The sequence below is a fragment of the Podarcis filfolensis genome (assembly GCF_964270895.1).
Source record: "Podarcis filfolensis genome assembly, chromosome: 1".
Lineage (NCBI taxonomy): Eukaryota > Metazoa > Chordata > Lepidosauria > Squamata > Lacertidae > Podarcis > Podarcis filfolensis.
Window position 1 is genome coordinate 86964408 of NC_139604.1, and position 120225 is coordinate 87084632.

A 120225-nucleotide genomic window follows, 5' to 3' on the forward strand; every position below is an offset into this window, starting at 1 on the left:
GCTGCCTTTATCCGTAAACACGCCGGCTTAGCTGGCTGGTGGATCGGTGTGGAATAGTCCGCTGACCTCCCAGCGAAGCTTGGGCCAAGGGGTGCTGTGTCCGTCCCAAACAGGCTCCAATCGATTTCAGACTGTGATACTTTTTTTAACAAGTAAACCATGTGGGGAATGTAGCAAGGCTTTGGGTTGCCTAGGATCCTTAAAAAAAAAAAAGTTCATAAATAATCATGCCTATGTTACATATTCTGTACACCGCCCCGGCATGTTTCTGACGAAGGGAGGTATAAAAACGTGGAACGAGCAAATGATCTTCGCAAGCAAAGCATTCGGCGTGCAGAAGGAAGGACGGGCTTCTTCCCTTGTGTTTTGGGTTCTCATGCACACCACGCCGCCAGGATGTAGAAATCGGAGGGGGCGAAAGGAACACCAGGGGGTGGAGTTGGGGAAAGTTCAGGCATGTGACTCGGAGGCTGCTGCTGCTGCTGCTCTTGCTGACATTACATCACTGCAACTCGCGCGGAGCGGCTCTCGCCAGCCCGAAGTCAACAGCGCACCGTTGAGCTTCGCGCGCTCGGCGCTGTCTCATCGCTCCCTCGCCCGGTTGCCGTGGGCCTTCCTGGGGGGCCGGAGCTCGCTGCCTGCTCCCGACCTGCCCCTCTTTCTCCCGAGAGGGGGGCTTCTGCTTGCCCTGTCGCCTCCCCTTCCGGGGCTGCCGGCGCGCCTGGAGCTGCTGTTGCTGACGCGGGTAACTTCTTTCTTTACGCGATCGCCCTGGGCAACCGGGGAGTTTGGTGGCGCCCGCTCGAGAGAGCGCATTTCCACCTACCGAGGGGCTTCGGCCGCCGCGTCCCGCCGCCGCCGCTCTGCGCTCCCCTTCGTGGCGGCGCCAAACTCGGGCTACCGGCGTCAAACCACCTGTTGGCGCTCGGGCAGCGTACACACGTGCGCCTAGATACGTGGCGATAAAGAGGGCGCTTGGTGCTTTTCTTTCCCCGGATTGCTGCTTGATTGCAGTGTTAAAGTAAATAACTGCTTTACTTGTCCGATTTGCGGAAAGAAACATTTTCAAAAAATGGCTTAGAAGAGATAAATGAATGCGCACATTCGGATCCCTCATTTTTGGATGTATATTTAAAAAAAGGGAGAGACATTGGTTAAAAGTGTAATTTCTCCACTTTCCAAGACTTGCATGGATGGAACGCTGGCACTAGTGATTGTACAAAACACATGCCTTTGAGTTGCTGGGCGATTTACACTGCAGTTGGAAATACATGCACTTAACACAGTGGAGCTTCTGAGTAAATTTTCACTCATTCAGGCCCAGGTGGGAGAGAAAGAAGGGTGAACATTGGGTGTTGGAGAGAAAACACTTCTCCAGCAACATCTTATCACGTGACATGTGCATGTCTGTTCCCTTGTGGCTTTCGGTCAATGAAAGGGGCTTGGCATACAGTGTGCAGGTGCATTTGTCTTCCTCTAGAAGGGCCATAGTGCACAGGTAGAACAGCTGCTTTGCATCCAGAAGGTGCTGGCATAGGGCTGTGAGAGACTCGCTGTCTGAAACCCTGGAGAGTTGCTGCTAGTCAGCATATTGACAGTACTGAGCTAGATGGATCAGTAGTTCAGTCTCAGCATCAGGCAGATTTCTATTTTCCTATACAGTATATACTAGTCATCACTATTTGCAATTTAAAAACTTTGACACATCTTTCACTAGGGAGCTCACAAGACCTGGAGAGATATGCCTTTGTGCGGTCAGCTTCTTGTCTATATGAGTTTTTAGGAGGTTTGTGTGAAACGCCCCATCAGGAAAAGAGGGCACAAATGATTGATGATGGTGTTTTGCACAGGACTCACCAAAACCTGCACCACCATTTGTAAGGCTGGAAACAGAAGTACCACACAGTTTCTGCTTCAGCCTGGGAAACCAGCCATGAACTCTTTGCTCAGTCGTGAACTCAGTAGGTGGCCTTATCTCTCTATCTCCCTGGAGTTGGAATTGTGTTGCACTTTACTCACCAAGAAATGTCAGAGAAGAAATTAATATTTAAGCAGAGAGGCAAGGTTAAATATGGAAGATTGTAAGATGCAGATATTAACCAGCTATCAATGTGTGGATGCTAGCTGGAAGCCTGGTCTTTGTATTTGAGAGGCTTAAATAGGGGACAATGGCTAGTAGCCATAATGGCTAAAAGGAACTTTCATCTTCAGAGGCAGTATTTCTTAGAATATCAGTGGGGGGCAACAGTAGGGGAAGGCTACTGGACAGGCATAGCTTAACGTTTGTTTGAGCCCTGGTAACCTCCGGGTTAGATTACTGCAATGAGTTATACGTGGGGCTGCCTTTGAAGACAGTTCAGAAATGGCAGCTGGTGCAGAATTCAGTGGTCAGGTTGCTCACTAGGAGAAGACAATCTGAGAAAATCTTGTTAAAACTGTATCGGCTACCAATCAGTTTCTGTGATCAAGTGAAAGTGCTGGTTTTGACCTATATAGCCCCAGGACCCCAATACCTCAAGGACTGCCTCTCCCCACATGAAGCGATTTGGATCCTGCATGCTCTTTTCTGTGGGAGGTAAAAAGGGTGGCAACATGAGGACGGGACTTCTCAGTGGTGGCTCCTCATTTATGGAATGCTTTCCTCAGGGAGGGATGCCTAGCCCCATCACTATCTGTTTTTATGGGCCTGGTAAAAACATTGTTATTCACCTGGATCACACGCATGCACGCACACACACACACACACACACACACACACACTCTTTAGGTTGTTTTCAGTCCATGTTTTATTATTCATTTTTGTAAGTCACTTTGAGTTTCACTTTTCTGTAAAAAAGCAAATAACAATAATTTATTTCAGGGTTTCACAGAGACATTTGGTAGACCACTGTGGGATGGAGGATTCTGGACCTTTGGTCTGATCCAGCAGGGTTCTCTTCTTACATTAAGTGGTGACCAACCACTTTGGTGTGTGCTGTGTACCAAAATCAATTCCATGTGCATTATGGTAGCTGACTCTAGTTGAGCAAGCTGTGGAACAAGCAGCAGTGCTCTGAATGAACCCAGACACTTGGAGCTCCATGAAACCACCTGCTTATTCAGCACCCAGAGTATTATAGAATTGTAGAGTTGGAAGGGGTCCCAAGGGTTATCTAGTCCAACCCCCTACAATGCAGGAATCTCAACTAGATCATACATGACAGACGGCCATCCAACCTCCATTGAAGGAGAGTCCACCACCTCCTTCCTTGTAACTTGAAGCCACTGGTTTGGGTCCTAGCATCTGGAGCAGGAGAAAACAAGCTTGCTCCATCCTCCATGTGACTGCCCTTTAGATATTTGTAGATGGCTCTTATATCTCCTCTCAGGCCAAAAATATGCAGCTCCCTCAACCGTTCTTCATAAGGCTAGATTTCCAGACATCTGATCATCTTGGTCACCCTCTGCACACGTTTCAGCTTGTTAATAGCCTTCTTAAATTGTGGTGCCCACAATCCATCCTGATTTTCTTGCACCAGACTTAAACTGATGTTAGGCGATGTCTGGTCTTCATTGAGCATTCATTCTGATTTGTTTGTGAGAAGATTTTATGACAATGAATATTCATCCTGCATTCATTTTGAGTTGCTTGCAGAGTGATTAAATGTCTTCCCATTAATCCTACACTTTTTTAGTGCATTTCCCCATCTTTGCATTTCCCCCTCATTTTACTGACTGCAAAAGTCTGTTGTTGTTCTTAAAGTAGATTTGTTGCACCAGAGCACTTTTAAATCAACTTTAGTTGCGCAAACCTAATTTTCCAGTATGCAATTAGTTTGCTCCCATAAACTAGGTTATCTGATGTGCATTTGATGGGAATTTGAGAAAAGCCTCCTCAGGGGCTGTAACTAGACTTTGGAACTCCTTACCAAGAAAGTGTCACTTATCTATTTATCTTGTTAGTGGCCTTCCACCAGAAGGCAACCCCCTTTTTATTTAAACAGACATTTTGTTTTATCTCCAGCTCTTTGTTTAACCTGTATTTTGATTGTGTTTCAGCTGGCTATTTTTTTTTTAATACCCTCATTTGGTGACAAACAGTGGGAAAGGGATTTTGCTTTCATACCACGCTTGTCTGCTTCTCAAAAGCATCAGGCTGACCACTGCTAGAACCCTGGACCTGATGGACCTTTGGTCTGATCCAGCCCTTCCAAAGTTAATTATCCCTTCCATTTAGTAGATCCGTACGTTGGGCAAATCTGTACTTTATGCAACAGGGGTAAGATCTGCTGGCCTGCAAGCCGGATATGGCCTACGGGAGCTTCCCCATCTGACCTGTGCAGTAATTAGACTTTAAAAAGGGTTTCCATTAGTGCCAATGGAAGCTATTTTTTAAGCCCAATTGCTGCTCAGCGGGAAATTTTTGGTTTGTGAGGGTTGTACCTGGAGGCAGGAGAGTTAACCCTTCCCCTGTGTACTTCCCCTATGCCCTCATTGAAAATTGTTGTCCTACCCCACAGCAGTTAGACTTGAAAACCTGCTTCCAGGTTTTCCTAACCCTGTGGCTGATTTTGTATCAGAGATGTCTTTAGGAGATGGCCTGAGGGTCCTGAACCTGGGTGTTTTGTACTGAGCCCCAGATCTCCTGCCCCTCTTCTCAAACTGTTTTAATACCTTTGCTTACATGCTCCTGAGCACGCTGCAAAGCACAGTGCCATTCAAGCCTCCCACCATCTTAATTTTCACCTGTACATACAATTCAACATATATAAATATGTGTTGGGGCTTGTGTTTGGAATCTTTTTAGTGCCTAGCAAAGTATGATGCTATACAGCAGGGATGGGGAACCTGTGATCCTGCAATTACTGCTGAATTTCAACTCCCATTATCCCCAGCCAGCATTCCCAGGGATGGTGGGAATTGTAGTTCAACAACGTCTGGAAGCCACAGGTTCCCATCCCTACTGCACAGAGGCAGCCACAGGGTTAGGAATGCCTGGAAACAGGACTACTCTGTTTTTGTCTTTGGGTCCTCCTGTGATTTTGAGCTGTCTTCCTTCCTCTCCACCAACTTTCCTGTAGCTCCTGGGTGTTATTACTGCTCCTTTCCAGCTGGAAATGGGCAGATGTGTCTTGTAATTCTTAAACAACAGCAGGATGCCATTTCAAACCACTCTTCTTTCAATCTTAAGGTTGTTCAGGTATTTTCTTTTCTAATTGCCTAGCAGTTCTGTGACACTCATCCTCCACATGTACAGCCAGACCCAGTTTGTTCACATCCTTCTCCCTCAACTCCACTTTTCTTGGCTCCCTTTTTGCCACCTCCAGGCTCTCATGGAGGAAGAAGGCCCTCCAGGGCCTTCTCAGTAGTGGTGCCCTCCCTGTGGAACAGGGGTATAAATAATAAAATGATGATGATGATGATGATGTTTAATCCTGTCTTTAGACTGGTGTGACTATTGCAGTCATTCTAGTTGGGCAGACCAATAATTGTGTGTGTGTGTGTTTCTATTCCTTGGTCCAGACGGCATGGAGCAGTCAGCTGAGGACCCCAGTGTCCATCCTCCATAGAAAAAGCTGCTAGTTGTAGAAAGATAACTAATATGGAAGGCCCATTCCCACATATATCTTCCTAGTCAGCAACTGAAGTACTGTAATGTCTTGTGGAAGAGAGGAGATACTAGGCCTTGAAACCTCCCCTGCTGGATCCTCCCAGCACTGGATCTCTCTTTCATGTTTGAATGAGCGGCCAACTCAAGTGTGCTGTTCCTCGCATGGTAGACGCTTCTGATCACTTCAGAATGAAGAATAATTCTCCCCACACACGCAGGCTTTCATATCTCTGGACACTGTCAAATTAGCAGGTTCCCCATTTGTACATCCTGTCCATATTTTATTAAAGCATGTAGAACACCGTGAGCTTTGTTTCTGCAATTTTAAAAACATAGCATTTAAAAATAAATCATATGACTCAGGGCTTTGTCCAGAGGCAAGGGCTTGAGCCACCTCCAAAATGTGTGTGTGTGTAGGGGGGGGGGACAACATTTTAGGGGAGGGGAGGGTAACAGCGGGGGGTGGGATAGATTCTGCTAGAGCCCACATAGCAGACAGATCACACAAACAGGTCTAGATTTCAAAGGGGAGTCCCATCTTACTAAGATGCACTTGACACTTCTTAAGTCTTAATTATCCAGTTTAAGTGGAAAGAGATGATATATCCTTCCATTGTTTATTATTCTCATGTTTCCTTCATCCACTTGCGGCTTTCAGTGTTATGAGGCGTGCAGGACATAAAGGAAAAACTTGGCACATAATATTTCTAGCTTTTGTGAAAGCAATACAATGATGTGGTTATTTGATTTCACTTTCCATTTTATTATACTAGAGATGGGCAACCTGTGGCCTTCCAGATGTTTTGAGGCAACAGCTCCCATTATCCCTGATCATTGGACCTGCTGGTTGTGACTGATGAGAGTCCAACAACATCTGGAGGGCTACTTGTTCCCCATCTCTATGGCTGCTGCAATGCAACAGACAGTGTTTTACACCAGCAAAGGCTGGTGATCACCTACAGAAGCTTTGGAAATAAAAGAAGTTGTTTTAAGCTGCCTTGGCAAGTTGCTGGATGAAGTAGGTAAAGCCTTATCAGACACGATACATCAGGAAGGGCAGGGCATTGGGAGAAGCAGAGCAACGCTCCAAGTAATTGAAGCCATCCTGGAGAAATTCAAGGCTCTTGTTTCTCGTCTGGTGGGTGTGCCTTGAGTGCAGCCCTGTCACTGGCTGGCGTGGAGCCAAGGACACTTCAGCTTGACTTGCGGGACTGTTTTCTAGCCGGCAGTTTGTTGTGATGTCAGATGTTGTGAGAAGGGAACGCAACTTGGCCGGGCAAAGTCTGCAGAAAGTTCGTCTTCACATTTGGCCTTGTGCCACTGGCAGTTAGCACATTCCCTGGCTCACAGATGGGCTTCTCCCACTTTCTAGCCATCATTCTCCTTATGCCTAATATGGAACTTTTAAAGTTCTCATATTTTGGTTCCTTCGCCCCCGCCTCCTCCACTAACTTCTCTTATGGACTTCAGCAGCCTGGCTAGTTTTCTTCCCATGTTCCTCTCTTCAGTGTTCAGTCCGTAGACCAAATGGGCAGCCCCATGTAGAGTGCATTGTAGTAATCTACCTGGAAGCATCTAGGGCATGGTTGACCAAGGCTAGTTTGCGTGGTGCTTCCCAAACACCCAACAATAAGCTGGGTGGGACACGGTGTGCAATGTGCTTTGTAAACTCTATGCTCGGCATTTCCCAAGTGCCAAGCTTAGGGCTTGCAAAGCCCTTTGCACAGTTCTTTCCAAGTGCCCGACAACCACCTGATTGGAGACACTCATAATTGGCAATGCCTGCAAAGCCCCTTTGGGCCAGACCCCACTGCTACCTGCCCCACACCTGTTGTCACATATGACTGGCTCAGAGCCATGGCTTGCCCGGAATGGCCTCACAGGCAAAAAAGGGGATGCTGGCATTCCAAATCTGTGAGCTGGAGATCCCCCACACCTGCACAACATCTTTAATAATCCACTCTACTCAATTCATTGCAAGTGGGCCCTGATCCAATAAATACAAGCAAAACCATACTGTCGCAAACACCTGGTCTCCCACACACCAGTCCTATATAGATGCATATTTGTGGGCAGCAGCCCTATCCCTACCCAGGCTGCCCTCCACCCTGTTTAAGCTCTCGCATGTCCCCATGTATACAGAACGTAAGCTCACCACACAGGAAGACCTCACTCGCTCACTCACATGCAGTCTTTCTCTCACACACAGACAGACTCACCCCACGCTCATCCCTATTACTGTGCTGGGCTTGAGGGAGGAGTTTAAACCACTCTTGCCAGCCCAGGGCTGTGGTGGGTGAATTCTCCATCGCAGCACTTGCTGGATTTCCCCTGTGCTGGTCTTGGTGGAGAGGTTTAAACTGGCTCCAGGACCAGACTGAATATATACCTCTCGGGATCAGAGTTTTTGCACCCGCTTGTGGACTTTCCTCCAACATCTGGTTAGCCATTGCAAGAACAGAATGCAGGACTATTGAGGCCTTTGCTCTGATCCAGCAGGTTTTTTAACATTTACAGGTTGTCCCAGGGCAAATGATACAGGAGTGCACTGATGGCAGAACAGCTGAGTTCAAATGGATCAATGTTGAGGCTTGCTTCTAGCTTTTCCGCAGCCCAGCGTTTTCTCTGACTTATTATTTCCCCGACTATTGGCTGCCCTTGTCAACGTGCCTCAAGCTGCCTTGTGGAGGATGGGAGGAGGTAGGGACCATTCTTGGGTGTCCCACCCCACACCCCTGCTTTTCTCTCAAGGGAAGAGCACTAATGAGATTTTTCCTGTTCAAATCCCTTGACAAAGTTGTCAAAGTCATGATTGCTTTTCCTGCTGTCCGTCCAAAGGTCAGCGCTGATAGTGGAGTCAGACCTGGCTCTGAGCTGAGCCAAGGACCTAAGGTTACTACAGTTCACTTTCAAAAGTGCAGACCCTCCTCTTCTCTCTCTGGGCCCCCTTAGCTACCTAAGCAGCGAATGAGCTTTGTCAACCAGATGAAGGGAAACATGCATCTGTGTGAGCTTTTGTGACTGTCTTTCATGGTTTTGGAGTGGGAGAGGCATCCCGGGAGTAAAGGGTGGAGCAGAGAAAGGGAAATGGAAACAGTCTGCAGAAGACACTTAAGTTACACAACTAATTTGACAATAAGATATTCTTAAATTTCCAGAGTTGCAGTTGTGGTTATGTTTCATAAGGCTCTTAATTTTAAGATATTTCTGAAACTGAAACAAATACTAAACTGGTGAGCTTTTATAAAAGTAGCAACATCCTCATTTGTTAATTTATTGAAGTACTTTTTCTGAAGCAGCTGATTACACCTGATTTAAGCTTATACTTCCCTGCTTTTAAACGGTGTCTTTATGGCAAGCCTTTTCTCCTTCTCCCTTTTGGTAGCTGTTAAAAGAGTCTTGCTGGGTTAAACAAAAGACCCATAAGGTCCAGCATTTTCTTTCTGACAGAGACCAGTTAACTGCCTCTGGAAAGCTCACAAGCAAGACATGAAGACAGCATTCCTATTTTGATCTTTTATCCCCATGTCTAATATGCTGTCTTTGAATATGGAAGCTTGAGTTACCTATGATTAATAGCTCCTCACAGGTATATCTTCCATAAACAGAGAGCCGTACATTGTACTACTTTCCTGCCCTGTGCTTCAAGCTCTTAAAGTCCTTGTGCTTTGTATTATAGTTGATTGTGGCTGGGCTACATCGCCTTCTCCTGCCATCAGCCCCTGCCAGACTGTGCCAGGAGACGCAAGAAGAGGCCTCCAAGCCTGTGACTGGGGCTGATCGGTGCACCACTGTGCCACAACCCTTTCCTGCAAGTTGTCGCTGGAGCTGTGACATGCATGCATGCAGAAACATTATTATGATTGTTGTTATAATTCATTATACCCATTGGTCACTTTATAAAAGCGAAGGTCTCAAAAATGATTTAACAAGACAAAATGTGTAGAAATGAAAACGAACACCAGGGGGGAAGAAATGTAAGATACAAAATGTCCGTCCTAAAATTCATTCTTCTGTCATGGGTGCATCCAAGTCTTGGAGACCAACCAGCCAGAAGCAGTCTGCCCAGGCTATGGCAGTTTTCTAGAGTGCGTTCTCCTAAACCCAGCAAGAAAATAACAGAAAAGGGCCCAAGAGTTAGGTGGAAGTGGTATTTAGCAAGGGTGGGGAAGCTCAGGCCCAGAGGCCACATGTGACCCTCCAAGTCTCCCTGTCTGGCCCTCGCTCTCCTGCAACTCCCCTCTCCTATAACATGCCGGTTACTGTCCCTGCTTTTAGCTTTCCTTAAATGTTTTTGCCTGTTGGGAATGTGTCCTTGAAGCCTGATAATATCTCTTCCTTGCCTGGATGGAGGATAGAGAGGTGTGCGTCTTAGTGTTCGCAGAAACTAGCTTGCTGTACAGAAATAAGATTTACCCCAGTTGCTCCACCCTCTTTTGCCTGTGGCCCCACGCACTACTGTCATGTGGCCCCAGGAAGGTTTCCCAGAAGGGAGTGTGGTTCTGGGGTTGGAAGAAGGTTCTCAGCCCCTGGTGTATGGGGTTTTGCAGTATTACGGGCAGTGGAAGCAGAAGGCTTGGAGGACACACAGAGATGGAGGGAAAGCAATGTGGAGAGGGGAGATAGGGGTCCTGCAGTGTCAGGGAGAAGGTTTAAAGGGTCTGGCCAGCTAAAGATTGTGGATGTCTGGCCTTCCAGGGATCTCTGGTAGTTGTGGAGCAGGAAGAGTTTTGTTGACAGGTGCAGCTGTTCCTGACCCTTGTGACACCGCAGGAAGACACTTCTGCTGCTGCATGTGATCCTGTCTTACAAACATTAAAAGCACTTAGAACCCCCTTTAGGTCAGGAATAACAATGTTGACTAAAGTTGGGTGAGGGAGCCAGTATCTCACCCTCAGACAAGCTTACAGTTGGAACCTGTGCGACAAAATAAGGGGCAGTCTAGCTCAAGTCCCGGCAGTTGTGGTTGTGCCACATTTTGGCTCCTGAGGTGGATCACAAAATAGCTCCCACCTCCCTGCCAAGGAAGAAGCAGTGAATGAAGATCTATATCAGGAAGAAGCAGCAAAGAAATATCTGCATCGGGATCTGTTGCTCCCATGGATCCTGCCGCCTGAGGCAGTTGCCTCACCTTGCCTCTGCAGGCAAGTAAGCCATCCACCACCAGCACTGGCTGTGATTCAGGGAACTCCTGTCTGAGAAACAGCCAGAAAGATTACGTAAGAACAATCCCTTCTTTTCCCCCTCTTTCTGTCCATTGGAGGACTAAGTAAATCCTGCAGGCAGAGAGGGGAGGAAATACTGTCCGTTCTAGGATCTGCTTGTGACTGTGTACACACAGTACCTTTAAAGCACCTGTGAAACACATTTCCCTTCTCAGAAAATTCTGGGTACTGTAGTTTGTTAAGGGTTGCTGGGACATGGAGATCTTTGAGAGGTAAACTCCAGTTCCCAGAATTCTTTGAGGGGGAAAATGTGATATGAATGTGCTTTGAAGCTGTAGTAGTATATATGCAGCATCTATCTACTATAAAATTACCAATTGTCACCTCTATTTTAGCTCCTTTGAGTTTCTGCCCAGGACACCTATGCAATGAGGGGCAGAAGAGGAGGTGACCCATTGATTCAAAGAGTCACAAGCAGCAGGTTTTTGTTTAAGGATGAGGTGAAAAGAACAAAATGATGGTTCTGGATTACTGCTGTAAAATGGGCTTATCTCCTTTTACTGGAAGGTGTGGGATGAGGATTGCTTTTACTGGGGGGGTGGGGAGTGTTTTCAGACAAAAGGTGTCTTTCAGCTCCTGTGAATCTCCTGTCATGTTCAGCCAGGGAAAAGTTGACTTTTGTGTTCTGTGAAACAACTGAAAGAATGGCACTGACATTTGCTTCAATCTTTTTTTCCTGATGGAAGTTAGCTAGGAACTTGGCTGCTGCTGTTATTTTTATAGGCCTCAGATCTGCATAGCCGTTTGCAAAGTACAAGCTGAAAGATCCTTGCCCCACAGAACTTAAAATCTAAAATTCAACATGGGAAACAACATAGGAAGGGGAAGCAGGAGTAAATGGAGAACTAACTTCCTTCCTTCCTTCCTTCCTTCCTTCCTTCCTTCCTTCTCTTCAAGAATAAAACTAAACAATCCCATTTTATTAAAACTAGCAATTTAAAAAAATAATACATGCAAATATTTCAGTTGCATGTGAAATGTGTAAGAGAAAAATTAGCTGTGCAGTAAGCCACAAATGGAACCTTCTGCAGCAGGATATAATGAATAGAATTTGGTAGTTACCTGGCTGTTAATTCTCATCTCTGTGTTAGGAAGTATGTTTTTCATTTATTCCTAGAGAAGACTTCCTAGCTTTTTAAAGAAAGATTACTGTTAAGGCTGCAACCCTGTGCACTCTCAATTGTGGGTAAGCACAACTGAATTAAGTGGAATTTCCTTCTGAGTAAATATGCATAGTGTTTGACTGTGTATCTGTTAGGAAATGAACAAAAATGTTGTTAATCATGTACAGTTCTTCCTAATTTTACTCCCACTTCCCCCTTGAAATTATCTGTAACCTTGAAGCTTCCTTTCTTTAAATAGGATTCCTAATGTTTTTCCGGTGACAGCTCTGCAGCAAATTATTTGGTTTCTATTAAAACCTTGGTGTGTTTCAAGTAGAAACCCTTTTATCAAGGGGTTAGCTACTAAAATGTTTCCATTTTACTTTGCATCTCCTAGTCTAGGTCAGGGGTCAGCAACCTTTTTCAGCCGTGGGCCGGTCCACCATCCCTCAGACCATGTGGTGGACTATATTTTGGGGAAAAAATAATGAATTCCTATGCCCCACAAATAACCCAGAGATGCATTTTAAATAAAAGCACACATTCTACTCATGTAAAAACATGCTGATTCCCTGACCGTCCATAGGCTGGATTGAGAAGGCGATTGGGCCGCATCTGGCCCCCGGGCCTTAGGTTGCCTACCCCTGGTCTAGGTGTTGGGAACCAGAGGTCCTCTAAATGTTGCTGGACTACAGTTCCCATCATCCTTGGAGGTGACATCCAGCAACACAGGTCACATTTTCGAGGAATACCATAAGAAGTAGCTGCCTTGTGGGATCAATGTTAAGTGTCTCCTACGGGTGGCGGCTGCTTCCAAGTGGCAGGTATTTGCAGTGGCGAGGAGGAAATGGTTCCTTCCGTGCAGTGAGCTGCCGAACACGCATTCCTTGCTGCAAAGAGCAAGCGGCCGTGAAGAGCAGTAGAGCAGCATCTGTGCAGTGTCTGCTCCATGTGCATAGGACATCACCCCTAACGGTAATGTTTTATTAAAAATGTGAATAAGGCTAATGTGTGGCGTGGGAGCAGCCTTTAAAAAAGTGTAATAATACTTTTAAAAGTACTTTCCCAAAAAACCCAGAATCGTTTCTGTTGGGGATAATTCAGACTGAAATTCCCAGGTGTAAAAAAAAAAAAGAGAGGTTATTTCTGTATGCCACTACTGCGGCCCGTATTTTGTAGGCCCCAAAATGGAAAAAGAGTGAGGTCTCAACTAAAGAAGAATGGCAACTTAAGCTGACGGAATATACGCAGCTTCCAGATCTAACATACAGAATAAGAGAACAAGAAGAACATATGTTTAGAGAAGATTGAAAAATATTTATTGAATATATGGGGGGGGGATTGTGTACCCTTGGAAACATTGGTAGCATTTGGCAATAAGGTAAATTCAACAGTGTAAATAAGTTTTGATGGATGTAATGGAATACTGAATGGTTTGATTTATGTAAAATATGCAGGGATTTAAGATATGCAAAATGAACCACGGAAAGAGAAGAAGGGAAGTCATTGATATTTTAAGGATGTTTAAATGAGTATTTTAAATTGTAAAACAATTTGTGTGTGTGATAATAATAATAATATGTTGCTGAATTTTGATTTAGAAATGAACTAAAGCTGTAAGTTTTGAGAGATGAACAATTGAAGCAATTAATAGTGCAACACATGAAAAAGAGTTCCTGCATGGAATGCACTATGATTTTATTGGGGCCAGAATCTTTTTCTACAGAATACTTGTTAAAGACTTTTTATAATTTGTCCTGAGTCTGTTGGGATGGGGAACTCTTTCAAGCTAGGGATTCAGAGACAGCCTCTGTTCCAGCTTTGCATGCTATATAGAGGATGTTTGGGAGATTCATAGAATCATAGTGTCTCCAGAGTTAACTTCTCTCCCCAGTATTCTACCACCTCAAGTTTGGGTCACAAATATTTAAAAGTAGTACATTGCTACTTCTGAATAGTTTGAGGGTGGTGGATTAGAACAGTTCCAAAAAAGCTTTGAGAAAAAAAGGGTACTGGGGGAAGAGATCAAGAGGAACAAACTGAGAGAGAGCCCCGTGAGAACATTTAGTTTCCCTATGGTAGATCCTCAGAATGAAGTGAGGAAGTCTTTTAGGAAGCTTGTGAAAAATTTTGCTGGGTGGCATAAAAATAAGAGAAATTGTCCAGAGCAAAATGTCATGGTGGCACCAGCCTGTTACGTACCAGAAAATGTTTGTGACTATGTCTTCTGTTATGCATCCTTAACCTCATATTTCCCTCCATTAGCATTCACCTCTGCTAGTAGTACTTCAGTAATTACTGTGGCTGGCCAATATATCAATACAGTGGTACCTTGGGTTACAGACGCTTCAGGTTACATACTCTTCAGGTTACAGACTCCGCTAACCCAGAAATATTACCTCGGGTTAAGAACTTTGTTTCAGGATGAGAACAGAAATTGTGCTCCGGCGGCGTGGCAGCAGCAGGAGGCCCCATTAGCTAAAGTGGTGCTTCAGGTTAAGAACACTTTCAGGTTAAGAACGGACCTCCGGAATGAATTAAGTACTTAACCCGAGGTACCACTGTATATCATCTAAAACCGGTTTGAAGGCCATATCATGCCCTCAGTTGCAGTGGAGGACCATTGTCTCATTGGCAGTGTTGAAATAAGCAGTTAATTCAGTTGGCTTCGGTACACAGAGTGGAGGAGGAAGCCATCTTGTTCTTTGCATTAGGCTGCAAAATGCCTTTGGCCAGTCCTGTCTTACAGTCCTGTTAGGATTGCTTCCATCAGTGCAAGAGATTCTTAGACCAGCGGGAGCAGAGGAATGAAGTGCAGGCAAAGGAATGGTGGCTGAGACAAGACTAGCCTGTGGGGAGCTTTTCTATGGGGAAAGGCAAAATTGCACAAACTCCATTGCATTTTACTTTTCTCCCTGACAGTTTAATCTAAAGTTGAAAAGCAGCTTTTAAAAACGAAGGACGGGTGGGAGACTGTCCTGCACAGCAAAAAGAGACATGGGAGCTATTTACTTTTCTCCTTTGTGCTATTTTTTCCAGTTGGGGAAGCCCAATAAGCTGTTTTTCTCCTTATGCGGGTGGGGAACAAATGGGGGCCTGTTCTTTTCCACCTGTGTGACGAAAAGCAGCTGGGAGGCAAATTTATGGCATGGGGAACAGCCCAAAGGGAATGAACAGCTTATCAATCAATCAATCAATCAATCAGTCAGTCAGTCATCAATCATTTTATTTGTATGCCACCTTTCCAAAGTTAAAACCATGCTCAAGGCGGCTTAACAACATATAAAAAATTACATAACTGCCAACAGTAGTCATAAACAATAAACACAACGCAACAAACAAAGCTGATGCTCTGCTCAAGACTGTAGTCTCCTTCTCTTTCAGTTAACACAAAACATCAGAGGGGAAATTATATACAGCTGCTTGTTAACTTGTCATTTGGCCCTTAAGAGAATTGGCTATGAGAACAAATCCCAAACCCATACTGAAATGGAATAATGAAGGAATAGAGCCAAGTCTGTTCACCCCAGCTAGCATGGATGATGGTCAAGCATGATGGGAACTGTAGTCCAGCAACATTTGAGGAGCCACAGATTTGCCACTCGCGAATATAACCTTTACTCTGAAGGGAAGGGGAGTCATTTTGTGGCTGGGGTGTGGATGGTGGCCACAGGATGAAACATCTTGGGTTGTTTGGTAGCACCATGTTCCTGAAGCGACAAAATTTGCTGTACTTAGGAATTTTGCTCTCTGAGTTGTTCCGCTGTTTCTAGGCGGGGTTGGGGCTGGTGCCAAGGTAACTTGGAAGTACTTGGCGCCTGATCTGAGACACAAATGTGACCACAGACTAAGAGATATATGCTTCCCTCAGCCTTTCACCTACATTTACTTCCCCATGGGGCTTTGCTGTTCATTCTAGTTGCACTTTGGAGAGGAAGGCTTTATAACACTCTGTACATTTTGCCTCTGGGGCTGGCACTGTCAACAACTTGGCAAGGCAGTGGTTACCAACTTTCCAGTTTACAGGTACTCTTAATGCAACATTACTGAACTGCAGTAAATGTAATTAGATGAAATCTGATTGCTGCAAATGTACATTGAGCTTTACATCTTTTAACTGGATTCCAATAATATTTTTTAGCAAAAAGCTGGTGGAATTCTCAACAGCAGGGTGGGGAACATTAGTGTTCTTATTCTATCGTTCTCAGTGTGACAGGTTGCCTCTCTTGGTAGGGCCTGGCAATTCTCCTGTAGGATGAGCCAACTGCTGCCATCTGAGATCTGCGCCCAAGTGAGAGACTTGAGAGATCCTGATTTGTCCTTGTAAGGCAGATAGATATTGATGAGATGAAAATGGTTTGAATCTTCTGCAAGCTTTTTGACCCCTACAATAGGGTGTATGCTGTTGTTGTTGACAAAGTTATTGATAATTTAGAATAAAAGAATCATACTTGAGGGCTGTTCTATATCCAGATGTGCTGATTTTAAACCCATTAGTGGCCAGCCTAAAAAAGCAAAAGAAATCCTTACTGTTCATTTGATTTGACTCTGAGAATTGCAGATTTCAGGCAAAGTAAACAGTAAAACATTTTAGTTAGGCATTGGTCTCTGTTCTGAATGCTTTAAATTTTAAAATTAATTGTATATTTTCATTTTCAGTGTATGTTAGACTAGTCTAACTCTGGTCATTGTTTTACAGATAAAAATATGAAAAAGGGTCTCTAATATGGATCCTATAACTCAAGAACAACCTTACACAACCTGGTACCCTCCAGGCATTTTGGACTACAATTCCCATCAGCCCCAACCTCCACGACTATGCTGACTAGGACTGATGGGAGTTATAGTCCAAAACATCTGAAGGCCCCCAGGCTAAGCAAAGCTGCTCCAGCAATATAGCAATTTATTATTATTTTTGCATTGCCTTCTCATCTCTGTGAACTGGATTTTCTGTTTCTGAACCAGCAAGAACATTGTGCAGGTTTTGCATTTGTCAATTGCCCATCATGGCCTCACTGTCAGGCTGCACATTAGATCTGCCAGCACCATGCCACACATCTCTGCGCTGAAGAAGTGTCATGCTACAAGTGCATGGAACACAGGGGAAGTGGGGTGCTAAATAAAACTTGAATTTTTTTTCTTATTTTACAACAGTGCCTTCCAACTGAAATAACAGATACCTCTTGTTTCAGATACGACAGCTGCAGAGCACTCCAAATTTTGGAAATTTGGGGCTGGCAACCCTTGATACGCACGAACAAGCTGCAACTGCTTGTGGATCCACAAAGGTAAAATGAGAATGCAGCATTTTGCAAAATATTTCAGTGCTGTACCCAGTGCTTTTTTTCTAGGTGCCAGTACTCACCATGAAGTTGTTACAGTAAGTGTCACACTTTTTAACAACAAAAAAAAGAGGTGCCGGTACTGCATACACTTGAGTACCTTCTTTAAAAAAGCACTGTTCCTTGGAATTGTACACAGTTTTCTCTGCGGCAGCAAAAAGGCATTCTAGGTTAGTCCAATCGCAGACCCAGTGTATCCTTTAAGAAGGCTGCAGGTGCTTCTTAGTCACCTCTTCAGACATAAAGAATTGTGCAGATCCTCTCAGGTGTTTAGATCAGCAGAAGGGACCCCAAAGGGAAGAATTTTAATTTACCTCTCACAGAGGAAGTAATTTGGCCATTGCTCTCCAAAGTACAGTATTGACAGGCATTTGAGGTTGATTGAGCAGCTATGAACTAGGCAGGAAAGTGAATCGGACTGGACTGGCTTAAAGTAAAGGTACCCCTGCCCGTACGGGCCAGTCGTGTCCGACTCTAGGGTTGTGCGCCCATCTCACTTAAGAGGCCGGGGGCCAGCGCTGTCCGGAGACACTTCCGGGTCACGTGGCCAGCGTGACGAAGCTGCTCTGGCGAACTGGCACCAGCGCAGCACACGGAAACGCTGTTTACCTTCCCGCTATAAAGTGGTACCTATTTATCTACTTGCACTTAGGGGTGCTTTCGAACTGCTAGGTGGGCAGGAGCTGGGACCGAAGACGGGAGCTCACCCCGCCGCGGGGATTCGAACCGCCGACCATGCGATCGGCAAGCCCTAGGCGCTGAGGTTTTACCCACAGCGCCACCCGCATCCCCTGGACTGGCTTACAGACAGGGAAATAAACCAAATGAGATTTATTAGCACTCAAAATGGAATTTGGACACTTTTAAAATGGAGGTCAGAAATGTCAGGTCTGCTGCCATAAGCTAGGCTAACCACATCATTTGGGCAAGAATCCCTCTTTCAACCTGTGTTCGGGGCTGTGAAAATGCAGTGGACTATCTACAGCCTCAGAGACTTTTTACATCTTTCCCAAGTCAGTCAAGGACTTGAAGCCCTCATGGTGCCAAAAACTGCCCTTGTGGGTTAAAATGACAATTTAGCAGTGAGTTTCTCTTTGACTGTTTGACTTGGCCTTCTTGGTTGATTGATGACATGTCAGTTTTGAAATCTCCCTAGGCAAGCGTCTTTGCCCTTCTCTTTGGCTCCAGTTGTCTGGCCCTTCTCCATGTTTACTGGAACATATTAGTTTGCCCCAAAGTTGCTTAATTTCTGTGCTGATGCCAGCAGAAGACCAAATTATGTGGTTCAGATTTTTAGGTGCAGAAATTAAAATCTTTTCCTATTTTAATATATCTAGTATCTATATTTTATTCCAACAGGACTTTGGGAACTGACTGTTTTTGAAGGGAAGGGCTTTAATAGTGCCATCCTGGTTTTATTATCTGTATTTTAATAGATTTGTTTTATTAACATTGTTTTAATTCTATTAGAGTTTAATGACTTTTAAACCATTATCTTTTATATGTTTTTAGCTTTTTGGATTTCCCCCCCGTGTTTTAATTTGTGTAGGAATACAAATAAATATAATGAGGGCTTTTTTTCAGCTGGAATTCTAAGAGAATGAGGGGGAAATTCATGGTGGGTCCCGGCATCTCTTTTTCTAGAAAAATAGCACTGAATATAATACAGTCAAACCTCGAAACTTGAAAGTAATCCGTTCCGGAAGACCATTCAAGTTCCAAAATATTTGAGTTCCGAGGCACGGCTTCCAATTGGTTGCAAGAGCTTTCACTCAAGTGGAAGCCGTGTCGGATGTTCGAGTTCCGAGGAATGTTCGAAAACTGGAACACCCACTTCCAGGTTTTCGGAGTTCAGGAACTGAAACATTCGGCAATGGAGCCGCTTGAGTTTCAAGGTTTGACTGTAATAATAATAATAATAATAATTTTTTTTTTACAATCTGGGAGGCTTTTCTTTAAAATAGGGACATTTTGGTTAAATGATCCACAAAAAACTTTTCACATTGGAGCTCTGCAGCAAGCACACAGGGGTCAGTGCCTCTTGAGACTCAGTTAATGACCAGAAGGCCAGTTTGCTTCGCTGGACAGAACTGGACTCGAAACAATGATTTTATTTAACATTCTGTGCCCATCAAGGCTTATTTTAATTACTTTGCAGGGAGATAAGACATCTTGCAGTCTTTGTCTAACAAACTCTGTTCTTCAGTTATTCACCTTACTTGCTGTTTCAGAAGCCTCCATGAAACTGTCATACACTGGAAGCTTGCCTGACCCCTTTGCTTTTTCACTTTATACCATCTGGTTAAATTTGCCCTCCTTGGATGGTCTTTTTATTAGCAGCATTGATTTACACTGTTTTAATCTCCTGCTTTAGTGTCTCTTTTCGTTCTGACCAGTTTATTATTGTTCTAGTATTGTTGTTGTTTTTTAAAGAGAATTTATTGTTAGCTGCCTTGAGCGCTATATTTCCAGTGGAAAGTGGAATATAAATTATGCCACTCAATAATATGTAAAATAATCAAACTGAACAGAACAAAAAAGTAGTTTGAGAAATCAGATGTCAAAGGAGGCAAATCACCTTTTAAATCAGATGCCTCCTATTTGAAAGCGGGGAGATGGCAATTGTGAAGGAACAGCTATTAGAGTGGGTGGCAGTCTTGGCTGGTACTGTTGCACAGGAACAGTGTAAAAATGTCTGGCTGGTATCTCTGGTAATTGTGTTTTTCTTTTCTTCTGCTTCCACTTTCCTCCAGGGCCTTCTCCATTTTGTGAGGATATTGTTACACTGGATTCAAATGTCTTAAGCTTCGCCGTAATCATGCTTTAGAGACAAGAAGGACATGAGGAGCCCCACAAGGGCAACCATCATGGGTCCTACGCAGCTCGTGGCACAGAATCATGGGAAGAAGGCATGTGCTTTTGGCATGGAGGAGAAAGGGTTTGCACTTTTCCATGGCTCAGAGATTCCACCTGAGCACATAGGTGAGACCCAGACCCTTGTTTCAGCCACTCAGTGCAAATGCTTTGAGCAGAATTTAGGCTTGAAATTTATATATTACACCAAACAGGGTGACAGACAGAAGTAGTGGAATTAATCTGCACTGTACCGTCTCAGATTGAAAGTGTGTGTGTGTCATTTCTTTAAATGCTTCCTCGCAATTTTTGTTTTAAGTGCACAACTCCATGCAGGAAGTAAATGATGGAGAGAAAAGTTTAGCCGTGAATAGGGCCTACTCTTGAGTAAATACACTCTTTGCGTCTAGGTTTGAGAAAGTGATGGGGGAACTGTGGGAGGCAGAAAGAGAGAGAAGCTGGAGATATGCTCGTTCCCCATTTACTTCTTTTTTGTTGTTTCAAAAGCCTGCATTAACAGTTTGCCCTGAGGAACAACAACAACAAAATGTGTGCAGCATAGAAAGCAATGGGTGGAATTCAATGCTACTCTATTACAAGTGTTTCTTCTGCACAAACATTTCAGCTTCCTAGATGGAACAAGCCCTTGTCTCCTTGTCTGGAGCCAGTGTGGTGTAGTGGTTAAGAGCGGTGGACTTGTAATCTGGTGAACTGAGTTCGCGTCTCCGCTCCTCCACATGCAGCTGCTGGGTGACCTTGGGCTAGTCACACTCGTCTGAAGTCTCTCAGCCTCACTCACCTCACAGAGTGTTTGTTGTGGGGGAGGAAGGGAAAGGAGAATGTTAGCTGCTTTGAGACTCCTTCGGGTAGTGATAAAGCGGGATATCAAATCCAAACCTTCTTCTCTTCTTCCTTCCCTCACATACTCTTCTGGGGGTTCTCCTGACCCCACTCCCAGCCAATTTCGGGGCAGACAGGGCAGGAAGGGGGGGGGGAATATTTTGTGCAAGCAGAAGTCCTTGCTCAAGGCTTCTGCTGACAGGATTCCTTAGGTGAATCCCACCCAATGTATTTCTCAGCCATTCATAAAAGCTATAGCTGACTTCAGCTAAGGAGGAAGGAACAATGCTGCCCTCTGGTGACTGGTCCACAGAAAAAAAACTCTGAACCATGTTAGGAGAGCAAACCTTTTAGTGTAAAGTGTAATTAGTGTAAAATTCCAACATATTTTGCCCTTCCTCACACTCCACACTTAGCTCGGGGACCCTCAGAGGCTTAAGATCGTATGGCATTAACAGTAAGATTCTGGCAAGTCCTTTATTCCTGAAAGAGGAAGTTCAGGATGCTTCTGGTCACAGGGTTTGTTTGCATGCTTATACAGTTGTACCTTGTTTTGCGACTGGGATCTGTTCCAGAGCCCCGGCTGCTAGCCAAAAAGGACACAGGGCAAAGTGCCGCGTCTGCGCACGCGCATGGAGCGGCTTGTGCTTCTGCGCATGCATGAAGCATGATTTAGCACTTCTGCGCATGCACGAGCGGCAATCCCGGAAGTAACCTATTCCGGTACTTCTGGGTTTGCCGCAGACATTCACCAGAATGGACGCTAGATGAGGCGGACGTTTGCAAAGGTATTACACATCTTTTTTAACTGTTATGTTATATTGTTTGAATTAACTCTGAGAAATATTAGTGTAACTCCATGGCTCTAGAACTGTGTGAGAAAGACTTTGCTAAACTAGAGGAGGAAGACTCTGCACCCTCTTTCGGCCTAGGCCCTTACGTGCTTTTATTGGACTGAGATGTGGAGTTTGAGGTTTCTCTGTGCTCAGCCTTATGTGAGGAAGGACTGCTATAAAATACCTTAGAAAGCATGGTCTTCCTTTGTTTTCTGGATGAAATCTTACAGCCTCTCTTTCCCCACCCCTTTCATCCTTATCTGTGTTTACAGAAACGCCCCCTCTGAAACGGAAGAAGGGGCCAGCCCCCAAGATGCTTGGCAACGAGGTGTGCAGAGTGTGTGGTGACAAGGCCTCAGGCTTCCACTACAATGTCCTCAGCTGTGAAGGCTGCAAGGGCTTTTTCCGACGCAGCGTCATCAAGGGTGCCCAGTATGTTTGCAAGAATGGCGGCAGGTGTGAGATGGACATGTACATGCGGCGAAAGTGTCAGGAGTGCCGGTTGCGCAAATGCCATGAGGCAGGCATGCGAGAGCAATGTAGGTGACAAGAGCAGGGATGTGAGGCCAGAGAATATGTAGGAGCAATAAGGTGCTCCTTATTGCAATATTCCCTTTATGCATAAAAAAATTCAGTGACTATGTTAATAGAATCTGGTGTATGCTCAGAAAAAGTGTGAAATTGTATAATAATATTTGCTTAAGTTGAAAATCTAATATTCCAATTTTCACTGAGTTCAGAGGGTGGTATTCAACCACGTTTTGTTCAGAGACCAATTAAAACAAACAGAACTAAGTTAGATCCATTGGGCAAGTTAAAAGATGGGCAATCTCAAGCAGGGTGAGGGGATGAGCAGGTAATTGCAAGGAAATATGAAGAGGGATAGATATATGAAGGGCACATTAAGTGTAGCCTTTAAATGCCTTTAGGCAGCTGTACATACACAATGGGGGGGGGAGAGAATCTTTCACAGCCATGAGATCTAGAAAGTTGTATTTAAATGGGTGGGGAGGAGAGAGCAGAAAGTCTTAGGAGACCTGATTTTGCCCTGCGTAATCTTTTGTTGGTGCATGAAATGTGAATAGGCTGCTTGTATAGGAGCCATATGAATAAAAGGCGAGTTTGTCAGTATAGGGCAAGCTGATGAGGTGGATGCCAACCCCAAATGTGGAGTTGCCACCTAGGAAACAATAAATGTTGAGACACTGCTTCCATCCTGCAGCAAAGCTTTCACTAATTTAGTGATTGTGTACTTCGTATAACCAGCTGTCCCTTCACTGCTCCCTTTCTGTGCTGCACTTTTAGGTGTTCTCTCTGAAGAACAAATCCAACTGAAGAAGTTGAAGAAGCAGGAAGACGATCAGTCTCGGATGGTAGTTGTGCGCCAGAGCTCATTATCCCCGCCAAACACCCCTCCTAAAATGACACCGGAGCAGCTTGACATGATAGAAAAGCTTGTGGCAGCTCAGCAGCAGTGTAATCGGCGCTCCTTCACAGACAGGCTCAAAGTGACGGTAAAAGCACAGTTTAGGTGGGGCTCTGAACTAGAGGGAGAAAACACACCTCGCCTACCTTCAGTAAAGCTCCCTTTTGAATAACTTAAGTTGGCACGTTCATCAAATTTTATGTAGGGGTGGGGTGGGGTGGGGTGGGGGGATACCCCATACTCAACAGGGATGGCGTCATTTTCTGATACAGTCGTACCTCGGCTCCCAAACACCTTGGGAGTCGAACGTTCTGGCTCCTAAACGATCGAAAACCAGAAGTGAGTGTTATGGTTTTCGAATGTTCTTTTGGAAGCCCAACGTCCGATGGGGCTTCCATGGCTTCCGATTGGCTACAGGAGCTTCCTGCAGCCAATCAGAAGCCGATCTTTGGAAGTCGACCGTTTCGGAAGTCGAACAGACTACCAGAACGGATTCTGTTCGACTTCCCAAGTATGACTGTACTTCTCATTGATTCCTGAATTGCAGAGGGTTGGACTAGACCCTTGGATCCCTTCCAAGGGACCCTTGGATCTCTTCCAACTCTACGATTCTATGATTCTCATGGATCCCAAAGGGTCCTGCATATCCCAGGCATTAAGGCCCAAGCTTGGAGACCCTGGGAGGAGCTTGTTTTCACCTTAGAGCAGATGGGGTCAGAATGCTGATGCCCAATGGAATTGTGGACTTAAGGTGCTGACCATGGATCATGTGGCTTTTGGGGTTCTGGAATAACTAGCCATAGACTGCTGAACAGGAAAGAATAGTGGGGCTGTTTAGATTGGGTCTATATAAGAGATATGAGGTGATGTAGAAGAAGTGGGATATTTCTCACTCATTTCAGGAGACTTTTTGCTTTTCCCTTCCAACCTTTATCAGACTCTTTCTTCCTTTTCTCCGCATGGCTTTCCCACGAAAACTCCAGCCGTGGCCTCAGATTTCGGATCCTCTTCACCGCGAAGCACGACAGCAGCGTTTTGCTCATTTTACGGAGCTGGCAATCATTTCTGTACAGGAGATTGTGGACTTTGCAAAGCAGTTGCCAGGTTTCCTGGAGCTCACCAGGGAAGATCAGATTGCTCTTCTGAAGACATCTACAATAGAGGTAAGTCCTACACCCTACCGCTCTCATCAGAAGGAATGGCAGCTGTCACTGCAGTCATAAACAACGGTGACACCTGGCTGGTGAAAGCTTGTCAGGACAGGGCAGAATGTGCCCAGCCAACGTGCCGCCCAACAGACTCCCGTACCGCCCAACAAACCCTTGTTGTGCCCTACGGCCCCCACCCCACCCATGCCTAGCTACGCTACTGGTATCTGCCCCCAACTGAATGGCAGGCACCTCGATTGCCACTGCAAGAAGAGGCAGCTACAGGGGACCACTATTGAGGTGGATGGGTTTGGTGTCATACCTGTAACAATGGCATTAAACAGTGAGTAAATTTGATTAATCAAATGTAGGAATTGCTCACCAAATTGTAATTTAGATAATAAAGATTTTTAAGATGCTCAGGAGCATTTTAAAGTCTTCATGTGACACCTGGTTCTTTGCTGAGGCAATACTCTTCTACATCAGCTCATTTGGAGCTGTCCATGGTCCTGGTTGCTGTTTACTGAAACCTACCATGACCAAATTAGTAGTAAATTGATTTGTCTTGAGCTGACTGACTTTGACCTGACCTACTTAACTGGACCCACTTTACTGTAACCTGACCTGCCTTGTTGTAATTTGATCTACTTAACCGGACCTGACTTTTGCCTGCCTTTTCCCTTGCAGGCCACAAATCTTGACATAGTAAGAAAAGGAGCAGGTCTGAAAATTCCCTTCTGTGAGCACTCAATAGGATCCATGCCACTGTGTACTATCTTACTGAGGGCTATTGGTGCAGGGATGTGTCCTGCTAGTTTATTGCCAGGCGTTTAATGACTTCTGTTTTCTACATTTAAGGTGATGCTGTTGGAGACATCTCGGCGCTACAATCCAGAAACAGAATGCATCACTTTTTTGAAGGACTTGAGTTATAATCGGGATGACTTTGCCAAAGCTGGTGAGCTAAACACAGTTTAGCGTATCAAGGAGATCTTTTTTCTTCTTCACTGTGGGCAGCTTTTTTTTAAATGCTGAAAAAAAAACAAAGTCCAGACTCTGCTCCAAAAGAAGTTATGCTCTAAGTTCTCTAACTTGGCATTTTTACTCTCAGCTGCACCTTTTAATATGGAAATTTCCACCATGGTTCATTCTATCCTGCTTTTGGAATTCCCAAGTGATTCCAGTGGGGTTTGATTTCTCTTGTACTTGAAAATATGTATTTTTTTTTTAGGCTTAAAGGGCTCTGTTTCGCTATTTTATTTATTTATTTATTTATTTAATAACATTTACGTACCACTTGATTGTTAAAAACCTCAAAGCAATTTACAAGAAGATAAAACAAGAAAATCAATAAAAAATTACAACTGTACTTTAAAACATACAAACATTAAAATACAAAAGTTAGGACTCCTAGTGGTACAGCAATAAAACTGTCAGCACATTTGAAAGCGAAGCAGGGTCTGGTATGGTTTCAAATGGGATGGAGAACCACTTGGGGGTCAGACTACATGACTCTTGGGTCCCTTCCAACTCTACGATTCCATGACTCTACTAAAACTCATTAAAATTAAGCAGGACTGGCTGGCTTTTACAGTTATTCTAATTGGAACTAGTGTCACAGTGCCATGAATATAAGGTAGCAACTACTGAACAAAAACGTGGGAAATAATAGAGCACCATTAAGATTCAAAATGCCTTCAATTTTTTTAAAAAAATGTTTTGCATTACATTAAAGCAATGTTGACTTTTAACTTCCTGCTTGCTGTCTTTTCCCCCCAGGCCTTCAGTTTGAGTTCATCAACCCCATCTTTGGATTTTCAAAGGGAATGAATGAACTGCAACTCAATGATGCTGAATATGCACTTTTAATTGCTATCAGCATTTTTTCTGCAGGTAATAAGCCTGGGAGCTCATGCTGCTGAATCAAAAAAACAAGAGTTTGTATGCGGGAGCTTAATACCATTTTCTTACGAAGAAACACGCATAGATAAAGCATAGAATAAGATTCTAATGATGATGCTGAAGGATAATTTGTGCTGTGAATTAATGTTCTGGATCATCGGTCTTTGAAACATAGTGAGAACCAGATGGAATTCTTGACATATATAACTTGTCAACCTCCTGAGTCTCCGAGAGCAGAAGACTCACGAAAGAGTCCACTATAACAATATGATAGAAAAACAACCCACTTAATATAATTGTTCTCATGGGGACTGAGAAGGTTGAGAAGTAAAAGATGCTCATAGAGCCTCTGATGAAAAATAGGGAATGTGGAAGACATAGTAATCACTTTATGGCTTGGGAGTATTCCTATTTCTTCAGTATCCAGTGCAGTAGCCTCCAGATGTTGTTGAATTATAACTCCCATAGCTGCTGATCACTGGCTGGGGCTGATGGGAATTGTAGTCCAACAGCATTTGGAGGGAACTATGCTGGTGATTCTTCTTGTATATCGTGGTGGAGGCAGGGAAGTAAGTCGTCTTGACATGGATGTGTGAAGTGGCTTAGCTTTGGTTCACTTTTTGGAGTTATAGAATTTGGCCCATTGATTCTGTGCCCACCCCCAAGACCCAAACACCTAAGCCCCAGTTGTGTGAAAGTGTATGGAAATATATGAGGTGGGTGAGGACGTCACAGTGAAATTGCTTCTCCTGTTTTGTTTTCTGGATGCTTTGATACAGAGAAAAGTATTGCTGCAAGTAATTAAAAACAAAACAAAACAAAAAACTAGCCAAAGCTCAGCAGTTCTCCTCATTGTTAAACATAATTTAAAGCAGGGTTAGGCAACCTTTGGCCCTGCAGATGGTGCCAAACTACATTTCCCTTCAACCCCATAGCCCCATGGCCAATAGTTAAAACTGATGAGATTTATGATCCAAAAACATCTGGAGGGTCAGAGCCCCCCTCTCCATGTTTCACTGAACTTCAGAATGTTCAAAGTCCTTCATATATATTATCTCAATCTTTTCAGCTCTTGGGTTTTATTTTCTATTGATATTTTAGTTTTGTTATGATGAAATAAAACTTGCTGCTACAACAACAATAACCTTGTAAGGTAGAGGCAGCCTAGCTCACAACATTTGCTTCTTTCATTGACGCTGGTGGGAGTTACCGTATTTTTCGCCCCATAGGACGCTCCTAGTTTTTTTTTTGGGGGGGAAATAAAGAAAAAAAATTATTTCCCCCCCCCCCCCCAGGCACGGGGCTGGAGCGGGGGAAGCCCGAGCTTCCCCCGACCCCAGCCCCGAGAACAGCCTGCTATCCGCAAGCCTAGGGAGCCCGGCGGGAAGTCGCGCCGGTCTCCCCAGGCTTGAGGAGAGCTCCGCGAAGCCCAGGCGCACTCTTCAGCACGCCCCGGGCTTCGGAATGCAGGCAGCTCTGCGCAGCCCTCGGGAGACCGGCGCGAAGTCGCGCCGGTCTCCCAAGGGTTGCGCAGAGCTTCCTGAAGCCTGGTCAGTGCACACTGACCCCTCTCGCTCTCCAGGCTTCAGCGAAAGCCTGCATTCGCCCCATAGGACGCACACACATTTCCCCTTCATTTTTGGAGGGGAAAAAGTGTGTCCTATAGGGCGAAAAATACGGTAAATACTTGTTCATAATGAACATGAATAAAACCCAGCAGGTGTGAGAGAATGGTTCATGTGACAGGAACCTGTGCATGTCTAAGCTGTAGGGCGCATGGACAGTTGTGGAGCCAGACTTTGGGAAGGGGCTTGGTGGATTTGAGTATTTGGATTTTAGCCTCAGTCTGACTAGTCTCCATTCAGCTACCTATGAACCTTTTGTCCTGCTTATTGGCAGACCGGCCAAACGTTCAAGACCAGACCCTGGTGGAAAGGTTGCAGCATACCTACGTAGAAGCCCTTCATTCTTACATTTGCATCCACAGACCAAACGTAAGTGTCTGGCTGAGCTCTGAGTCATTTTGTATTGCCAAAAATATGTGTGCAGAATACTATTGAGATTAAAGTTATCGGGTTTTTTTAAGTTGTATTGATTGGTCTTTTGGACTGCATGTCCAAATGATTTTGTTTGCATAGGAATCTATCTTATCCTGAATCAGACCATTGGTTTGTCTAATTCAGTAATAATAATAATAATAATAATAATAATAATAATAATAATACTGCATACTCGGACTGGCAGCTGCTCTGCAAGCTCACAGGCAAACATCTTTCCCAGCCCTGTTAGCTGAAATCCTTTTATCTGGAGATGCCAAGCATCACACCTGTGACTTTCTGTATGTAGTGCTGCTATTGAACTTTGGTTCCTTTCCTGCTATCTAATATTTATTTAAAAAAAACAGAGAAGGGGCAAACATTACAGATCTAATAGGGGCTTACTCAAAGAGTGCTCCTTTCTTTAAGAGCTTGAGGAGAGAAAGCAAATATTTAGTGAAGATGCTTTCAGCTCCATTGTCACAGTAATCATCATCATCAATAATATTTATACCCCGCCCATCTGGTTGGGTTTCCCCAGCCACTCTGGGCGACTCTCAACAGAACACTAAAAACACAATAAAACATCAAACATTGAAAACTTCCCTAAACAGGGCTGCCTTCAGATGTCTTCTAAAAGTCAGATAGTTATTTATTTCCTTGACATCTGATGGGAGGGCGCTCCACAGGGCGGGTGCCACTGCCGAGAAGGCCCTCTGCCTTTTCAGCCACATATGCTTCTGCTTTCTATAACAAGTTAATCTTTACATGTGCAGAAAATGAAGGTGGCCTAAAGGAACTGTAGTTTAGGAGATGCACCTACCGCACATTCTGTGACAGCTTAGACTCCCGTAGAGATGGGCAATCCTATATACATTATGCAGCCTTGTACAACCTCTATCTGCCTCCTGTTTATATGGAACTACCTATAGTCAGTTACGTTTGCTAGCACTGTCAACAGCTCCTCAAGATCTTGGGGAACCTTCCCTATGTGGAGCTGTCCAGCTGTCTTTTAGGCCAGGGGTGGAGTGGCCTTCCAGATGTTGCTGGACTAAAATTCCCATCATTCCTGGCTATTGACCATGCTGACATGGGCTCATGGGCATCCAGCAACATCTGGAAGGTCCACAAGTTAGACATTCTTGTTTTGGGAGATAATACAATTCTGATTCTGAACTGTAGTTGCTGGGGGATGGGGAGAGAGAATTGATTGAAATGTGCTGCTTGAAGGTCTGGAAGCTAACACAAGTCTTGAACAGGATTTTTAGCGCACAGAACATAATACTGTTTCTTGTCCAAGCCTCCTAGAACACAGTATAATTGCTCCTCAGCTTTCTGCCCTGTAGTCCTTTGATTTTTGCTTTGTCATTTAACTCCCCAGTTCTTGATGGTACCATTTCCCCCTCCCCCCCAAAAAAAACCAAACCCAAATACTAAGATTTAAATTCATTATGCAAAGAGTGCAAAGCAGTTCATGCAAATGTCCATGATTTGCATAATTTGTTTTGAGCAAGGAGCTTGGGGTTCTTTGGCATAGTGCATTGCAATCTATGAGGTTGCCGAGTCATTTTACAATTGAACTGATTGGCATAGGCTTAGATTTAACATTATTAATTACGCTGATATCTAAAATGCCTTGAAGTATTATTACCATGGGAGCAAGTCATTAGTAGTCCTGCTTTGCTGATGAGAAGCTGAGACTGAAGTAGAATTTTGGCTCTGACTGATACCATTGTCCTTTTGCATATGACCTTGCAGGATCATCTAATGTTCCCACGGATGTTAATGAAACTGGTCAGTCTTCGGACTCTAAGTAGCGTCCATTCTGAACAGGTGTTTGCTCTTCGGCTACAGGACAAGAAGCTGCCACCCCTTCTTTCAGAGATCTGGGATGTCAATGAATGACAGCACTGTCCCTGTGCACCAGCTAGCTGAAGCAACCCCATCCTTGACTGTTGCTAACAAGAAGCTGTCCTCCCCTCTCCAAAACACTGGAGCTCAGTGCAGAGGGCTATGGTCTTGTGGTTTCTTTGTTCTGAAACAATGCAGAAGGCAATTGAGATGGACCAGTTAATGCTTGAGTCTTTGATTTTAATGCCTTCTAGAAATGGAACAACTGAAACACCTCAACGTAGTAGAGATGACGAACCCACTCTAATAATTTCTCCAGTGGCTCTCCTTCTTCAGGCACTTATCCTGTGTTTAATTTCAAGGACCTGTCATACACCCACCCACACCCCTCAGGGTTTCAGAGGCACGCCCCCATTATGTATCCAGTTTGTTTAGTTTACTGGGAGTTGTCTGGACCGAATATTCTAAATACATTTTCTCATTCATAGATGTTTCTGGCAATCTCGAGTAGTTTTTGGTTCTTGACGAATTTCCCCCCCTCAGAAACCTGTAACCATAATGCAATTTTGTTGACTTTTTCAAAGGGGCTCCGAAGGTTGGAAGGGTAGCTGTATCATAGAAAACTCAGTGATATTTCTTTTCCCAACTCCTATGTGCCCCCCCCAATACCACCACTGGTATTTTAGGGCCATTCATGTGTATATCAAAAATGCACAGGGAGCCATGCCCAGTAACCAATCCCTGCTATGCAGCTGCTTCTAATGTGAAGGTGTACATCACATGTACACACAACATGCATTTGTGCAACCCCATCCTGTATACAGATACTAAAAAGTACCCTAAGTCCTGCTTAGTTCAGTGTGGCTTGCATTCAGTTGATTACACATAGGACTGCAGTCTCAATGAGCAATCTGTGAAGTGGCCCTTATAAAGTTTGTGAACTTGCAGATTAGCACAGCTTCAACATGGGACACATCTTACCTGTAGAATCTGCACTGAGCAGCATGCTTGCTTTATAACTATCAACCCTCTTGCCCACAGTCAGACATGGTCTTGGCATAGTGGAGATCAGTGCTGTTCCTTGCCATACTGTTTCTGTGTAGATACCATTTGTTCCACCTGTATTCCTTTTGGGTTTCATAAACATGAAAACATGACAAATGATTTCGTAGAAGGTTGTGTCTATATGAACATGTCTAGTTCATTATTTTTTGGCTTGCGTGGAATGCATATTGTGCCAGGTGGATCAGAGGAACATTCCAAGGACACAAATCTAAGAGATTTGTGTGGTTAGCTCGGGATGCCAGCTGTATGTTCTGTCATGTCTTGTACTACTCCTTCAGTCATGTGGACAGGAAAGATCTGCATGGGAAGCTGTCTCTATGCCTGGACTCCAGGGATCAAGAATGTTCCCTGTCCTTGTATTTTGAGCTATCTGTATGATCTTACAGTGGGTGTGTATGTATGTTGTAATAGTATCAAACATTACTTGGGTATCTGTGTAATGTGGGTACAGATGTCTATTTTTGTAAGAGAATAGACACTTTGAAACAGGCAATTTGGAACAGAATTGGTGGTGCTTAACCCTTATCCTTCCCACTGATTTTCAGCTGCAACTCCCCTCCCTACCAGCCATTTCCTCTATAGAGTTCCAGACATAATGTTTATAAGGGTAAATTACGTATGTCTTTGGACCCCATGTGGTTGCAGCAAAAAAGGGCAGGTATTCAAAGAGTTAAGAACTTTCTCCCCTCCAACCTGGTTCTTCACTCCAAATTTGTCTTACAAAACAATCTTTTCCTCTGCTGCCATAAGATATATTCAGGAAATAAAATAAGTTTGCATGTGTGATCCAAGTTTATGCTGAGAAAAGAAAGAGGCCTGAATCTATTTTGAGGTGTATGTTTATAATCCTTCCTTCTCGTCTTTGAACATGTCAAGTTTTTATCTAAGGACTTTTCTTTAAGGTTGATACCCATTATAAATAGTTGAATATTTTCAGCCTGGTCCTATGCAGAGTTAGGCACACCCAATCAATGTGCTTAAGCATACCTAAGTTTGCATAGAGGATTAACTTACTTGAAGAAAAACACCCATCCTTCTGTTTGCTAGAAGAAACAAATTGATGCCGGGAATTAAATCTGCGATTCCCTGGCACTGCAGTAGTATGTGCTTCCTTTGTTGGGATTTAAATTGCTTGCCCTGCAACCATCCTAAGAGCCTGGGCCCATGAACCAATGTGATTGTTGACTGTAGCAAGTGCCATACCTATGGTGTCGGCCTTGTGTCTGTTTTGCACTTGAGGTTGGTCTCTTACCACTGGCCTTCACTCACTCTATAAGGCACTTGTAACAATTTGTAAACTCTGTTTTTTTATATATAACTTTGCTGTTGCAATATCCTTTATGTTTAATTCTGTATTTTTGACTGTTTGCAAAATGCTAATGTTTATGCAAAAAATTAAAATCTAATACATAATGTTCACTGTTAGTAAACGACCGTTGTTAAATGTGCGCATCTTTGGGTAGCGGGTTTTTGCTTTTGGGGGGAGGAGAACATGTGGCATCTCCTTTGGTTTGAAATGGTTCTTTGGTTGCCCTGCTCCTCATTATAACGCCTCTTTTAACAGCCCTTGTCCCACACAGTGGCGTGGGGGGGGGGAGTTTGTCGCTTAACGCGGCTCCGGCCCGCTTTTCGACCACCTCCTGCAGGGCCCGGCCGGGGGCCCCTGCGCTCTCACGGCCCTCAGCAGCGAGCGACTCCGCAGCGCCTCTTCCCGCCGCTTTCGGTTCTCGCGCCGCTTTCCCTGGTTGCGTTCCGCCCCGCCCTCCCCCTGCGAGCGGCTGAATGGTTTGGCTCTCCCACCTCCCGCTCCCCGCCCTCCTCCGGCTTGTTGGTTCGCTCCTCCCCGGGCTGTTGATGCGGAACTGGAGCCAGGCGGCTTTAAGGCTGGGGCTGAGCTGAGCTGCGCGGTGCGCGACGAGGAGGCGGCGGCCTCGTCTGACAGGTAAAGGCGAGCAGGCCTCGCGCTAACGGCTGGGAAGCGGATAATGGGGCGCCGCCCGGCCTCCTGTCTGTGACATATGCGGGGCTGAGAGGCGGCGAGGGTTTGTGGGGAAGGCAGAGGAGGCGCGCTCGCTTGCGTCGGGGTGGCGGCGGCGGCGGCGAAGAAGAAGAGAGAACCGGACCTGCCGGCTGAGGCGGCGGCGGCGGCGGGATACGCAGCCAGTGGCGCCTGGGCTGAGGGGCTGCTCGGTGGAGAGCAGGTGGGCGCGCGGAGCTCGCGTGGGCCGGGAGGGGAGGACGGAGGAGTGCGCGGGTGTTGGAGGGCAGCAGGCACGAGTGGGGGGGGGGGGCTCGGAACGGAAAGGCGGGGGGTGCCGACGGCTGACGCAGAGGAGGTGTGTGTGTGAGGAGAAATATTGGCAGGCGCTGGATGAGGCGCAGCCGCATGGGGAGGGGGAAGGGAGCTGCCGGGGGGGGGCAGGGAGGGATAAAGGGATAAAGCTTAGGGCATTAGCGGGATGCAGCAGGTGCTGTGCCTGTGTGTGTTTATGTGCGTATAAATGGGTTTAGGAGGGCAGGTACTGGAGCAGTGTACAGTGGCACCTCGGGTTACAGACGCTTCAGGTTACAGACGCTTCTGGTTACAGACTCCGCGAACCCAGAAATATTATCTCGGGTTAAGAACTTTGCTTCAGGATGAGAACAGAAATCGTGCTCCGGCGGCGCGGCAGCAGCGGGAGGCCCGATTAGCTAAAGTGGTGCTTCAGGTTAAGAACAGTTTCAGGTTAAGAACGGACCTCCAGAACGAATTAAGTACTTAACCTGAGGTACCACTGTATGTGTGTACTCTGTGTGTGTTTGTGTGTACACACACAAAAACACAGTATGTGTGTGTTATGTGCGTATAGATGGGTTTAGGAGGGCGACTGCCTGATGTTGGTGTGATTTGTGTGGCTTACGCCCCCCCTCTCATCCCTCCTCTGGGCTGAGCTTGCAACGCGAAGATGCCCCGTCCTTGCTCTGTGGATCCATCTCTCCTGTCCTTGGGGGATGCGATACGGTTGCAGCTGCTCTTCTGGACTCGCTCCGGGTGGATGCTTGTCCAAGGTCACGAGAGAGAGATAGAGGGAAGAGATAAAATGCAGTTTGCGGCTCTCGTTGCTGTGACCAACTCAGCAGAGATATTCTTCGGCCCAACAACACCCGCGGAGGGGTCGTATGTCGTCCTCAAGGCCGCGGGGGTCGGCTTACATTCCACACGGAAATGAAGAGTCTGTCTTTGCTGTCTGTGCCTTGCAAAATAAGGTGTTGGGAGATCGATCTTGCTTGCTTCTGACTTGCATTTTTGGGGGTCGAGTTTGGCCAGCTGGAAAATTACAGCATCTATTAAGGGACTGTGGTTTTTGAAGCAGCTGGCCTCCCAGTGTTGAAACAATCTGAAAGAGGAGAATGTGTGCTTTAAAAAATGAAGGGTTGTGTGGTGACACATTGTAAGTTCAACTAATAGAGTAGCATCTATTCTGTACACATGAGCTCCTCAGATAGATTTCATTTTCCTGGTGATCGTTTCTGCAATGCTTTTGGGCCCAAAGCACCCCAAAGTGGTGAACAACATTAACACATATTACAAAAGAAATACACAATAAAAGTAACATACTGTAGATCAATCAAAACAATATAAAATAGGATCAAAATTAATTTAAGAATGCCATTTATCTGTTAGGATCTGATCATCACTAGGTGTGATTCCTTGGAGGTGGCAGAAACTGTCCATTCTTCATGGTTTCTTTGCAGAAGCAAGGAACTCATCAGGACCATCTAGTTGGCATTTCCCCCCTTACACAGCATGTTATTTATGTGTTTCTGATGTACAGTGAATAGTTATTGTCTTTAGTTATCCATATCTGATGGAGCCATTCACTTATAGCCTCTCAGTAATTCTGACCAGAATAATGCACCCCCATCAAGTGTCTCCTTTTGTATGATAAAATGTTTGTGTGTTCTTGAAAACAAATACATTTAGGCTGTATATTAAACATGATGGGAATGTTGATAGGAAATTCTGCCAAGGATTTGCTTGCTGATGTTGCTGAGATCTTTAAAGCATATTTTTTTAGATTTCTGTCCCATCTGTCTACTCGACATAAAGTGAATGACAGCATTTGTGAAAGACAGGCCAGAGCAGACAAAACTCTACCCCCTACTGGCTTAAGGACATTTTCACATGTGAGCCTTGGTAGTTTTTGTAATTGTAACACAAATGCAAAATACAACACTGGTTAAAATGTTCAGTTTTTAAAATTTGTATTGTGTTTATTGTGTATGTAAAATAGTTCACCAAGAGGCCCTGTAGTATGTAAAAATATTCTGAGACTTCGGTCATGTGTCAAAAACATTCTAACAGCACAATCCTCAACATGTCTACTGGGAAGCAAGCTTTATTGAATTCAGTGGAGCTTACTGCTTTGCTTTGCTGCATGTTTTGTCATTTTCAATATCTGCTGGAGCTCTTTCACCAAGAGAGTATTTACCCCAATCTTGCATCTAGGCATCTGGGGAATTCTCATTTTATCCTTTTAAACCAATTACAAACAAACATTAAAAACCAACATGGATTACTGCCTAAAGTGATTTGTATTTGACTTTCATACAAGAAGCTTAAATGGTTGTTCTTTGTCTCCTGTGAAAGAAATAATACTTGAAAACCTCAAGTACACCTTTTAGTGAAAATAATCTAGGATCCTTAGGCTTTTGTGAGTCTCGAAGAGAAGTTCTATGGCTGTTGGACAGTTGCTGAGAAAATTCCTATAGATGCCCTTGCTAGAGCACTGGACTGAGAGTAATTTAAGGTATAGAAGGACAAAATAAAAACCTGAATTCTGCCTGCAAGAATTAATGGCTAGCACTGGAGCCCAGCACTTACACTAACATTCTTATTAGTTCAGTTTGTATGCCAGTTTCCCACATAAATGCATCCCAAAAATGTGGCTTGCAATGCAACCATAAAACTACCTATCAATACCTCATTACAATAAGCAGTGTAATACATATTATGATAATTCAAAATGAATAATTTATTTTGATAGAGCCAACATTATGCCACTTAAAATTCATTATAAAATAATACCAATCATTGAAAAACATCAAGTGATATTTATTTATGATAAAATATATAAACCAGAGTCAGATATGATATGATGATTTTCCAGCGTAGTCAGGTGTTAATACTTATGTTCTTAATACTTTGTAGAGTGGTTGGCATATTCTAAATCACCTTTGTTACCTTCGTTAGTAGAGAAGTTGTACCAATGCTTCCGTTACTACCTGGAACTAGTAACAGGCATTTAATGTATAATTAATAATTTGTTAATGGTGTGTGCATGTGACTTCATTCTAATAAAGGAATTCATTGGTGGAATTTATTAAGATAAGGTAATAAGTAGCTTAGGAGTGCATGGATTGTCTATACTATTGTACAAATATGCACTGTGTTGTTGCATCAGAGCACTTGGCCCACTTTAGTATCTGGCCATCCACATGTTAGTTTCTCTGCAGCCTAATAATAACAGATCTGCATTTATACAGCAACTACCATTCTGTATCAGGAAACCCATCTCCCCACTCCAGCTAAAAAGTTTTGTTGGCATTAGTTTATTTCCCTAGTCCAGCTGGCAGTTGTTTTCATCATATGTATGTTTTATAGGTTATAGTCTATGTACATATGTTATATTAATGTCATGAGGAATTGCACAAAGCTTAGATAAATCACGGAGAAATGCACAAACCTACCTTGCAAATCAGGTAGAAAATGTCTGTCACAGTATCTAAAATGTGATTTCTGTAGAGCCATGGGGTGGAGAAACAGGCAAGCATAAATAGTACAAGGATAAACAAGCTTGGTGTACACATGGCTGCCATGAATCCCAAGTATGGGGTATGCTTGGACATTTCCAAACTGTTTTGTACTTTACTAATATTTATTTGGAACATTTCCATATATTCAAAATGGTATGGTTTTGACTTATGTAAACAGTTCCTGATTGTGTCTTTGCGGGTTTCTAATTAAATAAACTTTCTCACATATGTTAAGTTCCTACTATAGGCATTTTTTTTCTTCTTCAGTGGGGAAATGTCAGAATAGCAAGGCAAAACTGAGAAAATAAATCTAATGTATTATGATTGATTCGTCTTCTCAGAGATGTAATTAAAAAGTGATGTTTTATCTGTTTTACATAGTATTTCCCCTTTTCCCTTTGGTTACAAGTTTGAATAGGCTTATCTCTTGATTCCCAGTACTTTGAAGAAAAATGCTATGTATATTTGTACATAAAGAAAACAGTTCCCCCCTCCCCCATCATACTTTTATTAAATATTTTTGGTATTCAGCTGCTTTTATAAAATTTCTTCTTGTTTGCTGAGGTTTTATTAAAATTGGGTGGGGTATAAATAATATATAATTATTATAACTTATGACAAAAATTACTTTAAAATAAGGAAAATAATGAAAAAAGCAAAACACTAAATCATATGTAACATCAGACCCAGCAGGAGAAGGCAAAAAACAATTACAGTGGTACCTCCATTTATGAACTTAATTCATTCCGGAGGTCCGTTCTTAACACACAGTCGTTCTTAACCTGAGGTGCGCTTTTGCTAATGGGGCCTCCTGCTACTGCCGCGCAACTTCCGTTCGCATCCCGGGGCAAAGTTTGCTACCAGGAGCATCTACTTCCAGGCTAGCGGAACTCGTTACCCGAAGCGTTCGTAAGGAGGACGGTACGTAACCCGAGGTTCCACCGAGGTATTTTCTGTTCAAGTAGGCATTTGCTTAAACTAAAGAATTCACATACATACTTGCCAAATGAAAAAAATGAAGATTGCTTCTCAGCCTTTTGGCTAAGATCAGATGTAGTTTATAAATTATTTCTGTGCAGCTTCAGTGCTTACATAAATGCAGGCCAACAAATTGGCAGATAACTACAAAGTCTGCATTACAAAATCTGTACTGGTGAAGCCAATTTGGCACTCTTACAGGGGCATCTGCATAGCCCTGAACTATGTCAGGGCAGCTCCACAGTGCCATCTCACAACACTGGCTGCTGTGTTTCAAACACAGATGATATATCTACACCCAGTTTTTGTTGTTTTGCCTTAAGCTGCATTCATACTTCTGGGATACAAATTACATAGCCAAGTGATCAGTTCCCTTGTCTCTAGTTCCAAATGTGTGTGTGTGCGGGGGGAGAATTTTCAGTGATCTGAAAGTATATGTGCGAAAGGGTTAAATGTTCCTTCCTTCTCTCCAGATCAGTTCTACCCACCTCACTGCAATACAGTTGTACCTTGGTTTTCAAACAGCTTAGTTCACGAACAACTAGGAACTCAAACACCGCAAACCCAGAAGTAGGTGTTTGCAAACTTTACCTTGGAAGCCGAACGTCTGGCACGGCTTCTGCGCCTTGCTTTCCGAACGTTCCAAACGTCAAACGGACTTCCAGTACACATTCTGTTCAAAAACCAAGGTACGACTGTAAAGGTAATGCTATTTGGAAGAGAAGGGTTGACAAGATAGTGAGAATTCCTACAGAGGAGATACAGACTATAAAAAGAAAATGGCTAGAACACATTATATGCAGGCCATTATCAGCCAGTTATGCTGGAATGGCTGTGCTATGGGTCAGCTACACCTCAGAAAATTGTGCAACTTTTAAAACATAATACATTTCTGAGGGGTGGGTAGCAGAAGCTGAACAGGGAAAGCATGGGAGGAGGATATTTTGTTTACTGTGTAATGTAGGTGTCGTACATAAAGTGAGTGAACGAAGTATAGCTGTTTCATGGTAGCTGCTCAACATGGAAGCAGCCTAGGGCTCATGTGATTAATGCATTTGTCATTTATTTTTGCAGTGAATTGTGTATAAAGCTGCTGTTGAAAAGTCTTCAGAGCTTCAACTTGTGTAGAATGCAGCAGCTCAATTCCTTTCAAGGATAAGGGAAACAGTAGAGAGCATATAGTACCAGTATTAAACTAATTGTGCTGGTTACTATTATTCTAATGGGCCATGTTGAAGACACTAGTCTTTTTTATTCTGCCATCTATGGACAGGCCACATCCTACTTTAGTTTTCACCGAATCATTGGATGGAATCTGTAAGGGAATAGAGCTGGTTCTTTTCAATCATGGTGTCTTATTTTTGAACTCTCCTTTCAGCTTAACATTTAGGGGAAAATATTAAGACCTTTCTATTTTTTCAGGGTTTTATGAAATAGCTTGCATCCTCATTACAAATGAGATTTTGAAACAATTTATAGTGTGATTTTGCTTTTGGATGGGCCTTCTCTGTGGCTGCTTCCAGACTTTGAAACACTCTTCCTAGAGAAATTAGACTGGTTCCTCTTTGTTGGCCTTTTGCTGACAGGTGAATAATTTCTTGTTCCAACAGGCTTTTGGGAACTGATTGTTTTTAAGGAAAGGTCTGGTGCTGTAATATTTTTGTAATGATCTGTATGTTTTAATATATATCTCTCTCTCACTCACTTTCTCTCTCTCTCACACACACACACTCTAAATGTTTTTGTTTTTATTTTTAGTGATTGCAATTTATTCTATTTTAGCTGTAAGTTACCTTAAGTCCTTGTTGGGGGAAAAGGTAGGATATAAAGAAATATAATAATAATAATAATTTTATGAGTGTGCCTATATATTTTATGCAATATGCTTTGGATATTTAGAAAGACATAAAATGCAGGATAAAACTTTATGCATAAACAATTCCTTTCTTTCCTTGTTATACCTGTATTAGACATATAACTATATAGCCTTAGCTCAGTTGGTTAGAGTGTGGTCCTGATAATACCAGGGTTGCAGGTTTGTTTCCTGCATGGGACAGCGGCATATTCCTGCATTGCAGGGGGTGGTGGTGGTGGACCAGATGTTCCTCAGGGGGTGGACCAGATGTTCCTCAGGGTCTCTTCCAACTCTACAATTCTATGATTATTTGGTTCTACCAATCTCATCATTTAAATAGAAATTTCCTCTTTCGAAGTCAAATGTGACTGCTGAACTTTCTTGGCAGATGTTTACTTTCACATATGTTGAATTTGATAGGTGTATGGAAACTGTTCCAAATTGATTTAACTTAACATCTAGCATCAGATCCTGGGCACCACTTAAGTTTATGTCAAGATTCACCTCCTTTCTGATTGGGTCCATGACCAAATTTTTTAGACACAGTCATTTGAGGGTATCTAGAGCTGTTACCTCTTCATTATTAGATGCAAGATAAACGCACAATAAAATATCAGACTATATATTATGTGCACATGCTGCATGCAGTTATATAACTAACAGTTTCTATAGCACACAGTAGATGAATCATTTTAGTTCTCTTACATAAAATTCTGTGCAGACATATCCACTCTGTGAGAAGAAATACTGGCAATGTGTTATGACAACTTAACCTTGAACATGTTCCTAAAGAATCTTAATTGCATATTTTTCAACATTTATGGAAACAAAGTAATAGATAGCAAGGAAATTAGAGGAAAATATGTTGCCTTCATACTCCTTAACATCTTTCATAATTCTTTAATGTTGGCAGCAAATCACATGCTAATGAAATATTCAGATGGTTTTGAATAGAAATGTAACAAATGGAGAGAACCTGAATGTACTTGAAATGCAGGAACTTCAGTCTTGACAATGACACTAATACATTAGATGTACTGTATGAGTTTATGAGGACAATCTAAAATGTTCAATAGAATAAGGAAAAGTAAAAATTCAGGGAGTGGACAAGTTAGCAAAAATAGGTAACAAATTTGATATGATTTCAAACTATTTTCCTTTGTCATATTGCATAGAAATTTTGGAGCCTATATACACTTATTTTTTTAAAAAAGTGTGCATACTAGTGCACCATCCTGTTATCATGGGGTCATCAAGGTACCTATGGGAAGCCCTCAAAGAAGACTTAAATTACAACAGTACTCTTCCCACTTAAAAAACAAAACCTTCCCATTTGTGATTCCCAGCAATTGGTACTCAGAGCCTTTGATAGTGAAGGTAGAACATAGCCATGAAATTAGCCATGTGTATTTAGTAGGATGACTGAGTGAAATGTGCAATATTAGTATCCTGATCTTTCACTTAGTATTCTGTCTGTGATAATGGCCAGTGTTTCACTTAAGATTCCTGCAGGAAAGCCCAAACAAATTATTGCAGTTCACTGCATGGAGTAATAATAGAATCATAGCATGTGTGATTGACATGGAACAATCATAGAATCATAGAACTGTAGATTTGGAAAGGACCCACAAGGGTAATCTAGCCCAGAGATTCCTGCAATTCAGGAATCACAGCTAAAGAATCCTTGACAGATGGCCATCCAAACTCTCTGTTTAAAAACCTCTGATGAAGTAGAGTCCATCACCATTACAATGATGACTCCTGTACTTTTATGGAAGTCTTGGTGTCTTGTTTTATTCTGCTATGGTCTGTGGACCAACACAATAAATATTATTTATTTGACCTTGCTGTTACTGGGGGGTGGGGAGCTTGAACAACAACCCCACTCCCCAACTGTGTTGTTTTCTCCTGCCCTTCTACTATTTTCTGTGCTTAACCAGACAGCCAGAATCAGAGAACTGTAGACTTGGAAGAGCCCAAGGGCTCATCGAGTCCAACCCCCTGCAATGCAGGAATCACAGCTAATAAGCTGGCCTGTCTAGATGAACCCTGCCTGAATATGTTGGGGGTCTGCACCTTCCTTTAGGAATGTGAGGCTGGAGCACCCTGCAGCTCCTCAGGGTTCCATAACCATTATATTAAAAAAACCTCTTGCTGAGCCACGATTCCACCATTCATCTTCTGTCTAATTGTGATTGTGAATTAATGCAATGTAATGCAGTGATGCTATGAGCATCATGTTAAATTAATTGAGGGTAGCTAATCTGGTTTATGTGGTGCTGTATATGGATCCTAACATTCTTTTTGCTTATTTACCATTAGAGCTTTAACTGTTGGAGAACAAGTATTTGTGGAGTATTCTTTACTCTTAGATAATATTTAAAGGAAATACTACTGGAGAAAATGAGGCAAAAGTGGGTAAAAGAAGCAAATGAATATTTTATATAATCCTGCCCAGTTGAGTAATTTTATATAGTTTGACATTTGTTGGAGATCCTGTTAATTCTATTTCTTACAAGGTTATTTTATGAAGTGTGGAATTAATTTAGGAAAATTTATTAGTTTCCCATACAGCATAAATGATTCATGCTGCTTTATCCATGAGGATTTCCATCCTGGAAGAAAGAATAAACAAGAGTCAAACAGCCACTAAATTGGCATTCTACTATGCTGTTGACTGCTTTTTATTTATTGGTTGTGTGGCAAAATTTGTAATGCTTTAATGGAATAATTCTGTTGGCAAGTGCTTAAGCTATCAATTCTGGATCAGTTCTAATCTTCCTGCACTGTTATCAGATAAAACTTAGATCTTGGCTGAAGAAGTGTGCATGCACATGAAAGCTTATACCCAGAACAAACTTAGTTGGTCTCTAAGGTGCTACTGGATAATTTTTTTAATTTATTTCGACTGCGTCAGACCAACACGGCTACCTACCTGAATTTAGATCTCGGCTGACAGCTACGCTGTCTGCTGTTTACACACAAAGTTTATGTGGCTGCACAAGAGGCAGAATGACTTTTTAATCTGGTCATTCATAGCTGTGAGAAACCAGAAAAGTTGATACCTTTATTGTAACTATCAGAGTACATTGGGGGAAGGAAATTTAAATATACTTTATGCTCCTACAGTCAATTCTAGAGAATAATATTGGCTTGTGAGTTTTATCTTGTATTTCAGGTAACATAAAATGGTGAAAAAGAGCATTTCTTGGATGCTTAAATATCAGCTAGTTTTAACACTAGCTAGTTGCAACACTAACTAGTTACAACCAAATGGAGCAATACTCGAGTCTGTCTTGAATGCAGTGGCGTAGCGTGGGTTGTCAGCACCCGGGGCAAGGCAAGTAATTAGTAGGGGCAGAGAGCTGCGAGTGTGAGCGCCCCCCCCAGATGTTGCGCCCGGTGCGGCAGGCCCCCCCTGCACCCCCCACGCTACGCCACTGCTTGAATGTCAACCACATAATGGGATTAAGTGGACCTTTTTGACAATATATCTTAACATTTTTGACAATACGTATGGCCATCATGAGTAGCAGTATTACTAAGTCTTTATGTACAACCTGCCTCCTTTGTTTCAGAGGGATCAATAAAAGGTCCAGAGTGGAGTCCAAAGTGACTAGTTGTGATGTGATGTCTGATATGGAAAGATGGAAAGGATTTGCTGAAACAATTAGAAGAACTGGAATACAAAAAGGGAGGTGTGAGGAAGTCGAGGAAATAAGGAAATGAAGGATAGAATACAGAAAAGGAGAGATGTATTTTAAACTGTTTCTGTTTTGATTTATTTATGTGTTTAGTTTAATGGGTTTGGGTTGGGTTTTATATTATTTGTATACTGTATTGTATTGTGTTTTTTTTACTTTTTTTGTTTCTTCTTCTTTTTTCTTTCTTCATTGTCTCTATTTTTCTTTTTTCTTCTTTTTCTGTAACCTCTAAAAGTAATAAATATTATTTAAAAAAACCAAAAACAATAAAAGGTCCAGAGTGGAGTCCAAAGTGACTAGGTGTGATGTGATGTCTGATATGGTCCCAAAGACCATCTTCCAAAACACTTAATGCATTTCTTTGAGTTAAGAACTGGATCATAAATTTTGGAGAAGTGTGAAATCTGAAGGATAATTGTGTTCTGGTCTGTGTATGTCCAGGAGGTGGGAATTGAGTCAGTTCACTTTAAAATGAGGAATGAACAAAATTCTCATCCAAGTAGTAGGTGTCAAGTTAACATAATATTTGAACATGAGATTACCCCATGATTGAATTTTGGATTATATAGCTGTTCGTTTAAGAAGATGTGAACTGTGCTTCTTGGCACTGATACATAAAGAAAAGCCATTTCTGATTACGGAAAATTTCAGTTGTTCTCCTTTGGCTGCATGGTTGTTGTTTTTGGTGCAGTCAGCTCAAAGAATTTGAAGGTCAGATTCTTTACTGACTGTCTTTCAGTATTTGGCAAGATTGTTTTGCTGTATGTATTCTATATTAGAAGCCTGCGGCCAAGGAAGTAGCTGGCTCGTTCAATCAGCATCCATCCTCCTCTGCTTCTTAGCCCTTGTTGGTCCTTTAAGGCCTATCAGGTCACAATGCTGCAGTGACAGTAGAAGCCAAAATTGACACAGCTTCATCTTTATGCAATTGTTAAAAGAATAGCCACTCTGCTAGGACTCTAAAACAAGGATAACCAATGTGACGTCTTCCAGATGTTGAATTAAAACTTCCATCATCCCTGACCATTGACCATGCTGACTGGGTTAATGAGAATTGTAGCCCAATGACTTGGGCTAAGGGAGCCAGGGGCATTACTGTATCTTGGCTACTTTTGTTCTGGACTATAGATGTGGCAATTGTCTGACCCCTTTGCTCACTGGCCTACAGTCTCCAGACCTCCAATCTTCTCCTGCCTCTCACATTCTTCCTCCTGCTTCTAGGTTCTTTGAGGAAAAATATGTATTTACTCAGGACAGGCATTCAGGCTTACTTCTGTCATGAGCCAAATTTTCTTGACCAATTTCCCCCCTTCATTCTATTCTACTAGTTCTGTGATGCATGGAGATTCCCGCCCCCCCCCCCCCAGTTGAGCTCAGTAAAAGTAGCCTAGTTCACAATAAGAGATAATTAATCTGATTTCTATCCTCCACGGGGAGAGGGGGGAAGCTCTTGTGACTTGCAAGTTGAAGTGCATAGTGAAAATGTCACACTGTCATATGCACCTCCTGATACTGTGAACGTGATGTTTAATTGCCAGCTGAAGGCAGCTATTGTGCCCAAGTGAATCTTGTTTGTAATGTGGGTGGTGCTGAGAGATTTGTGTGTGCATGGTGTGTGGGGGGGGGGGCGGGGAGATTGCAATTGCTCTATAAATAGTTCCAATGGGCTGTGATCTAGGGACAAGAGACTGAGTTGCTATGGAGACTGATCTGAATCAGATTACCTGAGGCTCCTGTTATCCAGTCTCTGTATGCATGGAATTGAAGGTTGTATGGCCAGGGCACTTGCTGATGAAAACACAGTCATCGTGCTCTGCTCTGAAAGGCAAAAAAACTTTATACGAAAGCTGAAACCTTGTACTATGTGTGTTAATATTAGACCAAACAATTACTACACCAATGATAACCATACTATGTACAGCAGGGAAGCAAGAATGGTAGCTTTCCTCAGTGTGTGACACTTCTAATTGATTTAGGTATTTGCTCCCCAGCTGAATGGGACACTGCTGTGGGCATCTTGAGGAAGTACCATCCACCTTGGGCCTGCCCATAAAAAGTGAGAGACAAGGGTGATTCCTACTGTTTCCAGGAACTCTCTTTTGTGTATGAGGTGGGAGTTTGTTTGGACACTGCGTCCAAACAGAGGCTGAGAGGGAGGTTGTGTCAGAAGGAAAATGAATTGATATGATTTGTATATATTAATAACTTTGTATTAATGTAACATTTTATATATAACTTTCTGTTTTTGTAATTTTTAAAAAAGTTGTCTGTTGTTGCTTCAGTTTTTTGTACACTTCTCAGAGATCTTTTTAATATATTAAGCAGTATAGAAAATGAATTATCATTCAATTATTGCTTATTGACTCTGTCTATGTGAGAGTGTTGTTGAGGAACACAACTGCTTATTTTGCCCTGCACACTACTGAGCAGTGACTTTTATTCTATAAAAATAGGTGCTAGTACTCACCTTAAAGTTGTTACAGTGTCACACTTTTTAACAACAACAAAAAGAGGTGCCTGTACTGCATACCCTTGAGTACCCCCTGGGGGGAAAAGCACTGCTGCTGAGCATCTCTTGTGGAAGAGGCAATGATATGGATTATGGAGCTGAATACAGTACATGCTGGAGGAAGAGTGTTTCTGTCATCATGTCACTGCTTTTGCAAAGGCAATATATTTTTAACTTCACTAGAAATGAAGTTGTAGCATCTGTGCCCTTTCATATCTGGCCTTCTTAACTGTCTTGCACTCTCATGAAATTTCCGAAGGCTTTATTTATTTTTGATGAGCCCTGTTCCCCTTTCCCATTCTGAGTGGGAAGAGAACTAGTTATCATTTACATAACTAGAATAAAACTTTCCCCCTTATTTCAAAAGAATCCAGCACTTAAAATGCAGATCTTAATGCTTGATGTTTTTAACCGTTTGCAGTCTTAAGGCTTTTGCCAAACACTTGGGTAGCTTAAAAGATGCTCAGGTTTCTTGTTAGATATTGTGCCTATAGATTATATTCTAGCCAACCTATTGTGATACGTATTAAAATGCTTAAATGTTGATACCAGTACTCTTGTCCTTAAAGAATAATATGCAGCATATCTCAACAAGCTGAATCTGTGGCTTAACTCAAATAGAAAACTTGCTAAGTGAATAAAAGTATTTTTACTGCCAGCAATACCCCTTCTTGGACAGGGATAATTTGGCCATACAGTGGTACCTCAGGTTACATACGCTTCAGGTTATATACACTTCAGGTTACAGACTCTGCTAACCCAGAAATAGTACTTCAGGTTAAGAACTTTGCTTCAGGATCAGAACAGAAATCATGCTCCGGCGGCGCGGCAGCAGCAGGAGGCCCCATTAGCTAAAGTGGTGCTTCAGGTTAAGAACAGTTTCAGGTTAAGAACAGACCTCCGGAACGAATTAAGTACTTAACCCGAGGTACCACTGTAGTAGTATGTGCTCTGGTAACCTCTCTGTTAGATTACTGGAAAATGATGTATGTGGGGCTGCCCCTGAAGATGATGTAGAAGTTGCAACTGGTGCAAAATGTGATAGATAACTGTCAGCACCACCATACAGGAGCCATATGAAACAGCATCCTTTTTGCTTTTAAGTCTTTTGAGCAGAGCCAAGTATATTCTTTTTTGCTTGTCTAAGACAAAATGCTTTCTCTTCAACCCTCACTTACCTGCGTATCAGGAAAGTTTCACAATGTGCAAGTTGAAGCCATTGTATAGTAAGTACAGCTAGATCTATTGTGAAATTAAATGTTCCATTAAACACTTTTGCTTGTTTTTTCGCAAGGAAAAACTAATATTCCTGCTTCAGAAGGCAGTGATATTCAAGAAAAAACTAGACATTAGATTAATTGCATGATTTCAAGAAACATATGTAGTTTTAAATAGGAACTGCAAGGGGGAGTACTGTTGGAATTGTGACTATGGTGCATGGGGAAAGATTAGTCTCTTCCCATGAACTGTGGTTGTGAACCTGATTGGTGTCCCCTAGTGGCTATTTAAATTTAAATGGCTAGATATGTTAACTGCAATGACATCGTTAATTTCACATCTAGTTTGTCCATCAGATCATGTTCTTTAGTGTAAAAACGTTGTTATAAGCATGCAAGAGAATTCCTAATTTATTTGTCTGAAATTATGGAGGCTATGGAATTATGACATGTGACATATGAATGAATATATTGTTTTCTGTTGTTTATGAAAGTAACTGAATGCACATAATATAAAATCAGAAGAGTAAGCAGTTGCTTTTTTATGTATCAGTGGAAGCTACTGAAATGAGAATATAGTGAGATGAAAGTGAAAAGATAAATATTCTCCCTGAGTGAAGCAACACTCTCCAGAAATAAATGTTGAATGCCAAATGCTGTTCTGGGTAATGACTTGTACTTTTCTCTGTTCTGTGTTTTTTAATGGTCACTTTTATGTGTTTGTTACTTAATAATAAAAATGATTTTTTTCCTTCTAAAAAATGTGTTTCTGACATCTGCAGTTCTCAGTGCTGCAGTATACAGTGGTACCTCAGGTTAAGAACTTAATTCTTTCTGGAGGTCTGTTCTTAACCTGAAACTGTTCTTAACCTGAGGTACCACTTTAGCTAATGGGGCCTCCCGCTGCCGCCGCGCTGCTGGAGCACAATTTCTGTTCTCATAGGTACTATTTCTGGGTTAGCGGAGTCTGTAACCTGAAGCATCTGTAACCTGAAGCGTCTGTAACCCAAGGTACCACTGTATGTGTGGATAGAACTGGGGTTCAGGAACTTGCTGCAGTGGACTGGCAGTAAATGAGAACCTTCTTGAGCCGAAAAGGATTTGCTTATATAAATGGATAATCAGATTAATCAGCCCATATTTGTGTACTACTATATGTATTATCTAGGCTTTATAGGGTAAGTGGTTTTATCTAAGTTATATGAAAATAGAATTTAACCATGTTTCATCTCATTTGGGCTTAGCAAGAGTATCTAAAGTACCTAGCTGATTCAAGGTTCTTCTGATTCCATTTGGTCTTGAGACACAATCTTCCCTCCTTCCAACTAATAAAGTGCAGTATGATTATGCACTAATAAGCTATGATTATGATTGCTGTGTGGACTGTGATTATTTGAAAATCACACACATTCTGTCCCCAAGACACATTCTGCTAAAGTGTTGCTTTGTAGATGGTATCACAATAGAGATTTACTTTTCTATTTTTGTAGAAAAGTTACAATATTTCAGGTGCCCAAGATAAGATTGCTTCCACATCTCAGCCTGTTTTATTTTTCAGCTGAGGCATTTCTTTTTCACTACTGTATTAGCAAGAAGCTAATAACCTATAAGCAGTTATAACGTACAGTAGCAACAAAAAGATGTCAAATTTTGTCAAAATATATCCTATCACACTTATAAAAAACATTTTTTCCTCCAGTTGCAGAATAGAGATAGCCTGGCCATGGTTACTCATGCATTGGTAACCTCTAAGCTTAACTATTATAATATGCCCGTGAAGGTGGCCTGAAAATTGCAGGTAGCGCAAAATGCTATACCAAGAATGCTGGAAGGAGCAAGCATATTATTCATTTCTTGAAACAGCTGCAGCAGTTGCAAATTGTTTCAGGGCCAAATTCAAGGTGCTCACTTTGATATTAAAAGCTCTAAACTTCCTGGCACCTAAATATCTGCAAGAGCACCTTCTTCCATATCAATCTGTCCATGCTTTGAGATCAGCATATGATGCCCTGTTGAATGTGGTGTTGGAGCCCAAAGATCGATCTTTTCATCGGTAGCTCTTTGCATGTCGAACTCCCTCTGTACTGAGGTGCATCTGGCTTCATCTCTTTATAGCTTTAGGCGACTGGTTAAGATACACTGTTTTTGGCAGCCTTTAGGGAAGGAGAGACCCAATCAGATAAAAGGATTATTGCTGCCGCTGCTATTAGTAAATGGCTTTGTGAATTGTTATGAATTGTGTATTTTAAGAATTGTGTTGTGTTATCAACTTTATATGTTCTTTTTATCTTATTCAACAATAATTTTACAATCTTTGCCTTGGTTGATTATGGTTAATACAGTTTAAAAAATTGCCATCAAGGTTGTTATCCTAGCAATGTAGGCAGATATGCTGGGATAGCCCACACTTGAAATTTGCATTGCAAAAAATGGTCTCATGGGGCCTAATATGGACCAGGATAATAGCAGGAGGCAAAGTCTTAAAGCCCTCTCCCCCGCTAAGATCCCAACCCAGGTTAAGTCCCCTCACAGCGTTAATTTGAGGGAAACCCTATACTCAAGGGCAGAAGTATAGTTAAAGTCACATGTAATTTGGGCTTTAGACCAATTCCTGTTTTTAAGGTCCTAATTTGAACATAGTGAATAATTGGATCTAACTTGTGTAAGAGAAAAGCAGAGTTTCAGATATAACCATCCTCATTAATTGATGATAAACTTTTCCCCCCAGATCCATTTAAACTAGCAACCAGAGTCCCATCCAGAGACAGTGGACTCTGCAAGTTAATTCTAAGTTGTGTGAAGGCAACTCCTGCTATGTTAGTAGCACACGGTGCCAGTCACAATGCAATGGAAATTGGAACAGCTGTATGTACATCACTCACGTATTGGTGTCAGTTCACAAAACCCCATTTCCTGTGTAAGCCTTGTCCGGCTGTGGTTCTAGCAAGTGACCCCAAATCTTTGGAAGTGATTTCATGGAGGCTGTCTTCTGTGAACAAGACTTCCCTGTTGTTTACCCTTCACAAGTATATTTCATACTAAGAGATGGAAGTGTGGATATTTTGCTTGAACAGCCTGTCCTGTGACAAATATGCTGCTTATACTGAAAGTGCTGATCAGAGCATTGTTATTGATGAATGTGAGTTTGACCTTGAATTGAATATCTTTTGTTGTAGGTTGATGTCACAGTTTCCATGAGCATTCTGTTTTCTGAGGCAGCTATAAGAAACCAGCTGGTCCAATGAGGGAAGAATTTACTGAGATGACATAGTGAAGGAGGAAAGACAATGGTGCAGAAGAAGAGGAGCTGTCCTCGCTTACTTGATTACCTTGTGATTATTGGGGCCAGGTACAGTAGCAACCTAGATGGAATTTACACAGTAATGACCCTTGTCACATATATATTCATAAACTTCTTCAGGCCCATTGTCAACCCTCTGGGTGCAAAAGTGGGTGTGGCCAAAAAGCAAAAGTGGGCGTGACCTTTTTATTTTAAGTAATGAATTTTAGATGGCTTGGGTAGCACAAAAGCTCTTTGGCATCACAGGGGGGTACTTAAGGGAGCAACGAGCAAAAAATTAAAATAATTTTAAAATTACTTTTTTAATGACAGATTGTAAGGGGGGGGCGGTGTTAGGAAACTACAAAAAAACCTTAGGTGGCCAGGTGCAGCCCACAGGTTAGCCACCTCATGCATGGAGTTGTGTTTTGGCCAGTGATGCCTAGTGAGGTGGAGTAGCTATGGGAGAGGGCATCCTACAGCTTTACCAGTGAACATCCATTGGAGGCATCTGAGGCAGTGGTGCATTCATGCAGCACTTGGTAGTGGATGGCCACAAGTGCCAGGTGTATGTTTGTGGTTGTGTGTGTGTGTGTGTGTGTGTATAGAGAGAGAGAGCGAGAGATAGAAATGCTAATTGAGGAGAGGGAAACAGAACACTGTTGTGCTCTTGTTTGAAAACATGTCCACCTGTGTGTACAGACCACACAGATAATAACTGCCACTTTAGAAGATGTTATCAAGCTCCTCTGGCAATTGCCACTTCTCTCTTTGTGAAGGCAGGGGCCTCCTTTTGTCACTAGTCTCAACGTCCTTTCTTCTTGGTGTCAGCTTTCCCATCCAGCAAGCTGTGCAAGCAGCTACTGCCCTACCTTCACACATTGCTTTTGATTGGGTTGAGTACCTTGGCCACCCTGTCAGAGCCTCGCCAAGCACAAATTTGCTTTCATTTGTTCTTGATGCAGATCTTACTATTCATTGCCCTAATTACATTGCAACCCAGAGTCATGGTGCTTGCAGCTCCCACTTACAGAAATAGGCCCTCTCGCATTTCCACTGTTCAAATGTGTAACCAGTATGGCGTTTCAGTATCAAGTAATTTTGCATTTGCTTTGCTTGTAGGCAACCAAGCAGTGATAGTGTGGCACAGACACCTGAACTACTGCGCCGCTACCCATTAGAAGATCACACTGATTTTCCACTTCCTCCTGATGTAGTGTTCTTCTGCCAGCCAGAGGGATGTTTAAGTGTGCGACAGAAGCGGATGAGCCTGCGAGATGATACTTCTTTTGTCTTTACACTCACTGATAAAGATTCTGGTATCACTCGCTATGGGATATGCGTCAACTTCTACCGTTCTTTCCAAAAGCGTGTGCCCAAGGAGAAGGGAGAAGGCAGTGGCAGACATCGTTCCCAAGATGGGCAGAAAGCACCCAAGTCTGGGGATACATCCACTACCCAAGAAGAGAGGGGTAATGAGAGTTCAGAGAGCGGTGGTTCTCTGCAACCACCAAGCACAGAGTCTGCGCCAGATGTTACTCGATCACCTCGTAGTAAACGTTCTGCAAAAGCCACCCACCGTTCTCGTAACAGCACCCTGACCTCACTTTGCATCATTAGTCACTATCCCTTTTTCTCTACTTTTCGTGAATGTCTGTATACCCTGAAGAAATTGGTGGACTGCTGCAGCGAGAGACTCTTGGGCAAGAAGCTTGGGATCCCTCGAGGCGTGCAGAGGTACATGAAGGGATGCAAACATCCGTTTTAATACCATATCTAGATGATGCAGTTCATTTTCTGCTGTGGTTTGATGAAGTGTGCTTATTTTCCAAGAAAAAGGGAGTAGACACAGAATCACTGTTTTTTCATAAGGCACATGAGAGGACTTGCAGGCTGTACACAGGTCACAGAGTTAGTGCAACGGAATAGTCACTGTAGGCATGAATGTATCATACCATGCTGTCCTTTTCCACACACACCCTACCTAGTGGTACTGCTTTCCTTACTTCTGATAGTGTGCCAAAACTTGACACCCATTGCAGAAGATATGTACTATGTGCTTACATATTTTAGCCAGCCTAGGATGTCGTATACCTCTTAGTGGACCAGGTTCCCAGTTTGCATTGTGCCTTAAGTTGAACCAGTAATGTCTGTAATCAGCTCAGTTTTGTAGTTGTTCCCTATGTTCTAGTTACTTTGTGGTTTTGAAAGTGACTACTTCCCCTGCTCTTATATCTGCTTGGTTGGATCAGCTTCAGTTGGTTTGGTAGGCTGTGCTGGGAGCATTGTTGCTTTGTCTCATGTTCTGTGCACAAATACATCATGAAAAGAGAACTAGGTACACATAGTTGTAGCATTCTAATACAAAACTACACAGGAAAGTGAATTTGTGATTCCTTCTTTAAAAAACAATTTCTGTTCTTGGTAACTCTACACCCCTCATTTTATGCTGTTAAAACTGCTAGAACCTTCTAAAAATATACATTATAGATTGACTATATGTGTGATACAGTGGAGGAATTATGTGCTATATAAAACCCTTTAAATATCTTTGGGGACTATCAACCTGGCTGTTCTGTCTTGCACAACAGTATAACAATTCCTGGGGTACTTGTTTGAAGTCAAAGAAGCATCTGATTTATTTGGAGTTTGATTGCTTTCTTATCTTACAATATAATATAATATAATATAATATAATATAATATAATATAATATAATATAATATAAAATAAATGTAAGAATGTCATCATTCTGCAGTTTACTTGGTGGGCAACAGGTGGTTTTATAGTGTGACAAGAAGTGGTGGGTTGGCAGTTCAGGAAAGCTGTGGAGAGACATCCACTGCAGGGTGTGGCAGCCCAAAGCTCTGTAAGGGAGAGAGTGGGCGGCTTTGGCAAGCATGGGTAGATGGGATTGTCGAGCAAACTGAGCAGGGCTATAGCCTCTAGTAGTGACATAAGTGCAAAGATAGATCCATACATTGCAAGGAATTTTATGCTTCCAACAAGATGCAATTAAGGCTCTGCCATACTTCTTTTCACCTAGGTCTGCGTTGTACAATAGCTTAAAGGTTTTACTGCAGTCAAATGGTATATGCATTTTGTTAACAAAATAAAATAATAGGACATGCGTATACGCCCTAGTCTGACTTCTTACGGAAGAATTCACACAGCCTGAGTATTTTGGCAGGTTTCTCAGTAGAACTACCAAGTATATGTGTTTGGGGTTAATCTTGTTGCTTTTACACAGGGACACAATATGGCGGATTTTCACAGGTTCACTTCTAGTGGAGGAGAAATCGAGTGCATTGCTACATGATTTGCGTGAAATTGAGGCGTGGATTTACCGGCTGCTTCGCTCACCTGTGCCTGTTGCTGGCCAGAAGCGCGTGGATGTGGAAGTCTTACCCCATGAATTGCAGCCAGCCTTGACGTTTGCCCTTCCTGACCCATCCCGCTTCTCTCTGGTGGATTTCCCCCTGCATCTGCCCTTGGAGCTCTTAGGTGTGGATGCATGTTTGCAGGTGCTATCCTGCATTCTTCTGGAACATAAGGTGAGAGGGACGTGTGTCAATATACTTGTAGACATTTCAGACGTAGAGGCTGCATTGTCTGTTCCTCAACATTTCAACAGAAACTTAACAAAGACCATGTGAAAGGACAAATGTATGTTTTTATCACAATGTTCAATTTCCTATTAACAGAAGCAATAAAGATTATGAGGCTTCTGCATGAAATAATATTTGTTTAGGGAAATATTTTTGCAGTATTAGAATACATATCATATGAAGGCCCATTGGAAGAAGCCTAAGAGCTTATTATCATGAGAAAATAATTGTGTGGATGTATTGACAAGAGTTTCCTTGGTTGCAGGTGGTGTTGCAGTCCCGGGACTATAATGCGCTCTCTATGTCTGTCATGGCATTTGTGGCTATGATCTACCCACTGGAGTACATGTTCCCAGTGATTCCACTCCTTCCTACCTGTATGGCTTCTGCAGAGCAGGTATGCCATCGTTTCAGTGACGGATGTACTGCTGTGACACTGCTGAAACCTTTTATCAGGAGAACAGTCGAATTCTTGCTGGGTTTTGTCCTGTCTAAATTAAAATGCATATTTTTCAATGTGCCTGGCAACTACTGAGATGCTCCTACAAATCATAGTGAAGCTTAATGATAGGAATAGAAATGGCAGACAGTGTAGAAAAGAGCAAACTTTACTTTGAGATGTTCCATATTATATCTGTGGTTATATGCTATATTTTTTTCCAAAGCTGTTGATGCCATATAGGCAATTTGGTCCACAGTTACTTTAGAAGATTGAAGGGTCATGTTACTCCTGCAGGAAACCTGTGATTCCAGAAGTGTAGTGCCTGTAAGAGCCAATAATTGTAAAACAGGGAAAACAATTTCCAGCAACACTACTTGCTGCTGCTAAAGCTTTCGGCTTATTCTTTTACCGCCTTTTACAAGAATGTAGAATGTTTGCAAAGGACATATTTCTTAGCAAGGCCTATTTTGTCAAATATTTTCTTTTGCTGCTCTCCACAAAACTTCTTATTTCCCCTGCAGTTTTTTTGTGCTGTTCCAAACACAGTATCATTTTGATTGCCATTTTTACCACAGGCTGTCTTTCCAAGCACCAGTTTTCTTCCATTTATAATCTGGTCCTTTGATGAAAAGCTCATTTTCTACCTGTTCAAGGAGGCCTTCCCAAATTTAGATGTTTTCTCAGCTTCTGCTGTCCTCAGTGTTTGATAAATTCTTTTAAAAAATATTTATGTGAATATATTGCTCTTACATGCACAGTGGTCTCCTATCCAGATTACTATTCAGATGTGCACCTGTTTTATCTCAGTAATGCTACAGCATCTATTGTTTTCACAGTAATTTACTGAGCCCAAAGTTTAATGAATTCTTGTAGCAACATTTGCTTATGCTTTTAAGTGTCGTCATCTCTCCAGTAGTTTGCTTTTAGTGATTGTGGGTGGATTGTTAGCAGAAAAGCTGTAAGGATTCAGATTTTGTCCTTATTAATATTTTCTGCTTGCTACAGCTGCTTCTGGCCCCAACACCCTATATCATTGGAGTCCCAGCCAGCTTCTTTCTTTACAAACTAGACTTTAAAATGCCAGATGATGTATGGCTAGTTGATCTGGATACTAATAAGGTAGGTAACTCCTATTCATAAAACAGCATTTATATATAATTCCTCTTGATGGGGACTGTGTGGGTGTTATGATTTTATTTCCTAATCCCACCTCCTTCTCTTAATTAACACAAAATAGATGTTGCCTTGTTTGTTTATGTATTAAAGGGTTTTAACAGCTGTTCGTTTTTTAAACTGCAGTTTTGCTTGAAGTTGTTTTGTAATAACCTACTGAAATGGTTCTGGTTAGGCTTTTAAGTCACTGTCCTTTGTAACTGTTTGATTACTGATTTTTAATATATTTTATATTGTGTTATGTAGGCCGCATTGGAAATGCAAGACCCTAAAAGACAGCTTAAAAGCACATTTATAATTTAGCAAATACACATTTTGGATAGCCACACCCATACAGCCTTTGTTAAATGTTTCTTGATGTGCAAAACAAATCAAAATATGTTTATTGGTTTAATATATTTATAGGCCTTTTATGTTAAAACAATATTTAAAAGAACAATTTAAAATTATAATTAAATGGTGATTGTTTCTGACGCTTAAAAAAATTATTTCATTGAAAGGGCAAGGAAATATTTTCTAAAACAATTGTTACCAAGGAGCAAAGTGACATAATTAGGTCACATTTTAATTTGTTGACAGATTAGAAAACCAAATCATCTGCTTGACAGTTCTGAATTCATCTTAGAGCACAGCCAATAATGCATAAGCAATAGGAAAAATTAAATCCACTTCAAGGTTCCTGCCCCTATTTCTGTCTTGTTTCCAAGAAGTCATAAAAGACTGTCCACTTCAAGAGTTTTTGTAAACGCAATTTTCTCTATAAATTTTTATTCCAGGTGATTGTTCCTACAAATGCTGAGACATTACCTGTTTTGCCGGAACCAGAATCTTTAGAATTGAAAAAGCACTTAAAGCAGGTATGTAAGGATTCTAGTGATTGTGGTTGGGATAATTTCCACTATTGGTATATTAGATAACTAAGGATGCTGTGACAGTTTGCAGCATCATAATGGGACAACTTATTACTAAAGTTCAGACTCAAAGTGGACTCTCTAATGTAAATATGACTATTTCAACTTCTATGAAGAAACATTTCTAAATTAGGAGAAATGTGGTTAAAGAGAGTTATTTCAGGTAGCTGATAGTGGGTACATTAGTGATACTTCATTCAATGCAGGAAATTATGCTGTCCAAAATGGGGCTTCTGTAGCCCTGTGCCGTGAATAAAAAAATATATTTGCAATGGCTCCTTTGGAACATAGTCAGTCTTGGTTAGAGGATGACTAGGGAAAGCCGGTGTGTGTTTAGATGCAGATTCTGTTCAATTATACTATTGAACAAAGGTCCAATAAGTATCCTTTCCCTTGAGGAGACACTTTGATCCCCCCCCCAGTTCTTTCTCTTTTAAGTGGCACAAATTAGAAGTTGTAGTCTTGTTTTCAAAGCACATTGTAAATTTCCCCTAATAACAAAAAATTGCCTCTCTATATTCTTTTAGCTTCACTTATTTTTTCATTTGACTTGGCTTGTGAAACTGCAGGACCGGCCATTTACATTTTTCAGCTGTTTTTCTTGAACAATAATCTTCTCGTGGCATGCTATTTACAATTTGATCCAAAGCCTTTCTTACTTTTCTGTCCTCTGTTTCTGTTTCTACTTTAGAGAAGCTTACGTAAAAATGCCTAGGAGCCTCTAGAGATAAAAAAAGTAAGAAAAGCTTTGGATCAGATTTGTAAATAGCTAATAGCCTTAACCAGTGCTTTTTTTTTCTAAAAAAATGTTTAGGGGTGCTCTCATTTTCCTACTTATATTGAAATTCTGCCCCTCAATGAGGCCAAACTTAGATTCACAAAATGAAAGCAAGCCTCAGACTTGTGGCCTCTCCTCTGGTGTGACTTTCAGGCGGAAAACTGAAGGTTCTGCTTCTGTTGTAGATCCACCAGAGTTTAGTGGGTTGTCTAATCCCTGAACTATGGTTCATTGTAACTACAATTAATTGAAACAAGCCAGCTTCCTAAACCGGTATGAATTTGGCTTGTTTCAGCTGATCATAGTTAAAATGAGCTACACATTCTCCAGGTTTGAATGGCGCAATAAGCCGCAGTTAATCTAACATGGAAGTGAAAGCTTCTGAACTCCTTGAAGCCCTGACAGAAGGAAAAGGGGGAACATGTGAATCTAACACTGAACTATGATTTAGTGTTACATCCAAACCAGGTCACTTTGTTATGTTTTGGGATCCTGGGTGAGATTCAACTAATCGGTTCTGTCAGCAGAAGCCCTGTGCAAGGACCTCTGCTTGCACAACAGGGCTTCCCCCAGTTGGCTCTGAGGGATTGGGAAACACCCCCCCCCGAAAAAAAACCACCAGTGTGTTTTCATATGAGCATTTTGGTGTGGTCATGAAACATTGAAATCAGCAGGTGTTATTACTGTGTATTGTTAACTCATTTTCGTGTCTTTGAAGCTGTGGTAGGCTGTGGTTTATCTCATCCTTAATCAACCCCCATTTCAAACCTGTGGTATTGTAAGATAATCATACATATCAGAGCTTCATGGCATATTGTGCACTACATAAAATGCTTCATCATTACATTTAAAACCATCTAAACCAGTACTTAATATCTACAAACAAATCTGCTTCCCGCATGATACACCCTTTAGAATCTCTGGGCTTTGAGTTGTCTTGTCTTCCCCTTTCTTAATCATCATTTTCTCCATTTTCATATTGCTGCCTATGAGGCCCATATTTGTTCTCTTTCTCTAATCCTGTGAAGCTATTTATTGGTTTTAGTCAGATTGAATGAGTCTGTCAAAATAGGTTTTATGATTTTATTTCTGTTCTTTCCCCCACACCTCCTTGCATGCTGCATGCAGTATTTAAAGGTAAAATGTTAAGAGTAGCAGTACAAAAGCTGCTGTTTCTGGCTCCCATAGAAGAGCAGAACTACACATTTAACCGTTTGTGATTTCCTGTGTAACCTGTTGCAGTGAACAGCCATTGACCCTTACAGTAGAATCCCCAGCCACTCTTTCAGAATCTGTTTGCTTTTCTCTCTCCACAGTTTAGGGGCTATTCAGCAAAACTCCCACACATTTGAGTAGTGTGAAGTGAATTAACAAAAGAAGAATAACCATTCCTTTCATTCTATGATGCAAGACACAAAACCTTACTATCCGCAGGGTAAAGCAAAGGAAATGTGGGTGACATCGTGAAGGTGACTGCCTTGTGACAAAACATAGTGATGGTAGTGGGAAATATTGGCGCAAACAGTATTATGCATGCATAAATACTTAACAAATATATACGGGCTTATTATTGCCCTTTCAGATCAGTGTCATTATAAATATTTACATTGAAAACAGCTGGCTAGTAGTCCATTTAAAAAAAGTGTATGCAAGCAGATGTGTGGGGTGAAAGCAGTCTGGCCTTGCTCAGGAACTGTGACTGTTTATGATCCCTTTTTATTTCCTTTCTCATCTGTGGTATTAGTAGTAATAGTTTTTTCTCCATCTGTCTCTCTGTGATCATGTGTTCGTCTTGCCTCTGATTGTCCGCTGGTGTTGTCATGTGATCTTCCATCTTGCCTCCAGTGTCTGGTTAGCATGACTGCAATCACTCAGAAACAGCTGCTCACGCCTGACAAAAAGGTGTCTTTATTTTACTCTTTTCTGCCTCAAGTTTCCATTGGATTATTTTTTAACCTGTTTTGATTTATTTGCTTTGGGGGGGTGGGGAAATGAACTTTACAGAAGGACAAGGAGGTTGAGAGAGAGAGGCAGACATTGAGAAAAACGGGGAGGAATAGGTTAAAAAAAAAAAGGTAAGGTAAAGGACCCCTAGATAGTTAAGTCCAGTCAAAGGCAACTATGGAATGTGGCACTCATCTCACTTTTCAGGCCGAGGGGAAAGGCACAAGGTTTGTAGGATGGCCACAACTGTTAAGAAGTGGAGGATGAGGCAAAATTAGATTGATGAGATTGTGTACTACATGCAGAAGTGAAAACTTTAACTCTTATATGCTTCATGTTCTGGGTGATGTTGTCAGACCATGAGTTGTTAGTTCTGTGAAAATACTAGCTTTGCCATGTGAGCTGAAGAAGACTGTAGAGTTTAAAACAGTGCACTGTCCTAGAAATCTGAGCTTCCCTGACTAGCAGTTATGAGAAAGGGCACAGTGAACCTGCACCTTTATTTGGATTGAAAAGATAGTTTTTAAATTGATGGAGTTGGGATCTCAGTGCAGAGAATAATACTGAGTGGATTGTTATGAAGGGTGGCATACACATATCTTAAATAAATAAATAAAATTATCACAGGGTGGTTTACAATGCAATTAAAAATAAAAAAAAAGTAATAAAATATGCACGAAGGCATTAATCATTAAAAAAACAGCAGTGGAAATTTGTAAAGCAACCAGTACTTAACAAATGTGAAATTATTAATATACCTTGGAGCATAACCCTGTGCCTACAGGATAACAAAGTGAACTCCAGGTGCCTTCTTTCAGGAAAGGTGTTTTACAATTGGAATACTACAGGTGGAAAAAAGTCCTTTTTTGTGCCACCATCTGCCTTATCTCTGGTGTTTGGGGTACTCTGTGGAGTGCCTCAGTTTATTAATTTTTAACACACCCATCCTCTGGTTTTATACAGTTGAGCTACTGAAAGGGTGGATTTCACCTTCCTCATGTTAGTTTCCAGTATATTTAGGGGGGGGTGTTATTTATAAATCTTGTTTTACTCACCTGCCCTCCTCCCAATACTAGTTAGCCTGGGGGATTTTAAGTTGCTTTGGGTTGCTTTGGGCAAGATAAAGTGACTAAATTAGTCAACCAATTAGTCATTAGATTAACCATTCAGCATTCTAAATTTGTTATGTAAAATGGTTGTAAGGTCCTCTCTTTTTCTGTGCTTGGAGCAGTCAAAGGTTAGTCAAAGAGTGCTTAAAAGTTTACTGATCTGCTGAAAGAGGTGTATTTTGATTCTGGGGAACTAGAACATTGCACTTGGGTTGTGTTTGTCCATGAGTTTAAGCAGTTTTGACAATGCCGTTCTCATTTATTACCCTTGTGACCTATTGCCCTTCAGGCTTTGGCTAGCATGAGCTTGAATACCCAGCCTATTCTTAACCTAGAGAAGTTTCATGAAAGCCAGGAGATCCCACTGCTTACGGGGAAACCTCAGAATGACATGCAGTCCACACCTTCTACAGAGTTCAACCCCCTGATCTATGGCAATGATGTAGACTCTGTGGATGTGGCTACTCGGTGAGTCTGAGCAATGTATTTTTGTTAAATTTCCAAATACACTGGAAGGTCTGCTGCTCTGTCCTGCAGAAAATGTTAGCTGAAATGCTGTGGCCTTCCAGTAAAAAAGCAAGTGCTTTTTCATTGTCTTTTTCATGAACATTTATTGTTATAAACTAGAACACACTCTATGTGAGCTACCATCAGTTTTTAACAATATTTTCTACTGCTTAGGCTGCATAAGACTAGAGGATGAGATTCTCTTGTGTATATATGGATTCCACACAGTCCATTACAGGGGTCAGCCAGTGTGATGCCCTCCAGATATATTTTGGACAACAACTAACATTGGCCCAAGCCCAGCACGATCAGTGGGTCATGGATTATGAAAGATGTGATTTACACCATTTGGAGAGCATCCTGTTGGCTATTCCTAGTCTTTTGTTTTGAGATATATATTCTGCTAAATCTGACTATGTTTTCTAATTGAAATTTTAAAATAGAAAAAAAATGTAGAGGTAACCATTGAGTAGGTTCATACAGAGTTTTATAGCTCATTGTCCTCTTTATGCTGATGACAAGCAGATCCATTTTTCCTTTTCATCTTCTGCAGGCGAGACAGTGAATGTACTGAGTCACTGTTAGGTTGTAGTACTGTATAATCAAATCTTCTGTGGGGGTTACGTTCCAGAAATGACATGCACATGGAAAAATGCATATACACTTGGAACCACACCTGTGTGGTTGTCTTTTCAAGGAAGGCAGAGAGCTTTTAAGCTCTCAGACTTGCTTACTGGGCTGTGGGATGCTCCTGTGACATCTTGTGGGACCATCCGAGTTTCCACGAGTTCTCTCAAGAGTGTTCCAGAGCACAGTTAGCAGGTCTGAGAGCTTAAAAGTTCTTTCCATGTTGGGAAAACCCAAAGCAAAAGGAGCTTCTAAGCTCTGTGCCTCGTGAGCAATCAATTTGCGGGATTTCAACCAGCCAGATTTCAACTGTGTGAAGTTGAAATGTAATCCAACAAGACTGAGATACGGTTAGTGGATGGTTCCTCTATCCAGCTTCAATGTCCAGCCTGCTCTAGAAGGGGTCACACTACCTCTGAAAGAGTGGGATCATAGTTTGGGACTTCTCCTGGTTCCATTACTGCTGCCACTTGAGACTTCGGTGGTGTGGAGTGCCTTCCATTGGCTTAGGCTGTTTGGCCCAACTACAGTAAAAGAGATTATTTGCCTTCAGAGTTGATAAGTGAACTCAGTATCATCTTTGTACCCTAGGCTTGCTGCAAAGAAAGTGAGAATAGAAGCCAAATATATTTTTCTTTGGTCACAGCACAATAGGGGCACTGGTGTTTCTTTTATTTCCATAGGGCATATTTTGTCTTGAGGCCGCAGTTGATGTTAGCTATGAATGGGCGAACTTATTCTGCTGTTCTTCCCTTACTAGAGGCAAATGTAGAATTTGCTTTTCATGATATGTGAATGTACTGTGTCCTTCAGATTTGTCATGTTGAATATATTACCAACCTATTGGATTTTTTTAGGGTTGCCATGGTGAGATTCTTCAATTCACCAAATGTTTTACAAGGATTCCAGATGCATACTCGCACACTTCGCCTCTTCCCCCGGCCAGTGGTTGCATTTCAGGCCAATTCGTTCTTAGCCTCAAGACCAAAACAGACACCTTTTGCAGATAAATTGTCGAAGACACAGGCAGTGGAATACTTTGGGGAATGGTCACTCAACCCAACTAATTATGCTTTCCAAAGAATCCACAACAGTAAGTCTTGGCCTTGTGTTTACTGCTACCTCTTGATTAATGCTGAATCTTCTAATACAAAAGTAGTGTCAGGAAATAGTGTCTCCTGCATCCTATCTGACCATCTTGGCTGTGAGACCTGGAAGACTTACCCCTTGCCTTGCAGGCCTTTTTTCACCTGATATAGAAGGGTAGGGCCCTAACTGACTCCAGCTACAAAAAGCTGAGGCTGCTGAACTGATTCTTGGGCTGGTGTGTTTGGGCTGGGGACTGTTGCTGTTTTTTGTATCTTAATTCAGATGTGTGGAATTGTTGTAGTTTATATTTGGTTGTGTATTTTTTATTGTTTTATTTATTGCTCATGACTACTTTTGTTGTGTTGTAGCTATGTGTTTTTTCATGCTGTAAGCCACCTTGAGCATGGTTTGAACTGTGGAAAGTTGGCATACAAATAAAATTATGTATCTGTTCTATGGAGGGACAGCTCTACATTCAGTTTAATTTCAAACCCCATTAAGCAAATATCTTTCTATGGACTGATGTTTTGCCTACCATTTACAATATAATTTCTGTAGGGCGGCTGCAGCCTCACTTGATTGAGACTTTGGGGGATGACATCATGGAAATAACTTCATTTTTCTTACTATTTCTACAGACATGTTTGACCCTGCTCTGATTGGTGATAAGCCAAAGTGGTATGCTCATCAGTTGCAGCCAATTCATTACCGTGTCTATGACAGCAATTCTCAACTAGCTGAAGCACTGAGTGTCCCAATAGAGAGAGAAACAGATTCTGAACCTACTGATGATAGGTTAGTGGGGAGAGCAACTTTATGTAGCTGGTTCCAAGTGGGCTTTGTCTTTCTGGTTTTTTTTCCATTTCCCCCTGAAAAATTTCAATACTGCTTCCAGCACTGGTTTCCAAAGCAGTTTAACATATAATCTGACAATTACATTAACAATGCAAGATAAAAAAATTACAGTCAAATCAGAAGTTCAGGGTATCATAAAATCCAAATCTAAAGGTTCTGAAAAGCATTTTTAAAAGACTGGCAGAAGAAAAAGGGTTTTGGCTAGTGCTGAAAAGATAAAGTGTAGGCACCAGTCTCTGTTGCTGCAGTATGCTACTCGAAACACCTCCTTATTAACCTTCCATCTTCTGCACCCTTTAAAAATGCTTCTGGTAAAGTAAAAATCAGTTTTCCCCTTTCTTTTTAAAAATTATATTTCCAAACACAGAGCTATACAGTATATATGATGACCTACTACTTAAGAGAAGCTGTTCATTTAACAAAACCTATGCCACCATAGCCTTGTAGTATAAAATATTCCATTTAGTTGCTTCTCTTTCTATTGCTGGTCTGTTCTCATTCTCTATTGCTTTATATTTTTCTTTCCTTTTTTGCCACTTCTAATTCTTTCTCACCCTTTCCTCCTTAAAATAGTGGCAGTGACAGTGTGGATTATGATGACTCCAGCTCTTCGTATTCATCCCTTGGTGATTTTGTTAGTGAAATGATGAAGTGTGACATCAACGGTGACACTCCAAGTGAGTAACTTTGAGTTGATAATTTAATTAACTCTACGTGCATGCTTTGGTCTGATTTAATTGTTTTGAGAGAGAAAGAACCTAAGCTAATTGTGAATGACTTGGGAAGATATCTTGTGTTTAGGTAAACAGGTATATTTACTTTTAACATCTTGTGCCACCCAGCCTAAAGTTTTACTGTTTACTATAATCATATCACTCTTGAAGACTGTAGAAGAGAGTATTCAGTACAGTATAGGTAAAAGCTGATTGCCTGCTTTTTTTGGTTAAATATACATTTTCTTACCTGGTCAGGGACCTTCAGTTGTGACTAGAATTTCAATCAGTTTATTACAGTCATAGACCAGCAGCGTTGTGACTAGAATGTAATTTGCAGCTAGAATGGGCTTTTTCAGTGGTGGCTCCCTGCTTTTGGTATGCTCTCTTCGAGTAGACTCGTCTGGCATCTTCGTTACATATCTTTAGGCACCAGGCAAAAACATTCCTCTTCTCCCAGGCTTTTGGCTAATTTTACAATCTATGGCCTTTTAAACAGTGGGTGCTTGTGGTATTGTTTTTGTTTGTTACTATGTTATACATTTTTTGTGTTTTTATATTGTAAACAGCTTTGTGACAGGCAGTGTGAAGGGCAGTATAGAAATATTTTTAAAAGCCATACTGGAGAAAATCTGGCTTTTGTTTTATTGAGGTTTCTGGTCAGTACTTACATTGTAAATGTCATATTTTCTCATCAAGTAAATGGACTTGGACACTACTTCCCTTTATTTTTTACATTTTAAAGCCGGAGTGGTTGACTCCTGACCCAGGCACATGATGATGTGGTCCCCGAGCATTTTTTCCTGTCCCCCAACTCAGACCCCACTAGTTTTTTGCAAGGGTGGCAAAAAAAGTAGAACATAGTGCTGAGATGCCCTGTGGCCACTTGCCCTAATGTGGATGCAAATAGCTCCCTTTCACACTCATCAGATCAATCATATGATAAGCAAGGAGGGCCTGTGTATGAGAGTTTAGGTGGCCACATCCACATCTGGCCGCTTTTACCATTGGCAGATGGTCCCTAGAGAGTTGGACAAGGGTGAATGCTGCCCACAGGCAAAAAATAATAATAGTTAGCTACCCCTATAGAAAAGAATTATAAAGCTACATTTTGAATAGCTTGCATATTTTGCTGTTTAGAGTTAGATTTTGATCCAGTTTTCAAATGGCAAATTAGCAAATATGAAAGTTCCCAGCTGCTCCCCACCACTGGTCCTACTGCCACCTTGCTTTGTAGGCTAAGTTATGGTTTGGCAAAGAGTTACGCCTTATCTGGGACCATGGCTTTTCTTGCTCCAGACAAACCTCAACCTGTAACTAAAGTTTGGTATTGGTCTACTGCTCATGGTTTGTCTGAAGGAGACGAACCATGAGCCTAGATTCAGACGTAATGTTAAGCCGTACCATCACTTAGCCTAGGCAGCATGGCGGCAGCAGGATCAGGGAGGAGCACATGCTAAGCCATGGTTTGCCTTAGTGTTACATGCGGACTGGGCCTTTGTGATTTTTGTTGACCCTATGAACTTATGTGTATAATATCTATTTACAGATGTGGATCCTCTAACCCATGCAGCTCTGGGTGATGCAAGTGAAGTGGAATTTGATGACTTCCAGGAGTACTCGGGTGATATGGATGAACAAGCCCCTGATAGTGAAAACTCCCAAGACAACAATCAGCCTCGGTCAAGTTCAAGCACTACAGCCAGCAGCAGCCCCAGCACTGTCATCCATGGAGTGAATCATGTGTGTAATGGGGCTTATTGTATAAGTAAGGGAGGCAAGAGATACAGGAATGATAGGAAGGACCCTCATTGGAGTTTTACTACTTTGGTCTTCACCAGAGGCTGGATTTGTTTGGGGCATTTGTTCCCTCATGAACCACTTCTTATCAGCCTGAGGCAAAGACTGAGGCATAAAGCTCCTTGAAGCTTTGGGATGGAAAGGATTTCTTAGCTGCTTTGGACTTCTTTTTGGAAGATACATGGAGAATAAATAATTTAAAAAACTCTTGTCATTTTGTGTTCTTAATATTTATTGGTATGCGCATAATATTTATTGATATGCACATCACAGTAAACCATGGTTATTCGTTTACAATGAATGGACCTCTCTGGGCTCTTTTGTTCTCCCTGCTAGTACATGGAGGAAACAAACTATGATCCATAACACTAAGCCAAGGATTTTGCTTTTCCCCCTTCCTAGCTCTTGTGGGGAGAAGCAAACTGGCTCATGTGTGGGAAGCCATGGTTTATGACTTACCGTGATGTGAAAACATGGCCAATGTGACTAGAGAAAAGTAGGTGACAGTGAATTTATGTCACTATTATGTATTTGAGATATGTCACAATTACGTATTTGATATAAAACTATGGTGAACAGCAGTCATATGGTTCATTCCTTACTAATAAAAGACAGGTGCTCACATATTCATATTCTCCAAGCCAATAGGAATGCTTAAAAAAATTAAAAGCGGGGAAGTAGACTGGTTATGATATATAATTATTGGATTTTATGTGAAATAAGTATTATACATAGATCTGTATGGAAGCCCTGTGAACAACACTGTACCTAGGATGAAATTTTTCAAGTGAGCAGCCATGTTTCTTTAGAGGTAGTGATGAGCTAGTACAGTGATGAAATCATTAGACAATATTTGAGACAATTTAAGAAGTGTTAGAAAATGGATGAACATTTAATATTAATACAGTTTATTATATAGAAAACAGCTGGTCTAATGCGGGAAATAAATTGTGAAATGTTAGACATGGGAGACAAAATTGCAGAGAGATGATGTAAGCTCATTTAGTATAGGCAATGTGAGAAATAAAGATAACAATTGGCCTTCAGAATCTTAGGGTCCTCTTGCGCCTGACACCAGCTGTTATGTAGATATGTATTTGTAGACAAATTGGATTTTTGTTTGTTTTACAAAGGAGTCTGCTGATTCAGCAGAGATGGAGGAGAAGATGGTAGCCGGATTTTCAAATCACCTTCCCAGTCTGCCTTTACAACCAAGCTTTCCCAAAATGAGTGTTGAACGTCGTGATAGTGAGAATCCAGCAAACAGTTTGAGTTCCGTGGATGGAATGGTGAAGAAAAGAGAGTATGATAACCCATACTTTGAACCACAGTATGGGTTCCCAGCAGAGGAAGAAGAGGATGAACAGGAAGAAAGCTATACACCAAAGTTCAATCAGAACCTCAATGGCAATCGGTGAGATATCACTAAATTCAGGACTCCATGAAGGCCACACTGGAATTTTACTAATTGTGCTTTACTATTTACTAGTTGTGCTTAGTACCATGCATTATCCTCAGAAAATCCCCCTGCAGTTCAGATATCTTCTAATGATTTTCTTAGGTCTTTATCGTATTCCCTCAGACCTAGCGGGATATATATTAAACACATCAGCATTTCAGGACCCACAGTATCAAGGAAGCTTCTGTTCTCTGGTGCAGTCCTGCACCACTTGGGGGAACACATGAAGGAAAGATCTATGTGGGTTTTCCCCATGTGACAGCCAGCTGGTATTGACAATGACAACTTGGAGGGAAAAGTCTCATGATTTGGCCACATAGTTACAGTATTCACAACCACATATGTAGCAGCTTGGGACCACAACACTTTGATGAGTCCCTGTATTGAGTGGGACATATAATTACTTGGGGAAGAGGCCTGTAATTATTCTCTTGGAAGTATTCCAAGATGTTTACTGTTCTGGTTGATGGGTGGTACTTGGAATCTGCAGATTACTTCTCTGTTGCCTTTGTTTTCATACTTGCTCTATCTATTCTAAAATAGGCATCAGTTGACATGGCAACTGCCAAACTGACACCACAGCTAAATCAGATGTTTGTGTTACTGATATGAGATGGGTCCCAACAATCTTTTTAGTTGCAGGATACATAACGATGCCAACAATGTAACACCATTGTCTTTTCTTTTATAGGCCTCTGCAGCCTCTGCGCCCCAACAGCTTAAAGCTAGGCAACGAGTCTGATGCGGAATCGGATTCCCATGCCAGTTCCCCAAATTCTACAATATCCAACAACAGCAGTGAAGGTTTTGGGGGCATTATGTCCTTTGCCAGTATGTATAATTGTTTCTTATTTGCAAATTTGAACAGCAGGTGGGAAGAAAGTGGGGAAGAGACCCACAGAAAGAAGAATACTTAATGGAAATAAAGTATTTGACCCAAAAGCACCAACCCTGTGAAAGTCATTGGCTGTTGCTTAATACATGACATTCATCTACTGCTTGCATCTTTTGCAAAAGCAGAAGCAAGGGAAGCAACAGGAGTCTTGGCTTAGTAGAGAAGAATAGGGACTGGGTTTGGTTAAATGTTAGCACTAGGGAGCAGACCTTGGAATTGGGAGCTGGAAATTAGTCTGGGTAGCTCAGAGAGCAACGTTGGTGTGCTTGGTGCCAAATTGAATGAAGGAAGTGTACTAATCAGTACTAATAGTTGCTTACTCAGTACTAATAGTATGCTCTGTCCTCTGTGACCCTTAATATTTACATTTTGCTTCTGCTTTCACAATTGCTGAGGTTTGCAGGTATAATAAACCACATGCAAAGGCTATAGCAGGAACTGGTGTGAAGACGAAGATGATGATGATTTTCATTTACATTTTGCCCTTCTAAAGGAGCTCAGGGTGGTGCACAACATAAAAAATACAGTGGATAATTAAAAATAGTATAACAAAGCAGCATGATAACAGTACTGTTCAATCTCAGAACCAATTTATGGCCAAAATGACAAAGTGGCAAAATATGTTTTATTATTGTCTAAATAGTAACTATGTGGGGAACAACACAAATTCCATGGGGAGGGAGTTTGTCAGTTGTGGATCTGCCACCAAGATGGCCCTATGAGGGAGGTGCTTTTCAATTTGCTTTGGCCTCAAGCTATTTGGGGCTTTATTACATCAGTACAAACACCTGGAATTTGCCCTCACAGGCAGTCAGTGCAGAGCTCTGATGATTGCTGTAAAATGATCCCATCTACTTCCCCTATTTAACAGCCTTGCTGTCACATTCTTCAGTTGCTGCTGCTTCTGGGCTGTCTTTAAGGGTAACCTCAGGTTAGGTATGGAAGAATCTATCAGTTTTGGTTCTCTCAGTTCATTTTACCAATCTTCTCTGCACTTCCCCACATTTCTGAAGCAATTTGCAATAAATTAAGAAAAAAGCCCTGTGAAAATGCTTCACGATTTTAGCCTGAATTTCTCCTCATAAGCACATATTTGTATATACTTTTGATTGCTGTCCACATTTCTGCAAGCAAATTCTCCTAATATGATGCATTTTGTATGTTATTTTCACTAATATAGTCATTTCTATGCAATTTCATATATGCATTTTTGTAAATGTTGGTTGGAGAACTGCATCACAAAATTCAGATAAGCGCAAATTTTGAGGGAAGACCGTTTCCCATATTGTTTTGAAAAGTGCAAATTTGATATTTTCAGCTTTAAATGTGAATTGAATCAAATTGCTCCCTTATCCCTCCCCTACATTTGTGAGGTTATTAGTACATGAATTATTGATTTCAGGCTATCCTGGTCAAACAGCGTCTTTAGATGGTTAACCAGTCATAGTTGATCACTGAGGCCACCTGTGTCTCCAATGGCAGGTTTGAATCAAGAACACCCATGCTATGTGCCTGTTCCTTCATGGGGAGTCTCCCTAATTCCTGGACTTGGACCACCTACCTATAGCGCTTCCATCTTACAATGATTCACCTTCAGATTAATGGCTCTCACTGAGTCCATCACTGCCCCTAGGCACCAGTCCTGCACAGCCTCTCCTGATTCAGATGGAATAGAGAGTGGGTGAGCTGAGTGTCTTAAGCACATTGATGGCACTGAGCCCTAAATTCCAGGATGAGTTGTTCCAGTGGTTTCATATAGACATTAAACAGCAAGGGGGTGGGTGGAGATGGAACTTTGCTGGATTCCACAGGACATAGTGCCATGGAATTGAGCAGAAGTTCCACACTCATTTCATGACATCCTGAAAAGTTAAGCCCTTCATAGCTTTGGAATCAGCTTTGGGCATTGAGATCTTCTGGTGGGACCTGTTCCATGAGCTTTCTCCAACTGGGGTGAGTGAGGTTGACAGAAACTAGCAACAAGACATGTTTGGTGATGGGCCCTAGTTATGTACTGCTCTTTTCTACAAGGATTGTGTTGCTAGCTCCTTTTTGAAATTAATTCAGATAGGGCACAAACCCTATTCAGGTGGTGTTCTCATGCAATAGAGGAATCACTGTAGCTGGGATGTGCTAGTTAACTTTGCACAGCCCCACTGCTTTCCTTGTATGGCAAACAACTGCAGTGTGCAGCCTACTGTATTTGTCCTAGATCTCCATGCACTTAAAGTTCCCTGCTTGCAGATATTTGCCCTCCAAAACACCAACAATGGAGGGGCAGGAGATGAGAATGCGGCGGAAGGGAGAGAGTTAGCTCAGGTCTTCCCTCATTTGTTTCCAATCACGTCAGGTGAGCAACATTGTCATAGGGCTACTAATTCTCCTGTTCAATTGTACTGCTGTCTCAAAAATAGTGGTTCACCTGTGTTTTGTGTTGGGTCCCGCTCCCTTTGAACAATCAGGTAGTGCACCAATTGTACATGTTTCTGGAGAAGGCAGATAATAGCCAAAGTTGTGTTTGCACTGGTTACATCAAGTTTGAACTATTATAAGGTGCCTGAAGTGGATTGCCTGGGGAAAATGTACAGAAGCTACAACTAGTGCAAAAACCAGCAAACAAAATTTAGGCATGACTCAGATTTTGGGGGAGAGTGAGGGCTCATCCACGCTTACCTTTGGCTCTGCACTTTCTAAACACAGGTGTGTACTTTAAAGCTCCATGTCTGAGCACTTTTTTCCCTCCAGAGCTTTCCCCAGGAAAACCCACTCTTTAATGCTGAATTTGAACAAATGGCAATTCCGATTTACCGTTTGCTCCAATTCAGCAATAAAGAGTGAGAAAAGGCTGGGGTAAAAAAAAAGAGTGCTTGTACACAGTGCCTTGAAGTGCAAACCTCTGCCTGGGAATATGGCACAAAGGAAGTCTGGATGAGCTCTTACTCTATCAATTTAACTGGCTCCTGGTCTGTTTCAGAGCCCAGTTTAAAGAGCTGGTTACTTAAAGCCTTGGGCCAATAAACTTGAATGAGCTACTCTGGTTACCAGTTGTCATTTTTTCCACAATAGCACCCAGGCTGGGGTGATCTGGGTGGCTGCCTGTCTAGTGACATTTAGACATCAGCTAAAACAATTTTTATTCCAGCAGGTCTGTGGTCTCACATGCTCTTGATCCTGCCTAACCATTGTGTTAGTTCCCAGTCTTTTTTAAAGCTGAATTTTATCTGCTGTGTCGATTTGATGTTTTAAATGATTTGAATGTTAACTGCCTTGCACATTTTAAGAATGAGATAGTGGAATGTAAATGATGGAATGTCAAGATTTTGAATTAAATACATTCATTTCATTGAATAAACGAAATGGAGAAGTAGAGGAACAGGATAAACAAGTAAAGTGTTTATTCTGCCTCCTCCTCCCCTTGTCTCATTTCAAAAATATCTTCATGAATCGTAGCAGAAGTAAGGAACTATTCCATTTCTCATAGAGAGAGAGAGCCTGCTGTTGAGGGTGAAACTACACATGGTGCTAAATGTGGTAACAAGCAGATTTTTGAAATTGAAACAGTATCAGGTGATGGGGGGCTACTAATTTTGGGGATCAAACCTCCTTCCTCCTCCTCAGTTGCTGGGACCCACATGTCCCAGCAAAGCTCACTGGGACTCATGCCCTGGTTCCACCCCTGTACCTGCCATCCTTTGCCTACCTGGTAGTGATGCTTCTATGGCCACAGCCTTCACCTGGAGCTCTTGCAAAGTGGTGGCGCCCGCCCTGAGGAATGCCCTTCCATCAGATGTCAAGGAAATAAACAACTATCTGACTTTTAGAAGGCAGCCCTGTTTAGGGAAGTTTTTAATGTTTGATGTTTTATCGTGTTTTTAATATTCTGTTGGGAGCCGCCCAGAGTGGCTGGGGATGTTGTTGTTGTTGTTTTCACAAGGGGAGGGGAGGCTGGCAGGCTGGCCCATCCCTTCCCTCTGGGTGTTTGTGGTGCCATACATAAGAGGAAGGAGGAGGCTACTAGCAACTTCCCCTGCCCTTCACTTGAAAGCTTACTTTATAGCCAAAAGTACATAGTGACCTGGAAGCCAAGTAGCTGCCCAACTTGTGGCCTGTTACAGGGCTGCTTCCACTATGAATATGCCCATGGAAAAGTGCAAGGAGGATGACAATGCTGGCTTCTGCAGTAGCAATGCCATTGGAAGACCCAAGTGATGACAGGCACTGGGAAGGGCTCAGTAAGTGCTGAAGGGGCCATGAAGGGCAGCCCGTCAGGCCTATCTTTTCTACTGTGGTCCTGATGAAATCCCTCTTCTGAAACTGGAATTTCTTGGGGTGGGGGAATTCCCCATTAGTGCCCACCAGCTGATGCTACCTGCATGTTTAAAAACCTTTATGCTGCATTTAAGGTCATGTCTGGTTTATCCCAGAGTGCAGAAAGCTGTTCAGATGTAAACTGCACAGTGAGTTTCTGAATGAGATAAGGGGATGATTAGATCACTTGATTTATTTTATTTTTGTTATAGGTAGCCTATACAAGAACCACAGCACAAGCTTTAGTCTGTCCAATTTAGCCCTTCCAACCAAAGCTGGGAGAGACAAAAACACTCCATTTCCTAGCCTGAAAGGTAATCACTTTTCCTTGCCTTTTACTGCTTTCAGAATCCCTTTGATTGCCAAGCAGTCACAGAATTACACCCAATCCTTAAAAAAATCATTTTGGGAAACCAGGCATTCTAGAATTAGGAATTCATTTTGGGTGATGCTTCAGATTTCTTAAGCAGAATTCTTTAAGTGACTATTAATTACACTTTTTAGTATGGAAGGGAGCATTATTTTTGGTCTGTCTTTATTTTAATGCACCGGCTGTATGAAATGCACTTTGGTGGAAAGAGATTTTGCATAAAGTGAATGCAAAGTCTTAATCCTCTGGACTGATTTAATTTCACAGACCCCACATGGAGGCTGCTGAAAAGCCCTTTCCCTGGCAACAGTCTATGTGGCAAGCATAGCCTTAGTGTGTTTGTGTGTGTTGCCTCAAATGTATACAGCTGCATATCACTGCTGTTGGCTCTCCTGGCACATGGACACTGTCAGCCCAGATAGAGAGAGACCAACCTGGCAAGGATCTTTTCAACTTTTCACCAGTTACGTGAAACACTTTCATGGGAAAGGCTATCACGTTTAAATTGTCCCTTATCTAAAGGGCTAAAACTTACCTTAAGAGGAAAATTATTGAAAGCCGTTCATTTGGAGCAATAGGACTTAGCTAAGGTAGACTTCTTAAATCTGGAAAAATATGGAGTAGAATCTGTAGAAATTACTCCAGGTTATCTGTACTACAGTTGGTTTTAGTCATTAGTGTTGTTAAAGGAAAGATAATCTGTAATTTACCATTGTTTGATTTTGCATTGAATCTTTTTGGTTGCTCAGCTGGAAGAATGCTTTATTTTTAATAAGTTGCTTTTAATAAGTTGATTTTATTTATTTCTTCCCCCTCTCCATTTTCATCGGTAAAGATTACTTTAATCTGGAAGTGGGAAGGGATGTGGATGAAGGTTGGTATGATGTTTGCTGACCTTTGACCTTTTAGTAATAAAGGCCAAAAGTTAGTTTCGTGTTGCTGCATTGGACTTTGCTTTGGATAAGAGTTAACATTTTCTTAGGGGTGTGTGTGTGTGTGTGTGTGTGTGTGTAGAAAAACCAGAAACCAACGCAGAAGGACTGTGAGTAGTTTGGTGAAGACTCTGCATGGTCTCTGGGGATGTTTCCATTTGGTCATATTCCTATATTTGTTTGTGCAGAGATCTTCTGTTAGCTAAACCTATTATTGATAGCACACATTGGAAGAAAACAGTGATGGGTTTTTCCGTGTCTTTCCATGCTTTGTGTCTCATCTTCTGCAGTTTATTGTCATTTCTTGATGACTCTTGTTCCATGTGGCATCTCCAACTTTCTATAGGATAAAATTGTCAGTAATTTAGTCAGTTTCATATATAAAGAAAAAATTATAACCTGACTGACCTGACAGGTATCATACTAGTTGGGTGGGGGGGATAGCATGGTAGTAGATTTTTAGGCAAGATGACCCTTGGGGGACCATTCCAACTCTACAATTTAATGATTTGTGTATGCCAGGTAAATATCAATTTTCTTAATGTTTGAATTCTTTGAGATACAAGACGGGTAGATGATATTTTTTCATTTCATTCATTGCCATTGTTTCATTACCCTTTTCAACTATTCATTAATATTTAGTTTTATTTACCTTCATGTTCTGAAGGGAGATAAGCTTTATTTTTTGCAGTTCCTGTGAAATAAAAGATGACATCAATAATTCCTAAAATAGAAGCATTATTCCTGAATTGAATGGGGTTCAGAGTAACTTTTGAGCCTTCAAGTGACCTTAAATCAGGTTAGGACACATCTACACTAGAAATGAGAGCTTGTGATTTTGTGTTTCGAAGCCATTAGGGTTGGGAAATTTGTTTCAAAATGTGCTTCTACAGAGATGATTGTTTTGAGTCTCTCTACCATACTGAATGAGCACAGCTAATGCTCACAAGGCATGCAAGGGCAGTGCTAATCCCAGTGCTATTATTACAGATCCAAGGACCAAATCAAGAACAAGCACCATTACAGGTGGGCTGATAGAACAGGGAATGTAGGAATCCTCCCCTGCTACACTGGCTAGTTAATACCTCTTCCTTAAGTTTTCCTTCCACTTTTAGTTTATTCCTATTTAGCCATGGGGAAAGCTTTTATCTGGACCACCCCAGTGTAGATGTTCCCCAACATTAATCCAGGGCTGTTTTTGAAAGAGAGGGGATTAATCAAGTAACTAATCAAATATAAAAATGGTGGTGATTTTGCAGTGCACTACTAATTGTTTATTTTGTGTCCCAGTATTTGGGCTAAATACTATAATGGAGATTATTACTGAAGCTGGGCCAGTAAGCAATGAAGGTGGGTTCCTTGCATTATGAACTGTGCATGACATACCAACTCCCAGCAAGCATTCTTCTGCCTGTCTTTTGGGAAATTTTTCCACTGGAAGCCAGTATCATGTGATTTCTACTAGTCACACTCCCGTAACACATTGCTTTTCCATATGTTGCCTAATCAGAAGATGGTTCTTGTGGCAGAAATGCATGCAGAGCAGCCAGACTCCTGCCTTTCACCTTCTGCTCTTGTTACCATCTTCTCTTTTGTCTCTGTCTCATTCCCATTACTGTTTTCTGCCGATGTATGATGCAATAATACAAAATATGCTGCTGCTTTTCCAAGTTTCTTTGTATGTCCATTTAATTAAGTGTTAGCTGACTTTTGTGTGTCTCATTGGTACTGTTCTTGGACTTGGGCATCCTTTTCAGTAACTGTTTTCTTGTTCTGCTTCCTCTCTTATTCAGGAAATAGACGAGCACTTGTGGATCAAAAGTCTTCTGTTATAAAGCACAGCCCGACAGTGAAAAGGGAGACTCCTTCACCACAGGGGCGAAGCAGTAATTCCAGGTAAAAGCATCTGCTTAGAGTTGCTGTACAATGCAAAATGAGCTTTATATGGCATGCCCTGGGCATGTCTGCTCTGAGTATAAGAAGATCTGGTGATGCTTGTAAAAAGAAAAATTAAAGAAGGTGACCTACCCTTTATCTTTGAATCTTACTGTAATGGATTACACAATTGATCAGTTCATGCAAGCTGCCTCCACTTAGTTTTGGCTGTTTCTGTCCCAGTAGATCTTGCACCACATCCAACCCTATTCCAGTATATCTTGTGACTCTTGAAAGCTGCTTTTTAGGGAGAGTAGGAGGGACAATATGTTGAGGCCAGACTAGGAAACCCACTTTCACAAAATGTCTTCTGTTTGCACAAATAAGAAACAGCCAAATGCAGAAATAAAAGGAGGTATTAATGGTTAGACATATTACTGAGAAAAGTATAGGGATTGTAATTCATAACAAATGGAACACATCAACAGTGTGATGCTAGGTTTCAAGAGTCTAGTTTAGATGGGCAGCAGGAAACTTTGGCACAAAATGGTAGTTAAAGGCTGTTTCTGCTTTGCTGAGCCACAGATCTAGGCACAGCCCCATCTCTTCCTTTCTGCAGTGGCGCTCCACATGGCAGAAAGGGCTGGGGAAGTGTGATAGCCACAATTCTTACCCCAGCCTAGTTATTCCAGCTGCTCGACTTGAGTCAGTGATAGATATATATAGCAGGATCTGATGCAGGTTGCATCAAGGATACCTAGCATATTATGGTTAGAGTTGAAGTCAGCTTGGCTAAATACAGATAGATTTATGTTGTGGCAGTATCCTCCTATTGTAAAGTGTAATATACCTATGGAAGTGTCCTGGAGGGTTATGCCCCCTATTGCTTGTGTATCCATATAATATAGTGAGAACCAGCAGTTCTTGAAAGAGGTGGTGCACAATGTCCTAGATGGACAAGGAGTTGGTTGGTTTCACATGAAGAGAGTCCGCCGTCTCCTGGAGAGTGAGCAGCTCCGTGTCTTTGTATTAAGCAAGCTTAATCGCACCATCCAATCGGAGGAAGATGCACGGCAGGATGTTGTCCAGGATGTGGTCAGTTCTCTGTTCCTCTTTCCTTTAAATGGTTTTATTTTGTCTTTCTGCTGCAGTGCTCACAGTAAAACCATTACTAATAAATCATAGATTACAAAACAACAAGTTAAAAACCCAGTACTTAGAATATCAGAGACCCAGTTAGACGAATGGTGTCTAGAATAAACGTACCTTCATCACCTCCTAAAAGGCAAGCATGCTGCAATGGGAAAGGTGCATCCCCCTAAGCAAGCTGTTTCTAAATCTAGGTGTCACAATAGAGAAACCTATTTCTCTCATGCCTGTACAAAGGATGGGAAGGGAACGTGGAGAGGGCCTTTGAAGTGCAGCAGAGTTCCTGGGTTCGCATGGGAAGAAGTAATTCTGAAACAAACTTGTTACCATGCCATATAGGGCTTTAGAGCAAGGCAGAGAATTGAGCCAGGAAACCAATTGATAATCAGTGCAGTTGATGAAAGACCAGGGTGATATCATTCTCATCTCCCTTAATGGGAGTGAGTATACTGTCTCATTGGGATCAGGAAATGCAGACAAGAGGTAGAGCTTAGTGTCATCTGGATACTGATGATACCCAGCCAAAAGCTCAGGGTGACTTCAACCAGACATGTTAAGCAGCATGGAGGACAAGATGGGCCATTGAAGGCCTCCATAAGCCAAAGGTCATGGGGCTGAGTAGTAGACCTTCTGAGACCCTTGTGAGGTCGGGTGGTGGTGATGAGGGTGACCAGAGCCAGTACAGAGCTGTGCCTCCCAACTCCATCCTTTCTCAGTGGCCCAGATGGGTGCCATGGCTGACAATACTAAAAGCTGCTGAGAGATCTAGGCAAATCAACAGGGTCAGATGCCTCATGCCCATCTTTTGGTACAGATCATCTACCAAAGTGACCAAGGCCATTTTTGTTCCAAATACCAGGTCAGAAACCAGATTAGAAAGGATCCTAACAATCAGAAGGGTATCCAACCAAACAGTTCTACTAGCACAAGCACTTTCGGCTGTGTAATGGAACTTCCTCTCTCTTCTCCCCATGCACCTGTGTGACCCCTAGATCTGCTGTGGAGAGTTGAGGGAAACCAAGAAGACCTAGAACTGATTACACTGAAGTAACTTACTGAAAAAAGGCAAATTAAAAACAGGATGAAAGCTACTGAGATCAGTGGGATTGAGTGAGATTGAGTAATGGATTTTTTCTAGAGAGGCTTCACAACAGTTTGCTTAAGTGCTGTCAGAACCTCCCCCTACTTGAAAAAGCATTTGCGCAGATTTAGTTAACAGAGGTAATTCTATAAAGATAATTTCTCTTTTAGGTACAGGAATAGCTCTGTAGTAGAGCACATGTTTGTATGCAAAAGGTCCCAGGTTCAGTCTCTGGTATCTTGAGGTGTGGTGTCTGAAACATTGGTGACTTGCATAGAGAATACTAAGCTAGAGGAACTATTGGCCTGACTTGGTACAAAGCAGCTTCCTGTGGTCCTAAACTGAAGGAGGCGTAGTTAAGCTACAGAAAATTAATTAGAATGCAAGGGAATTATGGCTTACTTTAGTGGAAGTTAATGAGCTGAAACAGGTTCCTAATAAATGACGCATCCTCACCCTTATGAATGTTTCCATTGTAGGAGATCAGTCGCAAGGTTTATAAAGGGATGTTGGATTTGCTGAAATGTACTGTGTCAAGCCTTGAGCAGTCATATGCAAATGCTGGACTTGGGGGAATGGCAAGTGTCTTTGGTCTGCTGGAAATAGCTCATACTCACTACTATAACAAAGGTAAGAGAATGGGATAAACTAATGAAATATATAAAATAAATGAATGTAAATCTGTGAAATGTACTTGTTGTACAGCTGAGCTAGTCTGACTTTCTGGCACAACAAATAATCACATTTATTTTATCACAGCTTTAGGTTTTGAGTAATTATTAGAATAAGTATTTTGAATTGCATCTATAATTAATGGAGTTTCATGGAGAAAATGATTAATGTATTTTCAGTCAACTCCAGTACAGAATGCCGTTACTTTGTTTTCATTGGCACACCCAAATGTTTGTCTGAATTAATTTCATTTCAGCAGTTCAGCCATGAGAAGAAGTGCAAATATTTAGCTGCTTAAGGAAAAGGCACATGCCCCAATAGCACTTATTTATTAAGCACAGTCGGGATGATACAGTTGTATGTAAGGGCCATGGTGTGTATATAAATGGCAGGTGTGGGGAACCATTGGCCCTCCAGATATTGCTGAACTACAGCTCCCTTCAGTACATTACAGTTGTACTCTTGAACTCAGAGACACTGAATAGTAATTTGTAAGATGGCATATATATCTCCAAGATTGATTTGAGACTGTACATATATTCTTTGAGTCTGTATTATTTTGTGTTATATTATCCTTTGCATTGAGGTATTTAGTGTATAATATACTTTCATTTTGCATACAGACCTTGTGCTTGATGAGAACTACAGCTCCCATCATCACTGACCAGGCTTGCTGGGAGTTGTAATTCAGCAACATATGGAGGGCCAGCCATTCCCCGCTCCTGTTACCCAGCGTCTTGCCTTATCAAGCTTATGATGGGGGTGGGGGAGAGGAAACATTATATACAGGGAGCTTCTGGCACCCATTCAAATTTTACTGGAGGTTGAGAAATTTAAAAGAGTACATCCTGTTGGTGGAGTGTGGGAGGTGAGAGGGTTGCAAAGAGCAGTATGCAGGATTATCTAAATCTAGTATCCATGTTGTACCCCAGCACAATTGGTTTTTCTTTACATTTTGAAACTTGCCATGAGAACTAGAAAGACAAAGAGCTGGAATTATTAATAATTATTAGTAAAGTAAAGATAAAGGACCCCTAGACAGTTAAGTCCAGTCAAAGGCAACTATGGGGTGCGGTGCTCATCGCGCTTCAGGCCGTGGGAGTTGGCATTTGTCCACAGACAGCTTTCTGGGCCATGTGGCCAGCATCGCTAAACTGCTTCTGGCACAACGGAACACCGTGATGGAAACCAGAGCGCATGGAAACGCCGTTTACCTTCCCACAGCAGTGATACCTATTTATCTACTTGCACTGGTATGCTTTCAAACTGCTAGATTGGCAGAAGCTGGGACAGAGCAAAGGGATTCCCTTATGAGATGTAGTTTGATATTGCCCAGTATTAAATTTGTTTAAATCCATAACATAGTACTACTTACTGGATCTTAGACTTTCCTGCAGAAAGTCTTCTGAAGCAAATTTTAGCCAGTCAATCTTGTGTGAGAAATGTACTTTGAGGTACTGGGTACGAAGCCTTCAGACCCTGTGTTTTGAGCACTGCTTTTGAACATTGATTTTGAGATCTAAATGTGAGAGCTGTTTTTTCATTATCTGTAAACAAATGATTAACGCCATCTGAACCATCTTTTTCTTCTGTACTCTTCTCCCATTTTTTTCCTTAATCCTTCCATTTTTACCATTGCTGGTATGTGTTTTTCTTTTTTTGGCTGCTGATTTCTCTCTCCTCCTTTCTTTTAAAGAGCCAGAAAAAAGAAAACGAAGCCCAACAGATGGAGCAATCACTCCGGTTGGCAAGGACCCTATGTTAGCCACGAGGGTTGAACCGAAACCCAAAGTGCAACTGCCAGTACCCCAGCTCATGCCAAGGGCCCCAAGCCCTGCAGGGAAAGGGCCGAGGGAGTTTGACACAAGGAGTCTAAAGGAGGAAAATTTTGTAGCTTCTATTGGTGTGTATTTATGTGTATATGGAATGCAGGAAAGTGTGCACTGCATTAGAATCTGATTGCATCTTTCCCATTGAAACATTTGCCTTATCATTGCTGCAGTAATGTGCTTCACTCTCACTCGGACTGCAAAGACTATTCATATATGCTCTTCTCACAGCTTGGAGAAATATTGGCTAAGCATTTCTGGTGTTTCTATGCTTTTTGGAATTTTATGGCCAGGCTAGTGGAGATAGCCATATGATGCTGGCATAGGGAACTTTAATCATTGTTCACATAGTCTTACAGGCAGAATAGTCTGGTCTGTAATGGAAACAGTTTCTTGGGAGTGTGTGCACCAGGGACTAGTTGCCACAAAAACAAATTACTATTGAGAGGAAAATGGCCCAGTACTATGCCATTGATTTCTGGGGATCTGCTCCCAAGTACAAGTGTGCAGGATTGCAGCTTTGGACTTCATGTTCATTCATCTTCAATTCTAGCCCTTGTGCTGTGGGTGTTTCTGTATAATGTATAATCTTATATTTTCCACCAAAGCAAAACCTACAAGAACAAATATAATACTTTTTGCTACGTTCACTCACCATCCAAAGGACAGAAGGAAATAAAGCTTTGAGGGTTTCTAGCAGACAACGCCATGCATATGTAGAAAAAAAGAGCCTACTCAGTCTCAAGAGATTGTGCAAAGACAACTATATAATTGCAAACATATTTGTCAGATGGGTTTCTGAAGCATGACTCCCCTCCCATAGTTTGAGATGAATTCCCTGTGATGGATACAGTAACCTTCTGTACCAATGTGCATAGGGAGCAAGCAGAATTGTGATGGATGGGGAAAGAAGGGCAGCCATGGTGTGTATACCTTTAATAAATAATAGCACCAGGGAATGGAGGGAGCCTCCAGAAATCTCATTTTCAGTTTGAATGTGCTTATCGCTGTTTGTTTATTTGGTGTTGTTCCATCAAATAAAGCATGGGGAAATTGATTAGGTTTTCTGGATGAATTATAATTAGCTGTCTTTCTCCTACTGCAGACAAATCCTGAATTGCTCTGAAGTGTTCTGAGCCTGTTTCCTCTCCCATTTCTATCTGTGCTTTCCCATACCCTGTTTCCATAGCAGAAGAAACTTTCTGCACTTACCTTTCTCTGCTCTTGTAAGAGCTGAGTTTGCTTCTTACTTTGTAGCATTCCCAGCTTCTTCCTTCCTATAATTTATTATTTATACCCCGCCCATCCGGCTGGGCTTTCCCAGCCACTCTGGGTGGCTTCCAACAAAATATTAAAATACAGTAATGCATTTCCAACTTGAATTTCCATTAAGCTTATTATGATTCTGCCACTGGCCCATTGGGCCAGCATGTGGAATTATCTGAAGTTTTCTGCCACAGGGATGAAAATTTAGGGTATCATTTGAACAGAATGGTGTGTATTTCTTTTTTAGATCCCCTCCCCATTTTTTGCTATTCTTTTTGCCCTGATGAAAATGATTTGGAGTCTGATATAGTTAACATACATAAAGCTAGAAGAAGCCCAGTGGTTATTACAGGCATATTCAGACCCAAACTAATCGTTTTTTTACATAGTTTTTTTTAGTGTTTATAGAAACAGTTTTTCTTATCCCTTATTACACTTTGAATTGAAATATATTTGGTGGTTTGGGGCGCATTGATACATAAAATACATACTGTATTCTTTGTGTAACCCACTGATAAGAAACTTTAAATGTTGGACATAAAGAACCTGACACTGTCTCTTTTTAATCTGTCATTTCTGTGAAGGCAAATGAGATCAGGTAGGTGAGTCTCACTTAGCTGTTCTACTCAGCCAGTTAATTATATATAGGTATTAATTTTGAAATCTTGTGAATGAAGGCGATGGAAGTCTCTACCCTGTTCTGACTGAAGATGTGATTAATTATTCACATGCCAGTTATCATTAATTTCTGCTTTGGTACTGCAGGATTGGGTGGCTTATTTTTTATTTTTATTTTCCATTTCCGCCTCTGATCAGCATCTGACATTTTTTCTGTCTTTCTCTCCTGCTTACATTGCATCTTGAGTAGAATTGTGGAACAAGCACAACGAAGTGTCAAAGCAAAAAGCTTTGGAAAAACTGAGTAAGAATATGATAAAAGGACAGAAACTTGACACTCCTCCAAGCCTCCCCATAACTGCCAACTCTCTAAGCCTTTGATTGAACACCCATGCCACATGAGCCATAGGGCAGACAAAGGAGGTCACTATTTCTTAAAGAAATCTAGTGTTGGGGTTCACTGAATAGCCCTTTTTGTATCAGGAGAGGAGAGGGGAAAAATACAGTCTCTTCCAGCCAAGTTTCAAATCCTTCCTTACCACTGAATTATAAATTAAATTTTGGACAGTCTTTCCCCCATGAAATTGTAATCCCTCTTTGGTGGTAAACCAACGTTTTCTGCAATATGTGCATCATGGAGTGTTCTGTGTAAAGATATGTTTGTCCTGAATTCTTAACCCATAGCAGATATAAAATGTAAAGTTCAAGTCCAATGTGAAAGGTCCACAATTATTGTTTGATGATTAATTATTTTGTATGAGGTTGGGAGTAACCTTGGGTATTAATAGGAAGAATGGTGGTTGACTGGAAAGGGAACGTGAAGTTCTCCATCCACAGAGATGATGTATTGTTTTCTAGGTGGTTGTTCTTTGATTCCCACCCTTGGGACAAAAGAGTGGAATGTCAACTAAGCCCCACTTCAACATTCTGCTTTTGTTGTTGTTGTCAAATGCGTAAAACTGATAGTGCTTAATAATGCACATAGTTAGAATAACAGTCATAGAATTTTAGACTTGGAAGTGACCCTAAGGATCATCTGTTCCCACCCCTGCAGTGAAGGAATCTCAGCTAAAGCATGCATGAGAGATGGCCATCCAGTCACTGGTTAAAAACCTCCAACAAGAGAGACCGTTACATTGTTGAACATCTCTTACTGCTGGAAAGTTCTTCCTGATGTTTAGTTGGAATCTTCTTTCTTCTAACTTGAACCCATTGGTTCAGGTTCTACTCTCCAGAGCAGGCATAAACAAGCTTGCTCCAGCTTCTGTGTGACAGTCCTTTAAATATTTGAAGATGGCTATTAAATCTTCTCTCAGTCTTCTCTTTTCAAGGCTAAACATACTCAACTCCCTCAACAGTTCCTCATAAGCTTTGATTTCCAGACCCTTGATCATCTTGGTCACCCTCCTCTGCACACATTTCAGCTTGTCAATATTCTTCTCAAATTTTCTTACATTCTTAAATTGCAACTTCTTAAATTTACAAACTGTATCTTCACTATACGGTGTGTGATTTTTAAAAATATATTGATATATCTATCTGATTCCTTTTCAGAAGCACCTGAATAAAGTAGAAAGTGATAGTAGATTGCTCCCTGCAGTTTCAGGTGAAAATAGGCTATTGGGGAAGGGTTGAAACTCTCCCACCAGCCTTCCCATGTTCCTTCTCCTCCGCTTCAAAGTGCCTACAGGCTCTTTGTAAAGAAGGAGAGGCAGTTGAATTTCTGCAGTGTAACATACAGTTTATCCTAACTCTAGTGTAACATATAGTTTATCCTATAATATGCCACTTACTGAATATTTGAAAAAAATATTGCTGACATAACTACAGAAGCAACATTGTATAGTATTTCTATCTGTTTCTACTATACAGTGATACCTCGGGTTAAGAACTTATGTATACAGTCATACCTTGGGTTACAGATGCTTCAGGTTGCTCATTTTCGGGTTGCGCAGCGCACCGAACCCAGAAGTACTGGAATGGGTTACTTCCGGGTTTCGGCGCATGCGCAGAAGCGCTAAATCACACTTTGTGCAGAAACGCTGAATCACGATCCGCGCATTCGCAGACGCGGCATTGCGGGTTGCGGACGTGCCTCCCGAATGGATCCCGTTCGCAACCCAAGCGTCCACTGTAGTAGCTTATTTTATAGCATCTATAGAAATCTTATTTTATAATTCTTTAGAGAACACACTGAGAATACACAAAAAGGAGTATCACTACTTAAATACTGTGAATATAAAGTTTGTTGGGTTGTATAGAGAAGATATTAATTCACATTATAGAAGTATGTAACAAAGACGCCTGTTTACTTCATAAAGTAAGCTGGCCAGATTTAGTCATTGCTGGTCCTAGGTTCTTTTAAAGAATACTCCTTTTAAAAGACAGGCTAGTGGGGAAACTTTCAAGGATGTTTTTTATTATGCCATATCCCATCTTATAAGTAATAGACAATTATTCTAATAGACTGGGGATCTCTGAAGTCTGTGCCCATGTTTTTTGAGAACTTCCGTATTTAGGTGGAGACGTTACTTCCATACTTAACTGAAGAAGTAGAAGAGACTTGGAGAAGCCTTTGCCTCATTCTGATAGCAGAATGTTTTAAAACTAGACTCTGTAAAAGTGACCCTTCCTCAGCAAAATTACCTTTAATTGGGCCAGTGATTGCTGAGAAGTCAAATAATTTAATTGTGTTATTTGAATGCTGTGCGGTGTAATCCAATGCATATCAACTCAGGCATTAGTCTCATAGGGGTTACTTCCAGACAAATGTGTATAGAATGGAACTTTAGCTCCCCTTGATTTCTGTGAAATTTAAGTGTTCCCTGTTCTCTGGAATATGGTCCTTATGCCCTTTTAGTCACTTAATCTTTGAAATGTAGTCATTCAAGTCAAATATAACTTTGTGTAGGGTTTTTTATTTAAAGAAATAGCTATTTCCCATCTTTATGGACTTTTGACTTAGACTGACCAAGTATTAAAGGTTTGTTTTCCCCCCTCCTCACTTAACTAACTCGCTCTGTTGTGCGATCAATTAGCTGAAATACAAAGGAACTTCTGAGTATGATTGACAAAGGTATATTTTTGGCTCATCCATACAGTTAAGTCATCTTGAAGGAATTGCCTTCTCTGTATGTATAACTTTGTTTCCAGCAGTGCCTTGAACTGTGAATATTCATTTACAGTGCTTAACTGTGAATAACAGTCAGTCATAACCTTTAGTATGATTAAAAATCCACAGTTAAATTATGTGCTTATTAAATTGATTGGAATAATATGTAAATTAACCAGTTAGTGTTTTCATAACACCTTTTTAAATCATGCTTTTGACTGATTAAAGGTATTTTTTTTAAAAAGAATCTGTTGCTAATGTACCTTAGTTGTGAACAGAATCTGAAAAGAAGTCCAATGAATTTCATGATTCCACTTTCTATTTACTTCTAGCATCATAGTTAGAGGCATCTAAGTACTAACATAGTCTGGAAATGTATGTTAAAGTCAGGTTTATAAACAAATGCCAGTTGATTTTTGGAATGTTCTATATAATACCCTCTCTTTAAATATACTCCATAGCTAGTATATACAACCTTTGGGATAAGCTGCCCATCTTTTTGACAATTCTACCTTCATGAATAATATGGTCATCTCAAAAATGCACACCAATAGTCTTTTTTTCACGCGCACCATATATATAATTTTTCTTTCTCTCTTGCACATTGTTTCACTTTTTCTGATGTTGGCAGTATCTAGTGATAGACATCATACATCCCACTTGCACTCCTAACTCTTAGTTCATCATATTTAGTGGTATGTAAGGTATTGCTGTATTGTGTACATAGAGTTGCCACACATCATTATTTGTACACATCCTAGATCTGCAATAAAATAAAATAAAATCCTCCAGCTGCTGGTCATGTGTCCCTGTTAAGGAACGGTTGGCAGATATGGCTATGGCAGAAGGGTTGTATTCAGTCTCTTCTCCCTTCGAGCTCTTAATGGTGACTTGTGTAGTCTGCAGTGTATTCTTCTCCTGCCTCCTTATTTCCATTGCACACAGCTTCCAAACCCTTCTCAATTCTGTCTCTCCTTTCATCCATTTTCTTTCTGTCTTTCATCTCATCACGGGAGGGTAAAAAAAACATGAAGCTGCATGATCATGGCATAAATCCCTTCACCATTTGTTTTCTTGATGGATAGGGTGGGATGATGAATGCATGTCTTTGTAGCAGCTGAAACTCACTGCTTCACCTTTGTTGTTACAAACTCTGGAGAGCCATGTAATACATCCCTACAGTGACTGTATAATATTGATATTTTGCCCCAAAATGTCCCATTTGAAGCTCTCATTTCTGGTATGCAGATTATTATTGCTGACTGTTTGAATGGTCACACCATGAGTCACTTGGTGAACACGAGAAAAATAATAACTTTGGCTGTAGATGGTAGCATATTAGATTAAGTACCAAGTGTCAAGCAATAAGATCTGCCCCTCTCCAAAAAGCAAACAGCAACAAAAGCAATCTTGTATCTGTGACATAAGGAAGTGGCTTTCCAGAGTCATGTGTCGACCGTTTGGCATGCCTTGTATTAACTGGAATCTGTCTGGTGCCTGCTTTGTCTCTTTTCCCCTTTTCCTTTCTCCAATGGGTGACTGTTTAAGGCAGTTGGTCTGCTTCTCAGGTGCATTTATGTATTGGACAGAATGGTGGCTGCAACCAGCCAGGCTATATTTCTGGTTGATGCTATTTCAAGAGTACAGGAGAAGATCCTCTGGTTCCCCCCGTTTGTAATTCTCGTGCACCAAAGCGATCATTTGCCTTCTGGTTCTTTCATTTTCTTGTTCACAGTAATGAAATATCACTTTCCCTCTCTTTAGGGTCAGAAGGTAAAAAACACTCTCATGATCTGGGGGAGACAGATGAGAAGAAATCCCAGATCAGTGCAGATAGTGGGTTGAGCTTAACTTCCAGCTCTCATGTGAGTGTCTTGAATATTTTATTTATTATTTGAGAAATGCCTCAAGGAGATTGACATGGGGGTAGAATAGTGAGAATTCCTTGTGCCCTTGTCCATAGATTCTGGTTTTCCTTGGGGGGGGTGTTTACTCACTTTGGGGAAGCATTGATAATTACCGTATTTTTCGCCCTATAGGACGCACTTTTCCCCCTCCAAAAATGAAGGGGAAATGTGTGTGCGTCCTATGGGGTGAATGCAGGCTTTCGCTGAAGCCTGGAGAGCGAGGGGGGTTGGTGCGCACTGACCGCTCTCGCTCTCCAGGCTTCAGGAAGCTATCCGCTAGCCGTGGGAGACGCAGCTCTCCCACGGCTAGCGGAGAGCTTGCCGGCACCCAGAAGCTTGGGGCACGCTGAGCTCAGCACGCCCCAAGCTTCGGGCTTCGTGCAGCACTCCCACGGCTTGCGGATAGCAGCCTGTTCTGGGGGCTGGGGTCGGGGGAAGCTCGGGCTTCCCCTGCCCCAGCCCCGCACCTGGGGGGCAAATAATTTTTTTTCTTTATTTCCCCCCCAAAAAACTAGGTGCGTCCTATGGGCCGGTGCGTCCTATGGGACGAAAAATACGGTATGTGAAAGCAACACATATTCCAGTGTTGTTGATTCTGGGAAGCTAGAAACATGAGGCATGAGATTTGCAGTTCCTTAGTAGTCTGGGCTCAAATAAAATGTGTGGTCCAAGTCTCCAAGCAGAAATAGTAATGACTAATGTGCATTATTTTTCTTCTTCTTTGTTCATGATTTCAGAAGAGTGATTTGGATTCTGTGGCAAGTGTGGGACCTGCTGTTATGATCCGAAGCACCAGCCAAGACTCTGAAGTTAGCACAGTGGTAGGGCATGGCTGAAGTGGAATGTTTGTGCTTTATTTTAGTGGTTTTTTCAGGCTTGATCATTTGCATGCACTTTCTTACTCAACACCTGTGTAAATTGCAAGCGCCGAGTGCATCTCTAGGGCATACACTCTCCATCCTTCTCCAGTTTTACATTTAATCATGTCCCCCAATTGTACATAAAATGCTCTGGTAGGTATGGGGCTCCTATCCACTGGTCTGTTTTGTAAACTTACATATTTTATTTGTGTTTATATTGTTAAATTGTGACATTTGTTTTTGGAAAATAGTAGTAAATTAATGATTGTGGCAATGTCTACAGTTATCTTAAATTGTCCTGTTGGGCCAAAGAATAGACATTTATTAGTGTTCTTTTTCTTTAAAAAAATCTGACTCTGACTTAATTTAAAAGTTGAGGCCCAGCCTTTTATTTTTAATGACTGAAGCTCTAAAAAAGAAAAAAGCATTAAAACATTAAACAGTGCCCTGCAAATAGTCACTTTGCATTCTAAAGTATACTGTGCTGGGTCCTAATGTAACATGAGTTAGCAGAAACCTGCCCCTTTACTTGTGGTTGGGATGCAGGAATTATTGAGATTTAGCTTTCTCTGGAATGGCACTCTGAATAAATCTTTGTCTCTACAGTAACTACTCATATTGAATAAAGGACTGACCATTTAAACAGTTTGTTTTCCTCTTCAGGTGAGCAACAGCTCTGGGGAGACATTAGGAGCAGATAGTGATTTGAGCAGCAATGCTGGTGATGGCCTTGGTGGAGAAAGCGGTGGAAATCTGACAGGATCACGAGGCACCGTGTCAGACAGTGAGATTGAGACAAATTCAGCAACTAGCACCATCTTTGTAAGAACATGCTTTGGTTTTGCTTAGGAATTATTGTAGTGATGGTGGGTAGTGTAAAAGACCTATTAGTTTATGGAAAGCGATCACATTAGAAATGTTCCATCCTTAGTGAAGAAGTACCAGCAATTCTGAGCCAGCATATATATTCCAGGGTGTGCATGCACTGCAAACTCAATTATATATGTGGGAAGCACACTGACCTTGTAAGTGTAAATTGGCTTAGAGTGATAGACCTCTTAAAGACGTTTGGAAATCATAATGGCCTCAAATGTCATATCATGACAATGAAGTATCTTTGAACTGAGTTGAATTTGAGAGGTGGCTTAAGCTTTTTCTGCTGTCCACTTTTTACCTTCTGAATTATCTTTCTGTTTACAAGGAATATATATTGCTTGCAGAATAATCTTGATAGTCGAATACATAATGGAGAGCAATAGAACATGCCTGATTAAACTGGCATTTAAAATTCTTTTTTTTAAAGGGTAAATCTCATAGCTTGAAGCAGACCATGAAAGACAATAAAAGCAGCAGTCCTGCGAGAGCACCAGAAGATGCAAGCCTACGGGTTTATCTCTATGAGGGTCTTCTGGGTACGTGTTGACATTTATTTTGTTTGAAGCAAATTTGTTCAAAGCATAGGCATTTTAGTGAAATAGCATTTAACATGCTGATCTTCTTTGTAGTATTTTCTAAACAAAAAGAAATTAAAAGAACAACAATCTGATCTATTGAAGTGAAACCTTCATAGATGAGTTTTGAATTCTCTAACATACCATAGACAAATTATCGGCTAAAAACTCATGGTTTTCTTCAAAACATTTTATAAGAAGTGCTTGTCATTAGTATACCATTTTTTCTGTGTATAAGACACCCCCATGTATAAGACGACCCCTATTTTTTTGAACCCAAAATTAAGAAAAAACCCCTCTAAAATAGAAGTGAAAATCCAGACATTTGGTAGTGGCAGTGGAAAGTTGTTGATTTGTGGGGGGTGCAATCGCCCTCAAAGTTTCCAGCATGAGGTACATGTAGTCCATGGTGGTTCTGTCCCGACCCCTTGTTGCCCAGTTGATAAAAGGTTACAGCTCGGGAGCAGGGAAGAAGGAGCTCCCTATGCTTCTATGCTGTGTGGCAGGAATTTCTCCCTCCTGCCACCTGCTTAGCTGTTAAGAGATTATAGCTCAGCAGCAAAGAAAATGTGGTCAAGGATGGGGGTGGGGTTCAGGCCAGAAGGCTGCATTGGAAGGCCCTGTGGGCCACATATAATCAGTGGGCTACAGATTTATCATATTAGGTAAAGGTAAAGGGACCCCTAACCATTAGGTCCAATCGTGGCCGACTCTGGGGTTGCGGCGCTCATCTCGCTTTATTGGCTGAGGGAGCTGGCATACAGCTTCCGGGTCATGTGGCCAGCATGACAAAGCCGCTTCTGGCGAACCAGAGCAGCGCACGGAAATGCCGTTTACCTTCCCGCTGGAGCGGTACCTATTTATCTACTTGCACTTTGACGTGCTTTCGAACTGCTAGGTTGGCAGGAGCACGGACCGAGCAATGGGAGCTCACCCCATCACGGGGATTCGAACCACCGACCTTCTGATCGGCAAGTCCTAGGCTCTGTGGTTTAACATGCTGTCAAATCAAGTGTATATTTAAAATGGTATCCTGAGCAGGGAAGTTGTTTCATAACGCAGTATGCTAAAGATCAAGTTATACTGATGTATTAGAAGAGGCAATATGTAGCATATTTTTCACTGCACTTTTTCTCCTGAGTCTCATTATTCCAGAAAGGTTGCTCAGTCTTGTTATATGTCTCATTTCTCCTCTTTGCTGCCATGTTGCTGCTTGCTTGGAACTATAAAGGGAGGGATAAAGGATCTGTCTGGGACCAATTAGAGGATGCTGCCATGGAAACCTTCTCTATGAGTAATAATTCTTCTTTTTGCTTTTCTGTGTGTATTAAAAAGATTTCTCACATGTATTCCTATACACTCCACTGTTCTTTTCTTGTTCCTGCATTCTTCATTTGGTGAATACTGATAGAGGAAAACAATAACACAGAACGCAATAAAGTTGGTGCACTGCTTTAGGCAAGGTAGCAAGATGGGACCATAAATGTTTGCAATATATACAGTGAGTTAGGACAGGGAACCTTGCATCTCCTGGCTTGTTGTGATCTCAGTTGTGTTTTTAACAGAACTGATTTTGCTGTGGTGGTACTATGATGATGATGGTGGTGTTGATTATTTGACACATCTTGTGGTGAAAAAGGTTTTATCCTGTTTTTTCCTTGCAAAATTATTGGTCTTCTGGATTAATTTATTCTCTGCTATCTAGGCAAAGAGCGATCAACCCTGTGGGACCACATGCAGTTCTGGGAAGATGCTTACCTGGATGCTGTGATGTTGGAAAGAGAAGGAATGGGAATGGATCAGGGGCCTCAAGAGATGATTGACAGGTAAATTACAAATTCTCTGCAATTTTTCTCTCCCTCTGCATTATTTAGTTTAACAACTACCTGGGAATTCAGGATGTGATTTTATTCTGAGTAAATTTGTTGAAATAAATAATTACTTTATATTAATTTATGTACTGTATACTGCTTAGAATTTTTTTTATTAAGCAGATTACAATTTTTTCTAACTTTTTTTTTTAAAAAAAACACATTTAAGACTTTGTTCCAAATTTAATTTTCTTTATACACAAAGTCTGTCTTTTGAAATATTTATTTATTTATTTAAATTTGTATGCCACCCTTCATCCGTACATCTCTGGGTGGATATCAACATAAAATGCAATATAAAAATGCAAAATACATAATAAAAGCGAGAACAAAAACCACAAACCAATAAAAAACCCTCCCACCACCTTGGACCTCCCTGAACCTTTGCTTGTCTTTTAATGTTGGGCCTATAAAAGGAAATGTAACTTAAGGCTAAGTTTAATTTCTGGTCATCTGGTACTGGGTCTGTGGAGAGATTTAATTTCGTTAAAAAAGATAAAAGAAGGAAGAGGATGCAGGACATTTTGCATCTTTCTTTGCAGTTAGTGGCTAAAAGTCCATCAGAGACTCAAGTACATGTGTGTTCCTTTTGTAGGTATTTGTCTCTAGGAGAACATGACCGGAAGCGTTTAGAAGATGACGAAGACCGCTTATTGGCTACGCTGCTTCACAATATGATAGCCTACATGCTTATGTTGAAGGTGCCATTTTTTCATATTTTAATTTAATTTTTGCACATTTTTGTGAGACTTGTGGTAGGGTATGGGAGAAATATGGGTGTCCTGTGGCCACAATTTTTTTAACCCCCCTATGCAAGAGCAAACCCATATTAAGTGCAGAAATAATGAAATGTCATACTTTGTTTTTGCTTTGTTTTTAGGTCAATGGGATGTATTTGAGCGCTTCTTTCTTCCCAGTTACTTGATTTCTGCAGTTACTTGTTATTACACAGTGTCTTCTCTTGATTGACCTGTTTCTATGGTAGTTTAAACTTTTTGGAACACAGCAAATGAGTTCTTGACTATGTACTGAAATATAAACATATATGCAAGTGCCTAGGGAGATGTCAGTAACCGAATGCTGTATTTTGCTGTGTAGGTGTCCAAGAATGATATTAGGAAGAAAGTGCGCCGTTTGATGGGAAAATCTCACATTGGCCTAGTGCATAGTCAAGAAATAAATGAAATACTCGACAAAATTGCCAATATAGTAAGTCTTTGACTACCTCTGTATCTATATCTCTGTTCCTTCGATAGGAGAGGAGGATTATCTTTCACTGCAGTTCAGATGGCAGTGTTGATTGCTACAAATCTGAAAGGAGTTATGTTCCTCTTTTATAATGTATTTCACAAATTGTGTACAAGATTAAAATACTGCAGATAGAATCATTCTGATATCTTGCCTTCTGCATGTACTTTTTATGGCAAGGGCTAGTGGGATCCAGATCTTTGGATGGTATAGATTTACTCAGCAATACCTTGCTTGACAGAGAATCGGACTCCTCACCTGTTTTATTCAAGACAGGAGACACAGAGGTCAGATCTTTCTGAACTTTTTATAGTGTTGCTCTCAAGAGCTGTAGAAGGAAATTCTTGCTACAAGCTGCCTTCTCACTCTGTTGCCTGGGCTGGGGTCTGCCAGTTTCCTACTGGACTGGAGGCACTAACTGCTGCTTCCTAAACTCCTCCTTAGTAGCTGAATGGGTAAGCAGCTTCTCTAGGCTTAATCTCTTGTTGTTTTGTTACAAGCCTGGGTAAGGAACTGAACCAGCTGCTTCTGGGGGAAACCAGCTCTTTTTATTGCTGTAGTTGTTGGCTGCTCCTCCAGGGTGGGTGCCTTTGGGGCTTTTTGAAGATGCTATATCCTGAGATTCGGTGAGAACCCTCAGAACAGCTGTAGGGGAGAGGGGGGAATCATTCCACTTGGCAAGCTTCAATGCTTGTGCAGACAGAACAATTGGAAGAGCACAGCACTGAATTCCATCTTTACTTCTCTGATAGTGCTACTAAAAGAGAAATTAGTTGATGGGTTTCCCATGTTCTTTTTGCTTGCTGTGCCTCCCCCACTTTACACATGTTTTTAGAAAGCATAGTTGTTGCATGTGCATGTTACATCAGTGTGTAGATACATTGTGTTAAGTGTATGCTATAAAAACATAATTGGGTGCAAGCTAGCCAGATTCTCCTCTGACTCTGAAAACTTTGGGTGCAGAGTTATAGACAACTCCCCATTTGCACAGGGGTCTTATTCTGGGTCATTGTGCACATCGGTGGAGAATGTACAAACTCATAAACCTGCCCCATTCCTCCTCCTTACGGGGCTGAAAACTGCTCCCTAGTACTGAAAAAATACTTGGTGCTTTTCAGTGTTTTAATCCAATTTTACTTTTGTACAGGAGATGGGTGAGATCTGACTTGCTGAAGTAAAGATTAAAGTGGAAGGTTTTTAATAGGATTTTTCCTTCTCTTTAGAATGGCAGGGAGCTCCAAATCCGACCCAGTGGCAGCAGACATATCAAGAAGCAAACATTTGTTGTACATGCTGGCACAGACACAACAGGGGATATCTTCTTCATGGAGGTAGAGACCAGGTTAAAAGTTAACAAAATGATTGCTGTTAATTGGATTGTATGGCGATTCCTCTGTAATAATATATACGTCTCCAGGTATGCGATGATTGCATTGTGCTGAGGAGTAACATTGGCACGGTGTATGAACGCTGGTGGTATGAGAAGCTCATCAACATGACATACTGTCCCAAAACAAAAGTGCTTTGTCTCTGGAGGAGGAATGGCCAGGAGACACAATTGAATAAGTTCTACACCAAAAAGGTACATTTTCTACAGTGTTCTGTTTACAGTGACTTAGTATTTTACTGGACCATTTATGTTTTATCTGTCTTTGAATCTGCTGCAGAGTTTTGATGCTGAGATAATCAGCAGCTGACATACAATGCGAGAAGCTTTTCTTAAGTGGTGTCACCAGATATTGTTTCCATGGTTTGAGTTGCACCACTCTCCACCCATAACAGCAATTTTAAGCATAGTTTCCAATGGAGAGATGTGGGTAGAACATTGCTATTGAAATGCTCACATCCTAATCTTGGGTTTATGTTGGGATAGATGCATCTTGGATCTGGAGACCTATGTAACATTTTTGCCTGTAACATGAGGAAGTTACAGTGCTTTGTTTTAATAAAATAACATATTTGGATAGCATTCATTTACACACATATAGAGAATTTCAGAATCAGCTGCTGCAAATTGTTTGTAAGGGAAACAGTTATAACATGAGATTCTATGACTAAAGAAAGATGGGATATAAATTTAATAAAATAAAGAAAAAATAGAGCTATATAAGAGAATCTCATATAAATCTCATATAAGAGATCAGTTCAAGAAAATTTACAAATGCAAAAAGCATAAAATGCCATTAAAACAGAATAATCATAAAAATGTCTTGCCTTTTAAGTTCCCCATCCTTTCATCCCAAACGTATTTCAAAATAATGCTGTATTTTGAAATAACCGTGTTTTATTATTTTTAGCAGATATTTTAAAAAGTATGGTCTAAAATACTACTATTATTTCCTGTGCATTGTATCCCAACTTTCCTTCAAGAAGTTGAGCTGCTTGGAGGAAATGTGGCAGATAATTAATATGTACTTAAAAATGTTTGTTTGTATGCTTTATTATTCTTTGCGCTATTACGTTCTCGCCACTGTATTATGAATCTCCATTATGTATCTGCAGAAAACCTATTTATTTATTTATTTATTTTAATCCGTTGTAGTGCCGGGAATTATATTATTGTGTAAAAGACAGTATGGAGCGAGCAGCGGCAAGACAACAAAGCACAAAACCTGGTAAGAGCCTTAACGGCCATAGATGAACTTCGGCAAGTGCCACAACTTTCTAAAAGAGCTTTTGGGTGTGTGTTGTCCTTTATATTAAAGGGTCTGAAAATACTGCCCCTCCTTTTCACTCTGGAAATGCTGATGCCTATGCCATGTCCAGCTGGCATAGGCTTCCCGACCATTACCTTTTTCAGTGCCTCTGGCGGGACGTCTTTGTCAATCCGTGGGTAGGAAAAATCCATGCCAAACTTCTGAGCATCGGAATTTCCCCAGTGGACTCCTTAAAGATGAACATACGCTCAGCCAAAAGCCTTATTGAGCAAAGATTAGCGGACATTGAAAATCAACACAACCTCGCCAGGGGTGGGGGTGTCTGCTCCCCCAGGTATCACGGAATAACCCCACCACTTGGCCTTCCATCATACATGTCATCTGTTTCATCAGTACCACACCGACGTGCATTTATTCGTGCAAGGTTCAATGTCTTTCCATCGAACCTGCTGAACCACAGATTTTCCAAGGGTTTGGTGTCTCCGCTATGCGTGTGTGACGGGGAAACTGTTGAATCTCTTTCACATATAATGTTCAACTGTCCCCTACATAGCATAGCCAGGGCTAAATTCCTGGGTCCTGCTTTACTGCGCTTGGTTGGCAGGCCTGTTGAGTCACACGCCGCACTGCTTTTTCAGGATACAGATCCTTCTGTAACTCTGCAGGTGTCGAGATTTCTGAATGCGGTTATCTCACACTCAAAAACCACCAAAAAACAACAACAACATCAAAACTAATCGGACTGTTATGATGAGAGTGCATGTCGGAGTTCGTCTTCAGTTTTCCTTTTCTGTGATCCGTCCCTTGGAGCTCTCCTGGCCCCAAGCTGTCACTTGGCTCTGCTCAATGACCCACCCTTGCATCGTGGTGTTCACCTTCTGTTGTCGGATATATCTGTTTTTATGTCCCTGTGTTTTTATGTTTGTACATATTTTATGGGCTAATAGCCGTAAATAAATTGTAAAAATTGTAAATTTGACTTTCCTTCAAGGAATTGCCAGGGGAGAAATAAACATTATTTATTTCCCCTGATATTGCTGTAATAATGGGATACGGAGCTTAGCAGCCAGATGACTAGGACATGGTTGCTCTTGAATCTTCTCTTCCACCAAGCCCCACAAATGTCCTAAAGACCCAAAATCTCCCAGCACCTCCAAGATACACATCTGATCCTTTGCAGAAATCTTAAGCTCCACTAGCAAAATTGTACACAGCTACACATTTAGACATTTGCAGAATTTTTTAAAAAATCCATATATGTTCAACAACTCGTAGGTGTGTAGGTAGCCTATAAGGAAATGAAGGAAATGTCACTTATTTCCTGCTCACAGAGCCTTTCTCCTGCTCATAAAAATTGCCAAATTGATTCTGCAGACTAAAACCACTCCCAGTTTAAAGTGTAACATTAGCACATCATTTGTCCACACTGAAAATAACAGTGCAAGTGTCAGCAAGATTGTCGCCCATCAGGCCAGAACAAAACAGTACAAAGTTGCAGGAACATCAACAGATTGGCCCTTGTGTTGTGAGGCTTGTGAGTCAGTGAGGCATTATAGCAGGGGTCAGCAAACTTTTTCAGTAGGGGGCTGGTCCACTGTCCCTCAGATCTTTTGGGGGGCCAGACTATATTTTGGGGAAAAAAATGAATGAATTCCTATGCCCCACAAATAACCAGAGATGCATTTTATATAAAAGTACACATTCTACTCATGTAAAAACTCCAGGCAGGCCCCACAAATAACCCAGAGATGCATTTTGTATAAAAGCACACATTCTACTCATGTAAAAACTTCAGGCAGGCCCCACAAATAACCCAGAGATGCATTTTATATAAAAGCACACATTCTACTCATGTAAAAACACACTGATTCCCGGACCGTCCGCAGGCCGGATTTAGAAGGCGATTGGGCCGGATACGGCCCCCAGGCCTTAGTTTGCCTACCAATGCTTTATAGTAACATAATGAAATGCTAGGCTACTGCTTAGGGCTAGAGCTCTTTGGTTATCCTTCATAAGAATTTAACAGGCATAAATGACAAAACATATCATGATCTCTAAAGTACCAGTCTTTGCAGACATCTAGTTAGCATCTCTATATTGCTTATTGTTATCCATGCTATAGAAATCAGATATGCTATGGCACCGTTTTGAGGAACGGGTTTGCTTCTTTGATCCTCCTCTAAATGCAGTGTCCTATGTTTTTCTGTGTACGTAAATCACTTTGTATTGGGAAGCATTTTCCTCCTTTTTTCTGTTTTCCTTTTACATTGCAGGCCCTGAACTGGGTGGGGAATTCCCAGTGCAGGATATGAAAACTGGTGAAGGGGGGCTTCTGCAAGTCACACTGGAAGGGATTAACCTGAAATTCATGCACAGTCAGGTAGGAAAGAACCCTTGAACAAGAGTATTTGAGCATGGAGCTTCTTAAAGTGCACCAATAAATGTGTTTCCTCTTCCCTTGGGGAGGTGAAGGAGAAAGACAATTATTTTCCTCCACAGTTAAGAGAATCTCAGTGTTAGTATTTAAATTATGTAGTATCTGTCTTAGAATGAAATATTAGCTCTATATACTAGTACGCAGAATTCACAAACTACCAACAAAAATAATGGCCCTAATCCAAATAATTCTTTAAATGAGCGTTAGTTTTTCTGCAACCAGCATATGGGGTTGTTCATTCAATCTTCTTAATGATGCTATAGATGTATTTTGTTCTTTCAAACTGAAGAAAAAAATGTAATTCAGGTGATGGTGAGGTTTGCTTACATTGGATTTCCAAAACAATTTCCAACAATATTTAGTCTTGGAACACTTAGGTATATTGTATGGACATAGCAAAAAACACTGGTTTTTTAAAAAATAACTGTCCAGCCTTATGGAACAATTTGCTCACCATTTAACTTTGGTGAATTCATGACAACTATTGTTGTATGGAAAAATAAACTAAAATTGGCATTAGCAAACTTTTTTAAAAAACAAAGGTAGCCGCTCCTGCATCACATGTAATTCATCTGCAGGGGCACCAGGTATATGGGGCGCAAGGGGCTCCAGCCCCCTAATATTTAGGGGAAAGGTGCTGTGCCCCCCCAATATTGAGGGGGCTGCCACTGGCCAGCCTCTGCCCAGGAGCCGGGTGGGGGCTGGGATGAGCAAGCACAAAGATCGCCGCCCTCCATGAGTCCTGCCCAGCGGGTGGTGTCACATGACGTGTCACGTGGCTGCGCCCCCTAAATGGGTGGGGCAGGGCAGTGCCCTTGTTCATCTGTGGTTGAAAGCGGAGGCTGTTCAATAAATCGGACAGACACAATTTTTCTCATAGAGATACAGACATAATTATTTATTCCCTTTTGAATCTGTCATTATCTCTAGGTATAGAGGAAACACAAATGGATTTGTGTGCCACTCTGTTCTTTTCTCTGGATGTGTTTTCTTTTTTGCTTCTCTTGATCATTGTTTTTCTTTTGCTTGGTGTTCATGTTTGTTTTGCATATGCTGTGGAATCAATTTGAGGGTTGTGTGTGTGTGTGAGAGAGAGAGGGGGAGAGAGAGAGAGAGAGAGAGAGAGAGAGAGAGAGAGAGAGAGAGAGAGAGAGATGGGGAGAGAGTTAAATTTGTCAGTCGGTCTTTTGTGCAGTGTTCTGTTGTTGTTTTTCTAAGTTTTTTTCTAAGTTCTACTGGTCTCCCTAGGAGCCCTAGGCTGAGATTCAACGAAGCTGTTCACATATGCTGGGAAGAAATATACATACAGGTGGAGGTTTTTTGTTTTTAACTTTCCAGTATAGCCACTTGCACTGCTCAAGAAGCAAGATGCTTTTCAGCAGAAATGGCTCTGTGGGATTACATACTCACTTTTCAACAATGATTGAGCATTTGCTACTTTGAATACATGGGCGGGGGGAGTGTAGCTAATGAAGCACAGAAAGTGGTGATCAGAAGTCATTGTGTATAAACCTGATTTCCTTGAATTTCTAACCATTTGGGCTATCTCATCAAATGTGTCTACCCAAACCTGTGTTTGCCAGGATGACATGACTGCATGAATTGGGACTTTTCTTGAGGAGAATCAGTGGGCAAAAGTGGCGTGTGTGAACCTTCTGGCACCTATTGATTCCCCCTGTAAATGCCTCCCTCCACTAGCTGTTCCCCCCAGTTGGTCTGGCTTCTGGTCTTGGAATCGACCTGGGGAAAATTGGTTTACAACAGTAAGGCAGGGATTTTCAGGAGATAATACAGGGGCAGTGGAAGGATTTAACAACTCAATCTTACATGCTGGTTCTCCCTTGCAAATTTCCCTAGCACCCCGTTCAAGCACTATAATGCATGAGCGTAGCCAGGATTCTTGTTAGGAGGGGCAGGCTTTTGTTATGGGGCAGAACCTCAGATTTGTATTGGTTGATATTGATTTAGGTGCGCAACTGCCCCCCTGCCCTCCCCTTGGCTACACCCATGTTATAATGACAGAGTTTGGAATCCTATAGTTGCCTCATAACTTGCCATTTGAACCTTGGAATAAAGCAAGCCAATTCTTTATAAATTTTCAAGTGTATTCTAATTCACCATTTATTCTAATTCACACTTCTCTGTGTATTTAAGCTGTTTGGGGGACTGTGTCAACTGAATTGTACATACCTTTCATGCCTTTATTCCATCATGGAAACAAGATAACTTACACAGGGTTCCCAGTGGTTTGCCAACAAAGTAGCAGAATCATGTACAATATCCTTAAAGCATGCTTTGGGGCTATAATTTTGTCCACTGTTGCAATCTGTAGTCCCAGATGCAGCAGTATTTTCCCAAAACTCCCCAAAACTGTAAACCCAAATGGACTCTAGCATGATAGGTATTGCTGTATTTTGCCCAAATCACAAGCCCTTTGTTGTGGTATTGTCCAGATTTGGAAACTTATTGCTCGAAGACTGACAACCAGTTTTTTGCAGCCATGTACTGGGTAAACACTGAGATTGTAGATTCTGGTAAAACAGAAAAGGATAGAGATAGGTGTAATCATCCCTTGTAAATTTTTTATTTATTTTTCTGATAAATGAATGATTCTAAGCACTTTGTCAGTTACGCAATATACAACATAATAAACATGTTGTTATTCAGTTAGTTGGGGAACATCTTTCCCTCCAGAAGCATTTCTGTTTCAGGGATGTTGCATCTTTTCCTAGGACTTAATACTATACTTTTTTAAATGAGAAATTGCTAGATTTTTAAGTGCATTTTTAAAGCAACAAAGCAGGCTATCTTCCTTTAATAAAGCAGCCTCCTACTTATCTCTCCCATCATATCCCTGTAAACGGACTATCCTCCCATTCTTTGGGGATGGCATATCATAATATTGACATTTTATGTATGCTAGTGTAAGTATAGTGCTAATAGAAAAACACCTGGGATTTTGCCATTGTTTGGAGAGATCTTAGTATAGAGATATTCTGATTTTCCTCCTGTACTTTTTCATAGGCCATATATTACCCCTCGTCCTGAATGAAACAGTGTGATTGCACTTTCCAAGATGCGCATGGATGTTTGAGAAGCTACTTTGGGTGTTGAATGGACTACTACAATAAGATAGCTTATTTATTTTCACACACTTGGGTTTCTGAGTCAGAGAAGTGAAAACCTGCTGCTTCATTTTTTCCCTCAACCTCCCTTTGTTTTAGCACTTAGTGTAATCTGCAGTCTGTAAATCTTGAGCATCATCACGTGTGGAAATACAGAAGAAAAGCCCTTGGTTTGGGTGGGAAGCATGGCACCTCTTGCCTGCCCTCTGTGCCGGAGGAGGATGCATGGAGAGGCAGACATTTAATGGGATGGGGCAAGACCACAAATGACAGACCAAATCTGGTAGCAGTCTGTGTCCCTCCTTTTCTTTCGTTTCAAAGTGTGTTGGTTTTTCTTTTTGCTGTAACTCAGTTGAGTGCCTGAAGGGGGTAGCAATGTTGGATATGTCAAGAGTTACTAACTCTTTCGTTTCTCTTCCATGCTTTCTCCTCCTGCAAGGAGCGGAAGGTACTCCATCTTCTGCTGTCTTAGCTTCTTAGCCTTTTAAGTTGTTTCTTGATTTCTAGCATTGTGGCAATTTTTTGATTTTTATTTTCCAATTTCTCTTTCTTTTGATTTAAGTAGTAAACTATAGTTGAACTGGTAGTATGTGCTGCAACATTCCAAGTTATAACTGCTGTGGTGTGCTTTTTGTTCTTGTTTTATTTTGACATTGCCTTCTTTATTCTAATCATGTGTCTTCCTCCTCTTTTCTTTCAGGTTTTCATAGAGCTGAATCACATTAAAAAGTGCAATACAGTGCGAGGAGTCTTTGTCCTGGAAGAATTTGGTAATTACATTATTTTGATATTAGGTTTGTACTCACATGGCAGTAACTCAAATTTCTGATCCTCTCCATGAGGCAGAACTGTATCTTTTTGATAGATTTTTCTTTTTTGGGGGGTGGCAGGGAAAGGTCCAAAGGAAGCAGCATAAATTGTGTCTAAACAGGTTATTAGAACTGGAGAAGACATGAGTGAACTTGAGGCATTGTTAAGCTTAGATAACAAGATTTTAGAGCTGGCGTCACCAACCTTTTGGGTCTGTGGGCATATTTAGGAATTTGAGGAACTCTTATGGGCACCAACACAAAGCAGCTACTATGGGGATCTGCCTGGTCAAAAAGAACAAGTTACTTCCCCAAGAATCTGAGTACAATACATCACCATGGCATATGCGAAAGCCTTCTTAGTGTCCCCAGGATTAACTATAATCCCCAGATTCCTAGATTCCTTTCTTTTTTAAAGTACATTTCTAGCAATTTTAGAACCTGAGATATAAGGCAAAACTTAGAAGCACTATTCTTCCCTTTTGGGATAGAAATTGGCTGCTTCATCCTTTCAGTGCTTTATTTTGCCTCCCCCAATGGAAAAATTCCTGTGGACACCCATGTCTGTGAGAGATGCACTTGGACAGAGAGATATGGAGAAATGCAGGTATGAAGTGTGTTGTGTATGAGTGAGTGAGCAAGAGAGAGAGAGAGTTGCATGTGCATCTCCGGTTTGTATGTGTGTGGTGAGTGTATGTGGGCACAGTAATGAGTGAGGCGTGACAGCCTTGTGTATTTTTCCTGTTACTGAGGAATGCTCCCTGTTGTTATCAGGAAGGAACGTGTGGGTGGATGTCAGAGAGAGAGAGAGAGAGAGAGAGAGAGAGAGAGAGAGAGAGAGAGAGAGAGGACCAGCAGGACATAGCTGACTTTTCTGAGGTTGTCCAGTGCAGATGGGGATGGGGACCAGCAATTACTTTGTGTTTGTTTTTGTTTTTAAACTAGGCTATCTTTCTATAGCAGTTAGGCTGTTACTGGATGTAACATTCAGAAAATATTGATGCATTGCATTGGTTTCGATGAAGTGGGCTCTGGATCATGAATCTTAGGCCACAGTAATTTGCTAGTTCAATGTGTTAGAGGATTCTTGTTGTATGTTCTGCAACAGACTACCATGTCTACACTTCTTTGATTTGTATTTGATCTGAGGTGAAATGAGGCTAACAACTTAACTTCTTTTTTGCTGCTTAAGAAAACTTCATTGAATAGAGTAAATTCAGCATAGTGATTTGTTTTGTTTTGACGAGGAACTTATTCTGATGGGAAAAGAAGAGCTGGGAAAGGGATAACTAGGTAAAGAACTTCTGCTACATGAAGTGAATGTAGAATTTAACTCAGGTCAATTTAAACTTCCATATTTATGGATGTTCCAAATTTATTCCAATTTATGAAGTTCCATATATCAATAATCATTTTTCTTTTCAAATTCACTGAAATGTGGGGGCCTGTAATGTAAAAGTGAATTCCATCTTCTGAAGATGGTTCTCTAAGACCTCTTTTGAGAGTATATACACTGGTACAAATCAGCAGATCAGTTACGCCAAAGCTCTATAGCAGTTTGTAAGCAGTCCATGCCATCTGCACTGCACCATAGGTCATTGCATGGGATTCACATAAATGCTCAACTGATACTCAGACTGACTGATCAGAGCAATTGCTGGTCAATATTCCAGTTCACTTCGCTTTGGGAGACGCTTTCTGCTGTGAAGGTACTGTTTGGGTGCTTCCAGAGAGTGGCCTTATACCACAGAATAGGTCCTTCACATCTGATTTGGTTGGTTGTGCATTTGACACATTAGCCACACATTTCCATTTGCAGTCATCAATGTTCATTCTATTCTGCCACTTGCCATCCACCACATTGGGCAGAGCTTGACAGAATATATCTGAGCTGAGTTTTGTGCCACCCTTCCCACCCTCCCCAATCTCCTTTTTCTAGTCTGAATATACGTGTATACAGGTATTTCTGAACCTATGTATGTGTGTATCTTTTTTTAAAAAAAAATAAAAATCCTAGGAGCACACATTACCAGTCTTATCCAGCCATTTATCTGGTTTCACAGTGAGTAAAATGGAGGATTGTGCTTTTTGTGGTAGTGAGTGCCATATTCATTTTCATTTGTTCACTTGATTTTTAATTTTTAGCATTGAGGTCTTGTGCAAGAGTGAGATTTACCATAATACTTGGGCAAGAACAATAAAGAGGTATTGTGCAAGACCTCCATATTAAACATTTTTTAAAAGCCTGATGTATGTACTCCAATTAGTCTCAAAGGCAATCTTCCTACATGGTGTGAAGGTACTGAGAGACTAGATTCTCCAAAACAGGCAAGCCTTCAGCATGCAACGATCAGTGGAAATAGTGTTCCAGTGGTACTGGGGACCACTGCAAGTGAAATAACTAGGGATGTGACAGAGACTACCTACCAAAATGCCACCACATAATAAACCACCCACCAAAAGCTAATGAGCTTTCAGACCAGAAGTGACTGAAGATGTATTTAGAAGTTAATTTTATGTATATTTTCTAGGTTAAGAGGAAATCTGTATTAAATATAAAAAATGGGCTGACAGTTTGATGACAATGCCATGAGGACACTCTAAAAAACTTGTATTAATGATCAGCACCAGTTCCACAATAAACTCCCATCTAAAAACTCCCCTGGAAAGAAATAAGTTGTTGCAGTCTTGGCCTGTCCAAAGAAAGACTTTAATAGGTCCAGTAAACCACATAATCTTTTAAATATTTCTTCAAAATTGTTTGGCTTTCAAAAAGAAGAAGAAGAAGAAGATAGAAAAGGTAAAGAGCAACAGGCTTTCATGAAAACTGTTCTTATGTGGCTTGCTTCTTTGCATTAATTTGCCTGTCACAAAACTATTAGAAAATATTCAGTTATGTCAAATGGCATGTATGAATTTAAACACTGAAAACTCCTCTTTCTTTGCAAAAAGCAGGATCTAGATTAAGGAAATAGCACAGGAGAAAGGGTTCACCCCTTCTTTCCTTTGATATGGCCCTGATCTGGATCAGGCATCCCTGTGCTATGTGATTGTTTACTAAGTTAGAACAGGGCGGGAAGCCTCTGGTCCATGGGCCAGATGCATCCCATCAGGCTTCCCTATTTGGCCCGCAAACTGCTTTGTGCACACCATGTCCACCCGGCCTGCACCTGATGTCAATTGCAGGGCAGGGAGGGGTGGGACTTGGCTGATTTCAAAGCACCCAATCACCTGATATCATTTGTGACATCAGGTGATTGGCAGATGGGCAGCTTTGCCCACCTGTCAAATTTGGCCTGCGAGGAAGAACCTGATAAGTGCGGCCAAGGGTGAGAGACTGTTAAGAGTTATGGTCCAGCAAAGAGCTACAGTGTCTCCATCTTTGTTTCAGTCAGTTTGTGTCTGACAGGCCTTGAAACCCAAATTACAATGACTATAGACAATAGGCTCGAGCCTTGTGTATAATACATAATTATCTCATGTTTTGATAATTTCAAAAGAAGACATTATCAGCTGCATATGAAAGTGGTAGTACATGGAATCCACAATTGCTAAAGCAGATTTTCCTCCTTTTTCCTAATAGGAAGAATTGTAGTTTTTAATCGCCATCCAAAATAACTAGCTAACCAATGAGTAATAAGGTTGTTCTGTAGGTCTTACTGATTATACTTCACATTGCTTGATCTTCGTTTTGTCAGCTTGGTTGTTTTTGTGTTTCTCATGTTATCCAAGACCACTTTACAAAGGACAATGTGGAAGTTGGAGATGAGATCTTAGGGCGTATAGCTGGAAGGAAGTGCTTAGAGAAAGTAGGAAGCATCAGGCCTTGGCTCTGAGATTTGAGTTACTGCTATGTATTTGTGCTTAACTTTTTGGTGACCCCTTCACTGTTGCTGCTATGAAAACCTTCATTCTCCAGCAGGTAAAGTGTTGCCCCTCGTCCCAGTCCTTTGTTAGTACTTTGTACCTGTATTCTTATTCACAGGACAAGAGGAAGCAGGATGGCACTTGTGTTCTTATTTCTTTCATCCTTCTAACTGTAAAAGCTTCAGAAATCAGATGCCCCCTTTTTAGCTTGTTTTTGGTTTGTTTGTTAATACTATGCAGTATGAAATATACTCAGAGTCGCAAAGTGATTTCATGCTCTTTATTCAGCTCATAGTGGTGAGTCCCCTCAAGGTATCTGCTTTATATACATTATTTACACAATGGGCTGCACATGATTGGCTAATTCCGGAATTCTACTGTAAGCCAATCAGGTTGTGGATTCACTTCTATCTGGAGCATGATTGGGTGGTTCCTGCTAACCAATCATACTGCTGCATTGTTCTAGGACCAATCAGACTGCTGCATTCTGAATCCTATTGTTCTAGGACCAATCAGACTGCTGCCTTTTGGATCCCATTGTTCTAGGACCAATCAGACTGCTGCAGTTTGGATCCTATTCCACTCAGTACATAACACCGTAGTAATGTTTTATCCCCCTTCCCCCACCAAACTTTTTTTGGTCTTTGTAACACCCCCCCCTTCCAGTTTCCTTTCTAAAAACCTATTTTCATTTTTGGAGTTGGGGAACAGGGGGATTTAGTGAGCATGATGGTCCCCTCCTAAAACCAGTTCTTAAGGGTCAGGAACTTTGCAACTCCTCTTCTGTTTGGTCCAAACTTCTTGACTTCAGTTTCTTCTGTCCAATATACTTGCCTTTCAAATGATCATACTAACTCCAAGCTCAGAAATGTGTTAATCATTTTTTATTCCTTTTATGATGATATAGTAGGTTTTAGTTGTTTAAATCATTTTTATGGGGATACAGAGTTGGTACCAGAATTATTTGATACCAATAAGTAAAGTAGTTTAGAGTGAGACCTTGCTCTTCATCTAGTTCCTGGTGGCATGGAATAGTGTCTTTTGGGCATGTACATATGTTAAATATGTGGGATTTTCCTAAGAACTTTCCAGAAATGTTGATGCCGCAATGCCCTGTGTTCTAGCTGCTGGCACATAGTTTTGTATCAGAGTTATGAGTCATTGTAATATTGGTTAGTCTTTTATCGTTTCGTATTGACCTTCTCCTGGATAGCATTTGTTCTCGTGTATGAAAGGGTTTGTTTGAGTTATATTGTTTCCCCACATAAGGATTTATATTGAATTCATTTGTTCATAGATTGCCTATTCATTTATTCCGTCTTAGTAGGTGATATCAGGGTTTATATGATAAGATACTTACTTATCTTTCCCCATGATAAATACATGGATTCCTTTTGGTGGGGGAGAGTGGTTCTTTTCTTCAGTTGTTTTATGTTAACCTAGAAAATCTGAGATGTTTTGCAAAGAAAAGATTCAAAATCATTCCATAATCATTTGACTTTAGAATATACAGGCGTCCCCCCACTTACATTTGGGTTATGTTCTGGGGCCCTCGTGCACATAAGCAAAAATCACGCAAGTGGGGAATACTCTCTAAAAAGCTCTCTCTGCACATAACTCTCTCTTAAACTAGAGTTGAAGCACTGGGTCCACTTGGAGGCTAGAGGACGCACAGAAAAGGGGTGGTGACTTGCTACCATGTATGTCAGTTGCTAGGCGGGGAGGCTGAGCAGCCTAAACAAAGCCCTGCTGTGCCTCTGGTCTCTTTGGGGCTTCCTCTGCCCTCACTGAAGTCCTCTTCAGGCTCTGGGAAGAATCTCCTCGTGAGTTACGGGGAATCTCTAGCACAATCCTGCTATTTCCTGGTTTGAGTCTACTTATTTATTTATCAGTGCTGCTCGCATATGTGGTCAATTGCATGTAAGTTGGAGGGACGCCTGTAGTTGTTTGATTGTGATATTCAGATCAGAAATTGTACTACTGCACAAGCTTTTGATGTGGTAAATTTGAATGTGATAAAAGAAGAGCAGTATTTCCTTGGTTGTTACTTCTGCTTCCTTATTGCAGAGGGAATAGAAGTTGGACTTCCTGGCATTTAATTTTTAATATCCATAAGTAAATTTCTGCTAGTTTATATAAGAGTGGAATATGTATCTGCTGTTGCTGATGTACAGGCGAAATCTGAAACTAAGCCTGTCACATTGACAAAGGATTGAACAGAAGTATTTAGGCTCTTAAGATGGTGCCTGCCTAATGCATCTTCCTTTGGAATGTTCTCTAAAGCAAGAACTAATGGCACCAGCAAAGGTATAGGTCAGTGTTTAACGGTAGAAAGAAAAAAGAATGAGTAAAGTTTAGCATTAGTAAAAAAAGTATTGTTTAGTTGAGATTCCTACATTGCAGGGGGTTGGACTAGATGACCCTTGGGGTCCCTTCCAGCTCTACAATTCTGTGATTCTGAGTGTTTTTTTCCCTGCAGCTCATTGCACATTTCCTTTCCTCATGCCTTTGGGAACATTGTACTATATCCCTCAATTTTTCTTGTCGTTTTTTGAACTCTTTGTTTTGTCTCTTGCCCGTCCGGTTTTAGTTCCTGAAACTAAAGAAGTGGTGAGCCACAAGTACAAGACACCAATGGTGAGTCATCTGCTATGTCTTCTGGTTACTTCTCAAAGGTTTTCTTATCATGTCCACCCTGTGGCATTTCAGCATTCAGACTGCTCTCCATCTTGCTAATTTTCCAAGTTAGACAACATCACTTCAATGGAAACTTCTGGGGAAGTATGGTTATGATCAGTTTCAAAATGAAGAAAATAAAAATAAAGACTGAAGGAATGTATAAGCCTACAGGTTTTTGTGTGTATTCTGATGATGGGTTTCAGCTTATTGTTGTGTTGAACTTCAGAAAGCAAACTAGGGCTTGTGCAGAATTAAGTTTGCTGAGAGAGAAAGCGTAAGAGAGAGACTAGCAAAATTTGATGGTTTACATTTTATCTGATTACTTCAACTATAAAGTATAAAATAATTGATTTTTTAAATACATCAATCAGCATCTAGAAAATGGGACAACTACTAATTAATTTTTACTTTTCCACCCTATTTTCCAGAAACTAGGAGGACTTGTGGTTTGAGCTAATAAAACATGGGAATCTTCAACTCTATAATTAACTTAAAAGTCTTGTATTTAAGATGCTACACGTACTGGCTTAGGATCACTGAGAACATATTAATGATTACCACTTGAGATCTTTTGAATTAATGTGAAAACAAAATTTTTAATAATTGTCAGGTGTATATTGAATCAGATCTCTTAAGAGTTTTAAAACTGTTTGATTTGACCCTCCAACAACAACAACAACAAAAGACTATATCCAAATGAGGTCAACTTTTCCCCAAGAAAACAAAAACAAAAAACTGAGATTGTATTAAGCATGAGAGCAAGTGCATATCTACAAAATTACACCTTCATCGAAAATTTTACTTTTTTTTTAGTAAAACAATATAGTTTCAAATAAATCATTGGGATCAACAACACCCTACATTGTATAGGATATAAACCCACAAGAATGGGAGGACTTCCGGGTTGGCGCCATCGCCGAATGGCGGACTCCCTCCGAGCTCCGGAGGGAGTCTGCTCGGCAGGGGCTGGGTTCTACCGCACCGGCGATGCGGGGACCCTTAGAAACCACGGCCACGGAGGCCGTGGACATGGAGACTCGGCTTGCACCGTTAGCGCCCTCCCGACTCGTGAAGGAGCCTTTTTAAAGGCTACGGATCGGGTGCCGGGGAGAAGCGTGGTGCCTTGAGTTTTCTGCTTCCCCTGCTGAGCGAAGCCGCATGCCATCCGGCGGAGAGCGCTGACTTCTTCCATTGAAAATTCGGACTTTTCAACAACAACCCGTGAGTAAATTTGGAAACCGGGCTCAAAAGGAGGAAAAAAAAATTTTTTTTTTTTCGAATTGGATACGAGCGGGGGGGATCCAAAAAGGAAGTCAGTCCCCTCCCTATTGTAAACTTTCCAAAACAAGGACGGGGAAACCAAGACCCAAAAAGGCTTGCATTGCTGATAAAAATCCAAAATTTCACGATGGGGAACTACAAGAACTGTGCTGGAGGAGGAACTGGAGAAGGGAAACGCAACCCCCCCCCCTGGGAACCGGGGCGACTGAAGAGAGAGCCTGGTGAAAGGAGTCGGAGATTTTGACAGCTGTCAAAATAGCTGTCAAAGTCGAAAAGCGGAGTGGATTTTATTATGAGAACTTGGCTGGTTAAATTTGATACAATTTGATACAACTTGTTAAAATTTGGATACAAAATGGCGAATATGGATAACAAATTGACTTTTGGATTAGAGGAAACAAAGTCACAACAATCCCCCTTGAGGAGCTTCGGGACATTACAAGGATTGGGAAAGTGGAAAAACACCAATGGAACTTTACAGGACTGGTTATCTTCTGGGAAAGCTGCAAAACGGAAATAACATCTCGTCTTCAGGGTGTTTTCTTTTTTGTTTTTTTTAAAGGAGACAATAGATTTTTCTATTGAAGAAAGGAAGGGACTGAACGTAAGGTTTTGCCCCTGAATAACAACCATCCCTGCAGACTTACCAAACTTTCGAATTACAACGTTTTAGCAGCGGAACAAAGGGAAATTAGACTACAACCTGGAAAGAACGATGGAGGGAGTTCTATTACAGTTTTATTAAAGACTGAAGTTAAAGTTTTGAAAAATAATGATAATAATAATAATTTTGATTTTCAAAAAAATTTATTTTTAATTTTAAAAAGAAATAGCCAGCAAGGAGTTGGGGAAAAGTTGTGATTTATGGCCTTAAGAATTCCAGGCAGACACTAGGGGTTGATGGTCAGGGGGAAATTAAACCGGAGACAGGGGGGGGAGAACTAAAACTCCAAAGGCTTGCCAACTTTGTTATTTTTTGCTGAATTGGTCTATTATTCATTATATTTTTTTTATTTTCTACCTTTTCTGTTTCTATTATCTGGGGTGCTTCTTTTATTAAAAAATGGAAATTGTGGAATGACATGGGGTGGGTCTTGGGGAAAGAACACTGGGTTGGGAACTTGTTTGGCCAACAATATGAAAGGGGAATATGGTAGGGGTGGGGGAAGGGGGGAGTCCCGTAAAGTGATATTTTTTGTATTTTTGAAAAATTTTAATAAATATTATTTAAAAAAAAAAAAAAAAAATAAACCCACAAGAATGGTGTGTGGGATCTAATAGACAGTTACAGAAGACTGGCAGAAAAGTCCCCCCCCCCGTTGGGGTATATTTGATGCTACCAGTTAACAGAGGATTAAAAAAATATTTAGACACTGTATAAGTATGTTTGTGTAGATGACAAAGTCTAGTGGTTAACAATATGTTTGGGCTATGACCTAGAATAAGAAATAGACCTTCCACATAGCATTTTCACTCTGTGTATAATATTGAACCTGTAGGTGGAATTTTGGTATCATTTCCTTTAAACATTACCTCCATAGATCTCCTGATGCTTTGCTGCAAACTCAAACAAGTTGCTTTTTTATTGCATAAAAGTCTTTTGCAGCTAGCCAGAGTCTGAATGGCACATAAAATGGTTGCACTCTTGTGTAATTAGTACTTTCACTTTGTGAAGTCATCTACTCAGGATGAAGACAGATTTGATACAGAAACATGATGTTTGTCAGGCACCTCAGTTGCAGTGCAAACCCAGCTTCCTCCTAGTTTTGCAGCGCCCCTCCCAATATTTTTACTGAGTTTACAGTTAATAGGTATTTATGATACAAGTGACCACAAAAGGCATGAGAAATTCAGAAGGGCATCATACCTACTCAACTGTGATCTTACAGCTGTGTACATGAAAGATGGAAAAACAAAAGCAATTTTTACCAGAAACAAACAAACAACAATAATTATGCACTAGTTTTGCAGCTGAAATGAAATATGTGCATATCAGTGAATGGAATGCCAACCTTGCCCCTCCATAATGCTTCAAGCAAGCTGCTCCCTCCCTGCCTTTATCTTTTGTAAAGCACTGCATGGTTGTTCATTAAGCACTGAATCATCTCTTGATTTTGCTTTGCCTCCATAGTAACAGTAGGGCAGTCTGACTTCTGAGAATGCACCTCCTTTTGGCAGCAGACAAGGTCTGACATCCAATTCTGTCAACTAGGAGGTGGAGCTTCTGCTATTTCCAGACCAACCTTATCTCAGTGGCATAAGGCAGGATCCCTCAGGAACGCTCATAAAGGGCTTCCAAATTAGACGTCCTTCCTATCATAGAATTTAATAAGCTCCATGCATAAACAGTTTACGCAGAGCCATTCTTTATAGAATTCAACCTTGAAGAGCAAAGGTATGTTTTAAATCAGGGCAGTCCAGCTTTTCATATCAACTGGGCCACAAGAATACTTTGACACAGAACTCTCAGGCTACACACTGCCTTATTGCATGGGGCGGGGGGGAGCAAGGCCATAATATGATGCCCCCCCCAGCACAGCCCTCATACTGCCTCCCCAAAACTGGGAAAGCACAAACTAGGATTTGGGAATGAGGAAGGACTCTAGGACTCTATCAGAGCCCTCACGCCTCCTTCCCAAAGCCCAGCCTCACCCGGCTCTGGAAAGGCAGCACCGGGAGGGGGGGCGCTAAAAAAGGCATTGAGGGCCACACCTGAGTGCTCCATTTTAAATGCAAGTAAGGGCACTGCAGATAGGTTCCACAGCTGGAAAAAGTTACACCTGTTATTTCCTTAATTTATTTGAGGCTGAAACAGTGGGCATTCTTTAGCCTTATATGAGTGGATGGGATAGATGAATCACCAATTTCAAGGCATTACATCTCATCTATTGGAGCTTTCTATAATTGTTCTTGAAGTAAAGGAACTCTAAGGTATACAATAAATACAGTCCGGAGACTTTTAATTACTCAAACCTTCACTGTTGTCTTTCCTAATGTCTTCTAGGCTCATGAGATCTGCTACTCCGTATTGTGTCTCTTCTCTTATGTGGCTGCAGTTCGTGGGAAAGAAGCAGAAAGCAAAAGCAAGCCACCTCGCCCAGTCTCCAGCTGATCAACACCACCACTGGAAATTCATTGGCCTGTAATACTCCCTTTTCTATGGCTGTTATTGGAGCTCACATGACCGTCTCTTATGAAAACTTGTTTGTTTATCTATGGCCCTGCAAGTCCCCTTTACAAAAATCAGACTTAACTATTCATTTGTGTGCTGAAGTTGTTCTTCTCCAGCACTTATTGGCATCCTTTCTAGAACTGAGTGTGGTCTGCTCTGGCCATGCTCTTGGAATTAGCTGTCCCAGACGATTTGCTCACATGAGGTTCGGCTCTCTTTATTTTACAGTGATACCATTGTTTGACTTCTTATTTATTTATAGAATCAAGCCTCTGTTTTCATATTTTCTGTTATGTATGCGATGAAAGCAACTCAGTGTTGCCTGCTGCTGCTGCTGCTGCTAATGTGCTTTACTGTACATTATTTTGTTCCTTGCTCTCCAGACTTAACTTTGTCAGCATGGAATTCCTTTCACACGGCCCTTTTTTGTCTGCAAGCTGCTCCAACCCATTCCACAGAAAGGCATGGTTGTTTGAGAGTGGAAGCAAAACTACACACATGTCTAGTCATTGTGTCTTCAGAGGAATGGGTGGAAATCAAGGCACAGGAAGGATGATGCAGTCCAGTGTGCATGTACTGTACATATTCCTTTAAACAGGAGACTCACATTTTGCTGACATTCCAGTTCAGTTCCGTAGTACATGCTCATAGTGATAGACTTCTACATGGTAAACGTCTAGAATTAAGTGAAGAAAGGCAACTCTCTACCACCATCACCACCAAAATCAACACAGTGCTATTGGTTAAATCATTACATACTCACATAAAGCTTCAGTATTTAGAGCACCCTATAATTCTGTTGTATATTGTTGGAAACTCATCAAATCATAAAATGGTTGTGAGGATGCAAATGTTTGTCCATAGCACTGTATATCCTCATTCCAAGTCTCCTTTTAGCCATTGCTTCTGTCAAATTGTACATGTATATTAAATAATTTTGCAAACACCGTGCTACTGTGCAATGAAGCCTCCCTCCCAGGTAAAGTATCATTTGATTTTTTTATTTCTAAGTAAGCTGGAAAATGAATATTTAATATGCCTTTTATTTTTTCATGGATTGTACTGGACTCTAATGCAAACACACACCAGGGTACTTGAAGGAGAGCATCTGCAGTATATAACAAACTGTAGAACATCTGACTGACTTCTCTGACTCATATTGGAGTACCATATGAGTTCACAGGGTTTATTGACAATCTGCCTCCAGAAATCATTGGGATTGTTCCATTCAGCTTGGTCTGTGTGGCTGTTGAATGGACTGTGTATTATGAATGAGTTGCCAGGGAGGGAGGGAAGATGTACATATTTCAGCCCCACATCTATTTATAGAAAAGTGTACAGTTGTGTGAATGTGAAAATAAACTACCATTAAACCACCTTGACTCTTGTGGTTTGAACTGCATTAGTTTTGCTTACTGTTTAAAATTTAGTGATTTAGGTTTCAAATAAAGCCAAAACATGTGACTGAGGAGGCCCTATATGTTTATATACTAATAGATCTCATTATCTAGCCAAAAGAGCACTCTCCTTGCACAAGTGGGAGGAATAAGCAGGCTTGAGAGAAATCAATCATATGAAATGATTTCATTGTTAATTCAATAGCTAACAATAAAGGCAAAGCTGGTAAATATTTTATACCTGCATACATTCCATATGATACTCTCAGCATAATTTTGTATAATTTTTAATTTTCTGTAACAGTTTGTATTATGTATTCCATTGGCAGTTTGGGAGCTTCAGAGAGAGAGAGGGGGGGGAGGGAGAACTTCGGATTTGTATTGATTTTTATTGAGTTTTACTGATGCCTCCCCCACTTGCTTCACCCATGGATTGTAAAGATGGATTCAGGGAATAAAAGCCATAGCATACATAAAGAGAGTCTGTGTAGGAAGTTGAGATATTGCTCCTGCTTTGGAGTTAACTCTGTCTACATACTTTCAAACATTTTTTTATCTATAACTGTGAAGGTTGCAAGCTTGATTTTTCTTACAATAAAACTTGAGATAGCTATGAAGCAGAATTTTGTTTCAGATTCTAGTTTTGGTCTATTGTGAATTAAATAGTACAGTACTAGCAATTTGTTAGTTTGACCTTCTCCTAAAAAAAACCCACCATTTTCCCTGAAATGTTGCTCTTTTATCTGAAAATTATACAGAATATGTCATTCTAGGTCTTCTGGGGTTTTGGAATGGATGTTCTAGCAGCAACTAGGCTGCAAATCCTCCATATTTTGTCTGGATTCTATCCCATTCTCTTCAAAACAGGGTACCCACAAAGGAGGACAGTACTTAAAGCTTATGGCCATGTTCTGAATTGTATTGTTGTGAATCTCTGGTTGTCTTTGATCATAGGAAAGGAAAGCTGCTTTCTGGCTTGCTCTTTTTCTTTGGACTATTACATTTTCTGTCTTTTATTAAGCCTGGGTTAGTTTACTTTCTTGGACATTAGTTGTCTCTATTTCCCTTCCTACCCTCCTGAAGTACATTATTCTCAGTAAAGTTTGTTGGTTATTTGCTGGCTGAGTATCTTAAGTAAGGGTTATTTTAAGACTTTCTCTATTGTCCGCCTCTTTGCTTGGGCATGCCAATTCAAGCTCAGGGATAACAGATGGAGGCTGCAATAGTTAGCACTTTCAATCTTTCACCACTTCAAGTCATTTTAGGATGTGGTCCTTATGTCACACAATGTATGGTCTTCAGAAATGGGATCCACTTACTCGACTGCTTTGCTGTCCTAAAATAGATGTCTCTGCTTTGAGTGGCACTTCAACTATATCAGTAGGGCTTAAATGCATCTGGGTTTCCTCTAAGAAACATAATATGGAGTCCATGTTGGTGTTGCAAAACAAGTGAGATTATGCCTGCTAGAACTGACTTGTGAGTTTTGGCAACAAAACTCTTCCTCAGGCTGAGTGTTCAAGAAAAGTAAAAGCAAAAAGGATGAATGAGAGATGCTTCTGTGCAAGGTACAGCATTAGCCTGGCCCTTCTTGTCTGCAGACTTTTTAAAAAGTCTTATGCTGGTAGAAAGTAGCAGATGGGGGCAGTGTGATATTTTCTGAGAAGGATTAGGATTTTAGCCTTAATCCAATTACAGTCAAACCATCTAACCAGGGTTTCAATTTACACCAAGGCTGCAGGGATAAAGCAGTAATGGAAGATTGGTTCCATTTCAAAAAAATAAACAAACCATAAGGGGGGGGGGGAGTGTGTTCAGGATAATGTGTGAGAACTATTTAGAAATAAATAAAAGAAACACGCATTCCTTTATAGTTTGTTTCAGAGCCTTTGTGTGACTTGAAACTCTGTGATATATTTTGAAAACTGAATCGTGTAAAAGCAATACACTCTTGGTCCAGGAACATTACAGACCTCAGAATTGTGGCATTCAAAACAAAGCCCTTGTCTCTAAATAATATTGTAATTTTCCTTCTCTGTTCTGTTCTCACATTTGAAAGGGGGGGGGGAGCATTACCAGTTTGAAGGCTTGATTGAGGAGATAAAGGGTGCTTCCAGGCTGGGCTTTAATCTGCAAACAGGTCATTGATTACAAATTTTCCCTGGAAAATTCAGATTAAATAGGGAAAATATGGGCTGGCATTTTTTATGCCAACAAAGTCATGTGAATGATGGGGACGGATGGACAAAAAACACTGCATGCCAGAGGAGCACTGATACCACAATAAACACCCTTTGGTTCTTGTATAGATTATAAATATTGGGTAGAACTGTGCAGCTCCAACTCCTGGGTTAGAGGCAAGTGGACAGCCCTCCTACTAATTGCATGTCTAGACTAGTTCACTATAATGTTGACCTTGTCCTGTGTTTTTTGAATTGTTGTCTTATTTGAGTTTATTGATACGTTTTGTAACAAATTGTTATGCATTTTGATGAGAAGTTGCTGGTTGATGACCACTTGGGGCACAGTTAACTATTGAAAAGTAGTGTTACTTTAGTCTAAATCAAAATATAGGTATAGGGCACTGTTTGGTGGTTCAAAAAGTGTCCAGACCTTAACATAATGAAGTCTGTTAGTATTTTATTCAGTTTCAGGAGTGGAAAAAAATAATCTACAGCCAAGGGTAAGCCAGGCTGGAGCACATCTAGGTTCAGAAATATCTATTTCCCCCCATTTCCTGAACATACTCCTACCCTGGGAAGTTTCTGTTACTCAGTATCAGGGGTCAGCAAACTTTACTGCAGGGGGCCTGTCCGCTGTCCCTCAGACCTTGTAGGGGGCCCAGACTATGTTTTTTTTTGGGGGGGATGAATGAATTCCTATTCCCCACAAATAACCCAGAGATGCATTTTAAATAAAAGGACATATTCTACTCATGTAAAAACAGGCTGATTCCTGGACCGTCCGTGGGCCAGATTTAGAAGGTGATTGGGCTGGATCCAGCTCCCGGGCCTTAGTTTGCCTACTCATGCTCAATAGCTTGCAAAAGCTGTATTTTAATATTCGTGGGTTGTAATAAAAGGGATTATCTCACTTGTCTGGTGACTATGTTAGTGGCACTAACAACGGCTTGGAGTGGGGAAAAGATTTAAACTGGGGAGGAGAAGAGAGGCCATTCCTTATCCTCCATGTAATCCTCCACTTTGCATCTTTTTTTAAATAAGCGTTCAACAGCCCTGATTTTTTCTGCTCACAGTTGAGTAGAGCAGCTAAATTTCCCCTCGATAAAATTCTTAGCCCTTTGTGTATATATGAGTGGCTGGGGAAACCCAGCCAGATTGGCGGAGTAAGGTAAAGGTACCCCTGATCATTAGGTCCAGTTGTGGTCGACTCTGGGGTTGCGCGCTCATCTCGCTCTATAGGCAGAGGGAACCGCCATTTGTCTGCAGACAGTTTCCAGGTCATGTGGCCAGCATGATTAAGCCACTTCATAAATTATTATTATTTAAATTATTATATGGAATTTAAAATACTTTATGGATCCTGGAGATTATCTAACCAATCTATCTACATAATATGAATGAACTGGTATGCTTCAAAGTTTCCCTTCTATTATCCAAATGACAATGACTGTAAATAACTAGCTATCCAATTCTACAATTGAAAGGCTTATGTGTTTGTTAAAAATGTTGCTAGGGCTATATAAAACTATCAGTTGTAATTAATATTTTTTTTTTACAGTTCTTTAGGTTTAAGTGATTATGTATTTAAGAAACAGAAGTGCAACATTTGGTTAGGGTAATACAGCAGTTTCTCTGTACAGTTGTTTAAAGAGTGTCCATGTAAGGAAGTTGTTAACCAATGGCTATTTCGCTTGTGCATGTAAAATGAGCTAAAACTGGTGCAGGAATTGGCTGAGATGCAAAATGATTGCCTTATCACTGTGCTATGGCCACAGCAAAATGGCATGTTAAGTGCCGAGCCGAGAAAAAGCTTTTGAGTTCTGCCAAGAGCGGTTTTCTGTATATCAACATTTTGTAGGCATCACTAACACCAGCCAAAGAGGAGAGGAGAAAAAATAAACCTAGAGGAGTTTCTCACAGGTCCTTTGAGTTATGCAACATGTTTACACCTACAGCTGTGTTGGTACAAAAGAGAACTGGCCAAGGATGAGTTTTCTGTACTTTTCCATTAGGCATCTGCAGAGACTGTTTAATGCAATAGGCTTTGCCCACCTACCTAGTAACAATGTCTCTATGTCGGTATCACATACACTCCCAATTCTGTAGTGCCATGACTTATTTAATGGCATATATAACGCCCATAAAATAGGGGCTGATTCTGTCTGTGTTGTACCAGTGGAGCCTCAGAGGTCCTTCCTTACTCAGGTCCCCATCTCAAAAATGAGACAAGTTGTGAGTAGATAGGGTTTACTTTGTGGTGATGTCCCAGATTTTGGAATTCCCACCCAATAATAATAATTTTATTATTTATACCCCACCCATTAAAAGCTTCCCTAAACAGGGCTGCCTTCAGATGTCTTCTAAAAGTCAGATAGTTGTTTATTTCCTTGACATCTGATGGGAGGGCGTTCCACAGGGCGGGTGCCACTACTGAGAAGGCCTTCTGCCTGGTTCCCTGTAGCCTCACTTCTCGTAGTGAGTAGTTAGTCTTGCCTGGAAAACTTTTTATTTTCACAGGCATTTTAGATTTGTTGGTTTAATGCTAACTTTTACTGTTTGTGCTGTGGCTGTGCTGTTCAATTGATTTTTATTATGTTTTCAAATTCTATTTTAAGTTGCTCTGAGAATCCTTGGCATTGAAGAGCTGAGTAACAAATCAAAGGGGGGCGGGAATCATAGGTTAGATGCTAAAGTAATAAGTAGATTAGCATTACTTTCCATACCTTTTTGTACAGTTAAAAATGTAACAAGACTGAAGAAAAACTGTTTCCTTCATAATCGCCAAAAAGATACCCTGGGGAGGTGGCGTCTTGCAATATAAATGTTATATGAATGTAATCAGTCAAGACCATTCGTACAACTTACATGAAGGGTTATTGACCTAAATTAGAATAAATAATGTATAATATAAGCACAAAGGTGAATGTTTTATCAGCACAAGATTTCTGCTTGCTCAATGGAATGTTCTCCTCCTCCATATACTCCCCCCAGTCTGTTTTGGTTGGCTTCCCCAAACCCTCTGGAGCAGAGGAGGAGGAGGACAGGAAGTCCCATCGTACAAGTGGAAATTATTGCTCTGATTGAACAGCATTCTACTAATGAGGCCTATCTTGGATTGCAACCTTAAACATTTTGTTGGAATGTTATGATTTACTCTGGTAGAAACTAATGAGGTATAGCTGGATACACACCTATATCACCAAAAGCTCTTGTTTTAATGTTTGTCATTCTAAATCTGTTTCTCATTGTTTGATTTTCCTGTGCCTTTAGTGCAAGGGAGGGATCTACTCAATCCTGTGTTGCACAGAGTTGCTCTTTACTTCTGACTGCCGCTTTCTTGTTTTGCATTTTGTATATTGAAACCAATTTTTTTATCAAAACATTGACAGCTAGTGAAAAGAACACTAGAATATAAGCTTGAGTGAATCAGGAGACTTTCAGAAAGAAACCACTGTGAATTTTATTTGTTTCACTGTATTAAACTATAATTCTTAACAATAGGTAATGATACAATTATGTTTGGCATATTATGCTACCAAAGAAAAAATTAACCTGCATAACAGAACCAGAAACTCTCAAAAAGGGATTGTGAGTGGAAATCAAG

The 120225-nt window shown here is 41.3% G+C and overlaps 2 protein-coding genes across 53 annotated transcripts; both read left to right on the forward strand.

The window, feature by feature from the left end:
- Nucleotides 1-344: 344 nt before the first annotated feature.
- Nucleotides 345-32647, forward strand: NR1H3 (nuclear receptor subfamily 1 group H member 3). Of its 3 annotated transcripts, none has more exons than XM_083605507.1 (10): nucleotides 345-745; nucleotides 17111-17206; nucleotides 20014-20242; nucleotides 22062-22328; nucleotides 23095-23303; nucleotides 24199-24378; nucleotides 25222-25321; nucleotides 26143-26256; nucleotides 28165-28259; nucleotides 30060-32647. In XM_083605507.1, exons 3-10 carry the CDS (start codon nucleotides 20101-20103, stop codon nucleotides 30204-30206), a joined length of 1254 nt encoding a protein of 417 aa, XP_083461633.1. In that variant the 5' UTR covers nucleotides 345-745; nucleotides 17111-17206; nucleotides 20014-20100; the 3' UTR covers nucleotides 30207-32647. The 3 variants fall into 3 exon arrangements, with proteins under 3 accessions (XP_083461633.1, XP_083461632.1, XP_083461634.1); XM_083605506.1 differs by lacking the exon at nucleotides 345-745 and adding an exon at nucleotides 9639-10734; XM_083605508.1 differs by lacking the exon at nucleotides 345-745 and adding an exon at nucleotides 13484-15944.
- Nucleotides 32648-33036: 389 nt separating this feature from the next.
- MADD (MAP kinase activating death domain) lies at nucleotides 33037-114418 on the forward strand. Of its 50 annotated transcripts, none has more exons than XM_083603761.1 (38): nucleotides 33037-33159; nucleotides 50453-50625; nucleotides 51679-52293; nucleotides 53806-54109; nucleotides 54429-54560; nucleotides 55611-55724; nucleotides 56555-56635; nucleotides 59313-59369; nucleotides 60810-60988; nucleotides 62512-62747; nucleotides 63382-63538; nucleotides 64172-64275; nucleotides 65861-66054; nucleotides 67245-67525; nucleotides 68262-68401; nucleotides 72986-73087; nucleotides 73979-74017; nucleotides 75366-75425; nucleotides 75869-75971; nucleotides 76859-77045; nucleotides 78660-78810; nucleotides 80549-80755; nucleotides 82816-82869; nucleotides 87442-87542; nucleotides 88322-88405; nucleotides 89108-89266; nucleotides 89748-89856; nucleotides 91127-91189; nucleotides 91601-91721; nucleotides 92362-92467; nucleotides 92865-92975; nucleotides 94238-94345; nucleotides 94432-94596; nucleotides 95557-95629; nucleotides 97945-98051; nucleotides 101934-102003; nucleotides 108500-108546; nucleotides 112874-114418. In XM_083603761.1, the coding sequence occupies exons 2-38, from the start codon at nucleotides 50564-50566 to the stop codon at nucleotides 112979-112981; spliced, it is 5091 nt and encodes a 1696-aa protein (XP_083459887.1). In that variant the 5' UTR covers nucleotides 33037-33159; nucleotides 50453-50563; the 3' UTR covers nucleotides 112982-114418. The 50 variants fall into 50 exon arrangements, with proteins under 50 accessions (XP_083459887.1, XP_083459898.1, XP_083459933.1 ...); XM_083603772.1 differs by having other exon boundaries at nucleotides 88322-88393; XM_083603807.1 differs by lacking the exon at nucleotides 91127-91189.
- Nucleotides 114419-120225: the final 5807 nt, after the last annotated feature.

Excerpts from the sequence above, each read along its gene's own strand:
- NR1H3 (XM_083605507.1), top strand. The coding sequence starts at position 20,101 with ATGAGGAGCCCCACAAGGGCAACCATCATGGGTCCTACGCAGCTCGTG. Across the intron at positions 24,379-25,221 it reads TGAAGACATCTACAATAGAG|GTGATGCTGTTGGAGACATC; the intron begins GTAAGTCCTACA and ends TCTACATTTAAG. Across the intron at positions 25,322-26,142 it reads GGATGACTTTGCCAAAGCTG|GCCTTCAGTTTGAGTTCATC; the intron begins GTGAGCTAAACA and ends TTTTCCCCCCAG.
- MADD (XM_083603761.1), top strand. The coding sequence starts at position 50,564 with ATGGTGCAGAAGAAGAGGAGCTGTCCTCGCTTACTTGATTACCTTGTG. Across the intron at positions 75,426-75,868 it reads TGGGCCAGTAAGCAATGAAG|GAAATAGACGAGCACTTGTG; the intron begins GTGGGTTCCTTG and ends TCTCTTATTCAG. Across the intron at positions 82,870-87,441 it reads AAAAGCTTTGGAAAAACTGA|GGTCAGAAGGTAAAAAACAC; the intron begins GTAAGAATATGA and ends CCCTCTCTTTAG.